We start from the raw sequence: 131,975 nt of genomic DNA, 5'->3' as shown, positions 1-131,975 counted from the left end.
TGTGACGTCATCAAAGGTCACCAAAGGTTTTTTGCCAATAACTCCGTACAGGAACAAGATACAGCCGCGCGGATGGTCTCATTGTGTTCAGCTCGTCAAGACGCATCGAATGCTATGCATGATGATCTCGAGGTCACGTGACCTGAGGTCAACATTTGACCTTGACCTTTCGAGGTCAACATATATCATTCGATGCGGATTGACGAGAGGATCACGATGATGCCCTTAGTTTGTTCCTATCTTGACTAATTCGAAAGTTATTCGAGGAAAAACTCTCTCCATATCTAGCGCCGCCATTTTGACTTTTTTGACCCCTGTGACGTCATCTTTGACCTGACCTGAAAATGGCCCTTGTAAAAATTGTAGACCTTGTCCGTGCGCATAGGCGTCGCCAGAGATTTTCGGTTGGGGGGGGGGGGCAAAATCAACTTTTGTGTTAAAACTTGCCTTTCCCCAGCCTTTACTCACTCGTTTTGCATATCATTCGACGCGTAATGGTGCGAGGAATCCGATGGTGACAAAGGTTTCCTTTTAGCTATGACATGTATTTTTTTTTTTACAGAAAAATTCGAAATTTTGAAATTTCATGACAAAAACGACTGGCAGAATTATAGTACCTATATAGTGGCTGCGATTGCCGACGCACTGCAGAGGGCCCCTGTGCAGACGCTCGACGCTCATGATCATTACCCAGAAAAGGGTGAAAAACGCTCCATTTAATCGGATCATCCTGCTAAAACCTCCATTCACGCATGCATGCAGAGGTTTTACGTGAAATGCATTGCACTTATCCCAGCCGCCGATCGTAGCTAAATTGGGCATTCGGCGGAGAGTGAGTGTCGAAAGTGTGAATCGGAAGTAATTCATCTTTGCCCAGTGAGAGGAAGTGTTTTGTTCACTCGAGTGTGAACAAAAGTTTCTCGTTTTTCGTGTGAAGGGAAGCGCTGCAAACACGAACAAAAACTGTTAAACGGAACCAAAAGTTACGCACGGCATAGCGGCAAGGGATCCCTTAGGTTTGGGACTTCCAGGCCATTTCAGGCCACTCAGGGTCAGTGCTGACTCTTAGAAGCATGCTTAGGATCCCGGAGATCGGCGTGGGTCACCTCAAATATTTACGTGTACGTGGTGCTTTAGGGCTTTCCGAGCCCAAGGTGGGCCCTCAGAAGCCAGTGTGGGCGGCGGGCGCTAAGAGACTAGGCCCAGGGTGAGCCTGGAGCCCTCGGATAACAGTGTCTCGGGGTCTGTGGCGAATTCCTAAGGACCCTACGTAGGGACATAATAACCCGCGCCCCAGTGGCGGTCTCAGCCAACTTCGCCCTAGTGGGGGGGGGGGGGGCATATGTTACTACCCACCTCTAACTCAAAAACTAAGAGGGCTAGACAGACGCGGTAAAAAGCAGTCGATAGCTCTCAATGCGTACGTTTGAAAGTATTTCGCTCATTTTTCACCTTAGAGCAATATTGGGGTCACCAGAGGTCATCAAAGGTCAAAATTTGCCAATTGTCATTATATTTTTCAGAAAACATGCCGCTATCTCAGGAACTATGGTAGCTAGAAAAACGCATGGAAAAGCAAACGATAGCTTTTGAACTCTTCTTTTGAAAAGGAAGGTCATTATCAATATTGACCTAAGGTCAACGGTTTAGCCTCCAGAGGGCAAAAACTCCAAAAATAGCTGTTTTTACGAAAAGTGTTATTCGACAATAACTTTCGACTACAAAAAGCCACGACATTTATATTGCCAGAATCGTGTTCCCCTCGCCGAGACGCGTCGAATGAACTATAATTTGACCTTGAAAGGTCAACTTGAAAATTTGACCTCAGGTCAAGGTCATGACCTTACCGGAAAAGGTCATGTTGCATATCAGTCGATGCGTCTCAACAAGACAAACACAATTAGACCATCCCCAGCGTTCTATCTCTTTCCAATCGCGAGTTATTGGCAAAAAACTGTTTGTAGCCTCAAGTGACCTCGGATGACCTGTCTAGAGGCTTTCAGCAAAAATGACACCTTGGTCATCACGAGTGGACTTAATCATTGTGATTCTGAAATATTTGGACTGTTCCGATGCGTACACATGGATCTAGAGGCATTTTCATTTTTCTCCATTGACTTGTAATGGAAAGGTCACGCCACTGACCTGACCTTAGGTCACGGATATAAAAAATCCGAGATATACAAATTGTAGGCGCCCATAACAGCATGCAATCCACCAAGTTTCAAACCTTTCTGACAAACACTGCAGGCTGGACATGATTGCAAACTTTTTTAGGCTTGGTCAGTTAACTTGACCTGGTGACCTGACCTGACATGACCTGGGGCCAAAAATTTCACACATTGTCCAAAATTGATGTACCAAAAGCTACCCCAAGCGGCGCGGCGCTACGCGCCACGGTTTTTTATTCACACGCAAAAAACGCGACAGGGTGGTAACATATGCCCCCCCCCCCCCCACTGGGGCGAAGGATAAACATGTGTTGCGGACCTCAGAGGGACACGTGAGTTGTGACCCCTCAGATGCCGGCTTGGGGTTAGCAAAGTCTGTCGCCTCAAAAGTTTGGCTGAACTATCAGAGGCCAGTTAAGGTTCTCAGAAATGTTCGAAGGCTCAAAGATCCCTGTTTGGGCCCTCGGATAACATGGACACCAGTGGGACTTTCAGAGGCCGGTTTGGGCCCTCTGAAAGCTTCTTTAGGGCTCAGTGGAGCTCCTTAACCCGGCAGTTGCTGGGGTATTTCGCCACCCACCGTTTGCTGGGGGGGGGGGGCGTTAAACGCCCCCAGCCGATAACTCGAGAACCAATAGGCGCAGCGAAACGCACGAGGCGGCAAACGAAAGAGCGCGACGAGACGCTTCAGATGAGTACTCCAAAGTTGAATTTTGAGGTCACAGGTCGGGTCAAGGTCAGGTCAAACACCTGAAATCGGGCTTTCAGTAGCATGGACTTCAGGACTTCGCAATGGGCGCCTCTCGTCATAAACTCTGTCCAAACGGTGCACAATCCATCATATAAGGTCTACAAGAGTGTCAGCTCCATGTAGGGGTCAGTCAAGCATAGGTCAGGGTCAAGGTCAGGTCAACCGGGTAGGCACATATCCCCGAAAATCAAAACTGATATTCGCAGCCTGTGACACATGTTTTATAGGTAATTTGGGGCGTAGAACACGATGGTGACATTCATTTTATCATATGTGTACGTGTTTGGCTCAAAAAGTTCAATTTAAGAAATGCATGTATCATGGTCGTGAAGAAGTCACGAAAAATTGCCAAGATTCAGTTCAAGATTATGGAAAATGCGGAACGATAATCAATAATCGAAGATAGCCATTTGATTGATCATGGTATTGGCAGTCTAATGGCGTTTACGGCATGTCTGTCTGTCTATTCTGTGATTTTATATGATTTTTTGAACATATGCCGTTTTTGGTCGAAAACTAAGAAATCATGACGTCACTAAAACCTCGATATCTCAAAAATTTTCCAACCGATTTTTTTGAAACTTTGTCACAAAATACTTCAATCAATTCCCTACAGGTACTCAAAATTTGGCGCGCCTGCGGCGCGCCGTTTTTATGCTATGGCCCGGCGAAAAAAGGGGGGCGTTTAACGCCCCCCCCCAGCAACTCGCGGGCTAAGAGCCTTTGTTTAAAGCAGGCTCATGAGCCCTGCGACACTTGTGCGGTATTTGAGCCTGTCGCAGACATTTGACGAGAGTTGAGAAAGGCCCCGAAGGTTTCGTTTCACGCTTTGAACGAAAATTGTGTCAGCACTCCAAAACTTAGGAAAATCAGCTGTAAAATGTAATAAGAACGAACTAGGAACATGGAATGAATCACAGCATTGACATTTCCGAGTCTGGACTCGGAGTCTTGAAGATTTTGGCGACTGCGAGACAGACTCTGGTTTAAACTGCACGCTCCAACGGAGTCTGACCTCACAGGCATTCTCAGAAAGGTACCCCCATTTTTCCCGACTCCAAAATCTCATCGGATCTGTATCGATCTCAGGGGGTGCCAGGTCCGAGGTTGGGGGGGGGCAAGCTGCCCCGCTTGCCCCCCCCCCGTGGCGACGCTGCGTATCCGATGCCGCTTACTGCTTGTCGCTACCTTGCTTCGTTATCGATATCTCGGGGGGGGGGGGCGGTCATCCGCCCCCCCCGTCGGTACTATGTTGGCGCAGTCGGTGCGCGTGTTATAACAAAAATTTCACGAATACCTACCTACCTATAATTTTTCAAATCATTTTTTTTTCAGTACGTATTTGACATCGTACACCAATATAAATGGCACCATCGTGTTCCTGAGCTCAAACTGCATCCGATAGACACCTTTTTGTTGAGAAATTTTAACTTCAAAATTTGACCTTTTTTACCTGAAAGTGACCTGATCTAAGCTAAATTCAACTCAAAATGACCTCAAATGGCACAAATGACATCAAATTTGAAATATATGGCCTAAATGGACCATAAAATATGTGTCACGTGACCGACGCATGATATAATATTTCCGTGACCTGTAATGACCTGACCCTGACCTGAAAATCAAAGTACAAGCTTTATACCCTCAGGGTATCTAAAGCATCTGTTCAAGAGTGTGTAAACCAAAAATGAGCCCGATCTCAGTTCAACTCGAAAGACGGCGGCCAGAGCCCAAAATGTGAACAAGTCAATTATCGATAATTTTTATTTAGACCTGACCTGTGACGTCATTGGTGACCTCGAGATCAATGAAATTAGGTTCTGTTATACAGTTTTTTTCGTTGCTATCAGACGCCGTTTGAATTTTGATAATCAGCCCAGTAGTTTCGGAGTTAGGAGGGGGGCTATGAAGAGCCCCCCCCCCCCCAGTAGGGCGTGTTATACGCAGACCCCAACGGGGCGCGAATTAAGTCTTAACTGGTTAGTCGAAATATATGAAGCCGTTTCAGCCAGTCGTTTACGGCACACGTGGAATTGTTGGATGACGATATAAAAATTAGCAGTTTCCAAAGGACGGGGGGGATAAGAGCTGGACCGCTGTGACTGGTGGACGGTGGTTGTAATAGGGGTCAGATCAATATAGGCCGACACTGAGTATTAAAACCTCCTGGTCCCTCTCGTCAGGGCTGCGGAGTCGGAGTCGGAATCGGAGTCGGAGTCGGTCGGAGTCGACAGTTGTGACCGGAGTCGGAGTCGGAGTCGATTTTAGAAACCCGAGCCGGAGTTGGAGTCGGAGTCACCGAAAATCTGTCGACTCTGCAGCCCTGCCAGGTCTGCGGAGTCGGAGTCGGGAGTTGGAGTCGGTCGGAGTCGACAATTCTGCCCGGAGTCGGAGTCGGAGTCGGAGCTGGTTTTTGAAAGCCGGAGTCGGAGTCGGAGTCGGAGTCGCCGAAAATCCATCGACTCCGCAGCCCTGCCTCTCGTACCACACACCGTTCCGTCATTTCTATCCTCAAGACAGTCAAAAACCTCTCCTCCACGCCTCAACCCCTTGTTCCGGGCTGCATGGGCAACTTTCGCCCGACAAGAGCACACTCGTAACCGGGTGCGGTGAGTGCTTGGGGGGCTGGTCGGCCTGCCCTCTGGACGGGCTCAGCCCCGGCGACTCACCAGGGTGCTCGCCCAGACCAATCCCCCCTCCCCCCAAATTCAAATTCTCCCAGACCAATCCCCCCATCCTTCCGGCTCTGAAATGATCTCGTCAGACCGAAAAGGCCTAACCCAATAAAACAAATCCCAGGCCGTGGCGAGGTCCTCTCACACCTGCATCAGGTCCTCTAAGGCCATGGTGAATTGGTGAGCCCTTTCGGCTGTCGTTTTGCCTAGCACGGAAGGATGACCGTTTAAAAGTGGGGGTCTTGCTTGAGTACTGTGAATACTCTAAAATGTGTGGCTTATGCAGCTGTCACCCCACATCATCACCCAGAGGACCGAACTTCAGCCCTTGGTGGGTGTACCCAAGGGTGAGCTTACCTGAGCCGCTGAAGTGCCTGAGTTCTCAATTGTACGGTCGAACTGACCAGCATCAGTTGGTTTTCTTTTAAAAACGGTTTATTTCTGTTTACATGGCTCCATTGTGAATGACCGTTGCAAATAGTCACTTTTTAACCCGCGCCCCACTGGGGTCTGCGTATAACATGCCCTACGGGGGGGGGGCTATTCATAGCCCCCTCCTAACTCCGAAACTGCTGGGCCGATCGTCAAAATTAAAACGGTGTCTGATAGCCCCGGAAAAACTGTCGAGCGAAACCTAATTTCATTGACCTCGAGGTCACCGATGACGTCACAGGTCAGGTCAAATTAAAAATTATCAGCATTTTGGCTTGATCACGTTTTGGGCTCTGGCCGCCGTCTTACAAGTCAGATCAGGCTCATTTTTGGATCACACACTCGGGAACAGATGCTCTAGTTACCCTGAGGGTACCAAACTTGTACTTTGATTTTCAGGTCAAGGTCAGGTCATCATAGGTCACCAAAATATTATATCATGCGTCGGTCACGTGACACATGTTTTATGGTCCATTTAGGTCAGAGATTTCGAATTCAATGTCGTCTGTGTCATTCGAGGTCATTTTGAGTCGAATTTAGCTTATATGTTAGGTCACTTTCAGGTCAAAAAAGGTCAAATTTTGAAGTTAAAATTTTTCAACAAAAAAGGTGTCTATTGGATGCCGTTTGAGCTCAGGAACACGATGGTGCTATTTATATTGGCGTACGATGTCAAATACGTGCTGAAAAATTGATTTGAAAAATTAATAATTGTGAATTTTTTGCAATAATGCGTAAAACTTGGCCATTTTTGAAGATATTTAGCTAAAACTTGCTAGAGTTAGTCATAATAATGCGTTCTATCACATTTATTCCGGTTTTTTCGAAAAGTCAAACTCTTTTTGAAAAAAATGTAGAATTATAAATTTTGGATATTATTATATAAAATTTTCAAAATTTTCAAAATTTCGAAAATCCGAGATAGCAGTTTGATAGCGCAGTCTATTCTGAGTCCTCTCATGCAAAGAAATTGGATCTAGCTTAAAAACTGAGCTCTTGGGAGCGATTGCTGTGGTTCAATGTTTTGCGTCGAAATCGGTTGAACATTACGTCACTCTGACGTCATTTCCGGCCGACCTATAGTAGGTACGAAGTTCAAATTTTGACACAAGGTGTCAAACTGATGCAGCCTAAGGTACTGAAAGTTTGGCGTTGATATGTCAAGCGGTTTGGATGTTATTGCAGAAAACGGGAGGGGGGCTATAAATAGCCACCCCCCAGTGGGGCGCGGGTTAAATCATTTTTGGGTGATTTTTTTAGGGGACGTCCCCCCCGGATTCCTCGACTGGGGGGACGCGTCCCCCCGCTTTCGACGCCTATGAACGTAATTATCCATACCTATATGGTGTAAGCAACGTCTGATTTTATTTCAAACGATTGTCACTGTGCTAGTTTTCTTGTTACACGTTTTGAAAAGCGCTGAAAAAGTCATATGGACGACACCGTTCCGCTTATAATTATATGTAATTACTTTCTTAATTTTTTTCGTAGACTGCTTGCTCTGTGCTATATAATTGTCCAATATATCTACATTTTACGGGCTAGAATGCTATAAAAACGGAGTTAGGTTTCGCTATTTTAGTTTTGCATAATTAGGATTAATTATAAGCGAATGTTGGTGGCGTGATTAGGTGGAAACGCTTCGAAACATGCCCAAAATAACAAGATTTAATAAAAATCGACTCTTAGTGATCATGACTAGCCTGTAATTAATTTTGCGTTATAAGTAAAATCCGTTAAGTGCTTGTTGAATGTAAGGCATTTATTTTAATCGTTTAATTGTTTTTTGAATGACCTCCTTACAAAATTATACTTTTCATTCATGTATTTTTGTTTTAGATGAATTTTCGGCCACGGGCCATGATCACATCAATGCCAAATATAAGAATATTGGAAGACAAAATACAAATTAGGCAGCAAATTAGGTACAAGTCGAATCATCGTCAGTTTCTATCTTTCTACTTTTCGCGTGATAAGAATGACAGGCACTTTCACACTTGGTAATGGGTACACTCAAGTAATCGTTACATTCGCACATATCTGCATGGAAACATGAAAAAAACACACTTAACCTCATCCTATCACTATAAAGGGGGCATTCCACGTCAAGTGGGACAAAAAATGATCATTTTGAACCTCACCTCCTCCGATTTTTGCGAAACTTTGTGAAACTGCTCATCTATATGTGAAAAGAAAGGAGACATATTTTTGTCAAGATATGACGTCACGTTTCCGAGATACACGTCATCAAACATTGACTTAGGCAAGGCACATTATCATCTTTAAAGCGTCATAACCATAGAAGTTTTAGACATATCACCACGAGACAAAGTGTGAAATGGAGGGAATAGGTCAGGCTTTAATTTGAGGATAATAATATTGACGTAATTAACTAATTAGTGAACTTAATTAAAATTCAAAAAATAAATTTTGATTTTCTGAAAAATGGGTACCCTTCGATGTTGCTAATTTTTACATATTTTATTCTCCTATACATTAGCTACATCATATAAAAAATCCAGAATGGGCCGACGACTACGTAACTGTCTTTTGGACTTCGTAATGTCTGGCACTCGCGTGTTTCGTTTTAGCAACCAAGGAGAGGCGCTACCCGGAGATGCTTCTTTCTACCCCAAACCAAAGCAAACCTAACCTGACCTGACGTGACCTGACCTAACCTAACACGCGTAAATATGTACAGCCCTCACGGCAGTTGCCGACTGGCCAAATGCCACCTAGATACGAACATTAGCCCTTACGACAGTTGCCGGCTGGCCAGATGCTACTTGAAAAAACAAATGCGTATTGAACACTTCAGGCTGACCCGCTGCGAGCCAGCGACCTTTAGATTTCGAGGTGGGTACACTCGGCGCACTTACTACTAAGCCACGAAGATAGCTGGTCATCGTAAGCCAGTTTTTAATGATGAATTTGGGCATTCTCCGGGCAGCGCCTCTCTTTGGTTGCAAAAAGAAAATACGCCTGACTCTCCCAGCGCTAGGGGAGAAAAGCCCGGTTTAGCCAAAAAGGTATAAAAAACGGAATTTGAAATGTAGGTGGGGCGGTGGGGAACTTTATCGTGTGCCGATTTCATGGCCCTAGATCAATATATTCAAGATCAAATGAGGTTAAACGTGATCAAATTTGCTATAGTGACTATTTTGCGTTTATACGCCCATAGCTCTAAGAGATACTGGCCGATTTTCCTATTTCTTCCTTTTTACGACATTTGTAGTGTTATGAGAATCTCTAGTTAATCTTACCATAAGCTTGGCAGTTAGTGGCTTGCTAAGAGTAAGATGTCGCCGGCAGTGGCGGGGATCGGCCGACGCGGGAAACGTCATAGTCACATATTGTGTTTGCACCCTAAAGATTTAATTTTGCCAGTTGATTTTCGTATTTATTTGAACATTAGATTGCCTGTCCATTTTTAAGCCTTCACACACAGTTTGACACGAATCGATCATAATCAGCGGTAAGAAGCGCGGTGCAAAGATTGAACCGTCCCGCGCCGGCACAGTCTACCATTCAGGCGGCAACGGCCGGCGCCGGCCGCCGAGCCGCTCCGGCAGGAATGCTTGACTTTACACCGCTATTACTAGAAAAATTGTGGACCGATTTACCTATTTCTTGCACGGGAGGATTTGCAATTCGATTCTGGACAGATACTTAGAGTTTGACGTTAATATGATAATTATGGCGTGAGTTATTGGCGATAAACAGGTGGAGTTAGCGAAATCGGCCCCTTCCACCGCCCGTGCTACGTTGCACTACTTGTTGCTATATCATCCAAAGTTATCGTTGGCCCACTCTAATTTTCTCAGCACGTGTGCCTTACGTCTAGTGGAAGACAATATCTAAATTTGAGCAAAATCGAAGGGTAGGTACCCATTTTTCACAAATTGCATTTTAAGAAATTAATTCAAAATAAAATAAATTCAAAATCACCAAAAAATGTAAAAATTGTCAAATTTTTCTTGCATAACTCCTTATGTACACGTTTCAGTTTGTTTGACATTAATAGCTTCAAAAATGTTGAAGCTATAGATCTTTCAAGATTGCAATACACGTCCAATTCTGCTCAAAAAGCAGAAGTTTAGCGACTTGTATCTCTGTAGCCCGAGGGCATATGACAAAATCCTTTCACCCTCAGAGGTTTCACCCGATAGCCAATAAGTATACCAAGTTTGAACAAAATCGTAGAGGTGGCCGATTTTGGCTGTCCCGGTTGACATGGAATGCCCCAAAGGTAACACTTTGCTTTCCATGATACACATTTGGCACAAAATACTTAGGTAGGAATTACTGACTTATGAATGTGCGTAGGCATGATGTCGGCGGCGAGTGATAACAGCTACAAAATGTGCCAAGAAGATATGTTTCGGTTGAGAACCGGTCTGTGTTTGCGAATTTGGATAGATTCACATATTTTTCTGTGTGGATGGTCACTTGTCTTTTGCAGGATTTCTACCGATAAAGGTGTGTTCCCTGAAGTGTCAAGATACTCCTGATGAGTGACGGTAAAATGATCTCCGATGGGCGTATCCGGTGTTTTGTTTTTAGCGTTTCTAAGGTGTTCGTTAAATCGCAGCCTGATGGGTCTTTTTGTCTCTCCTACGTATGTGACATCCTCCCCCCTTACTTTGCACAGCGCACAGGTGATTTTGTAGACTACCCCAGAAGTTAAGCATTTACCTTTAAGACCAGACTCACAAGCATGACATGTCCGTGTGCCAGACGGGCATTGTGGCTGAGAGAAAGCCTAACGAGTTAGAGCGCTTTTGAGAGTTTTAGTGTTACGCCATGCTACGCGTACGTTTAGGCCTGACTTTTTAACGATGACGATGATTCGACTTGTACCTAATTTGTATTTTGTCTTCCAATATTCTTATATTTGGCATTGATGTGATCATGGCCCGTGGCCGAAAATTCATCTAAAACAAAAATACATGAATGAAAAGTATAATTTTGTAAGGAGGTCATTCAAAAAACAATTAAACGATTATAAGTAAAATCGTCTCAACAGAAAAAATGCGGTGACCTGCGTATCGTTTTTGCGCTATTGGATTTGGGATTCAACGCTCAACTACCATGCCGAGCACGACGTGCAAGTGTACGAGTATACCCCCAGCCACTACCAGTCCCGTGTGACCGGTTTCACACGTGCCACATTGTCCACAATCTCCGCTCAGTGAACCCGTTTTGCTCACAAAATTTCACGCTCTGATTTCCGCTCGATCCGTATCGCAGGTGTTCTCGCTCCGTGCGTGGAAATGTTCCTGTCGCCGCCGGTTGACACAGTTGGTGTCACCGGTCGGGCGCTGCGCGTGTTCGCCCAGCTATCACCAGTGATTATCGGCCACTTGCCAGCCGACCAGCTGTGAGGTCACAGAGGCGCACAAACGGGCGCCAGCTGGGGGACCAGCATTGGCAGAGGCCCGAGCGTTCTGCAGTCCCATCGACGGCTCTTGCCAATGTCAGACGCCAATGCCGTCTGTCTCACTTATAAATACTAGTTACGCAGAAGCTTAATCCTTTGATAAATGTGATTTTCTTCATCTTGAAAAGGCTCCATCCGTTAATCGACTTGTTTCTATGCTTGCTTTTATCTAACCGATGGGTAGTCACGACTGCAAATCAACGAGCAACAAACGTCACTTGCTTACATATATCAGCACTTGATCGATTCGCCTAACTACGAAAGTAATATCACATATCAGTGCCTACCCTATAAGTAAATACAGTTGGAATTAAGACGAGATAAACTTACAAGAGAAGTAGAGATCACCTGTGTGTACCAAACTATTTTCGCTGGTGACGTTCCTGCGTCTTATACGGTAACGCACATGTTGGCAAGTTTAAAACAATGCATTTTTTGTCGCCTAAGCAAGGGCTTTTACGCTGCAAGCCGATGACACGATAGCAACCGACACATTACTGTTAGCTTTCACACCACTAGCACCTGCCACGTGTCTAAAAGATTTTCGCTGAATCACCAAGTCATTGATAAGGTCTTACAGGGTCAAACCGGAAGAATGTCAACAAAAGTCGCTAAATGCTTAGATATACGACTTACGAGTGTGTATATTCTCCGTCGAATAAGCTGCAACGCTAATGGCCTGCTTCGCGCTTCTAAATTCCTTCTGTTCTACATGACCTGTAATGTTTAAATGGACTGGTCTCTATGTTGTGGACAGGTTTTTAACTTTCACTTCATTTTGCATAAAACGACTTCTGAGTAATAAGTTCTAATGGCACATAAGTCGATTTATTTGGGTAGAGATTTACGGTCGTTCAAGTTAAGTAAATATTGCCCAACGCCTTTTTGAATAATACCTAACATAGGTGATGCTGAAGCCGGGCCTGAAGGGCTTATGAAAGGAAGACCATAAGGGCTACTGAATATTGGTACCAGACCGAACTTGGCAGAGGGGAAGAAGGAGTGCGCCGCATCCGTTTTACCCCGCGTTCGATGTCTCTTGGACGGCGAAGATTCTACACTGTCCGGCCAATCACGTTTCATAAACGCAGCCGAGCCCCCGCTGACCTTGGACGGGATTGGCCGGACGGCAAAGAATCTTTGCCGTCCAGGAGACTTCGAACGCCGCCAGTATAACAAGTTGTGGCACTTTGGGTTGTGACTGACAACTCAAGGGACAAAATAAAGTGTAACTAAGCAGCAAACATTATCTTGACAAAAGGAGCTTCCTGAAGAGAAAGCCACGCCACGACCTTTTCTAGAATGACAAAAATCAAATCAAAGTGAAAGAAGTAGAACGCGGAACGGGCATGGTGTTCACATCGTTCACATGTCCTAATGCGGAATATCCACTAACATCCAACTTGCATCGCAATTGTTTTTCTTTACGTTTTGGACTAGATAAAGTGTTGAAACCTGTAAAGCAAGGCCTCAAGACGAGAAGAGAGAGATAAGACGAGGATACAGAGATTGCACACACATTACACAGACATCAATAAGGAATAGCGACTATAAGGCTCTGTCTAACCGATCAATCAAACAAAACAATATTGGAAATAATGTGTACGTGTTAATTTGACCTTCTAAAATAACGCGTTTTCCCGACGTTGGAGCCATAACGTACTATAAAACGTTAACTTTCCGACCGCATCTTTATTTGATGTTTATTATAAAGCACCATGGGTATCAAATCAAAGGCAAAAGCAAGAGTGAAGGAGCTCAAAAAAGTAAAATCCAAGTTGAAAGAGGGCGCAGCAGCAATTGCTGGGATTGAAACAAAAGACGACGAAGAATCAATAGCAGAAAGAAAAGAAGATAAGGCAGAAGGCGAACTAGGGAAGTTGGTGAAAAAGGGAAACGGCGTTCCGAAGGTAAACAATCGGGAGCTATGCATAAGACAGAGCCCTTTTATTTTAGTTATATACCCAAATGCCTTAGTCAGCTTGGTCATTCATGATGCAAATACGGTTCATTGAAACGTCATGTCTATTGCTGATGCACGTTTAAAGGGACCCTCCCACCTTCAAAAAAGTTAGTGAATTGGTATGAAAGTGATGTCGCTCGGTTCAGAAAGAGCAAAAACGAATATCTACCAAATTTCATCGAAAAATATTCACCGGTTTTCAAGATATTAGACTTTTACTTTTGTTTACTTTTTGGGATCTCCGCTGTTTCTAGCGACTTTATTTGAAAGTGCGGCATTTGTTGCGCGCAAAGCAGCATATACCACCGTGTGCTACAAATCGTTTTAGTCAAACATTTAACGGACGCTCGAAAGCCTGATGACGTCATCAGATTCCCGTAATGGTTAAGAGATAGGGACCACGCTGGTCCCACCCTGCAAGTAAAGGAAAGAAATTTCTTGAACACCATAAAGCTGCGGGGGTTGCGACCAGGATAAATGGTGGTTTCTGAGCCTGGCCGCAAACTTGGCTATCTCAACTCAAAACTAATGTTAAGGTGGGAGGGTCCCTTTAAATTAAATGCCAGCTTGAAATGGGATATAACAGAACATTATAACCAGCGGCATGCTCTCAGCGAACCCCAGTATGTAGCCATCTGCTGACTCAGAGTCAGATCATATTCATCTACCTCTAACTAGCCCAGACACTCATGCCGTCCGTCGCCGACTGGCCCGCTGCCGACAGCTGATGATGAGTGAGCCAGGCCGTCAGGCGTTCTGGTTCCTGATCATGCTGATCTCGCTGGTGTCGTGCCAGGCCGGCCTGGCCTTCAGCTTCCTCGGTGCCACACTGCGGCCGGCGCTGGACAACCACCACGTCCTGCTGGATCACTACGGACAGAACCAGGCCATCCTCAATGTCGGCAAAGCCGGTGAATACTCGCCGTATGTAGCGCACTTCGGGCGCTAGTGGGCTACGGTGGTTGCACTTTGATTAAAAGCTGTGTAAAATTTCTCACGGCTCCCAGGTTTCCAGCGGAGGTCTGGGAAGCCATGGCTACTATTTGATGCCATTTAGCTGGCTCAACTCAACTGCCACCACAGTGCACACAGAAAAATATTAACACCGTTAGCGGTGTAATTGCACAGTACATATCTGAGCACTTGAGGAAAGTTAATTTAGTCCCTTCCCCGCTTAAATTACTCGCGCTTCCAAATGAACACCAGGAAGAAGGTAATAGAACACTGTTAGGAGGGTTGGGTGTTTTACTACATGTAGCAAAACACCCAACCCTCCTAACAGTGTTCTATTACCTTCTTCCTGGTGTTCATTTGGAAGCGCGAGTAATTTAAGCGGGGAAGGGACTAAATTAACTTTCCTCAAGTGCTCAGATATGTACTGTGCAATTACACCGCTAACGGTGTCAATATTTTTATGTGTGTGTTATAAGGCTAGGTCATGTGAACCATAGGCTACAAACGTTGAGATATTAAATGAAATTATTTTGAGTGCTGCTCCTACTGGACGACAAGATACACATACAATGCACTTATTTTTTAGAGCATTACACACTAAGCAACCAAACAAGCCCGTGCGCATTTCATTCGACAAATGCTTACAGGTTATAAGGTCATAAGGACCCTCACATTGTTGTTGTTGAAATTGCTTTACCACACCAAAGTAAAGGCGTGTAGAAGGTGTATGTATTTGTGACCTGTGCAGGCAGCCTGATCGTGGTCGTGGGTCTGATGATGGTGAAAGGATCAGCGTTCCAACTGGTCGCTGCACTCCTTGCTCGACAGAAGCGCAAGTCACGCCGCCGGTGCGCCGTCAAATTTGCTTTTGGATGTGTCCTCTTTGAGGTTAGTCGCGAGTCGCATAACCGTAACCAAGGCAGTATATACCGCAACTATATACAGCGACTTATCGCAAGTGAAGTAATTGAACGAAACATGTACGCACATTTCAGCAATTTTTGCGGTAAAGACTAACGTATTTTACATAATGCAATAAACGAGATAACGCAACTAATAATGCTCAGCTGTGGGCCTACGAAGTGCCTACGCAAATTGTCTCTTGAGTTTTGACAGACGTCTACATTTCACCCGCAGCTGTTGGTAATCGTTTTTGTCTGCATAGTCGCCGCTCTGTTTTTCTTCTGGCTGCGTCAATTTCACGAGACGTACCGTGACACGCTGCCGCGCGCCCTAGTCAAGGGCTACCTTCAGAACACCACCATCACCGCCTATGTCAACTGGCTGCAGTACCGCTTCCAGTGCTGCGGAGTCACCGACTTCAAGGCAAGGAAAAAGACCGTTAGATGATATGTTGTTGAGTGCTCTCGCGAGGAACATCTTGTTATGAATAAAGTACAATATTTGTTATGACCTTTTCCTCGAATTAAGAAATGTAAAAAGTCGAAAGTGATGTAGGTATTCTAATGGGTGAATTTTCGTCCACAGGGCATCATCAGACAAGCAAAAATGTCGACGCCCTTTTTGCAAATGACGACGTCTATTTTGCTTGTTTGACGATGCCCTGTGGGCGAAAATTCACCCATTAGAATACATCACTTTCGACTACTTTACATTTCTTAATTCGAGGAAAAGGTCATAACAAATACTATACTTTATCATAAAGAGACCGTTAATTAAATAATAGAAATTGATTACTGGTGCCTAATGAAAACAGATAAAATAGAGCATTCACTAGGGTGACCCGCGTGCTCCGCAACGCGAAAAGGGGGTATTTACGATCGGCGGGTGTTTGGTTGTTCTTGTGTCGGTTGGGTTATCTATCCATTTCGGTCGATTGCTTTTTGATGGCTAAACGTTTTGGTTTGGAAAAAAAATATCCATCGGATCGAGGTGCCCGTGTCTGATAAGCATGCTTTCTACTTCAGAACCTGTCAATAGTTCAGTGAACCTGTCAAACACCTTAACATTTATATATTCATCGTACACTGTACATCGTACACACACAAAAACACCTGTCAAATGTGTTTTATAATTCAGGTGCGTAGTTTTTTGACAAATGAAAGGCGTAGATAATTTTCGCTAAAAATGGATTTGCAGAGGTTTGAAACATTTATATTTTTAAGAATACTGTTGCTTGTCATGCAAACGTGATGATTGGATCTTGGAGAGAACTGAATGCTCTTTCTAATGATAGCATTTTCAATTGTCAAGCCTATCAGGTTAAGCAGCAAACCCAGTGTAATTATTTAGTGGCACATTATGGGCAATTGTCATTTTCTCCAGTAATTTGTTCCACCTTGTTTTTGATCATTTAGCTTTTCACAATTTTTCCATGAAAGGTGATGCATTTCCCTTGCCAAAAGGCATTGTTTTAACTCTCTCAGTCTGCCGGTCACGTAAAAATAAAATAAAATCCAAAATCCGTCTGAAACGTCAATTTTTCAAACAAAAGTGCCCTCACGGGTGCACGTGGCGCGTGCCATCCCCTGCACCGCACACCATTCGATAGCCCGTTCGATTCTCTACACAATGCTGTTTTCCCCGTGACGATCGGGTGCACGGTTACCGAGATATTTCACGGAAACCGGACCCGTGTCACGCAAATTTAGCCATTTTCGCCCGATTTTGCAAGCCGATTTATACATGTAAAGTCTATGACGCGAATTTGCACTTTTCGGGCACGCGCCACGCGCTCGCTATCGACCCGATCGAGCTGAGACCCCCCAAAGGCACGTTGTCCATCCTTGTTCTATGAGTTGCGCAAACTTCAGCGCGGTAGGTGCAACGGTGTGACCTGTAACCCGCGCTACGTAGCACCATGTCGCGACCTTCGTAATAGACAGAAACTACGTCACCACAAATAGTAATATAGACAAGCGGCTGCGCCACTTGCTTCGCGGCGTAGCCAGAAAATGCCGCACCAGCCAATTTGCTTTCGAATGGTGTTTGATTTAAATCGGTCTGTCGTCTGTAAGCAGAGATATGGACGGAAACGTGCAGAGGAAAATTTTGAACATAATAACTATTCTGAGGGCTTAGTTGGATGAAATTTGGGTCATACGGGGTCAAGTCAGGTCAAGATGGTCATCCCTGGTCACACTGGGTCAGGCCAGGTCACCTTCTGTGAGGCCAGGTCGTATAGGTCACCACGTCACATTGGATCGGCCTGTACCACACTTCTACTACTTCTACCCATACCACTACTCCTACCACTACCCCTACCACTACCCCTACCACTACCCCTACCCCTACCACTACCCCTACCACTACTCCTACCACTACCCCTACCCCTACCACTACCTCTACCACTACCCCTACCACTACCCCTACCACTACCCCTACCACTACCCCTAACCCTTCCCCTACCACTACCCCTACTACTACCCCTACCACTACCCCTACTGCTACCACTACCCCTACCGCTACTCCTACCACTACTACTACCACTACCACTACCACTACACCTACCACTACCACTGGGTCATGTGAGGTCACAGACTATCAGATAAACTGATAAACTAAAAAGAGTTCTTAAAACTGCTCCTACACGTGTCACTCCATTATTTTTTATCGTATTTGGTGAAAATGGCGCCTTGTGACAAATGTGGCGCATTGCGGCAAACGCGGTGCATTTGTACCTGTCGTTAAATCATGCATCCTTCCACCGAATTGCACCTTTATCGGACCATATTTGACAACGTTGTGCAATTTGCGGCAAAATGACGCCCTGAGGCAAATGTGACGCATTGTGGCAAACGTGGTGCATTCGGTTAAGCGCATTGAAAACTGTATTTAACGAAAATCAACATCTTCATTCGCCTCTGTTTATCAAAATAAATGAGCTGCCAATCCGTAAATGAGAGGCACCCGCCGCCGCTTGCCATGCATTTTAATGTCAAAGTCCATTGAACCCGGCTGCCGATGCCTTAAAGACCGAGCAAAATTTGGAGAAAATGCACCTTTTACAGGGCGTGCCACGTGCGAACCATCCACCCCCCCCCCCCGAGACCCGAAACACGCCACTGCACGTGCCCATGACGTCATCAACACGCTGTGAAAATTTCAGCCCAATCGACCGCACCGTTTGACCTGTGCACGGCGTCAAAGCACCCCTCTGCACGGTGCAAACAGACAGACAGAAACACAGAGTTTCATTTCACAAATAGTATAGTAGATAAGATTTTGTTTAAAGACTGTAAAGCTCCTTACATTACTCACCTCCGATTTATGTAAGCGTTTGCTCAATGTCATGTTCTGGAACATAATGAAGACTTCAAATTGTCAGCTGTGAGCAAATTAATTGCGCTTTTTATGTAAACCACACGCTCAGCCCACGACGTTTTTTAAACGGCTGTTCAGGTTACGAACTTAGCCTTCTGAATATTGTATGCAGTTGTAATTCGGGCGTTCCAAGCTATGTACCATACGGTACATTCTAACTTCAGGCGTTACCAGCCCCAGTAATGCGGCACAGTCTATCGTCAGGCGTCTCCCACAGTATGTAGTCATGCGGTACAGTCTAACTTCAGGCGTTTTTAACATAAGTATTGCGGCACAGTCTAACTTCAAGCGCTCCCAACCTCAGTCATGCGGCACAGTCTAACTTAAGGCGTTCCCAATATCAGTTATGCGGTGCAGTCTAAGTTCAGGCGTTCCAAGCATTAGTAGTGCGGCACAGTCTAACTTCTGACGTTTTAAACATCAGTATTGCGGCGCAGTTTAACTTCAGACGTCCCCGATATCAGTCATGCGGTACAGTCTAACTTCAGGCGTTCCCAGCTTCAGTCATGCAGCACAGTCTAACTACAGGCGTTCCCAATATCAGTCTTGTGGTGCAGTCTAACTTCAGGCGCTTCCCACATCAGTCATGCGGCACAGTCTAATTTCAGGCGTTCCCAATATCAGTCTTGCGGTGCAGTCTAACCTCAGGCGTTCCAAACATCAGTAATGCGATACAGTCTAGCTTCAGGTCGGGGGCGCGGGAACTACTTTCAGACTGGGGGGGGGGGGCACACCATGATAGAGAGGAACCTAGGGTACCCCCAAATCTAGATTTCTCACCGGTTTTAGGCAGCTTATTTTTCATCCCTTGTCCCTTGGCTTTTTCAACAAAAAAGAAAACATTTGCAAAAAGTGCGGCATTCCGTCTCAAAGTTGTGGGGGCACCGCCCCCACGGTCCCAGAGCTGGGGGGCGGGGAGGGGCAAGCTGCCCCCACTGCCACCCCCCCCCCAGTTCCCGCGCCTATGCTTCAGGTGTTTTTAACATCAGTATTGCGGCACAGTCTAACTTCAGACGCTTCCACGACTATTCGAGGTTTGCGGGAAATAGACATTTCACTGAGGGCTTGGGGCTTATCATTGCAATCCTGGCTCTTAGCTCACAATAAAATTGATTATAAGTGCATGGCAGCAGAGCTGTTGCGTAAAAAAATATAATTTAATTTCTGTAGACGGCTCGTCTGTCCCGGCTGGACGGACTTCAGAGCGGACTACTGACCAGGACCCGGCCCTGCCACATGGCGGGACCCGCTTTTATTTACACGTTGGGCCCACGTGCGTTTGCCGTTTTGCACTGGTCAGCCGGGTACAGTCACGCGAGTAGCCTGCCACCGCCGTCCACGTGGTTCACAGCGCCGAATCACGTGCTCGCCGCCTGATTTAAGTGCTTTAATTTTAATTAGCATTCAGTTACGGTCAGAGAACAACTAAATCCGCATCATTTTTGCATCATCGTCAATACATCGTCAAAAACTCAATACTGTATAGTATATATCAGAATCTATACGAGAGTCGAGAGGTGACGCACGAACTGCCGTAGGTAAATGAGTCTCTACATAGGTATATTTTGCATAACACATATTATAAAGAAGGATGCCAGGATGAGTGTTCAATGTTCATACTCCAGAATTTATGCTCTCAAATTTAGGGTGTGAATTATACGTGCTATAGCTACCTTCATAGTACATATTGAGTTGTTGCACCCCCGCAGGACTGGTTTATCGCCGACTGGCAGCCCCGGAAGTGGCTGGCCAACCGCTATCCCACCGTGCTCTACTATCGTGACACCTACTACGCCACCGGCAAGAAGGTATACACGCACAGCAAAAAAGGTATAGGTCCGGACTACTGCACAACAGCACTGTGGAGAATGTGGCATATTTTTGTGATGGGTCGAACATAACCCGCGCCCCACTGGGGTCTGTGTAATGTATAACACGCCCTACTGGGGGGGGGGGGGGGCTATTCATAGCCCCCCCCCCTGCTAACTCCGAAACTACTGGGCCGATCGTCAAAATTCAAACGGCGTCTGATAGCCCCGGAAAAACTGTCGAGCGAAACCTAATTTCATTGACCTCGAGGTCACCGATGACGTCACAGGTCAGGCCAAAGTAAAAATTATTAGCATTTTGGCTTCTTCACATTTTGGGCTCTGGCCGCCGTCTTACAAGTCAGATCAGGCTTATTTTTGGTTTCCACACTCGTGAACAGATGCTCTAGATACCTTGAGGGTACCAAACTTGTACTTTGATTTTCAGGTCAGGGTCAGGTCATCACAGGTCACGGAAAAAAATATTATATCATGCGTCGGTCACGTGTAGTGGTGTCAATCGGAACTTGAAACTTCGGAATTCCGATTTTGTCCAATGTCCAATTCGGAATTTGGTTGGACAATGACAGCAGGCTTTGGACATCTTTGGACAATCGCTTGCTACACCTCAACATTTCTATAAACATTTCATGTTTAACATTGATTGGCTATTAGAAAGCTCTGCTTTCGATATGATTAACACTTTTGAGCTGGTAACGGTACATTAAAAGCAAATTAAATAACAGTGTTGAGTGTAAACTATTACTTAGGTGTCGGACATCTTTGGACAAATGGCTGGCTTGGACATGTTTGGACGGACAGTCGACGTAAGTATTGGGCATTGGACAGACATTAGACACACGTTTTCTGAAATTGACACCACTAGTCACGTGACACATGTTTTATGGTCCATTTAGGCCATAGATTTCGAATTTGATGTCGTCTGTGTCATTCGAGGTCATTTTGAGTCGAATTTACCTTAGGTCAGGTCACTTTCAGGTCAAAAAAGGTCAAATTTTGAAGTTAAAATTTTTCAACAAAAAAGGTGTCTATTGGATGCAGTTTGAGCTCAGGAACACGATGGTGTCATTTATATTGGTGTACCATGTCAAATACGTACTGAAAAATTGATTTGAAAAATTAATAATTGTGAATTTTTTGCAATAATGCGTATAACTTGGCCATTTTTGAAGATATTTAGCTAAAACTTGCTAGAGTTAGTCATAATCATGCGTTCTGTCACATATGTTTTGGGTTTTTTTCGAAAAGTCAAAATCTTTTTGAAAAATATATAAAAATATAAATTTTGAATATTATTATAAACAATTTTCAAAATTTTCAAAATTTTGAAAATCCGAGATAGCAGTTTGATAGCGCGGTCAATTCTGAGTCCTTTCATGCAAAGAAATTGGATCTAGCTTAAAAAACTGAGCTCTTGGGAGCGATTGCCGTGGTTCAATGTTTTGCGTCGAAATCGGACGAACATGACGTCACTCTGACGTCATTTCCGGCCGACCTATGGTAGTTACGAAGTTTAAATTTTGACGCAAGGTGTCAAATTGATGCATCCGAAGGTACTGAAAGTTTGGCGTCGATCCGTCAAGCGGTTTGGAAGTTATTGCAGAAAAACGGGAGGGGGGGCTATAAATAGCCCCCCCCCAGCCGTGGGGCGCGGGATAAGGTAGTCGTTTAAAGGAAATAGTTAACTTTTTAACATGGGTTTTGAACTGGAATAGCAGTTCCGTAGCCTGGGCTGAGACGAGCATAAATCAGGAGCTTTTACAGCCCAACGATCACCCTAGGCAAAGATATTCTATTTCTCGTCCCGAAAAAGGTGTCTTGCGTTGAGGATGTGTGCCTTGCATATATTCGCATCCAGTATGAAAAGAGCATGGGTACCGAAAATTCTTCAGAAACTAGACAAATTATCTACGAGAACTCTAGAGAAATTCTCGTACTGATCAATAAGGACATTCAGCAGCAGCAGATCGCCCAAATGCCGGTGGCCGCGATAATTTCTCTAGTTTCTGAAGAATTTTCGGGACCCATGCTCTTTTCATACTGGATCGCCTGTGCCTTACAGAAACTGAAAAGTTCTTCCTATATCAAAATATAGAAAATAATCTTTTGTTATAAATAGGTTTTATTTTCTTTGCTGATCATTTTGAACATAAAAAATCATAAATCCATTGCAAAAAAAATAATTTCGTGAAAGTGAACTATTTCCTTTAGTTAAAGGTAGTGTGCCAGCTTTCCTGGGCCGTATGGAGTTAATAGCCCAGATAAGGAGAACCAGATTTTTAGAACTTATCCATACCTTCAAAACTCATGGAAACGTCTTAAAGGTAGTGTGCCAGCTTTCCTGGACCGTATGGAGTTAATGGCCCAGATAAGGAGAACCGGATTTTTAGAACTTATCAATACCTTCAAAACTCATGGAAACGTCTTAAATTCTTCAAATTTTGAGTACCCCAGTGCGAAATTCGCCCCGACGGGTTGTCGGTCGTACCCCAACCACATTTCACACCACTATGAACAATAAATGCACACACTGAATTCGCTATTACCGATAGGCTCATACAATCAAGTTTCGATAAACCCGTTCATCATCATCTCCTGCGGTTTCGAACACGCCTGAAAGGTGGTGCGGTAGACCGCGCCCAAAGCCAGGGCCCCGGTAACGTGAGGTAGCCGAGTCGGGGCAGCGCGTCCTCCCGGTATCATGTGATAGCCCGGGGCTGCCCGCGGGGATGCGGTAGACCGCGCCCAAAGCCGCGGCCCCGGCTTGGGTCAGCGCACGCTGCCCCGACTCGGCTACCTCACGTTACCGGGGCCCTGGCTTTGGGCGCGGCTTCTGCTCATACTTTGTGGTGCGGTGGTGGTGCGTCGGGCCGCGCGCTCTGACTTCGGCCAATAAAAATGCTTCAGCTGATCATTGTCATTTCTGCCACTTTCATGTGGTGAGATGGAGTCATAACCTTAGAGACGGCTGTTTCATATCAGTTATTTTACATAAAATAATATTTCAAACCATAAATTAATGTTCGACAGCCAAATTAAAGAAACAATACCAATACAGGCTTACAGTTTAAATTCGACATTGTGTTGTCTACGATTAGACAGCTGATAACTCATTCCCGTACGTCGTAACTCTATAATGACCTTTGCTTATTGTCACATGTGCGCCGCATTCGCGATTGTTGCCGACGCCTGTTTGCAGGTCAGCCCACTATAGTTGTTATACATATCGAAAAACCGATAAACTTTTAGGCGAAAAAGCACTATTTTGGGCCCATTTTTGATTTTTTTTGCGATATTAGGTAAAAACAGAAGCTTCTTATCCTAGGAAAAATAAAATGGGAAATCATTGGAATGTGGCACACTACCTTTAAAGTATTTTGATTATCTATGAACCAGTGTGCTTAGCTACTACTATGCATTTCAGACCCCATGAGACCCTGCTTTTCGGCGATAATTTCTTCAATTTTTGTCCAATTAGCTTGAAATTTTGGCAGACGATATTTCAGCTCAAGCGCCAATTTTTGTCAATATGGTCTCTTAACAAAATATCAAAATTTAGAGCACTTGTCGTTGGCCCGTAATGTTAATCAGTTTTTGCACCCGGATAGAGGCTCGCTCGCTACCGCACCGGATTGGATAGGAGCGCTGGCCAATCACGTTGCGCCGGGCCCAACTAAACTCCGCCCACTGGCCGTGACCGCGATGGGTCTATGCCGCTTCAGTCGGTGTCAGCACCGCGGAGAGGTCGGAGCGGGACCACATACTGGAGACAAGTGAAGCTGGCAAAGTTGTTTCGGGACGAAAGCCAAAGAATTCTCCGTTTGAGGGCATTTGGTATCTTCTTCACCTTATTTTGGTATTTAAACGTCGAACCAGCTCAGAATATTCAGAATGATCAGAATCAAGGTGGGGTCTATTGGAACGGAACCGGCCGTAGAAGGAAAGATGGATAGACTCTTGGACTCTGAACATTTATTTAAGCCGGAGTTGCACCTATCTCATCGTCAGGTTGGGTCAGGTCACTACCCGATTACCTATAAGATCATGTGTAAGCCTGTGCTTAACCCAAAAATATTGATATATTTGGCAGTGCCAATAAATGTGTCTGAGGAAGACGCAGAAAGCAACAAAGTAGGATGAAGAGTCTCGGGCACGGCAGATTGCCTGGGGCATCGCTACAGCGAGACGACCGTATTCGTGATTCGTGAAGCGGTGCGGGGCGCCGGGTGGGGCAGAAGCGTATATCGTATGGTAGAAATGGCCTTTATGGCGGTGTCATGTGTGTGTTATTATATTGTTAAGACGTGCACAAAAAAATAGCAATGTGGCAGGCGGACGTTGGGCACTATCACGAGAACGATCATCAATAAACTCGTATCTTTTTTGTAAAACTTAGTAGGTATGTCCTCAATATTGAGGAAACTATCTCTAGGCTTTTACTTTTCGTGTTTGCATTTCAACACACAAGCTCTGGGGGCAGGGGCGGATCCAGAAAATCTCCAAGGGAGGGGCCATTAGAAACCAGGAGGCCCCCCCCATAATCCCACCTGTTGGAGGCCCCATCTTCCCACTTGTTGGGCCCCCCCCCCCCAAAAAAAAACTGCGTCTATTGAGCTTATCTAGCTGTTCAGGCAACATCTCAACATCTGTGCAGGCTTGGAGGCCCTCTGTGCAGGTTAGGAGGCCCTGTAAAAGTGGTCATCTCTGTGAGTATAAGAGACCTCCAAGTTATGAAAAGCTTTACCAATCTTCTAACAAAGAAATCTTCTCAGCTAGTCTTCTAAGAAATAACTAAGTGGGTAGGTTAAAAAAAAAACTCATCGGATTTCGGCCACTTTATTTTCAGGAGGCCCCCTTTTCAGCTTTTTAACTTTTTAACTTTTTATTTTATTTTTGAAAAAAATCGGCCAAGGGGGGGGGGGCATGGCCCCCATGCCCCCCCCCTTGTATCCGCGCCTGTCTGGGGGCAAAGTTAGTCTGGCGACCTCCTCAACCTAAGTCGATGATCAAATGGATTAGTCCTGAAGGTGTTCAATGCTTAGTTGCACCGGGATGATATAAATCGATCACGCCGGCATACATTCCTAATCAAATTTCATGTATCAAACACATAAATTGCATCATGTTAATGGTAATTCTGTTTTGCAAATTTGACGCAGTCTGACGCGATACATAATATTACGCAATCATTTGAAATCAACAGAGTTTTTTATGCGCGTTTTTTTTCACAAGCCCCGAATCTTGTGTGGAAATATATTTTTTGTGACGGAACAAGGTGTACGTACGTACATTTGTGATAGATACAATTAGTCGAGGGCTTCAGCTGGTGCGTTACTTATGCGCGCTATTTAGCTCCTTCGATGAAATTACGGCTGCAACGACAACTGCACGGCAGCTACGGTCCATGCGAGCCGCCCCGGTGCGACAGCTACTGCCCCGCCCGCTCCACGCAGCCGACTGACCGGCCAAGGTCACTACCCCGTCCGCCGGGAGGGCGGAGCTTAATGGTCACGTGTTTGTGACGTCACACCTACGCACGGATAGCCTCTACTCCACTGACGGATTTACGGAGCCGATTTTAACATTACGAGGCAACGACAAGTACCTTAAAATTTAATATTTTGTTAAGAGACCATATTGGCGAAAATTGGCGCTTGAGCTGAAATGTGCATTGTGAAAATTTGAAGCAAATTGGACAAATAGTAAATAAATTATCGCCGAAAATTAGGGTCTCATGGGGTCTGAAAAGCATAGTAGTAGTAAAACCTCGCCTTGAATATACATATAATTCGCAAACGTAATAGCCAATACTTCGTAACGGGAGGCTGAAGTGTTTCGCTCAACGTGACAATCACTCAAATAGCAGTCGGCGAAATAAGTGTCGCTGAAACAAAGTTTTCGCTCACAATGATAGGTACCGCCACTTTTGATAATCGCTTAACCCTCGCCCTGGCAGGGGGGGGGGGGTCGATGCGACCCCCCCTAAGGTTTTTCGAAGATAGCGTAAAAACGGCGGCGCGCAGCGCCGCCAAATTTGGCACAGCCTATGGGGCAACCTTTTTACATATGACCTGAAAATTTCAGGTCCGGGTGACCTTGGGTCAGGTCACCAGGTCAGAAAAACCGGTACAAGGTCATGGTCAAATTTCAATTTTCTTTTTGCACCTGTCCAACTCACAGTTTTGCACTGATTTCCTTCAAACTTTCAGGATGTGCTAAGTTCACCGAGTTGTATAACATATAGTTCGGGTTTTTTGAGGTCACTGACCTGAGGTCGGTTAGAGGTCATTCCGTCGTAATGTTAAGCGTATGGGAAAATACTAAATTCGGAAAATACTGGAGATATCCGCTTCGTTCTATCACTTTTGTGCTTTGAAACCACAGTACTTAACAGCAGGTCACTTGGTGCTTCTTTGTTTGGTGTAATTATCCATGGGTCAGGTCAAATGAGGTCAACTGAGGTCAAATGACGTTTTTGCAAATAACTTGGCACATAATGACGCTAGAGCTTCAAAAAGGGTATCACTGTGTTCCTGGTGATCAGCCGAATCGAATGATATGCGATATGATGCAATTTGGTTAACTTTAACTTAATTTATTAATTTAAGTTTACTTAAAATTTAAGAAAAACTGTAAGTACACTTAAGCGAGCTAAAAAGTATATCATTCGACGCGCCTTGACGTGCTGAGTTCACTGGTGCTTTTCTTTTTGCTCTATCTTAATTAGATCAAAAGTTAGAAGCGAAAAACTTTTGACCTGTTTTTAGCGAAATTTTTACATTTATACCCCCCAAAACCCCCCTAAATATTGACCTAGAGCAACCAAATTTGCACAGGGGCGAGAACTCTAGGGGGCCCACCTACATACCAAATTTGGTGTTTCTAGGTGCCATAGGAGCCAATCGCGAGGGGGGGGGGTCGCATCGACCCCCCCTGCCAGGCCGTGTTATGAAAAATGCCCTGCCAGGGCGAGGGATAAATTGAAATGGCTGAATTGCCAATTGCTGAAAACAGTTCGCTCCAATGACGTTCGCTCAAATGACACTCGCTAAAGTCGTTCGCACCGGTTCAAATTCGTAGTAAGGAGCAAGTAGTCTACAAATATATTAAAGAAGCAATTAGAAATCAAGCGGACCGGTTACGTCTGTAGTGTCGTATGAACTGACGCTGGGCCGACGCGGCCGGCGTCGAGCCGGCCGCATGGGGAGGCCGGCGGCCGACCTGCCCCGCGGCGGTCACGTGGGCAAGGTGACGCCGACTGGCCGTGGCCCGGCCGGGGGAGAGCTGGTGGAGCGCCGGTCAGCGACGGACGCTCTCGCGTGCTGGTCGAAATGTGCAACTACATTATCATTAGTTAAGTCTCTACCCTGTGTTTATGTGAAAAATATATAGGTAGCACGTCCATAAAATGCCTCGTCGTTTAAAAAAGCAAACTTCAGCGTTTTTGAAAAAGTGCTTAAAAAGTCTTTTGTAGACGACAAAACCGGTCCGGTTGATTTGTAATTGCTTCTTTAATATATTTCTAGACCACTTGCTCTTTACTACATACTTGTCCAATTTAATACGCCTAAGCACAGCTCAACTCAGAAACATGACCCTGATTGTGAATGTCAGTCTATTATGACGCATTCACTTCGTATGTGGGCCTGCTGGTCCCCGTCCGTATTTTTTTAGGCAAACAGATGCCTTTTGAACTTTGAAGACGTTCGTTATAGATTGAGGTAGACCGGTATCAAAAATTAAGAAACTGAATTGCTCGTGACTGCCAGGTCGAGCGGTATCCGGATTGGAGGGACATGTCGCTTATGTCCAACTACGAGAAGTCATGGGAAACCAGACTGACTTATCTTCAGGATCGTGTCAAGAAACTGGTAGGTCGCATTGATATTTTATATCATAGCGATGCCAATTGTCAAATTGTTATTATCATCCATGCCGGTACGGGGTAGGTATCTACCTACGGTACTGAATCATCATAACTTCATGCATCCTCAAACACATAAAATGCATTTGTATTTTAATTATTTACAGTTAAAACTTAGGGGAAGCCGGGGGAAGCCCGGCATAGTAAGCTCTTTTTCATTTTTATTACATACCATACGTGCTGTATAAAATTTTGACATCCTGCTAGCTAGCTAAGTTCATTGGCCGTGTTTTCCCGAAAATTCGGTTTCGTGGAATAAGTATAAGGTTGAGAAAATCGAGTTTTAAGAAAGTGTTGATTTTTCTGGGGTAAGCCCGGCATAGGGGTAACGCCGGCCACCTCCCCAGCGCTTTACAACGAGTTGATGAAACCATTATCTGTTTTCCAAATATTAACGGGACGTGAAATATTAAGGTACTGATTAGCTCTGGACATCTTAGAGTTTATGTCACTACTGGTATTTTAGCTAGCGTCTACTACATATACAGTACAGGTCGATGAAAATCGTGATGCAAAATTGATAAAAAATGTGTATTTCAAAATTCCTTAAAATTTATTTTTCTTTTTACCTTAATGCATCATATTGCATATCATTCGACTCGGCTGATGAAGAAGAACACAACGACACCATTTTTGAAGCTCTAGCTTCATTGTCTGTCGCGTTATCTGCAAAAACGTAGTTTGACCCTAGGTGACCTTAAGTGACATGACTGGCTTTGTCTATGATAAGATGTTTATTTTCGAAATTTATCTTTGATCTATATGTAAACCAAACCTGCTCAGTACCTATTATCTCATGGAAAACAGTGGTTTAGTGGCATTGCTCTCGGTTGGGGGTAAGCTTGGCCACTCGCCCGGGGTTACCCCAATGTGCTAATTTTTATTTTAGAACAGCGATATTCGAAAAAATGTCATACTTAAGCCAGCCTGCCTCGTCACCCTTCACTACAAACACTTAAACGGTCCTTACATAACATTCGTATAAATATTAGTACTGTATGGTATAACATTAACAGTGCAAGATATCTCACTTTTTAGCTAAAAACCCTTAAAATATCATTTTTGCGCTATAACTTTAACAATAGGCAATTTTTGTCAACCTTAACTTTTTTGCTGGCGTTACCTTAGCTGCCACGCTGAAAGGACAAACAGTTGAGCATTTTATTGTGAATAATTTAGCCGGAAACGGGGTGGCCGGGCTTCCCCCGCGCCCGGGCTTCCCCCGGCTTCCCCTATTTTAGACATCCAAGACCAGGAAAACATGCATTTTAAAATGCAGGTTATGGAGCAGGCACCGGCTACCCTTTAGTCACCACTCAGCGTCAGCACGCACACAAAATGTCTTGATGGACAGCATATTCGCTATCACGGAATGCGATGTGTGTTGTTGCTTGTTTTAGAAACAAGGGCCCGCTGCATGCCGCGCACAACATCCGAGCGCTGCTTGACGGGTAGATGACGGTCCCATCGCTCTACGATAGGTCGGTGACGGCCTCATCGACGAGTACGTGGCGACGACGTCGTTCGCGGAGGTACCGTTCAGTTGCTGTCGCCCGGACGCCGTGTCCACCTGGTGTGTGCGGCAGTATCTTGTCTTCAAGCTGTACGCCTACGACTTCAAGACAAACTCCACAATATTCAAACGGGGCTGTCCCAAACAGGTAAGCTAATGCCTTACAGTTTTCGATGTTTTTATCAATTGTAGAATCAGTGTCAGTTCTTGCACATAATCTGAGTAGATAGCAAGTAGGTAGGTATAGCGACTAATCAAAACAAAGCACTGCTTACTGCTTAGTTTAGTTACTGTTAACGCCAGACCCCTTGAGACCCTAATTTTTCGCGATTATTTTTAAATGCGTGGAAGAATTTCAACCAAGCTCAGGACATGGCCGTTTCAAGACCTGCCGAAACTTCTACAATAAAGATATTTTATCGCCATTTCAATATTTCAGGCACTTCTCATTGACTCGTAATGTTAAATTTCGAGCAAGATTTTCACCCAGTGTGTAGAGGCTATCACCAGTCAGCCTGTGATACGTTATGACGTCACAGCTAAGCCCCGCCTCTGTGGTCTTGGCCTGCGGCGGTTTCGGGCCGGCGCGCGGTCACTCTCGCTGTGGCGGGGAGCAGGGACGGTCGAGCGGCGCCGAAAGCCGGTGGAGTTGTGCGTAACGTCTTGGCTGACAGTGCCCAAAGAGCGACATGATGACTGAGGAGCCATAAATGCTCAATGCGCATTGCTTGTACAATGCTGATATGTTCGCTGATATTTACTTCATTTTTTTTTTTTATAAGCTGCAAATGACGGGCAGATGACATATAACTGACATTAGGTTAGGAAATATTCACCTGTATTTAAAGCCTATGGCATTGCAGATAATGCGATAATGGGATGTCGGATGTTACCAAGTAGCTGCCGATTTGTACATCGCTATGCAACCATCGAACAACGCAATAATAAGTTATTGCCTTCGCTTCACATCATAAGGCTCGCTCGTATTTCAAACAGATATCCTACATCGAAAATCGTATTTGTTAGGAATCGTTAACGTTTGTTCGAAGCACGTGTGAGTAGTAGGTTGAGGACTAGGAGTGATGGTCCTCTTGGTCCTATACACAAGAGTCAACAAGAACCTAACATATACTTGACCGTCTGCTGCAATTGATTCATAGCACGTGAAGCGTCAGCGAAATACATAGTCCTTTACAGATGGCAGGGGTGTCGTTTGTACAGAGATCGCTGATGGGCACGGGTCAATGCCGCAGTCGTGGGCGGAGCCTAATGTCATATGACGTATGAAAGCCTCTATCCAGGATGGAAAAACAGTTAACATTACGAGTCAATGACAAGTGCCACAAATATTTAAGTGACAACAAAATGTATTCGAAGAAAAAGTTTCGGCTGGTCTTGAAACAGTTACTTCCTAAATAAGGTTGAAATTATTCCACGCATTTAAAAATAATCGCGAAAAATTAGGGTCTCAAGGGGTCTGGCGTTAACAGTAGTATACCTAAACACGCGCATTTACATGTTTATAGTTTTGGGAGATGATGAACACCGCTGCTTTTGCAATGCTTCAATGTCTATTTCGTACTATTACTCCATTTGAGCTATCCTAGCAGTATTTTGTCAGCGAGTGTAAACAGTTGTAAGACACGAGTCACCGTGAGTCCGCGCCGTCCGCTGCCATTTCACTGCCGGCCAGGTGGAGGCGTTCCTGAACGGCCGCCTCTCTGGCGTGGGCGTGGCGCTGCTGGTGTTGATGGGGGTGCGAGTGCTGAACCTGCTGATGCTCCGGCTGGTGCAGACGTCCACCTCGAACGCGCTGCTGGCCCGGCGCCACCTCTCCGAAGCTCACGGATGGCTCTTCACCACGCGCCGCGCTAGGGTCAGTCAGAGTATAGCGTGATACTTACAGTCAATGCACCGCTAACTGGCCGGAAGTAATGCAAAAACTCTTAAGTACATCACTACCTCTCTGGTTCTTCACCTAACTCAATTTTTGTCGTCACCTTCCTCAGGCCACCGGCTCTTCGGACGAGGAGCGTCACCTTCTGGCGGACAAGATCGTCTCCGACCTGACCCCGTCTGACGAGGAGAACTCACAGGAGGACGAGGGCACGGAGGACGGGGTCACGTCGGAGACCAGCGACGGAGACGGGGAGAGCGGGTCCGCCGCCTCCGGCACCACTGAGCCCTCAGACGGAGACGGGACGACCGAGACGACTGGAGAGGGGACCAGCGAGACGACCGCAGACGGCCAGACGGAGACGACCGGAGACGGCCCGACGGAGACGACAGCAGATGGAGAGACGACAGACGATCTCACAGAGATCACCACACTGCTGGCGCCGTCTGATGTGTCGTAATGAAGTAGTGATGATCTTATGTGTCGTAATGATCTAATGAGATCTATATGAAAAATCCAAAGCTTATGAGTGTCAGCGCTAGCGGTTACTGTCGTAGACACTATATTCAGTAGAAATCGTGGCGCTCATGGTCCCGAGCTTGCCCTTCGTCCTGACACATGGAAGTGCCTACGCACGCCGTCCTGTAAAATGCATTTACTCGGGTGTTGGCACCGCTGTGCGGGTCGATTCTGGGACGGCGTGTGGCGATCGATACCAGCTCGCCGTACAGTGTTATACTTTTATAACATGTCTTTCATTGTTGTCATTGCCGTTTTATTGTTGTTCTTTTGTCTTGTTTATTGTTGCCGTTATTATTGCCGTTGTGACTGTTGAATATCTTAGGTGGTTTGTAGCAGTGCTTATTAAAATATATTTATTATAAATTCATATATTGGCTATTGCATATATATTTGGCTTATAATTACCAGGCATTACCGATTCAACGCAGCTATTCATTATCATTTCCAGAGCCCAACGCTCGAAAGCAAAAGACAGTTCTACAACCACAGTCCACACATGAACCTATGCTTAGTAGACTAGGTCTATGTGTGTTCCACGGTCGTCAAGTTAGATGTAAGTGAATCCTAATCTATAATCTAAGATTCGGAATCAGGTGAGCCCCTACGATTTGGACCAAACTTGGTCAGTGGATAGTACGTAACGTCCTGATTACGATGCACCCAAAATCTAAGCTCGGCCCGCCATATTTACGAAGTAACGGATGTTTGAATTTCAAGGTCATTCGGGAGAGCCCCTACGATTTCCGTCAAAATTTGTGCACGGACACTCTAGATGCTCCTCATTACGAATATCACAAAATTTAAGCTCGGCCCGCCATATTTACGAAGTTACGGAGGTTTGAATTTCAAGGTCATTTGGGTGAGCCCCTACGATTTCCGTCAAAATTTGTGTACGGACACTCCAGACGCTCCTCATTACGAATATCGCAAAATTTAAGCTCGGCCCGCCATATTTACGAAGTTACGGAGTCACAAAGTTACGGAATTTCAAGGTCATTCGGAGAGCCCCTCCGATTTTCGTCAAAATTTGTATGCGGACACATTACATGCTCCTCATTACGAATATCATAAAAGCTAAGCTCGGCCCGCACTATTTCAAAAGTTAGAGATGTTTGAATTTCAGTGAGTTTCAAACGTCAGTAACTTTTGAAATAGTGCGGGCCGAGCTTAGCTTTTATGATATTCGTAATGAGGAGCATGTAATGTGTCCGCATACAAATTTTGACGAAAATCGGAGGGGCTCTCCGAATGACCTTGAAATTCCGTAACTTTGTGACTCCGTAACTTCGTAAATATGGCGGGCCGAGCTTAAATTTTGCGATATTCGTAATGAGGAGCGTCTGGAGTGTCCGTACACCAATTTTGACGGAAATCGTAGGGGCTCACCCAAATGACCTTGAAATTCAAACATCCGTAACTTCGTAAATATGGCGGGCCGAGCTTAAATTTTGTGATATTCGTAATGAGGAGCATCTAGAGTGTCCGTACACAAATTTTGACGGAAATCGTAGGGGCTCTCCCGAATGACCTTGAAATTCAAACATCCGTAACTTCGTAAATATGGCGGGCCGAGCTTAGATTTTGGGTGCATCGTAATCAGGACGTTACGTACTATCCACTGACCAAGTTTGGTCCAAATCGTAGGGGCTCACCTGATTCCGAATCTTAGATTATAGATTAGGATTCACTTACATCTAACTTGACGACCGTGAGAAAACCAAGATTCCGAGAAGACCACGCCCCGTCCGCGAGCAGCCGACCCCCCTCCCCCCCCCCCCTGCACGGAGACGGCCGACCGTCCGACCAATCAGCGCGCAGGAAAGAGATACGTCACCGGCGGGCAGGCGGTTGCGACCCGTCTCGACCGGCACGTGCCTCAACTTGCATCCTCGGGTCAGAAAGCTCTAGTTTCGCAGTAAATCAAACCCAGAGAGTCATGCAGTGTGAAGAGTAAAGACTAAGTAAAACTTAAAAGCCAACTCAGTGAAATAAGTTGGTTTGGTGTCATAGGTGAAGCATATCATAGGCGGCGGAACGGGGAGGGCACCGGGGCACCGTGCTCCCTTTGAGTTTGGCATTTTAACATTAGCCCTATGGGCGTTGCATGGAAAGAATGGGACCAAAAGTCGGCAGTGCCCCCCTTAATGGAAGGTGTTCCGCCGCTACCGGCAGTGCCACACGACGAACTCGATCTGCGAGGAGGGGCTATCCTTTTCCCCTTGGCCGGCCGCGTGACTCTCACAACCATGAGGCAGCGCATCGCCCTGAAAAAGTACGGGTCGGTAACAATAGCCGTTTTCACGACGGCCATCTGGTACACATTTGGTGCACATCTGGTACAGATTAGGTGCAGATTTGGTCAAATCAGGTTCAGTGTGTCTCTTAGCAGCTATATCAGCTATAGGGCTGCACTAATTCCTTACCTACCTATATGCCTGCTTTGTCATATTATCAGAGAGCATCATCGATTAAAACACTGAAATAAATTAATAAAATGAAGATATTTGCTGTAAAAGAAATTAGGTGCAGATTTGGTCAAATCAGGTGCATTCGCCGGATAGCCCGTCGTGAAAACGGCTATTACTGTATGCCTGGCCTATTCAAATACATTAGCCAGAGGGGTGTGGTAATAACTGGTGTAAGCAAATTGACCACGGTCAAAAATGTATTACCAGAATGCACTTAAGCCAACATTTTGGGATGGTCTCGTTCCTAAGTCGGCTAAGAGCTTCGGTCCAGAAAATAAATTTATCGTTGGCATACAGTAATATATAATACCTACCTACCTAGTCCTAATTTTGGGTTTTTAGTCGGCCGATCCGTCTCCCCTATCCGTGGCGACGCCCCGGCACCATGACCGATTTGGATTAATCCTTTACCATAATGCTTGCCTTGGTCCCAAAAGTTTTTTTTTTCAATCCTGGTTTTACTTTTAACGGTTCAAATGTTGACCAAATCGGTTAAAATCCCCTCAAAGCTGTTCATGCAGATGAGCTCATGTTGCGGAATTTTATTGATACCCCTGTCCTGCCGGGAGTCGGGCAGCGACCTTCGCCGGGTACGGATCGCTAATACGGAACCACCGTTTCAGTGCTTTACGCGATAACTAATTTTCGATAACGATACGATTTGCGGTAACGATAAAACGATAAGAAAGGTTCGCGATAAAGATAAACGATAAAAATATTCAAAAATTTAACAGCGATAGCGAAAAAACGATAAAACGATAACGATAATTGTTTTTTTTTTTAACAGCGATAACAAAAGCGATAAGAAATACAGCTTAAATAAGTGTACTTAAAGTGTACAAAGACGGAAAGCTGAGCCAAGTCGGCGTAGTTTTTTATGCTGAGTTTGACTTTCTGGAGCAAGTTCATTTATATAGTATACTTGTTCACTCCCCCAGATATGCGGGAGTGGACCCCCCCCTTCCTGTGACTGACCTCTGCCCGGTCCGCCGCGCAAATTTATACCACCCGTCGGCCGTCTGACAGATCTGTACACTTAGCCGATGGCAACAGGTTGCGCACACATAGGTACTGTCGCGCGGCATACACTGTCGCACTGTCGATCGTCTTCCATTTTTCCATCATCCCGTTTAACATCTTATCGTTTATCGTCCATAATTTTTGTAACTTGCGATAAGTGGATGAGCGATAATTTTGATAATTTAGCGATAAACGATAACGATAACAGATTTACTTAACAGCGATTATTATCGTTTATCGTTTATCGCTCATCCTATCGCATGCGGAAACCACTGCCGTTATTACACATTACCTGACATTACCTACCTACACACTGGTGTGGGATCGCGGAACAGGAAGCGGGGAATTAGAACCTGGCCGCGGGCGCAACGGCGCAACGGAGTGTTCATCAAAGCCGGACACCGGCACGACCTACTGTTCAAATGACTTCCCACTCAATTGACTTCATCTGGCTGTGGCTACGGGCTGCTCCCACCAACCACAGAGCATCCCCGTCAGGAGCTTCAATTTCATGCATCGGGCGTCGGAGCCCGGAGCAACCGAAAGGTGGGCTCTCACTACTGGGAGTCCAATTCGCTCTACCATGACTGAGCTAAGGCCAGGCAAGTGGCAACACGACCGGACCGATTTCGATGGGCTGCTTTTGCAAGGGTTGGTTTGAAACGATTTTTATAAGGTTTTTAACCCATTTGGCTCACTTTTTTATTCCAGGGCCTCGGCTAACATGTTAACAACTGGGGAATGCCCCAGTAGAGTCAAGGAATGCCCCAGTAGTGGTCAGGTTTTGCCCAACCTCCACAAAATTATGTAGTATATCTCAATATTAACGTAGGTACAGGTCCCGCGGGTTTTAAGCGTAGGTTTTGCCTTTCCGGCTATATCTTTTTCGTCTTCCGCTTTGTAGGCTTGAAGATGTGACCGATTTATTCGAATGGCTCCCTCCCATGAGCATGGAAAAGGGTTTGATCGTATGCCGGCTAGTTTCGGAGAAATTAAAAGAAAACCTCAAAATCCGCCGTTTGGAGCATTCTGACCGCGGCTTCCCTGCATGGTCGCCTATGACTACAGTGGTGCCACCCAACGGGTAGGACGCTGAAACACAGAGGCATGAATGAATCCAGCGCGTGGTGAACGGTGGATAGAGGCAGGACTCGGCAGAGGCTATCACTGCGGCCCGCGCAGGGCGTCCTTGGACAGCGGGCGAGCCTTCGGGCGGTGAGGCCAGAGGTCACGACAGCCAGGCGCTGTTTGGCATGAAGGGAGGGGAGGCGCTCGCCTTAGCCAGCCTCGCCTCAGCCAACTCAGCCGGTTTGGTGGTAGTGGTGGTGGTGTGGGGGGGGGGGGGGGGGCAGGCGAGAGGGGCTAGAACGAACGGGATAAAATAGAATGGAAATTTCGTGCCAATGTCAACTTACAACTATTGTTTACCTAATATGCATTTATTAACCTTACGAAAGAACTCACCATATTGAATTGAGAAACATACAGATGTTATTTATCGATGTTACCGTTTACTTTGAAAACCCTACTTTTTATTAGGGGTGATAAAATGAATCCCTCTCCTTGGTTTTTCCTGAATAACTCGTGTAAATAGTGGCGGATAGCAGCGAAGCTTTCTGTGCCGTAGGGGAGAGAGGTCATATTGCGCCACCTTAAGGATATCGGCCTATTGCGGCTAAAGTTGACCAGCTGTCATGCTTGATGCTATCTCAAATTGTACCTCAGTTATTTTGACATCATATAACAACTCCCAATTTGTATCACACCCAGAAAAATTAACAAGAGAAAAGTTTTCCGACACACCTGCAAAAGGCGCATTAACGGACTCCCCCATCAAAAAGCGCCCATGCCTCCCATGTAAAAGCGCCCTATTAAAAACAACGGCTTGCCACCTAACTAAGTAGCTTATTTGAACGTGTCAGCCCATTAGCCATTTATGCTGTGAAGGCTAAGGTAATGGTAAGGTGAGCGCTCTAATGATCAAAGTGTTCAATAAAATGTCTCCTAACCACCAGATGCTGTTTCTCTGGGTTGAAGAATAGGGCGCAAATAGGGTGGGCGCAGTTACGAATGGAACACATTTTTCATGAGCTTCAAATATGGCGACGACAGCGAAGCCACGGTGGTGATAAACTTTCAAAACTACCATTAAACGAGCAATTAACAATGATTATTAGTTGAATCACTATCTCTAAGATAAACCATGACACTAGCAAAGGTCGAAATAGACTGTTTCGCGTAAGAAAAAAGAGTAAATCACAAAAAATGGTCTGCGAGAAAGCTGAGACACCTCACCTGCCCCCGTGGACCGGAATAAGAGCGAGTTATTGGTGGTGAAGTAAATGCACACATTCGAGTATTCGTTCGAATCGAATTTTGGGCAGGAGGAAGGTGTGGCGCATTTAAGAACATGGCGCAATATGACCTCTCTCCCCTAAGTTATTTTTCTCCCCATAAGTAAATAAATGCCCATGCGGTCAGGAGTCAGGATAAGTTTGGACTTCAGGCCATCTGCAATTGAAAGCTCACACCTACCCTGAAAATTTCATGAACCTGACCAAAATGACCTCTGGTCTGTGACCAGTTTCTAGAGCCCATCATAGGCCAGAATTCGGCGTGTCATGTCTCATTAACCGTGCGTTTCTAGACTTAAGATTAGAAACGTTCCAACATGTGAAATTGTGTTTGGTCCCTTGTGTCTTATTTGGCCGGGACCAGCGGTGGAACTTGGCCGGTGCCTTCAGGGCTGCTTAACTACAAATTTGCCCATCTGCGGAGCGTATGGAGCCAACCTAGCCAGGTTTAAAAGCATCAAAACCACTAGGAATAGCATTGTAGCACAGCCAATCTTCAAGCTTTCCGCGCCCCTATAATATCTGCTGTTTAGCTGCCGGTTTCCGGTCACATGGCCTAAAGGCGAGGTCACTAGCGATGGAAATGGAAACACGTTGGGCAGGCTAGCTGTGAGAAGGATTAACGTTCGTTTTAAATCCGTGCATCGTCGCTTAATAACTATACCGACCGTTTTCTAAAAAGGCTAATTTCTCTCTCTCTCTCTCTCTCTCTCTCTCTCTCGCTCTCGCTCTCGCTCTTTCTCGCTCTCTGCGTCTCTCTGTCTCTGAGGCCAGCTCTGGTCATCCTATGGAGCACTTCGCACATAGGCGGGGTAACGTAAACGGCACCGGGGCACCGTGCCCCCCTTTGATTTTGGCATTTTAACATTAGCCCCTGGGCGTTGCATGGAAAGAATGGGACAAAAAGTCGGTAGTGCCCCCCCCCCTCCCCAATTGAAGGTGTTCCGCCGCTACTGACTTCGCATAATCCTCTCTCTCTCTCTCTCTCTCTCTCTCTCTCTCTCTCTCTCTCTCTCTCTCTCTCTCTCTCTCTCTCTCTCTCTCTCTCTCTCTCTCTCTCTCTCTCTCTCTCTCTCTCTCACTTTCTCTCTCTCTATCTCTCTCTCTCTCTCTCTCTCTCTCTCTCTCTCTCCCTCTCTCTCTCTCTCTCTCTCACACTTTCTCTCTCTCTCTCTCTCTCTCTCTCTCTCTCTCTTTCTCTCTCTCTCTCTCTCTCTCTCTCTCTCTCTCTCTCTCTCTCTCTCTCTCTCTCTCTCTCTCTCTCGCTCACGACAAACGACAAAAACTTCTAGGCAGGTCTAGACCCTTCCGACTATTGGGTCATTAAACTGACTTGGAAGGTCAACGTATGACCTTTGATCAACGATTGGCCTATATAATCTATAAATTGGGTATCATCGGCTTCCTCTCGTCACGTGCAACATGCTCCTTCTTTTAAAGAAGCTCTGGTTTGATCAAAAGCCGATCAACTGTGGGGTCTGATCCATCCCCGCCCAAACGTTAGCGCCTGCGGAAAACGACGATATGGGTGCGAGTTATGGCATATTCCTATATAAACAATGTTATGTTTTGCTTTTTTAGTGGCTTACATCCATTTTTTTCTAAAAATAACGCAAAAAAATCAGCATACAGTGATGCTACTTAAACTTTTACTTAAACTTTTACTTGTAGTTTCTTTTTTAATAATGCTGCGATTGCATTCATGCAACATAATTCTTGGTCAGTTTTGTGTCATTTTTTTTAAATATAGTGCGGCAGAAAGCAAGACTTTGTTGTGAAACGACGTCCAGCCTCAGCAGGTCACGGTTAACCCTCGCCCCGTTGGGGGGGGGGGGGCAATTTAGCGCAATATAGCGTGTATTTTCCTGAATAGCAAGAAAACGGCGGCGCACAGCCCCGCCAAATTTTCAATAGCTACCCAGGCATCAATTTGACACCTTCACACAAAACTTCAAGTCTTAGGTTACCCAGGGTCAGGGGTTATTGAGGTCAAACTGAGGTCATGTTCGAGCAAAAATGAGCAAAAAACATTAAATCTTGAAATGCTCACATGACAAAAGCTACAGTTAACAAGCAATTTCGAAGCTCTATATCTGGTCGTGTAGAGAAAGAACGGCGTTACAAAACCGCTCTCTGGGATTTTAAAACTTTTGAGCTTTTGACCCCCAAATTGAAAAATTAGTCTGTTTTAAAATTTAAAAAAAAAATCGAGTTTAAAAAACGGAATATATATAAGAGTCCCTCTTCTCGGTGATTTACATAACAAATTGTAGATCGATGCCTCCTTTTTTGGCCAAGTTATAGCGAAAAACTGTTCAAAATTGATGACGTCAATTTTTAACTCAATTTTTAACAATTCTAGACTACGTAGCGCAAAACAAAGACCAGCATTAGACTCCCCGTGACGAGCTGCATCGAAACGATACCCTTTTAAGCAAAAATGTCAAATTACAAATTTGACCTGATTTGACCTGACCTTTACCTGACCTTCACCAGAACATAACCCAAACTGGCCCCCAAGGGTTGCCTGACCCACATAATCGCATTTGTCATGTAAAATGGACCAGACAACATGCATCACATAATAGTTATCTTCATATTGTGACTCTCAGTGACCTGGCCTCTGTCCCAGCCAGCAATTTTGCTCCGGGCCCAAGCAGGCTCAAGTGCGTATTGCCCGAGATTTTTAGTCGGGCTAAAGTCGGCTAGGGCTTGGGCTAAAGTCGGCGTATGACACAAAAACGCCGACTAAAGCCCATGCTCTGCCGGAGGTATGCCCGCTCTGCGAGCTCCGGACAGCCGTAGTTTAGCCCTAGTTGAGCGACGATTGGCGTTAGCCCGATTTAAGCCCGAGCAGTGAATCCATTTATATAATGGAGATTACTCTGGACCCGAGCGGGCTGAACTCCGGCAAGCCCACTCTGTGTGCCCTGTCTATCCCGACTTAAGCCATAGAAGTGAATGGGGTTTATACATTGCAAACTGCTGTGGCTTTGCTCGGGTTCGGCTCGAGTGACGGCTCCTGTTTTCTCAAGTCTCGACTTGACTTCATCTTGCTTTTGCTTCACACTGGATCAAGTAGCAAGGAGCAGCCAATGCACTTTCAGCAGGTTGTGCGGTTTCAATGCATATTTAAAATTGTTACGGTCACTCATATTCTCTGTTAACCGGTCATCGAGCATTGCGAAAGAGAAGTAGTGGTTGACTTTGATTGAATGTATATTTCAAACGACTACAGACACGTCAAATGAAACACAAATACATGAAACAGTGGACTCCAAACTGCAGCAATAATATGGCATGAGCCATGAAAAAGCGCCATCAAAACTATAAAACAATCACAAGGCCCGCTAGCCTCCCTCCCCGTTCATAATAATTGGTTGAACACTCAACCGAAAGCATAAAGTAAGGACAGCAAGTAATCGCTCATAAGACATAAAGCAATTAGCAAACAATCGTTTATAAGGAACTTCACTCTGGTGAATGAATCTGGAGCTTTGAAGGCGTCTGGCTCCTCCACACACACACATCTGCAGTAGGTGGTCGGCCAGCTTTCGGCGCAGTTTCCGTATATGTAGGTATACCTACTTAATTATAAGCAGGCAGTTTCCGCTAAACCACTTGGCGAGGGCGACTGCGGCGTCCACCCGGTCCTGGTTTGTATAACTATTCCATTTTTTGGAACCATTTGCTCTAATGGTACGTACCTGAAAAAGAGATTAATTGGTTTAATTTACATTGCATGTTTGCTTGAAAAATAACTTATTGTTGCATTAATACTGTAAAAGCACTTCTCATTGATCCGTATAAAATGTTCATTCGATTTTCAACGCGGACAGAGAATGAGGGTGCTCGGTGATAAGTAGATAAATATTTGTGTTTTGTATTTCAGTTTCCTGGTTCAGAAGTGCTGGTATTTCACAAAGATATAAAGGCACGGAATGCGGCTTTTCTGAGCGAGGGCATAAGTCGCCAAGCTGAACAGCTAACTATTCAGCTTCATGTTTGATGGCGCACCTAAAACTCAGTCAAAATCATGACGTTTACATACGATCAAGCGCACCATTCAATACACTTACCTACTGTAAAACTCCATGCCAGTCCACTTGATAAGAGCAGTGAGCACTATCCCTTCTTCGAGCTGTCACACGCACCCAAACATCATCCACCAAATGCCCCAACACCGGTGTGTCGTTTCGTCGCACAGCGCGCAGACTGTCACAAACGCTGCACATGATTGGCGCAGAAATGCGCATGCGCGAACAGCCGAACAAGTATGGCTAAGCTCCGGCTTTACTCCAGTTAGCCGAAGGACACAGTCAGCTTGATCAGCCCGCGCTCCGCCCAGGTTAAGCCTGTTTTGGATGCGCGGGCAGATGTCGGGCTGAGCTACTGCTATCCGCACGTGGGCATAGCTGCGGCATGCCCCAGCTCAGCCCTAGTAAAAAATACATTGGTTTTGATCAAAGTGGGCAAACCCAAGCTAAGCCCAAGCTGCCCGACGTTTGCCACAGTTCAGCCCAAGCGAATTGCTGGCTGGGGTGACCTGACCTGGTATCAGTGACCCCAAACAGCAAAATATGTGTTTGACGAACAATTCCCCATCGAAAATAATTGTTATTCATCGATTCCTTATCGATGAATGACATGCATTTTACTCGATTTTACAACACATTTCTTGAAATGCCTGTAAACGGTGAAAATTCGACATTTGACCTGAACTGTGACGTCATCGGTTTGACCTAGGTCAATGAAATTGAGCCAAAAGGTATTTTCTCTTTGGGGCTATCCAACACCGTTTGCTGCTTGTCGTTATTTTGCGTGGTTCTCGAGATCTTAGGGGGGGGGGGCAAAATGCTCCCCCCATGGGACCGATGCTCGGGAGACCATAACGGCCGGCGCGGGTTAAATGACAGAACTGTTCCCAAGAAATAACATTACAGTCGTCTCCCGGCTTCCGCTAAAACTTTGGACGACTACCTATGAATCGGCACGCTGCCGGCTCACCCCGCCCGCTGGCTACGGGTGGCCTTGACCGTTCAATGCCGATTGGCCAACGGCCGAGGTCGTGCGCTGGTTAGCAGGCAGAGAGGACGGGACGCGGTACTGCACATTGTGAGTGACCTCTGACCTTTCCCCGTCCCCTGACGGCATGCCGTGTCGCCGGCCCAGGCGATAGAAACCGGTTTTAGCCTCTACGCAGGCTGCCACTCTAACCCTTCCCTCCCCACTTTACTATGTGCCGTAGTACGCGCTCGCGAGTAACTGGGCGGAGCAAATGGTCACCGATACAGATGCGGAACTGGTTGCCCTCCCGCTCGCCGAGCGACCTACCGCTAAAACCCGCGAGACCTGTACATTCTTTCACTTGGGAGCAGTTGAAGAGTTTGTGGCAAGAAATCAGGGGTGGAGGAAAAGGGGGTGCATGGTGTGCAGCTGCACCCTCAATTTTCATAAGAAAACATAGGCGTGCATTGGCAAACATATCTTTTTGCATCCCCATCATAATCCATAAGCTGCCCTTCGTTCGAAAGAGCGTCAAAAATAATGAGGAAATTACTTTGGCGACTTTTTTGGTCAGGTCAAAGTTCATGTCAGGGGGGTCATTGAAGACCAAATTTCGCCGATTTTCAGGTCGAAAATCGACAATTTGCAAGATGCCGGATCATAACTCGGGAACCAACAGAGCTACAGCGCCGCGGAAAAGCGCATTTGATAGCCATATTAGTGTTCTTTCTTAGTATTTCTCTCAGATTTGACTAACGTCAACGGTTTTGCCTGCAGGAGGCAAAAATTTCGAAAACAGACGACTTTTCGAGAACAGTTTTGCCTGCATTAACTCTTGACTCAAGCCTTGCACGAGCTTTCTTTTACCGACATCGTGTTCCTCTCGTCAAGACGCATCGAATGAACTCTTATTTTACATGAAAATTCAACTTGAAATTTGACCTCAGGTGAAGGTCATGATCTAACCAGAAATTGCCATGCTGCATATCAGTGGATCCGTGTCGTCGAGCTGAACACATAAGGCGTTTTCAACGCTCTAGCATGCCACTTTCAAAAGTTAGTCGCGAAAAACTGTTAGATACCATTCGTGACCTGAGATGACCTCAGGGGTATAAACAGGGGTCACGGGTGCCATTTTCATGTTCAGTGTGTCAAACCTACTTGTAATTCAGTGTTTGAGTGTTTAGAATGACTTTCGTCCAAAAGAGGCGGTTTAAAATCGTCTCCCATTGACTTAAATACCTAGGGAGGTCGCAAAATTGACTCTGTCCTTAGGTCACCGATATGAAAATTCCGAGATAAGCATTTTGTACATGCTCTTGTCCTTATCAATCGCTGAAAGTGTCAAAGCGATCGGTCACTCGGTGTAGCTATGGCATACACCGAAACATTTTATGAGGTGAGTTCACTTGTAGTGACCTGGCCTTGAATGACCTTGGTCTGAAATTTTTACAACATATGTAGAATTGGTTTATGATAGACTTGTAGTGACCTGGCCTTGAATGACCTTGGTCTGACATTTTTACAACATGTGTAGAATTGTTTGATGATAAGGTGTGCCGAAAACGGCGGCGCTCCACGCCGCCGTTTTTGAGATATCCGCGAAAAACAGCAATGAGAGGGGATGTTTAAACACCCCCCTCCCCCAGCAGGGCGCGGGCTAACGCACTTTTGCCCCAGTGGCCAGTAGTCAAAATTCCTTAGCCGAGGCCCTGTTTTATTCGGACCTCCCTCCAACTTACAGGCATCCGAGCAACTTACAACTTGTTATAAGGTTTGTCCCACTTACAGGAAAGCTCCTGCTCCACGTCCTAATCCCCCTCTCCCCAGGCTACGGTGAAGTGGGAGTCGGGGGTAATTTAGCAGATAATTAGGAATGAATTAGTAGCAGTTAGCACTTGGAGTAAATCAGCGATGAGATATCAAATACGGCACTGTTGCAGACCACGGCATGGATTGAATGTCCAAGAGCAGTCGAAATCGGCCGTTAACCCGCGCGCCGCTGGGCTATTCACCCATACGCGCCCTGCTGGGGGGGGGAGATTCTGCCCCCCCCCCACTCGTCTAAGTTCCGAACCGATGGTCGTACGGAAAGACGGGGAAAACGGCAATCGAAAGCTCTCAACAAGGCGGATCTTAAGAGCCCAAATTTTAAGTCACAGTTAAGGCTATGTAAATCGTCACAGTGTGGGCTTTAGTGTCAAACATTGTGCTTTAGCTCACAGTGCAGTTGTGAGCTTTAAAGGGACCCTCCCACCTTCAAAAAAGTTAATGAATTGGCATGAAAGTGATGTCCCTTGGTTCAGAAAGAGCGAAAACGAATATCTACCAAATTTCACCGAAAAATATTCACTGGTTTTCAAGATATTAGGTTTTTACTTTTGTTTACTTTTTGGGATCTCCCTGTTACTAGCGACTTTATTTGGAAGCAATAATTTGGCAGCCTTAAAGAGCGGCAGACGTTGCGCGCAAAGCAGCGTATACCACCACGTGCTAACGATGGTTTTAGTCTAAGATTTAAAAATCGTTAGATCTCCGCTGACGTCACAAATTCTAAGGGGGCATACCAATGCACTAGCCCCTTAGAATCCGAAAACTGCAAGTTTGAAATTCCATATCTCCGAATTAAAGCATTTGTCGATGTTGTGAGTGCCCAAACCGGTATTTGCAGGCCATGGCCACCAATTTGGCTATCTCAACTCAAAACTTATATTAAGGTGGGAGTGTCCCTTTAAACGGACTCTTATTTTTAGCAGTAAAATAAAGCCAGTCTATACCAAAGCTCATGTTTTTGTAGCATCCTTGACGTCCAATTTTGCTTTGCAATTTGGACACTCTAGATGCTCCTCATTACGAATATCACAAAATTTAAGCTCGGCCCGCCATATTTACGAAGTTACGGAGGTTTGAATTTCAAGGTCATTTGGGTGAGCCCCTACGATTTCCGTCAAAATTTGTGTACGGACACTCCAGACGCTCCTCATTACGAATATCGCAAAATTTAAGCTCGGCCCGCCATATTTACGAAGTTACGGAGTCACAAAGTTACGGAATTTCAAGGTCATTCGGAGAGCCCCTCCGATTTTCGTCAAAATTTGTATGCGGACACATTACATGCTCCTCATTACGAATATCATAAAAGCTAAGCTCGGCCCGCACTATTTCAAAAGTTAGAGATGTTTGAATTTCAGTGAGTTTCAAACGTCAGTAACTTTTGAAATAGTGCGGGCCGAGCTTAGCTTTTATGATATTCGTAATGAGGAGCATGTAATGTGTCCGCATACAAATTTTGACGAAAATCGGAGGGGCTCTCCGAATGACCTTGAAATTCCGTAACTTTGTGACTCCGTAACTTCGTAAATATGGCGGGCCGATCTTAAATTTTGCGATATTCGTAATGAGGAGCGTCTGGAGTGTCCGTACACAAATTTTGACGGAAATCGTAGGGGCTCACCCAAATGACCTTGAAATTCAAACCTCCGTAACTTCGTAAATATGGCGGGCCGAGCTTAAATTTTGTGATATTCGTAATGAGGAGCATCTAGAGTGTCCGTACACAAATTTTGACGGAAATCGTAGGGGCTCTCCCGAATGACCTTGAAATTCAAACATCCGTAACTTCGTAAATATGGCGGGCCGAGCTTAGATTTTGGGTGCATCGTAATCAGGACGTTACGTACTATCCACTGACCAAGTTTGGTCCAAATCGTAGGGGCTCACCTGATTCCGAATCTTAGATTATAGATTAGGATTCACTTACATCTAACTTGACGACCGTGTGTGTTCCGATGTGTCACGGATTAGTTACTTTTACATGTGCACACATTCAGGATTTGCTGTCATCTCGAAAACGGCTGGTCGCTACTCGCTGAACCGATAATCATTTGGATTTATCACGATCAAAACAAGCCGGCTAGATGACAACCTCTACAAGTCAATTATTCAACCTTTAAAATGTGCATACACAACTGAAAAAAGTAAAATCTTGTACTGTAAAGTATTCTTTATTAAAAACACAAGTGAAAATGCAGACTCTTGCAATTACTCTGAGAACGGGAAGAGCAATAAATCATTGCCGGTAGCCGCTATAGTTTAGTTGCGGTGTCTTATTTCAAGCACATAATGAAACAGCCTCGTCATAATTGTAAACCCTATAAGAATTTACTCTTGTGCTCATTCAGTGAGTAAAGGAGCGAATATGGAGTTATGCTCACCAATCAGCGATTTTAACTTACATAATTTGAGCACAGTGAGCGGCTGGTCTTCTTTTTGAACAGCTTTTTTTCCTTTCATAGTTGTCATTGGGTTGTCAATGTCATGCAATACCTATATGCGAGAGTCGTACACTAATCAGAAAAGTCAATTAGGTCTTTGACAAATAGAATATTTATATAAATCATATCATATGTGATCTAGATCGATTGTTAACAGCAAGAAGGTCCCACTGTAAACCTATTTTTATATTGTTTGCATTGTGAGTAAACCTCAGATTTTGCTTCTATTTTTATTTCATCCGTTTAATTGCATTGGCATTGACTTTTATTCCATTTATTTGATTTTAGGTTTGATTGTATTTGTAACTTTGGTCAATTTAGGTAAGGTCAACTCACCTAGTAGGTTTCCCGCCTCAGCCATATGAATTCGACAGGTGGATGGAAGTGAAAGGGAAACCCATTTCGGATAGAGACGCGCCGGCTCAATACATTAGGTCAATATATTATACAGGTCAATATATAATAATAGGTCGTTTTATATTATCTGAGTCTGGTTGCTTTTTGCAGGATTTGGATGGTTGTGTTGAGCTTCAGTGCCTGCCCAGTGCCCTGGGGCCTGGGCCCAATCTTTTAATCGCTATGGAAATGATTTTGGAGTATTGGCATAAGTGCAGCTGCAGAAAGATGAAAAGGCTATTTTATTTAAAATGATTGAAAATGTTTTTTACCCACTGCAGTCCATTGTAATGCATATATTGACATTCCAATAATCTTAACAGCCATTGTGCAAGCATAATGTGTATTATAATAACTTATTATGAGTGAGTACATAGGCATAGGAATGGGGGGGGGTCATACTCATGACCCCCACTTTTCAGCCATTTTTTTAAGTAAAATATTTATTTTTTATTTAAATTTAAAACTAAGAGCAGGAAGTTGTTCAGCAAGGTGAGATGGGCACAAAACTGCAAAGAAATTTTCTTCATAGGGGTATTGGGGCTCCCACAAAGTGACATTGAAGTTTTGCTCCCCCCCACACTTTTTGTGAGGCTCCTATGCCCATTCAGATATGTAGATAATGTATGAAGACTCTCCATGACATGGATTTAGGATTATGTGGTTTCTACGTCATTGCAAAAGTGATGTATGAGTGAGTATAAAGTCAGGCTTCTCATTAAAATGGAAAAATCTCAGTATGAGCAGTAGGTACCTAGTCCCATCCCAGCGGCTAGCCTGTACCTAATGCTTCAGTTGTAAGAGGCTTAACCCTCGCCCGTATTGGTGTTTTTCCAGCCGCGAACGTATAAGGGGGGGGGGGGGTCCGTTGGACCCCCCTTGCCGTTTCGCTCCTGATCGAGCTAGAGCTTCGCGGAAAAAAACAAGCGTGTTGCCCGTGACGAGAGGAAGCCGATGATACCTAATTTTAAGGTCCTAGGTCATTGGTTGACCTTGCAGGTCAGGTCAATGACCCAAAAGTCAGAAAATCGGGACCTGTTAGAACGTCGTAAAGTGTGGCTGCTATGGGGTTTTCGGGGCGCTGATCACGAATATCATGTTAGTTTTGATCACAGATGGTGTCTTTATGCATTTAGTCTAGGTCGGGTCAGGTCAGGTCAGGTCAACCAGTAGGGGTCCTGCCGGGTATTCCTAGTAGGTGTCAACCGCCTCTGACAGCTTCGTAACATGTTACGAAGGCACCAAAACTACTTCGTAAATGTTCATATGGTTGCTAAATTCGAATTCAGCTCCAAAAACTGGCCTAGAAACATGTAAAACTCGAAAAAGTGAACCGAGGTCACCAAAGGTCAATGACCTGACCTGACCTTCAGGTGACCTTGACACCCACCCTAATGCATGGGGGCAACATCATATCACATGTTTGAACGCTTGAAACCACGAAAAGACTGCAAACGCGCGGCTAATGCGAGCCGACATACGCCGAATCGCGATTCCGGCCAAACATGGTCTCGAAAAGTAAGTCACAGGTCAAAGATCATTGGGGTCAGGGTCATGAAATTTTCAGGGTATGTGTAAAATTGATTAACGCGAGGGTACTGAAAGTTTCGTCGCGATCGGCCGCTTTTTACGTGAGTTATTCGCGAAAAACCATGGGGGGTCCGTTCGACCCCCCTATACGGGCGAGGGTTAAAACCTGCTGATGATCTTTTATAACCTAACATGACCTTTTTAGTGCCTGCTGGGCATCAGCTTCACCCTCTCCATTGCCTATGAGTGGAATGGCTATGTTTCTATAAATATTTTGTGGTTTGATGTGTTTGTTCAAATTAGCAGGCATTTGTACTTTTCCCCTTTCCTTACTATGGTGAAGTCACAAAATACTGACTTCAAGTCACAGATATTGATATGAAAAAATCTGAGAGATAGAAGTTGTTCGTATTGATAATTGATATCATCATGCAGTTCACTGAGTTTCAAAGTTTTACAAGATAAGCTGTAGGAGTAAGAAAATCCCAAAGTTTTTAGAGACATTGCTTCTTAATTTGACTTGGTGACCTGACACTAGGTGACCTTTTTTTTAGACAGTATTTCTTAACTTGACCTGGTGACCTGGGGTCAACAATTTTACACCATATAAAGTTAATGTATGCATTGCTTAGCTATGCCTTGTTTTGCTGCGCCATGGTTTTATTTACCATGCCTAAAAAAGCAAAAACCAGGAGTACCCAACCCCCAACCCCCAAACCGCCAACCGGCATAAAGTTAAGTGGTAATAGGTGAGACAATATTTGTTTTACTACAGGTGATGTTGTGTTTTCCATCTCTCACTGTCTCAGCATGTTTGACTGTGATGCCTGTCTCCACAGCCACGGCGGCCAGTGATGTCACTGCGCACATCTGTCGAGCTCGGTGACCCGGCGGACATGTGTCTGAAGCGCGAGCCGCCGCTGTCGCCGCCGGCCCAGCCACCGTTCTCTCGCTGCTCGTCGACCGGCTCTCTGACGGCCGCCGGCTCGTGCCACTCGGCGCCCGCTTCTGACGACGAGGACAGCGACAGTCGCACGCACACCCAGACATACAAGGAGAGGCGCCGAGAGGCACACACCTTCGCCGAGCAGAAGCGGCGCGACGCCATCAAGAAGGGTTACGACATGCTGCAGGAGCTGGTCCCCACATGTCACGCGCAGGAGGGCGCCGCCGGCACGCCCTACAAGATGAGCAAGGCTGCCGTGCTGCAGAAGTCGATCGAGTACACGCAGTACCTGCTCCAGCAGAAGCGCCGGCAGGAGGAGGAGCTGGCCAGTCTGCGCAAGGAGGTGGTGGCGCTGCAGATCCTCAAAGCTAACTACGACCAGGTGGTGAAGGCGCACCAGGCGCGGCCGGGCCCGCAGGACGCCCAGGTCTCGGACGAGGTCAAGTTCCAGGTGTTCCGCGCAGTCATCGACAGCCTCTTCCAGTCGTTCGAGGCCAGCGTGTCCACCAACAGCTTCGCCGAGCTCTCCGGCTCGATGATCGCCTGGATGGAGGAGGATGTCAAACCGCAGGTGCTGCGCGACACCTGCGTCCGCGTGCTCAGACAGATCAAGCCGAACCTCTAGCGGCCAGTGTGCCTTGGCGGTAAGCAGCATAACGCGTGAGTACTGCTGGTGCGTCTGCTGTTGTATTCTCAGTTTTAGTGGGAGGCTGTTCGAATCATGGATAAGCCATGCGAGTGGGTAGTTAGCTGTGGTATATCGTGTGCACCATGATACGGGTGCGAGCGGAGGTGCTGCCCTCGGCCCGGGAGGCCGGGCACCGCAGCGCCCTCTGCCCTTCCTTCACAAACCCGGTACGTGCCAGGAAATGTTATCGCACTCGTGTGTGCGGCACCTGTTTCAGCCGTCGATGATTTAAATGTGGTCTGAGGCACCGCTCAATGTAGCACCTGTGTGAGCTCCATACACTAAGCAGTAAGGTTTGTGCGGTAGGCTATAAAAGCAGCTCAGGTTTGTGCAATAGATCACTGCCTCCCTCTCTGTAAAAGTGCATATACGAAGCTCGCTCATCCTGCAGTCCACAAGGTTAGCAATGACCAAAGTGGATGAAGTCAGTGTAAACAGGACTTTACTGTCCCAAATGTTTTAAATTTCCAAAGCACCGAATTTCTAACGTGCGTAATAAGTTTTTACGTTCACCCGGAATTAAACGAAACTCGTTATACATAGGACATCAGACGAGCTTTGGCTCAGCTTTTCAAGACGCTACAGTTCGTATGGTTAGATAATCAAGTTAGCATTATGACCTGTCTGAGGAATAGAGGCTATTTTTGATCTTATGCAGGGTCCCAGAGATCGCACATAACTAATTAGAAGTGTACGCTTTAGTCAGTGACGAAAAGTAGCTGCAAAGTATGACTGTTGAGTAACAATCACAGCTTTTCGATTGTGGATTTGTGTACCTGAACAATGGGTGGACACTTGTTATCAACAAAATTAAGTTTTTCCTTTGCTTGGCATAGGTCAGCGATTTATTATATTGGCTGTTTTCAGCAGTGCCTACAAATATGGCCATTATGAGGTTAACATTTCCTAATTATTTTCTAAATATAGGACTTATGCCTTATTTGGTAATGATTCGGAATCTATATCGACCTTATGTATTACGAGCGTCCTTTTTGGCTGTTATAACCATGGTGGCTATGCTGTTTATTCTCGGTCCAATGGCCAACCAGTAGCTCATAAAGTGCAGGAGTTGTTACCAGCTGAGGAGTGTGAGTGTATTTGTAATTCTGTTTGTCGAGTTTGTGCAATGGTACAGTGTTTTGTGAGTGGTGTGTATCGGGAAACTTCTTATTTTCTCCTCTTTTCTCGACAATTTCTCTGAATGAGTTTTTTATTACAACACTAACGCTGCCTTATCTCGGCTAGGCGCTGCAGAGGTGTGTTGTACGGATTATTGTCCATTAGATGTACTGTGGTGGGTAAAAATATATGGCTATCCTCAGTTAGTTTCTTATAAATCGAATGGAACACATAACACTAATGTGGATGGATGAAGGGTGACTGAAACAAGTCGCGTACGGTTCCGATGCACTGTGTACGTGAACTCCATTATGGGGTCGGATCTATATACTGTATTGTATGTATTGGAGCTGCCTTGGTTCCACGAGTATAGTAGTTACTGGTATCAAGGCTGCGCAGTGCGCGTGTATAGTTGAAAGCAAAAATCCATTACCCGTTCCATCTAGCCGAGGATTTTCAAAATCTGGTCACGCGCTTCAGATCTCAGCTGCACTGGTTGCATTTAGCTTTTGTATTCCTTTTACATAGTCGGTCTACTCAGAAAACTAATCAAAGGTTCTGCTTTACCTACGCATTACAATTCTTTGAGCGTTTGCATTCCGATATATCATCTCCGATGCCTCCACACCGCCATGGTGAGGGTAATCTCCGCACTGGGAGACCCGTGCCGCCGAGTCGGCGCCCTCTCAAAGTCGGAGTAACGCGGACAGCAGCGGCCGTACGTCAGAGGCGTCTCATAATTCGGCTGACGCGCGGCTCCGAGGCGTAGGGCACGTTCTGGGAGCGATGACATATCTGTGTCGTTAAGTCTGAGCGACTGTGGCGCTCAGCGGCCGACCGTGCCGACTCAGAGACACCGCGCCGGCGGGACGATTGAGACGCCTCTGTGACCACCGCGCGCCGTGACTTCTAATAGCGGCCTGTTGCAACGCTGAGAGCTGGACTCACGTCAGGACTTATTTAAAGCTGAAAAAGCTTTTCAACCTGAGTCTGGACTTGAATATCTGATTTTACGATCTGTTGCTTGTCATTGGGCTCCCATTATGTATATGCTCTCATCTGCCCCCACATTTCTTAGCTCACTCTGCCAATGCCGAGATGTTCCCCCATCTGTACTACCTGCCGTCCAGCCTCGATCTGCGTCCGTCCATGTTCGGTGGTCAGAGTACGCCGGGACGTTCGATGTCACGTCGCTGATATCATCGGTCGGGGTTTACGGCGCTGTGCCTCGTCGATGTCATTGTGTCGCCACCGTCCCAGCGACAGTGGATCACGTGCCCCGGGCGGCGGGCATCCCAACGCCGCGGGGAGGCGCTCGGCAAGGGGGGAGGGGGGAGGGCTATCTGGGGAACAGGGGCAAGTCGACAACGAATTGAGGAGAGTACGGGGTCATGTGATGGAGGGCAGCTGAGCCGGGTTGAGGGAGTCGGATCTGAATCATGTTGAGAGGGTTTGAATTAAACTGAGGGGTCAGATCTTGTTTGGGAATCGGATTATGCTGGTGAAAGGGAATCAGGATCTTTGGTAATATAAGGGCTCAGGGACGGATAATATCTGACTGATAACCAGTTATTATTGATAAGAAAAAGTGCAGTGATGATTTCTCGAATGTATTATGTAGCCAAAGGATTTCCTTGTCAGTCTGAAAATGGCTTTCTCACTCCATAACTGGCTGGTCTCGTGAGCTGTGATCGATGCGGGGCTAATTTGAAACAGGAGTCACCTAGACGCACGATCGTGCGTGACCTAAAAGGTATAATGGCGTTCAGTTTGAATATGTCGGATCAGGATGGGAACGATACGTCAAGAGCTCTTTGTGGGTGCAAGAGACCTGAGAAGGCATTGTGCTAGAACAAAAAGGAGCGCACATAAAGAGCTGGTGACGCTGTCGTGTTGGCCAGATCAGCGTCTGATATCGCCGACGTACACGGCGCCTGCGATGATGAGCGGCGCTCAGGGCGATCACAATATTCCATCGGGCTGGGCGGGGCGCCCTGATGGAAGATGAGCAGCCCTGTTCTGGGCGCTGGTGCCCCGCCGCGCCGGACACTGGAGCGGGGCGGCGGCCGGCGCGGCGCAACGCTCTGTCGCGCTCTGTCGCGCGGTGTTTTATGGCGCCTCTCGGCCGGCTGATGCGCCACGTGCCGGCCACTGGTCCGCGGCACGGTCTCGCCCTCCGTCGGGCCGGCGGTCTGCAGGACACAGTGGCGGCACGCGCCGTTTTTACACGGCGCGCCGCCGTCGTGAGCGTCGCGCGTGTTTTTGGCAGGGCGCGCGCCGCTCTGATGGATCGCACTACCGCTGGTGCCGGTGCCGCCGCTCTCCGGGCCGGCCGCGATACTGCCGCTTCATCGGGATTAGGGGCGTGTGCCGGCTACTGGGATGGAGCGGCGTGCCGATCTAGGGTACCGCCACACGCACGGCGCCCAGGGCTACCGCAGGAGACCGGCGCCGGTCAGCGCGGGTCGCCGCACAGGTGCGGTCCAAACGTCTCGCTGCATCAGTAAACCTGGGCCAAAGGTCGGCTGAACCGGTGCGACAGCTCAGCGACCAACCAGCGGGGGACGGCCTAAATCAGGGCATTATCAGCGCCGCGACGGGCCCGGATGTGACTGAACTGACGGTGCATTCGGCCAATGGCTCTGCACTGCAGATGTGGTCCACCATTTGACTCAGAAGTTATCTGGTGTTTGGAGGGCTTCAGCTCAAAATACGAGTCGGTGCAGCCGCACAACTAGTTGAAACAATCTGAAAAAGTGTGTAGTTATTCCACTCCAATTTTGTATCAAGTGGGCCGGCCATTGCCACCTCCTCCATACAGCTTTCTCAGTTCCGCTCTGGTTCTACTTGCACGTGTTTTCTGCACTTCAGCGGCTGCTGAAGAACCGTGGACATTGAGAAGACCCGTGGACACCGGAAACACCCGACGCCCTCTCGGTCTATCTATCCGTCCGTCCGTCTGTCCGTTCTTCTATTTCTATCCGTCCGGTCGTCTCGTTTCGTCTCGTCTCGTCTGTCCGTCCGTATCGGCCGTGGCGATCGGCCGGGGCGGGATGGTGATACGGTCTGATTGGGTGCTCAGATGGCCCGATAGTGAACGCTCGCGCCGGCCGATCACGCTGCAACAAAGACCGGACAACGTGATGGTACAAAATCCGCCCCCCAGACGTCATTATACGCTGCAATAAATATAGTTATAAATCATGATGTTATGGGGTTGAAAAATTGCCTCCGTGTGCGGCGCGGGTAAGGTGATTGATAATGTTTGCGTTATTGATTTGGTGCCGTTACGTGCTCGTTGGGCAGACGGTTTGTACTTGCCGCCGAGCCGCGCGGCCACCGCGGGGGACAGTGCAACTGCAGAACACCGCTCTGCCGGCCGTTACTGTCCGCCGCGAGTTACGGGAGCAGTTTTTGTCCGCCGCCAATTGTAGACCACCGACAGATTGAAATCGATGGCGCTTTTAGCGCGGCTTCTGTTCGCTGCATTTAGTCGCCATTTTATGCGGCCGGTTTTCGCCGAACGCTGTTAAAAGGCGTTTCCAGGCGTCCGCTGCAGCTCAATCGTATCTGGGCCGCCAATCGCGCCTGTTCGGTGACCGCAGGTGGACAATCCGTCAAGGGGGGCATTTTTCTTGCAGCAGCGCGCCCCACGTCACGGAATCCTTGTAATGAGCCATTTTACAGCACTAATTTCGATTCTATCGAGTATCAGGCGCCTGCACGTGTAATGCATCTTTGAGACAATGTCTGCGCGATGGCGAACGGCGATATTTCTGGTTTTATCCGGCAGCTAGTGAGCGTCTTCTACGCCTTATCGATCTCCGCCTCTATCGATCTTTGTAAATGGCGGCTAAGATCGATCATCTGTCCATGCTGAAAGAGGTATTCCGCAACAATAAATCTTCGACAAGCAAGCTTATTAATTACTCAGCAACAGATATCTTTTCTGTTTAGTCCAGATTAGGAAACGCTGTAGTTGGCCGGCTTGTAACCAGTCAAGGAGCGACCAATCAACCTATCCGGAACCTGAGCTCGTCAAGGCCAGGACGACGTCGTGGTCCAGCAATCAGCCGGCGACGGGAGCGGTGGGCGTGCATCCTTCGATCGGCGACACCCACAGACCGACTGTGGGGCCCTGTCGGTGGCCATGGGTGCCCGGCCACGCCCTGCCGGCTGTCATCGGGTGCTGTCGGCACGTGCCGCCGCCGCCGCCGACTCCCCGTCGTCGCAGCGATGTACACCCATGCTGCGCCGCGAGGTGCCCGCAGTACCCTGCCGCGATCGGCCGCGCCGTGCTCCCCAGCTGGGCCATGACACGGCGACTCGTGCTTTGCCTGCCGGAGGAACCCCCATGACGTTCCGTGCTGCGCTTGTGCTATGCCACCACGGTTTCCCTTACCGGCGCGGTGGCCAGCGCTGTCCTGGGACGCCAAGCTCATGTGCTGCACTGCTATAACACCACGTGTTTCTGTTACCAGTGCCGTGGCCAGAGCCGCCCTGGTGCCGGGCTGCACTCCACCGTGGCCTAATGCGCTGTTATCTCTCGCGCCATTCAATGGTGTTGCAAGCGCGGCGGAAGCGCCATCATGGGTCCTCCTGCACTCCTTTCACCGTGACGTCACGTGTGCCGAAATCGTTTCCGTTTAAGCAACACAGACGGACCGTGCACTCATCCCGCGTCCTCGCTGGGCTCCTCTCGCCTCGGTTCGGGCGCCGGTCCTCGTGATGGAAGTGTTCGTGCGGCGGATGTCAGCTGTTTGTGCCTCTAACGGACGGCGCTCCATTCGGACTCGCCGGCAGGCGGCGCGCGGCAGGGGCGGCGGCGCACGCGCCCTATCGTCCGCCGTCGGTCACGACTCGATCGGCGGCGTTAATTGATTCGTCGGAGGAGCGTGCGCGCTGTCGACGCTTCCTCGACAGGGGAGCCGCGGACAGGTGGGCGCCGCCTCCCGGCGCACCGACCAGAGGTCGCCGGTGTCAGACTGACCCCGGGCTGGACCCGGCGCCCCGGTAATTGTATGACGCAATCAGGGGCCGGAGAAAAACGGCGCCGCTGGCTCGTGTGCCGGCTGTCATGGCGCCGCCGATGGCCGCAGCTGATGAATCGCGCTAGGGTCGTTACAGAGCTCGATAAATTTCATATTGGCTCGTGTTTAATTTTAGTGGGTGGAACTCATCAACTCCAGCTGGGTTAATCAAGCGACCAGAAATTATAATTGAGATGTTAAATGGGTGGGCGAACGCTACTCCTGCCACTTTAGGCATCGACGGTACTGCACAAGGCATAGGGCGAAGGCGGCACCACGCAATATTACCGTGTCATTGATGGTGCAAATCACGATACAGACTCTGGCTGATTAATAACGCGCTTAAAGTAGCCTCATCCTAACGGTAAATGCCACCCACTTTTTGCAATAACACTTAAACCGAGCCGTCACAGCGGGACTGACTGATCCTGACTACACTTCAGGAAAATGGGATTATGCAATGACTCGTAAACCGCTAAGTCCAATCTGTCATTGTATCAGTTTACCGCCTGACGGAGCCGTCAACTTAACCGCAGTGGTAAGCGCTGAATAGCACCAATAAACAATGTTTTAAATTTAAGAGCCGACTTCTGTTGGCGCCACATCCACTTGGGCAGGAGGATTTCGGACGAACAGATGACGTCACTCCGGTGCCAATCCGGTCAGATGGTGGGAGCCCGCCATCGCACCTGGTCGTCTGCTCTTAGCTGGCCCCGTCGGCGGACGGACAGATGGTGCAGGGCTCGTCACGAACGGTGACGTGCAATGCAACCGTGTCAGTCAGCAGTGTCATCCGCGACAGATCTGTGTCACATGACACCTGACACCGTCCGGACAAACTCTGTGACATATCGGACACGACCTCACTTGACATACCGGAGAGCACTCGAGTCCAGCCGCGCGGATTACCGGCCGGCCAATCGACTTTTAATCCGTGGGAGCGTTGCCGACCTGCCGCGTCACCTGACCTGCACTGAGAGCTCTCTGACAGCGGGCCTTGGACGGCAATGGCCCGTCATACGGCGGCCACTGCGCTCGGTAAGTGGCCCGCCGGCCGTCATGGGACCCGATCGCCGGTCGCGATACCTCCAGTGGTCGGTACAGAGCAGAGGCCCGCTTGGCGCTCCACAGCGCGGCTCCAGCGTCCTCGGCGACCAGTGCAGCGGCAGAGCTCACGACCTGCTGAGCACGTCAGACCAGATCAGATCAGAGCGCTGATGAGTGCACCGGAAACGCCTCAGCGCCGCCGGGAGCGCCCGACGGCCGTCTGTGCTGGAGCACACTGTCTGTGACGGAGCACACGGTCTGTGTGCCAGAGCGCACGGCCTGTGTGCTCCAGTACGGAGCACCGCCGTTTGTGCTAGAGCACGCCGTCTGCTCCGCTGCAGGTGGCGTCTGCTCGGCCCGTCACTGCCATGTGGAACATGTGGCGTCCCGAGGGCCACGCTTACCTCACCGCCGCGCTGCACCGGCCTGCCGCCCTATCTCCGGGCACATATTGATTTGCAAGGTCCGCCGGAGGTCAGGAGCGGGAGGAAGGGGGGGGGGGGGGCGAAGGCCACGCGGCCATTCATTGGCCACGCTATCAATGGCGCGGGCCGTGGCGCCGGATTACCCGAGATCAGCGCGCGCCACGGGCGGTCTACCGGTAACAAATGGACGCGCCCGCCGGCCGCCGACGCCCGGCCGCAAAACAGGCAGTGCCGGTGACCCGCGCCGACCCGGCGCCGCCGCCGGCACCGGCCCAGGGATTAGCCGGCCCGGTGTGACACGACCCAGCGGGATGTGGAGCGGGGGCGGGCGGTCCCCGTCCGTCCGTCCCTGGCACACCGCCATACGGTCCGCCCCGTCACCGATGTCCTCACAAAACTGGCCACAAACGCCCGGTTTAGGGTCGCCACTGGGACTATCCATTGACCACTTCTCTTCGGCCCACCGTTACGGCTGGGTCACTTATTCACAGCCCCAGTTCACTGCTACTTTCCACGGTTTAAGAGCCTTCTGTCTATGGCTCTGGTCCTCTCCGCAGCTGGTTAGGGCAGAATGGAGCGTCCCCATCCGCCCTGTGGCCTGCGGTCGGAAGAGTTTCCTTTGGCCGCTCAGCTCTGTGACAGACATTGAGGTCCGTTGCGGAGTGAAGTTTGCACTCAATTCAAATCCGGCCGTAAATTTGGCTTATTTGTCAGTAATGATGATCACGGACAGCAAACGGCTCCGGTGGGGTCCCCGAGCCGTCAGTCTCAGTCAGGCTTTCAGCTGCGAATATGGCTCTTCAGCTGATATATCTATATGGGTTTTTATATCACATCGCTGCACTTTCGGTCTGAGATAAGTCTCGGGAAACCTCAACTACTCACAAATAAGTATTCTAACTGCTAAACGCAATGCATCGCTCGCTATCCTATTCATTTACGTTCGCTTTGGTGTGAAGTAAAATCAACGTAAATAAGATTATATTAGCGATAAACAACATAACCTAACCAGTACCGATTATGGGTTGTATGAACCACAGTGTAATTATGTCGTAAATGTGGTGAAATTCCCTATAGCTTTGGCAGGTTGTAAGTACCGTCCAAGCAGTTGCGTCTTGCACCTGTGTGTTTCTCCATGAGTAAAAACTACTGAGCCGAAAACTTGTTTGAAGGTGGGTCTTAGGCAAAGTTATCAAATTATCTAAAGCATTGCGAAGCTCCTCGACTACCTACCGAAGCTAAAAGCTTCTTTTCGTTCTGTTTACGACCACCGAAACCCTTCAGCCGCGCTCATAATTATCGCTGATCCTGTACAATATCAAAATATTGCATTTGCATGCTACAATTAGTTACTTAACCCTCGCGGGCCCGGGGGGCGTTTTTCGCCCCCCTGGCGAATATTTGCGATAACTCCCGAACGCTTAGGGATAGGAAGGCAAAACTTTCAGTACCTTTTCTCCCATCAATTTGACATCTTCTGAAGTAAAAAATTTGGACCTAGCCCCCTTGATGACGTCACAAGGTCCATTTTTCCAGACCCCTGCACGGCAAACTTCGGCGTCACAGACGCAAACTTCAAATAGCTGCTAAAAATAGAGTTTTAGAGATAAAGACAAATTACGAGCACGGCTGTGTAGCGTTTGACCTAGAGAAAAATAGAAAAATAGTTTTGGTGACCTGAGGTCAGAGGTCAGGTCAACGACCCCGAAATGTGGTTTTAGTTTTTCGCAAATAACTTCGACAAAAATGTTCCTAGAGCTACGGCAGTGGTACCATCGCATTCGCCTTGTCAAGCCGCGTCGAATGATATATATTTTGTTCGGAAAAGGTCAAGTTTCATGTTGACCTCATGTGACCTCGAATGACCTCTGGTTGACCTTGACACATGAAAGGTCGTTAATGATGGATTTGTACCCGCTGATCACGAATCTGGCATCTATTTTCCTCTAAGCCTTCATTTAGAGCTTCCGGATGGCAAAATTGTCTTATTTATTATTACTAACTTGAATCAGTGAAATAGCCTCTAGCAGGGATACTCTTCTGTGACCTTGACCTTTGAGCAGCCTTGTATCGTAAGATGAACCACAAATAGGGAACTGATAAGCCTCAAAACATTTCAAAACATCTTGGAAGTTAGCACGCAAGATGTGCGAAAAGTGCCAAGTTTGAGGTCAATTTTGAGCGTGACCTTGACCTTGACTTTTGATTTGGAGCACATTTTCAGAATCCTCAGATTCTCTTCTTTCGTTTGACACCCAATTTTGCCGGTTTGATGCAGCTTGCCGTCCTCTAGAAGGCTTACTTTGAGATCACTACACATGTGCCGGTTTTGGCCTTTGACCTTGACCTCTGACCTTGAAAATTGACCTGAGGTCAAAAATTTTAGGTGCATTAGAATCGTCTCGTAAGGACCTTTCGTTTGGTATCGCTTTTGTTTCCGTAGCTCCCTTATTTACGGAGTTAGACAGGGGGGGGGGCGAAAAACGCCCCCCCCGGGCTGCGGTGGTTGGGATTACCCCCCGGGCCCGGCCAGGTTAAAATATACTATTTATGTAAGGGACCCTCACAGCTTCAGCTTCATCACAGCGTAGCAGCCGTTCTTGACGCAACGCACTATACTCTCAGTATCGCTGGTTACCCCAACCCAGCTGCTGTGTTCACATAGAAACGGTCCCTGTACCCGTAAGAAGGTTCGGCATATCGACGACCATCATATTTACTGAAACGCATCGCTCCAGCTGAACACATCGCGAAGTAATGTGTGACGTTTCATGTACTGTTGATAGAAATGACAGCTATGACCCGGTGTGAAATATTGCGTTGGTCTGCTATAAGAAAACTTAGCATACTGCTCGGCATATCTGGACATGATGTCACGCATAAATGTTTGCCAAATTAACAGAAAACTGCCTGGGAAGAGGTATTGCTAAAGCTACGGACAACAGATGGTGCTAGAATTTGTTCCTGAGCCAGTGCAGGTCACAGGCTATACTGGCTGCTAGGGCGCAAGAGAGCAATTAACATTCTTTTGAAGAAATGTTTGTAAGTTACGCGCTACGAAGACGGACCTGAGCGTTATGCAAAAATGCTTTATCTTCACTTGAATTGTTTACGTATCCACACGATTCGTGTGCTTATGATGGTGTAAGGTAGCTTTGCTTATGGCTAGTGAGCTTATAAAGCCAGATTAGTGATAATTGCGAACGTGTTTATGGAAAACAAGATAAAAGCCACCCACTTAAGAAACTCGAACTGCACCCAGTATTCCCCGGCAAAGCCCTCCAACAAACATTTTAGGTAGCTGGTGCGCATTGAACGACGCCACCGGATACGACAACGACGCCAGACGTGATGACATCACCGGATGTGACGTCATTGCATCGAAATGACGTTACAATGGGCAGATGTCTGTCGTCTGCAGTGTGCAGTCCGTGCGCTGACAGTAACAGGTGCGAGGCTGCCCTCTGTGGCGGGCGTTACCGCGACGGGTCACTAGGTCACGTCAGTACGTCAGGCTCACGTCAGACGGGGGACGTCTGTGGGTCTGACGGACCGGCGGCTGGTGGCGCCGCCGTCTGAGTGAGACGACCGGCCGGCGCCGGGTCCGGCCGCTCCCCACTCCGGTGATTTACCGTCCAATCATCATCTGCCGCCCGGTCCTCCGGGTTGTGGCCTCCGATGACGTCAGAGGTGTCGGAATGCCATCGAATGGCGACAGGCTGCTGGAAGCTGCGAGGTTCCAAGTCCGAGAAAATATGGAGACGTTCTGCTATGCGAAATGGGTAAAATTACAAAATACAAGGCTCGAAGAAAGGCTAAGCTTCGTCCTTAGCTTACCGTTTCATGAGGATGAGCAGCGCATTTTAGCTCCGTCAGGCCAGGCGTCATGTGAGAAGCCTCAACGGTTATTTCAATTTATTACCCAATTCATAGTCAAAAGACACGTTCTATTTTCATATTAGCGGATCAAACTTGAGGTAGTTCTATTTCCAAGCTGGCGAGATATGGAAAGCAAACGATATTATCCATCAGGCTGTTGCGAAGCCAACGTTACATACCTATACACAGTATACAGTAACACTTCTTCAGCAGTGCGTTGACTTTCTACGATAACGATTCCGTAGCATATTTAAGAGCTGCATAAATAATTACAATAAATGTTACAATAAACAAACAGTCATGCTATTTTCGTCACAATTTCCGTGAGACTGGTGCCTTATATTAATGAAACGGGCTCCGACTAACGACCATGTCAATGTCAAGAAGTTTTTTGTTTGTTATTTCGTCATCATTGTAATTTGTCAAGAATCTTAACTACTAAGATCACTTTTTGGTCTTAATCCTACCATACCTTCCTCAATAGCTTGACCACCGATTTGCTTTTACATGACCACAGCCAGCGCAGAAACCATCAGCACTTATATTTGATGAGGATTTCACTTATCGACTGAATAATGAATGCGGCAACCGTTGGGATTTCCAAACGATACTGGACCACCCAGCGAGACTGGGGCCGGAGAAGCCTTTTACCCTGCCTCGGATCCACCACTCGCGATGCATTCCAGTTCGGCGGATATTTCGCCGCCGGTCTAATGCAGTCAATATCGGGGGACGGATCCGACACGTGCCTTGCATTGCGGGACATCGCCCGGTGCAGAGTGGGCCGAGATGTCGCGTGCCCTGGACGTTGAAGACACGGGTACCGCGCCGGCACTGTGACCTATCCGTGAGCAGCCGACAGAGGAAACGTTCCTGGTAGTCCAGTCGCCAATCCCTTCGCACGGTGTGGGCTAATACCGCTGAAGCTACTTACCATCGACTGTTTCTCTTCCACGTCGGATGTAATTTTTCTCAATGCTTACATTTCAAAGATCTTCTTGGCGTCCATATGGCTGTCAATGGCCATCCCTCAGAGGCTCCGCAACTGCCCGGTAGTTGCCAGGAGAGGTTTGAACGCTTTTCATGTGATACACTGAACTTGTCGATTGTTCAGTCAATCTGAAAAATGAAAATTTCTGTTGAGCAGCATTTGCGTCCACGATGGTCTGAAGTCCTATTCCAATGAGACGACTTCAGCGCAGCACTCAAGCAGAACACAATTGACCGGTCAATGTCCCATTTCATGTCGATGCCGATCTATCAGCGCAGCCGGCATTACATGTCATGTTGAGATGGGTCTACAAATGCGGACGGTATGCTCGTCTAATGCATAACTATCAGCGCCGGAGAGCACGACTCCCTGCCAGCGATCTGGCGATGATTGACGTGACTTGGACAGTGGTGAGCGGGTACAGAGCACTCGACCTTGTACGCCCGCGGCGAGGCCACAGCTAACACCCTCGGTCTGTTCTGTCCCGCGACACAGGACGATATGACCGATGACGACCGATCTATCAGACACTGCAGTCGCGGTCCCGGGTCACTGCGGAGGTCATGAGTGGTGATAGAAGGGGTGGCCTGGCATCCACGGCTGACTGATGATTTGCGGACTTTTTACTGAAGTTTTCCCATGGTCATGAGGTGCTGCTTGAGAGCTGCATCGAGCTGTTTCAGCGCAATATGATTTTTGGTCACAATGGAAGCAATTCGATTGTTGAAACCTTTTCGTATAGATTATGTATTGTTTGGTGTGCTCAGGCACTTTAACAGCTCAAGTGAATAAATGGCAATTGAACATGTTTGGAAAATGCCTGGAACTCGTGCATAAAGCCAAAATCCTTGCGAGACTGAATGTCTGATTCAGAGAGTACCCTAGACTGCAGCGCCGATTTGGGCGATAGCTGGAGACTGCAAAAATGGCTAGGAAGATAACAGGGTGGAGACTGCAACCATGTCCAGGAAGCTAACAGGACGGAGAATGCAGTCATGACCAGAAAGCTAACAAGTTGGAGACTGCAATCATGGCTAGGAAGCTAGCAGGATGGAGACTACAACCATGGCTAAGAAAGAAGAATCTAACAACATGGAGACCGAACATGAAGCTAACTGCATGGAGACTGCAAAACATGACCAGGAAGCTAACGACATGAAGTCGGCGCTCACAAAGGCAATACTGGCAACACATTTATCACCTCCGTAAAACAAATTGATTTTACAGCATCGACATTTGTCATTTGTAATAACATCGGATCCGAATCGCTGAATATTTGAAATAAAGCTGGTTTGGAATATGCCCAAAAAACTGTGCTCAGTGCCGTACCTGAAAGGTGAAGGCTGCCTTTGAAATATATCGGCGTTATTTATCTGGGAGATAGCCCCATGACGTTTCTGAGTGACGGCTATCACGCAATGCAATTGAGTCGTCCCTGGCGGCTGTGTGGAAGTGCATTCTGGACACGACACAGGGCCGGCTGATTTATATAAATGCAGTTGACGTAAGCTAATGGAGAGACAGCTCTCGGTCCTCTCTGGCTTCGTCTGCACTGGTATGTTGACCTGCATACTACATCGAGAGAGTGGGCGAGAATAAAATACCGGCCATCAACCTGTCGAAACTCTAATGGTTCTCTTATAGACAATAACTCAATAGTGTTTGACTCTGCAGTGCCCGCCTGCTTCTCCAGGAAATAGTGAATAAGTATTCCGAGCCGAGGTGCGTCTCGCGGCATTATGCATTCAGCTAGAGTGCGATCATTTAACATTATCTTATCGTGCCGGAGACACTCTTGTCGCGTGTTGGCCTGTCGCTGGCCGTGATAAATAATGGACTCCATTCCATGTGTCGGATGTCGTTAGTAAAGGAACGACTTCAAACATTCCTCCAGCAGAACAACGATGTAGGATATTCATCTCAGGCTATCTCTTCACTGTAAGGTGCAAATTGTGCAGACACTGATGAAAGCACATTCAGAAGCTTAGTTTTTTATTCAGCTTCGTCAATGATCACAGACGATTTGTCTGGAACGGTGCCAAAAGCATAAAACAAGCCAGAAATAACAAAGTCGCCAAAATAGTGGTCTAAAAGGAATAAAAAAAAGTCAATGTTAATAAAAGTGATGAGTAAAATGAGCAAACCAACGCATTAATGCCAAACCAACCGACGGGTGAGATCAAACGATGAGATCGGAGAAAGACATTTGAAAGAGTGTCGAGATCAGATGCGCATCGCTGCCCCGCTCCTGAGCGGCGCGCGACGCGCACAGTAGCTGCCTCTTGTCGGTGTTAGTCGGTCCAGCGCCGGTGTTAGTTGTTAAATTTTGACGACAGTGGTGACGATCTGCTGGTCGGGCTGCCAGTTTTCTGGGAAGCACTGCATGGTGGCCGATCTCAGCTCGGTGATGCGGGCGGCCATCAGAGGCGGCATGGTCAGTCCGAGTCTGTAGAGTAGCAGCAGCGCCAGCCACAGGTCGGGACAGAGCCAGCGCAGCGGGCGCGCCGGCAGCAGCGCCGCCGCCAGCGAGTAGCCGCGCTCCAGCGGCACGCCCAGCACCGGCAGCGGCAGGTGTTTGCGCAGCGGCCAGGCCGACCAGCAGAGCGCCAGCTGCAGCGGCCAGCTGAACTGCCAGCCGTCCTCGGCGCCCTCGCAGAACCAGCGCGCCCAGTTGAAGCCCAGGCTGATGCTGACCAACATCACCAGACTGGAGTCGATCAGGCTCCACTCGGGATCCGGCGGGCCCTTGGCAGCCGCGGGGGCCGACTGGCTGACCCGGGGACGGCGCATCGCCGGCGAGTCTGCACGGACGCGCATGCAAACAGGTCAGAGGCGTCCCACAAAACGACTTCAGGTCAAAGGACCCCCCGAGACAACAATATTTCCGCAGAGGAATTATCAGACCTATACTTTGCGGCAATGTAGATCGTAGGTGGAACAATATAAGTGCACAGCAAGCTCGGGCGACATAATTTAAACCCATGTAAGCACCATAAGTCGATTACTAAAATAACTCAATTAAATCGCACCTCTTTGTGCTACCGCAGAGGGCGTGCAACACATCATCTGAATACCTGCGCAGTGCACATTTACATTCTCCTCTTATGAAAAGCCGCATATGTGTACGCCCACGAGGTTAATCAGTACCCGGAGCGTAATCCCGACTCCCGGCTGCCCGCTGACGTACTGGACTGTGACGATCGTAATGGCGCCGTAAGTCGGCACCGTGCGTGGGTACCCGGTCGCTCATGCAGCTGTCTGGCGCGTGGGCCGTCAGCAGAATGCTTCACTGGCTCCACGTCAATTTAGCGATTTTATCGGGTATTTTCGAGCATCACGACTCTTGTTACGTAGGTGGCATGCGATTGCAGCGTGCCAAGCCAAACAGCAATCCATAATATGACGTAATGCCGCAAAATTTATGCATATTGCATATTGTCATTCAAGGAAGCTCATAATTGTGCTCAAACTATCACTTTACGATCGATTATTACTAGTTTGGATGTGCTATTCACGTCTAAAGCAGATAGTAATGAAAGTTAATTACCAAAAAAACAAAATGTGTTGCAGAAATCGGTCAACTGAGCGACCAATAGGTAGGAAGCTAAACATTAAGAGAATGGCAATTGTCTGAACAGTTTAATCCCCCGTAAAATACATATAGATAGAATTCAGCGTAGATACTTACAAAACGATTCTTCCCGTCAAAGATCGGAGAGCGAAGAACGCCGTTGGCTGCCGCCCCTCCCTCGACCCCTCCGATGTCACCGTCTGACTGACCCGCCGTGACCCGACCGGCCCCGCGTCTGTTCCGGTGACCTCCGCACCGAGGGCTGCTTCATAAACTGAATGACTGTATTCTACGAAAACAAAAATAGCTGCTGAATCTATAAAAAAGAAGAAACAGTTTTATAGAAAGGAAGCTCAGCCTCTGCTCAAATGTGTACACTTCGATAGGTGCATGACTCCAATGAAGTAAAACTTCATCAGATACTTTCAGATTTTCGCTATTTTGTTGCACCTAATTCTTTAATCCTTTATGACAAAGGCCTCGTAGGTCATACGCCGCATAATTTACGGCCCGTTTGAAAACCCGGTCGGTTTTGCTGCTGGAGGGTGTTTAACAACCCCTTGCATAGGTGGAGCTTTGTGCCGAGCTGGGGTGCCCGAGCTCTCCCAATTCCACGCCGGCTTGGCTTTGGAGCCGTAACAGACGGCAGAGGTCAATGTCCCCGCTAGGGCGGCGGCGGATTAGCTTTACCCGGGCACCCCCAGGTCGGCACAAAGTCCCACATATGCCCGTTTGCGGTTTTTGGCGAATATCTTACCCCGCCGTTTTTGGCATATCTTATCATACTCTCTTTTCTGCACTTGTGAACATTTCTAAATCAGGTCTCTAAAGGTCAGGTCACCGCGTCAAGTGACCACACCTCAGAGAAGTTCTGATGCTTCCCATAGCTGCACCGAGGAACGGATCGACGAATCACTTTGAAACTTTCAGAAATCGATAAGGGTATGCATAAAATGCATCTCTTAGAATTTTGATATCCGTGACGTAAGGTTACATCAAATATGTGAACTCTCCATTATAATTCAATGGGAGAACATTAAAATGCGCCTGTTTTGGACGAACGCCATGCCAAACACTCAAACATCTGGTTACAGGTAAGGTGAGGATAGAGTATCGAATCGATTGATTGCACTCGTGACCCCGTCTTTCTATCCGAGGTCATCCCGGGTCACGAAAAGCATCAAGTAGTTTTCGCTAACGACTTTTGATAAAGGCATGATAGAACGATGAAAACATCTTAGATGTGTTTCACACCTAAGAGCTGGACGATGCGGATCGACTGATATGCACATCACCTATTTTCGCACAGGTCATGACTTGACCTGATGTCAGATCATAGTTCATTCGACGCGTATCGAAGAGCGGTAATAATGCCGTAATAATAATAATGCCGGTAATAGTAAGCTCGTGCAAGTTTTGCTTCAAAAGTAAATGCAAAAAAAAAAACGTTTCCGTAAAAACGTCTCTTTCGGCAGTTTTTGTCATCTGCAGGCTAAACCGTAAACCTTGGTTCAAATCTGAGAGAATTGCTCAGGAAGAGTGTTAAAAGGGGCTCCAAATGCGGTTTTCTGCGGCGCTCTATCTCTATTTATTTCTGAGAATTGTGCGCCAGCTTGTCGAAAATTATTGTAGAAGACGAAATTTTACCATTGATGACTTCTGCTAACCTCTTAAACCAGACGTACAAATAACCTGCGTAAAGTACTTATTTCTGACGCTCTTCTGAACGCCGCTTACTGCGTGTCACTACGTGGCCCAGGAGCCGATTTGGGGGGGGGTGGTCAAACACCCCTCCCTTTAGTAAGTAGGGCGTGAAAATCCATGAGCCCCAAGCTCGTAGGCCAAGCTGGGGCCTGAGCCCAAAGTGAAAATTCCTAAATGTTCAAACACTGAATTATGAATTTATGACAAGTAGCTTAGGAGATGGTAGGGAGCCTGTGGACCCCCCCCCCGTCAGTGGTGGTATGGAATATGCCTCAGTTTTGCGTGGGCTAGGTACAGCCCACCGCTAAAGTAATGTAGGGTTTTACCAATCTCAACGGTTGGCTTTGACTGGCGATTGTTTAATGCGGAGTGATCGAAAAGAAGATGTCAATAGCTAAAGTTGCAGCTGCAAGGGTGACGATACATATAAGCTACATTCAAAGTTTCATTGTAGTCTGGCTAATCGTTCCTAAGCTTCAGAAGCAGAGCATACCCATGACTGAAACCACACATTACTTCTTCTGTGGACTGTATATACATAATGACGTTTAGTGCTGCTTTGCAGAGTTTCAATTGTTCTTGTTCATCACCTTTCAACAACATACAAGCAAACACGAGGTCACCAGCGCATAGATCAATGCATGTATTGTCTGAATGATCCGGACTAAAGACTGACTAAATTGAAGCGTGCCATTCGATTTTACACATATCGAGTGCGGAACAGATGTCAGCCAAGTTCGTTTATACCTACGCCAGGACAAATGGTGTTTCCAGTAAGCGCAATAAAAGACACGGCTAGTTCTAGTCAACATGCATGGATTATCAAAATGACACGCGTTATCACAAAGACTAAGAACATTTTAGTAAAAGACGGAGTGTAAAAGTCTTGTAAAAGACGTGCTGAGCTGAATTTGCTGAAACGCTGTCTTTTCTCGTTTTGCGGTAAAAGTCGGTCAGAAAAACATTATCACAATCATAGCACAAAGCTCATTCACCCGCGCTTATATCTCTTTTGAAAAGACGTGGAACAGTTATTTGTTCTGCGAAATTCTGCGCCCGATGCATCAACTCCGCACGAATCAGCTCTCCGGTCGGTGTCTTATTCCACTATCACATCAGCGGCTTCGGCCAGTTTTGTATCATTGCACGATTGGCAAGACACCAGGGGACCGACGCTGTCGGGCAGCTGGCAGCTGACAGTCTGACAGTCCTCGAACAATCACAATAATTCCACAGTTCAAGCTACTATATATGCGACACTGAGTGTATCCGGTGGACAGCAGAGATGGTCTGCTTTCTGCGTTAGGTGGCTGGATTCAGTATTCACATCCGAAGCTGGACAGTGAGCAGCTCTCATGCATATTTGTAGTGCAGCCACAGAGTTGGCCTCGGCTTCAGCTACATAGACTGCGATTGCCGATCATCTGAACCTTTGACGTTGTGCGGATGCTGCCGCCGATGATGTCTGGATGCTGATGCATCGGCCCTGTAAGCGCAATGAATGAGGGTCAGTTATTTACGAAAATATGTAATTGTGTTTTTCAGCAACCAGCGAGTTCGAAAAAAATCATTTATTATTTGTAATTTTATGTTCATCTTTGTTTATCTTTATTTATCATTTATCTTCATTCTATACTTATATGTTATAAATATTATACTTCTTTCAACATTAACACTTATTTATAGGGTATTTTTATCAATACATAAAGCAATAATACAACAGGTTTCTTCCATAAATTAGAGAATGGCCATGATGGAAACATGGTAATATTTATGCAGTCTGTGCCTTAGTTTTGCCGTACGTAAAAATAGACTTTTGCCCTCCAACTAATTATATTTACGAACTTTAAACTTCTTTCCACTTACCATGTCCACGCCGATCTGTCAAATAGAGTATGAAGCATGCGTAAAAGGCGGTAGCGGTGGCCTGAAAAACAAGAAAACGTGCTCAAAATAGTCTGCTCCACAGTCTCGATCACTCTTCATACGTCTATGTCATTGCGATTCTTATAGAGTCTTTAAAATGCTCTGACTGCGACACTTAGTTGTAAAAGGTGAAAAACATTAATATAAGTAGCGTTAATCGGCCAAATCTGACCATAATGAACCTACCCCGAAATCCTTGCATCCCGTTCAGGCCGACTCACCTGACACCTCTGATGCCCGGCATCTGTCGCATCCGACGGATCTTGATGGCATCGGCCAGCGTTTTGATCTCGACGCTCGAGTGACGGCGCACCCAGGGCCGCGCCGGGTCACCGTGTGCCAGCTGGTCATCCTCGGGCTGCAGGTACGCTGACGTGATGAGCTGGTTCGGGTTCAGGCCCGCCAGCTGAGACAGTCGTCCCTCGCTCGGGCGCAAGAACCCAATCGACGAAGAAGAGTTGGGGTCGGAGTGCTCGTGTAGACACTCGGCGGGAGGATTCTCGGAAGCTCCAGGGAGCAGATCGGGTTGTGCCTCGGGAGAATCTTTACCTCCGGGGGCCTTGCTGAAAATGACATACAGGCGACTGCGTGGGGAGAGAGGCGGCGGGCGCATCCACATGGGGTCCCACTCCAGGGCCTCCAGAGAGCGATTCGTCACTAGCGGTGGCAACCGGCACTCATTTTCCTTGCCAGACGGAGAATTGCGAACATCATACGTTGAGGCAGTATTTTGATCCTGCTCCACACAAACTTGAGCGAATTCAGGCGTTTGCAAATGAACATTTTCTGAGGCTTCCTGTTCAAGCTCCTCTAACTCCTCGCCCAGATTGATGAGCTCGCCGAGAGCAGATTTCTCGAACTCGCGGGGAAAATCGTCCTCTTCCAATATACTTTGAATGGATAGGCTATCTGAAATACCCGAGTTTTCACATGCGACACGTTTTGCCGTGTCGTGCTGCTCACCAGTGGCTTCAACGAGATCGTAGGGCTCAAGGTCCACGCTCGAATCACTCAGCTCTGAAGTGTCTCCTTGACAACGCCCATTCCAAAGACCATCAGACTTGCTATGAGGACTCAGCGGAACGTTTCTGAAGCCTTCTTCGTGGCTATCGACATGCTGAGCTGCTCTGATTTCAGGAGATGGTCCTTCTCGTTCAACAGTCTTCTGTCCGCAAGAAGTCTCAGTTTCACACACATCGTGGGAAACTGTTGCGGGAGATGGTTTTGGATGCAGCTCTATTTCTACCTCTCGGACGAGGGTGTCCTCAGCGATCTGCGCCATGGTGTTGTACACCTCTATGATGTTCCCGTTGTTGACGGACACCTTAGCGTGGTGCTTCTCCATATCGCACGCAGAGCTCGTGGGGTGTTCTGGTGAGGCCGACGCCAGTGTGGAGCCAAACGTGGAGCTGCTCGACAGCTGAGAGGAACAGCGCGCTCTAGACGTAGAAACGGTGTCCTTTGGCACATCCTGATGCCCTGTGCTGGTAGAAAACGCTCTACGTATGCCATTTACCCGCAGGACCCTGCTTGTGCTGGATGGCCGCAGCACTCTTCTCGCCCTCATTGCTTTAGCTTTGTGCAGGTAGTTGCATCTCACCTGACGCAAAAGCTGAGCAGTCCTTTTTGCCCGCCGCACTTCCCTCAAACGACGCCGGGTTTCCATTATTCTGGCTTTGTGAATGAGCTGGTCTTCTGGAGACAGAACATCAAGGACTGGAGCCTGATGTTCGACATGTCCTGTTTCGTCGTCATTTGCGAGTGTCTGCATGTTATCTAGGTTGCATGCTTTTCGCTGATTTTTGTCACTTTCTGTGGCTGCCTGCTGTTCGTTTGTGGCCAAACAACGACTCTCTGCCTCGGTCAAGTGAAGTTCTCGCTCCTGGTCTTCATCGGAGCTGAACGATCCCGACTCCAGGGTAGAGAAGGGTGACGAAGGGTCACTTGATAGTTCCTTCTTCCGGATCTTTTTTGCCACCCTAAGTCTTTTCTTTGACTTGTTTCTGAGTCTACCCCTTTCTTCAGCTGAGTCAGTCGAATTGGGTTCAATGTCCGTTGTTTCTTCTTGCGATTCCTTTCTTGAATAGTGATTTTCGGCCTTAGAATCTTCGGAAAGGTTTCGTTTTCCAGTTTTGGTGAGACCGTTGCCAAGCTCTTCCATCCCTCCTCTCAGACTCTCACAATCCACACTGTCAGATCTCTCATAATGTCCTCCACTGATTACCGCTTGTGACGCGTTTAGTGACTGCCCTTTTCCTTCTACAGTGACCTCAGTTCTGTTCGACTTCGTTATTTGGTCATCTACGGCCACACGAATCGTTTCCGGGTTTGCTGCCGCAACAATGCCCGAACTGTTCTGATGACTCTGATTATGGACAAGGTCAACACAAGGCTTCGTAGGTGATCCCGGCCACACGAACAGATTTTTAGTGCGTTTTCCAGCTTTTACAGGGATGACGAAGTCGTCAAAAGTCAGTCCACTAGCGACCAGGCGATCAATGCAGCCATCACTAAGGATGAAGTCCATGCCCATAATGTTCACCCTCTCCTGCGGCTCGTACGAAAGTCGATTCGATAGAGGTGTCTCCACTTGCATCTGTCTGGATACCCTGGTGGGCTGACAAGCACCGAAAGAAATGTCGATGTAGTCTCTTGTAGGACCAGAGTAGGAAGCATTTTGAGTCTCTTCCCCTTCAGCTTCTGCTGCAACACCTTGCGGGTTACTGAAGCGCGGCAGCTCTTCTCCAGGATCTACTGTTGCGTCACACGTCTTGTTATCATATGGAGAGGGCTGGGGTACGGAAACTGAAGGATGTTGTTCGACAGTGGCAGCGACTTCGCCTGGCACTGCTTGCTGGGAAGCGCCAACAGGTCCTCGTTGCTCGTCTTTTGAACAGCCTTTACAAGAAATGCACTTGCACCCACAGTTCCGACCTGGTCCAGAATCCAATTTAACAAGAGCATCCTGTCTCGCCTGATTGAGTCTCCGGGCCTTCCGGTTTTTGCGTTTCCGTGATGAACCTTTCTGACTCTGAGATTTCTTTGCCTGTTGAGCATCCTGGTGACTTGCCAGACTTGAGATGCCAGCACTTGAGTCAGCATTTCCAGCGCTGGGATTCGCACATAGCGCTGGTTGCAAGTCACCTTGGCACAACTTTGACTTGCTTCCGGCTTCGTTGCTCCGCTCTACCTGTCCATCTTTGATGTCCACTGCAAAGTCATCGAAATGCTGCTCTGAACAGACATTCTCTTCTTGGCCAGCATAGTGCGCCATCACGCTATCCGTGTTGGTGTGTGATGACTCATCGGCTAGCGCCTGGTGACCAAATCCGATGAAAGATTCTACATCGCCGGCATTTTTGAGCAATTCCAGTAGCCTGTGCTCAAGGCAGTCGGCATCCACAGAACGCTCCTCAAACTCCTCACCGATCTCTGAAGGCCCACATGGTCTCATTTTCGCCACGCGCAAGGACTCGGACTTAACACGAATGTCGTCGGCCCCCACAGTCTCCAAATCACAGGTTTCTCGGGCTTCATTCACCTGCTGGACCGCTGCGTTTTGACACTCGATAACCCCACTCTCGTCAGGATCCGTTTGCATGGCCTTATCCGCGAGGTATCCTACCACCCGAGCGTGGGTGGCCGATATACCACCACACACGGGTCCGCTGACTACATCTTGGTCACCGTGGAGATCAGTTTGGCTATGATCGACTTCTCCGGTCCTGAAAATCGGTGTCACCCCATGATCACTGGTGTTTGGGTAGTACAGGAACTCATAGCCCGACATAGCTGGCCGTTCCTTGTGCTTTGTTTTCAGGAGGATCGGCAACGAATCATCCTGCCCCGACAGTTCAGAGGGGTGACCTTCCTCGGCGATACCCTGCTTTTCCGGTAGAGAAGAGACTGGTGACTCAACGAGCTGAGCGTTCCAGCTTTGTTGGCCAGCATCCCTACTCTGAGGAGAAAGAGCAGCCGAGCTCTCTGAAGCAGTCGCGCTCTGGTTGTCATTCTCTTGAAGGAAAGTTTGTCCTGGACCAGGCTGCAGTTTCGAGCTCAGACGTTCCCACCGCTTCGGCAGTGCTTCCCAGACATGTCTGTCGCAGGCAGGGCAGTACACCGCAGTATGGACCGGATACTTGGTGACGTTTCCGGGGAAGAACACGAACCTGGCCTCAGTAGCACGGTACGCCGTCGGAGTCCACCAGAAGAACTCGTAGTTCTCGTCATGGAAGGCCTCCTTGCCTTGGTCCTCGTCTGCGACGTCAGGATCGGGGTTCCAGCGGACGTATTTCATGTCGCCTGGCCTCCAGGCCTTCCGGTAAGCCTCGAGGTCAGCATCCATGATCTCCTCCTGCTCCTCCTCTGTCAGGTCACAGAAGCGCAGCGGCTGGTCCGGTGGGTGAACGGAGCAAGGCCAGAACGGACCGTACTCGATGGGTGTCTCCTCCTCACTCGAAGCATCGTCGTTGCAATCAGAGTTGTCCTTTTCAGTTTCTGAGCCGTCCGGGGTGTGTGGTGGACTGCAAGCGGCATCTCTTCGATCCTGATTCTGACGCTCATCTGGGACACTGGAGGCTTTTTCATCCGTGATTCCAGCGCTACATCCAGCTACGGAGCACTGATGTGAGGAATCTGACTCGTTCTTGTGGTGTAGACTGATATATGTGGTGTCTGATGTGGCTGCAGAGAAGTTCTCGTCTCTTGCTCCCAGTTCTGGTTGACGCTCCACAGCTTGGAGATCAGCAGATTCTGCTGGAGAGCTCTGCGCTGACCTGCTTGGACTGCTCTCTGACCTCTGACTGGCAGCTCTGGAGGCTGCTGTTCGCCGCTGTTCCTGTCCAGCAGAGGGCGACTCGGTCGGTCGCGGGCGCACCGCGATCCCCAGCAGCAGCAGCATGGCCGCCAGCAGCTCCAGCGGCACGGCGCAGACGCGGCGCAGGTTCTCCGCAGGGACGAACACCACCAGTGCCTGCCGCTCGGGCCGCGCGCCCCGGGACGACGGGGACGGCGCCGGCGTGAGACCCATCCCGCTGCCGTCGGCCGTAGGTCGTGACTGGGAGGGCTCCGCACGTCGAGACTGGGAGGGCTCCGCACGTCAAGACTGGGAGGGCTCCGCGCTGCCCACAGTCAATCTGTGAAAGAGGAAGGCGTCTGAGCGAAACGATGGGGAGAGGCTCGATTCGACGGGGACAATGGTGGATGAACGTCGATGAAACCAAATACACATTTAAAAAATACTAACCCGTGATATTGCGGCGAAATCTGATTAAAGGAAAAGGGCCACCTTCGTGAAATATGAAGAAATCGTTGTTTTTCATTTTGACATTATTATTTTTCATTTTCTTTTTAAAACTGGTGCCAGAAGTGCACAATTCGCTAAAAAGTATTTAAAACTATTTAACATATTGGTACTATGTTGATACTCTCTACGGCACCTACTGTATGATGGCATAGCGATGACGTCACACTCAAGCCAATCAGCGTTCAGAAGACAGACTCGTCGGATTGTGTCAGATAAGCTGATTGGTTAAAGCTGAGCTGGTTGGAGCTGATTGGTAAAAAACCAAAGCCTCGCCGCGGGTGGCTGTATTGTCGGATAAGAACGCATTCCAGGGATAAGAACGCATTCCTGGCGTATTTTCTTTTAAAATTGCCGATAACTACGAATGGAGGCCGAAATCGGCCGTAAGGAGGTAGACAGTTTGGTTTTCGAACACGGGCTACAAGATGGCTATCTCAGTTTCAATCCCCATGTTAAAGGTGGCCCTTTTCCTTTAACCCAAAGCGCGGTAAATTGACCAAACACGCTTGTGGTTAGTGATATAGTAATTTATTTTACACGCACTGGGTTAGTGAGTTTTGCCGGGATAACACGGAACTCAGCAATTACTTATTGTCTACATTGTAGATGCATGTTACACGCACAACTTAACCCTCACCCGACGAGGGGGGTTGATGCAACCCCCCTAAGGTTTTTTGCAAATAACGTAAAAACGCGCCGCCAAATTTGGTATTCCCTCTGGGGCAAAATTTTCGCACCTTTCCTGAAAATTTGAAGTCCCAGTCTTTTCAGATCAGGTCACCAGGTCACAAAAACCGGTACAAGCTCAGGGGAAAATTGGACTAGCTTAGCGGCAACTGAATTCCTGAGTTCACTGGTGCTTTTATTTTTGCTCTATCTTTACAAATATCTTTATAAAAAGTTATAAGCGAAAAACTTTTAACATGTTTTAGCAAAATTTTTGCACTCATACCCCAAAAACCTCCCTAAATATTGACGTAGAGTCACCAAACTTTCACAGGGGCGAGATCTCCTATGGACCCACCTACCCTGTGAATTTGGCGTTTCTAAGTGCCATATGAGCCAATTGCGAGGGGGGGTCCTACCAACCCCCCTCGCCGTCCGTGTTATGGAAAAGGCCCTCGCTTGGCGAGGGTTAACAATCTCTACTTGTTATTGACATCATACCAAAACGCTTAATAACATAGCCCACTCATTCACGACAATAAGTGATATGCTGAATTATGTTGAACGTTCATTGTGACAAGTATGACTAGATAAGTGAAACTTTTTTAAAACATAAAGTTCTTGTATTATAGAAAGCCTTCGCAAACGCGTTTCGAACTTCGTCTTCGTCAGTGCTAGCTTTCCATAGTGCGCGTGTTAAAGTACGCAACTTCCAGGTCGTAATAGGATGTTGTACTTTAACGCATTTATTTCATAGACGTGTTAAAAGGAACAATCATAGCCCTGCCTTTGCTGGGGTACTTTGCCACCCGGATCTATGCTGCGCTGCTAAACGCCCTAGCCGTTAACTCTTGGACCAATAATTAATCCGCGCCGTGCTGGTGGCCTGTTTTTTCCGTTTCGTGCTGGGGGAGGGGTGGAGGGCGCTTTCACGCCCCCCCCCATCTTACTTGGCTCCTGGGCCACGTAGCGACACTTAGTAAACGGCAAGCGAAAGAGCGTCAGAAATAATGACGGAAACAGTTCGGTCATTTATTAGGTCAGGTCAAAGATCAGGTCGCCAGAGGTCATCAAAGGTCAAATGTAGTCCATTTCAACAATTTTGGAAACTGCCAGCGTCTAACTCGGAAACCGATAGACCTACAACGCCACGAAAAAGCGGTTTCGATAGCCCTTTTACTGACCTTTCTGGGTATTGTTCTTAGATTTGACATCAGGTCAACGGTTAGGCTCCAGAGGGCAAAAACTAAAACTACCGTAAAGTGGGGCTATTTGAAACGGATTTTACAGTTTTTGGCCTCTCTCTTTAAGACGGTTCATATTTCTTATAGCATGTAAATTGCAAAAATGTAGTTCTCTGTGAGCTCTTTCATATAGATGTATTTTGGTTCAGCTAGTAATAATGATTAAGGTTATTTTTTATGTTAAAGCCTGTCTCAAATAGCCCCATAGGGTGGGGCTATTTGAGACAGTTTTAGTTGCAAAGAAATTAAAGAAAATCGGTCACGCTAGAGATAATTTTTTTAATGCCATGCATCTGGAAATTGAATTTTGATCATTTTGGCAAAAATTGTTTTTTTTTAGACTGTTATATGACCTTTCTATTCAATCTTTTCCTTTTTCGTAGGACCCTTCATTTCGGTAGGGTATAAAATTGCATCACTATATGCTAAGGCTATCATAATATGATGTGACCCATAGCTTTCAAACTGACAGGATGATCATCAAGGACTATTTTAAAGTCATCGACAGTAAAATTTTGAAAGTAAGTTTTTGTACATAGCCCCGGTGACGTGAAAACAGATATACCGAAAGTCGGTGGGGCTATTTGAGACAGTCTCGCTACCTTATGAAGCACACTGTAATGAAACAAACAAGGCAAAAGGTTCCCAAAACATTTGAGTGGATGGTCTGCATGATTGTTTGTTCCATTGTACATCTCCATGCGAAGAAATAACAGAAAAATGTTAAACGGTTTTGATTTTATGCCGATTTTCCTCGATCGCTGAATGCTGTATCAATTGGCCGGTTACCCAACCACATCAAGTACTTGGATAGGCTCAGCTAACAGTACGTTCATGTGTTAAGTAACATTCCATGGTGTTTTTTGGTCAACCAAGGTAGACATATGTTGATTGTCGAATGAGTCAGTGACTGATGAAGCACATCTTAAGCACATATTCATCAGAATAACTAGTTTGGTCACCAGCTAAAGGGTTATTATGTTACACTACGAACATGTAAATATTCCTTGCTGCTAAAAGTACCTACCATGAACCCACTGCACGTTTATGACCACGACCGATTCACCGGTGTTGCTTATGTCGAACGTTCGATGCACTTCAGGTAGATGGCGGTAAGTCTTCTCGGGTGCATCGCATCACCGTTATCATCAGCTATTTGGCATATCCGTTGAGGTTTGACCAGGTGGTTATCATCGGGATTCTGAGACAATGGGTTACGCAATCGGCAGCACCGTTAACAATATATAATATTTTCATGAAAAATGTGCTTAGCCTATAAGCAAAAAGGTAGTAACGATAGATACAGTGGCGAAGCTGTTAAAACTTCAACTTTTTTAAGCTGCAGGTAGGGGTCCTTTTCGAGCAACTTAAATTGTGCGTTTTTCTGTATTTCGTATTTTATTGCAAATTTCTTTCAGAACTTTTCGAAATTTTCAAAAAGGTTATTCAGAGCATTCACTGTTCAATTCCACATTAGCCTAAGCAAAAATGACGAAAAAACATCAATCGGTTTTCATTTTACAGCGATTTTACTATACCATTACCTTACTGTCTCAAATAGCCCCACTGTCTCAAATAGCCCCACTTTACGGTAGCCGTTTTCACGAAAAATGTTTTCGGTAATAACTTGACTCAAGAGAGCCACGACATTACTTTTGCCAGCATCGTGTTCCTCTTTTCGAGACGCATCGAATGAACTACATATACGTTGACCTTGAAAGGTCATTTTAAAAGTTTGACCTCAGGTCAAGGTCATGACCTGACCGGAAAGGGTCATGTTGCGTATCAGTCGATCCGTATCGTCAAGCTGAACACATCTGACAGGGTTTCACCGCTCTAGCGCGTCTCTATCAAAAGTTATAGCAAAAAAAAAACTGCTGGTGACTTTTCATGACGCTAGATGACTTCAGTGGCACACAGAGGGGTCACAGGTGCATTTTACGATTCATTGTGTCATTTTTACCCAAGAACCGTCGTTTGAGAGGGTTTTGAACGACATTCGTCCAAAAGAGGTGCATTTCAATTTTATCCCATTGACTTATAATGGAGATATCGCAAATTGACCAGACCTTAGGTCACAGATACCAAAAATCCAAGATATATATTTTATACATAGTTATTCTTATCAATCGCTGAATGTTTTAAAGTGATCGTTCAGTCGGTGTAGCTATAGCGGGCCTTTGAACTTTTTCTGAGGTAAGGTCACTTGCCGTGACCTGGTGACCTGATGAACGACCCAGGTCTGAAATTTTCATAATTTGTGTGGACAAGATGTATGAACAGGCGTATCAAAACGGGTGGCGCATATTCGTCAAAAAGCTGAGGGGGAGGCATAAAAACGCACCCTCCCCCTAGTACGGCGCGGATTAAAGCGGGACGCATGATACAAAAAAACAAAAAAACAACGAAACCTCAAGGCAATAATGAAAATGCAGAAATGACATCAATAAATCTTGAATATCTAGATCACGTAATCCGATTAAACATCGCCAGACTTATCGGTCTTCTACATGCGCCGGTGCCGAGAGGGGAATGAGGAAGGTAGCCCCTCACAGTTTCGCCCCTAGATAATTAACAGTTTCGCCTCATGTATTATAAAAATATAAGAACATAAGATAAACGAGTGTGTGCATCGCTATGAAACGCAACTACTGATACATGATTTTAAGATTTCAGGTCAACCGTTGACCTCAGAGGTCAGGTCAAATGCCCCGAGGTAGTAGATAGTTTTTTTTTTGTGTGAATAGCTTCGCTTCAAATGGCCACAGAGCCGCGATTAACACCACCTTGTGAGTTGAATCATGCTCAGACGCGTCAAATAATATACTTTTTGTTTTGGTGAAATTAACTTAGTATTTTGACCTCAGGTAAAGGTCATGTCAGTCCCCTCAGGTCACGAATTTGGTCGGAGGAGGTCACATTGCATATCATGTGAATCAGTAGGTCTCCCGAATCCAACGGTGACTTTTTCAAATCGCTAGCTCAATTTAATCGGGAGTTATTGACGAAAAAATCCTACGACCTTAGGAACGTCACAAATGACCTCAAGCAAGGTCATCTATGCATAACTTAAACACTGAACCTTGCAAGGAGTGTATGGACTTACGATAATTGTGCTTCAAATAGCCTTAAATCGTTTCTTGGGCCAAAATAACAGTTTTCATATTTTCCCTATTGACCTATTATGATAAGGTAACGTGAGTGACCTGACCTCAGGTGACTAGTAAACATTCGAGATTTTCAAGTGTTCAGGACCGGCTGGGAGGCTGCTACGTCCTGTAAATTTCATCTTTTTGCGAAAGCCCTTTTGGCACTGAGGAGGTTGCGAAGCTGCTACATTTTAGTACCGTGAGAAGCTTTACTTATGCCTTTATAAACTGCTGTTGGTATCGCAAGATTTTCCTTGAATTAAAGTTCAGGCGTGCCAGCTTCCAGCTCTCTATCACTAGCGTGTTCTGAGTAAGTGCGAAAAAAAAAACAGTCAGGGGTGGCATCCGCCCCTCTCGGCCGGCGAGGGCTGAAATCATTGATTACTTTTCACAGATACATTTAATTAATTGCACCGTTGCCGAGATAAATTGGCGATAAATTAAGAGCGTTTAATTCCCTTCCTTGAGCAAGTCGTTGGCTAAAAAGTTATCATTATTCACGATAGGTATTTAGTCAGGTGGTATTATTTTGATTTTTTTCAAGCGTAGGTAAATAAAGGATGCATCAACGCTTTACAATGCCATACGATTTACATAAATATGTAGTGGTGAATTCCGAGAAAGGCTTCGTTAATCGACGATGCATGCTCCAATGCTACTTGCTACTCATGCTCCACTCATGCTCCAATGCTACTTTGATTGGGAAAGACCGCCGTATGTTATCAATACATTAGCGTAAATTCATATGACAGACCGTGCCCCGCGATTTCGTTAGGAGCTGGAGTCGGAGTCGAAATCACCGAAAATTAACTCCGCAGCTCTGCCAGGTCTGCGTAGTCGAAGTCGGAATTGGATTTGTTCGGAGTCGATAATTCTACCCGGAGTCTGAGTCGGTTTTTGAAATCCGGAGTCGGAGTTGGAGTCGCCGAAAATCCATCAACTCCGCCGCCCTGCATTTAATGATAGAAAATCGAGAGCTAATGGCACTAAACGATAACGCCGTCGGACAGAGAGGGTTAGCACGCAGCTGAGTTAGCCTCAGTGCGGCAGCGCAACCTGTGTAGGGGATAGATGCAGTCTACTGAGACTTTGCATGTATTTCGTCTTATTTGGTGGACTGTGCGATGTGAGAGCATTGCAAGTAGCACTGTCGTTGTACGGACATTTTAGTTATAGTGATTTCATTGTTTGTACACTGCTAAGCCTTAGGGTCCGTGGGCCATTCATACAAAACAAAGACCGGGAGACCATTGTGGCTACACTAGAGGTATTGTTGCATGTGACTGTTTCACATTTAATGCAGTTTAATATCATAGATTTTCCGACAATAAGTCGCTTATATATGCAAATCCCATTGCATGTTCCTTGTTGAATAACATAATCCATAACACTAGTGGATCAGTCGAGAAAAAACGGACCGGACGTGGTTGATAAAACAGAGCAATTGTCCTCGCAGCTACCCCAACACGATATAAATGTTTTCTTGCAGAATAGCGTGCTCACTGCTGAGCAAGCCTGTCTGCACCGCACTCCTTTACAAGTTGTATTCACTTTAACATGAATGAAATACAATAAATGAAATTTCTGTACATGAACAGTCCTCGCCATGCTACCATGCTGTGTGGTAGATCGAGCGCAACTCGAGGGCTATTTACCGCTCAGTCGGGGAAATCATGTCAGGCGCACGACGCTACAACTTAAAATTGAGCCCATCATTGAATAAGTATGTTTAACGGTTTATCAGCAATGGGGAAAAGTTTATATTTGCAAAAATACAGTTTTGTCTTTTGTTGCAGTGATGGGTGGGGATTTAAGCAATGAGGGCTGGAGTTCCATTGTGGTGAGATTTATGAGCTCTATACTTTCAGTGACCGATCAAGCAGTCTCCGGGCTGATTTGTTGAAATGCTGTCCTGAATATTGTACTTGAAATAAGATGATTAATATTACCAGTAAAACGCCTTTTGGGCGAAGAACGAGCGAGCGAGATAGTGAGCCCTGCTCGTGCGGAAGGGCGAAAGGTACTTCCAACGGGCTTCTTCAAAGCACTCGACTAACCGGTTGCTAGCGGTGTGCCAAATTTGAACGCAATTGGCCCAGCCGTTCCTGAGATCTGGAAGCGGCATTCTGCACGTGCGCACGTGCAAGCGGGGTCCAAACTGACTTTTGCACGGCACCCTACTAACTGGTCCCCAACCGTGTACCAAATTTGAGCGCAATCGGCCCAGCCGTTTTCGAGATCTGGAAACGCCCCTGCACGTGCGCACGTGCAGTAGCACCCAAGCCGCAACACATGGGAATGCATTGCCTGGTGGGTGCCTACCTGTATGCCAAGTTTCAGCGAAATCGCCCCAGTAATTACCGAGTTATTAAAATGGGAACAAATTTGGCACCTCTTATTGTTGTATTTTGCACGTGCAGTGGGGGTCACTCACATAGATGAAGAGTATCCGACCTTTGGTAGAAGGGATGCAGCTACCCTATAAAAATGACCGCAAGACAATCGCTCAAGCCGCTGCTGAGATATGGGCCTCTCAAAATCACTACTTTTGCAAAACCACTTGAACACCCTTGACTTTTCACGTGGCACGTGCCACGACGGTCACTGAGATGTATCAAAAGTAGTCAAGTACGGGGTAGAAGGGATGGGGCTACCCAACAAAAAAGATCGCAGGCCAATCGGTCCAGCGGGTGCTGAGATATAAGCCTCTCAAAAGCGTTACAGGCCGGGCCGGGCCGGGCCGGTCCGGGCCGCTCATACTGAGATTTTTCCGTTATATTGAAAAGACTTCGCTTCGCTCGCTGCGCTCGCTCGCTCGTAATAAGCCTTTGCTCATGACGTATGGTTTGAATACCTTAAAAACGATGTCATATTCTGTTTGATTTAATCATTTTTTTTTTAAGTGGGACTTATCAATTTTCCATGTGCCGCCTCAGACAGTGTCGCACAATCCAGCCCACCCCAGATGCTCCGCGCGCTGCCCTCCGCTCCTGCTCAGTCACTCGCTATGAACACCGCTTTACGAGCGATCCGCTCGAATCTGACACCGCAGCTCGGACGGTACGGGCCACGGCGGCGTCGGTGTCGATTTATGATCTGAAATCATCGGTTAGGATGGCAGAGGCGTCCGCTCAGGGGTGGCCGACAGACACTTGGCGGCGCCGACAAAGCCTCGACAGGGGCGCCGGGGCGGGGCCCACGCTTTATTCGTCCCACGCGGCGGTAGGTCATCCGGAGCTCGTGTTGAATACGCCACCCCGGAGCATCAACCGGCCATTTGGCGGCCTTTATTAGGCCTCTAAATGGACGCAACAACGATCAGTCTCTTTGAAAGTATTTTTGCGCCCATGTTGCGCGAGCCAGATACATAGGCGCTTTCTTTGTGAAATACTGAAGGCATGAGGCATATGAGTTATACGTGCGGCGCATCGAGTATTATAGACTGCCTGTGATTATGATTCCTAGGGTACTTCGTTGTTTCGGAATTAGGAGTTCAATACACTGTAATTCTGCACTTCTCAGACGAATGCTATGGCGCCAATGATAATTATATGCCGGTATAGTGTACACTAAATATCTACCTTCTAGACATCATCGGCACAGAGGTTGAGGGGCAATTGATGCAACATTTAACGTTTCCCACAAGCGCTTCAATAAAAAGTTGCACATTAAGACACAAATTTGATTTCCTTTGCACCCATCCTTCAAACAGCCAACCATAAAATAGTTTCTTATCAGTTGATGTCACGTCGCACGTCTGGCCATAGAAATAGGCGTTTTTCTTGCGATCTAGGGGCAGTGGCGTATCCAGGATCTTGAAAAGGGGGAGGCCAAACCTGCTCAAGGGGCCCCACCCTTACCTTAGGGGCCCCAGTAGTGGCGTACTTATGCCACGCCCAGGTGCGGTTCTTTGCCACTTTCATCATGTGAGGAAGTCTTTTTAGGCACACTCGGCAATATAAAAAAGAAAAGAAAAACGTGAAAAAGCCATCGACATCGATAGCTCTGTATGTAGTGTACAATCTATTTCAGCAGTAGGCATACAGTTTTTTTTTTGCTTTGGTCGTCGCCGGGGTCACTAAAGATTATCAAAAGCAAAATGTTTTGTCTTTTTTTTACGGTTGTAACATTTTTCAAGGGGCAGATGTCAATCTCTTATCTCAGTGTCTTGCGCTGGTTGAGGGTTGCGCTGATACCCTGAACTTTAGAAGGGCCCGACTCGGGTTGAGCTCTGATCTAGACTCTGATGGCTCTATGTCGCCCACATTGGCCTCACTCCGACCTCTGAAGGCTCATTCTGGCCTCTGAAGGTCCCACACCGGCAACAGAGTGAACCACGCTGGCCTCCGGGCCCCATAATGGCCTCAGGAGGAGACCCATGCTATGGCTGACCTCATAGCCCCCCCCCCGCTGGCTCTGGGAAGTCTTTGAGTCAGTCTGACGACCCTACTCGTATGCCGCTCTCGAACCCACGCCGGTCTCTAGAAGCCCATGATGCCCCCTGAGGGTCCCACGCCGGCCTTTAAGGGCCACTCCTACCTCAGGGGCTCAAACATGCATAAGAACTGAAAAGTGGCTGCCGAGGCCCTCGAGGTGGCCTCTAATGGCCCGACGCCAGCCTATGAAGGCCCGCGCTGGTTTGTAAGGGCCCAGCACCAGCTTCTGAAGTCTGAAGTCAGATGACAGATGGCCCCATGCTGGCCTCAGAGGGTTCACGCTGGTCACAGGGTGCCCCACACTGGCCTAAAAGGGCTCTACATTATCTTCGGAGGGCCCTAAGCTAGTTTCGGTGGCCATTGGGCCTCAATCTGACCTAAGAAGGCCCCATGTCGCTGGGCTTAAAAGACCCCACGCTGGACATAAACGGCCCCATGCTGAACATAGAGGGTCCCACACTGGCCTTACAACTGGCCCCACACTGGCCTTACAAGGCCCCACACTGGCCTTACAAGGCCCCACACTGGCCTTAGAAGACCCCACAATGGCCTTAGAGGGCCCCACGCTGGCCTTAGAGGGCTTAGCGCTGGCTCCTTAGGGCTCTAGTCTACACCAGCGTCAAAGGATCCCACGCTCGAGTCTAAGCTTCTTTATGGCCGCCAAAGCGACCTCTAAGGGCCCACGCTAGCCTCTGGGGGCTCGGCCTTGGCCTCTGAGGGCCTATGAGGGCCATCAAATGGCATTTTAAGATAGTTTGACGCCGTTTTACTTTATTTATGCTTGGGCCAGTACTTTGGATGAGGCCCTGAAGGTCGTTTCTCTTGGGACACTCAAGCAGGCACGTACCCAGGATTTCGCCCAGGAGTGGGCCGCCTGCTCTCAAAGGGGCCCACGGGTCACCCGGATGCCGCTGTCAACCCAGGCAGGGGTGTATCCAGAACCCTTCGATGAGGGGATTGGGCACATGGTGCGTCCGGTTCCCCTTGCAGACGGGCCCCTCTGTCTGTCTGTCTGTCTGCCTGTCTGTCTGTCTGTCTGTCTGTCTGTCTAAGCCCCGAGAAAATGTGCAAAATTGGCAGGTAAAAATATCATTTTTTTTTTGCTTGAGAAGTGTGCATAAAATGCACGGTATTTTATGAGGAAGTGAAGCGAGCGAGCGCCTCAGAGTCACATGTATACATAAGTCCCTCAGAAGTGTCGGTGAAAGGCCGTCGGATGCGCTGGTGTGGGGTCATCACAGGCGCCGTTGTGAGGGCCTTATGTGCTTAGAGACACTGGTGGGGGCCATCACTTAGGCGTGTGTGGGGCCCTGAAAGTTACTGGTGGTCCTTCATAGGCCGGCAAGGGACCCTAAGAGGTCGGTAAGAGGCCCCCAGAGTCGCTGGTAAGTGACCATCAGATGCATAGGGCGCTGCATAGGGCCCTCAGATGCGCCGGTGTGGGGCTCTTAGAGCCGCCGAAGTAGGCACTGGTGCTAAGAGGCACTGGTGTGGGGCCCTTAGAGGTGGCAGTGGAGGCCCTCGCAGGCGCCGTTGTGAGGGCCCTCAGAAACACCGGTGTGGGCCGTGGGGCCATAGCATTTATCAAACGGGTATGGGGCCCTTACAGCTGATCCCTTATTGGCCGGCAAGAGCCCTCAGGGCCGGCAAGGTCCCTCAGAACCTGGCGTGAGGCCCTTCTGGAGATAAGTGTGGCTACACAAGAGCCCATGGGGTGTTCTCACAAGCCCTGTGGTCTCCTTTCCAGTTGAAGCGTTGCCAGCGCGGGCCCTCTGCCGCCAATTGGCACCGCAGGGCCTTTCGGGCCCGAGGGGACCCTGAACCCTATAACGGAGACGTGCCCCCTCGCCCCTGGCCATACCATTGAATCCGAGTGATCACGGGCCGTTCAGGTAATCAGGCGCCTCTCAGGTGACCAGGGGCCTTACAATTGACCAGGGCCTTTCAATTGACCAGGGGTCTTTCAATTGACCAGGGCCTTCCAGGTGACCAGGGGACCCTCTGATAACCAGGGGACGGTTATACCAGGGGCTCCACGGGTAACTAAGGGCCTTTATGTGACTGCAAGGGCCCTTCATATAACCAGGTACCTACTCCCGGGTAAACATGGGCCCTTCAGGTGACCAGGGTTTCTTCAGATCACTGGCCAGGGGATCAGGGGCCCTTCAGGTAGCTAGGGGCCCCTTAGATAACTAGGGCCCCTCAGGTAACCAGGGGCCCTCATATACCAAGAGGCCCCACTGGTAACCAGGGGCCTCCCAGATAATCAGGGGCTCTCAGACAATCACGGGCCCCTTAGGAAAGCAGGGGCCCCTCAGGTAAGCAGGGCCCTCAGGAAACCAGGGGCCCCTCAGGTAACCATGGCCCCTCAGATAACCAGGGCCCCCGTAGCCAGGGGCCCCTCAGATAACCATGGGCCCCTCAGATAACCAGGGACCCTCAGATAACCAGGGGCCCTCAGATAACCAGGGGCCCTCAGATAACCAGGGGCCCCTCAGATAACCAGGGACCCTCAGACGACTAGGGGGACCCTCAGGTAAGCAGGGCGCCCCTCAGGGCCCCCATTGCCCCCCTTGGGTACGTCACCGCACTCAAGTAACCCAAAGGGCCCACTTGCATGTTTATTGCCAAAGGGGGAGGCCATGGCCTCTTGGCCTCCCCCCTGGATACGCCACTGTCTAGGGGAGGTTTCTTGCCTCTTAGCATATGCTTTTGAAAAGATATTATCAAGATCATCTAAGACCACCAGAGGCCACTCAAGTTCAACCCTCACCGTTCCTCATTCAAACAATAAGTGCATCTGTCGACACATTTTATAATACAAACGCATGCTTTCATTTTCTTTTTGTTCTACTGATATTTTTCGGAAATAATTAGACGAAAATCGAAAGTCAAACGTTGTTTGCCATTGACCTGACATAAGATGTTACCAGTTGACTAGACTAAGAATAGTCGTCCTATCCGGGCACCTCTGTCTCAATAGCCGCGTTTACATAGGGCTAGTTGCCAGATAGTGGAATTCCGATACCGAGACATTTATTCCACTAACGAGACATTTCAGGCACATTCCGCTGGTTCTGACGACTTATGCGGCCTTCTGGCCGGATAGGTCGTCAGAACCAGCGGAATGTGCCTGAAATGTCTCGTTAGTGGAATAAATGTCTCGGTATCGGAATTCCACTATCTGGCAACTAGCCCTATGTAAAAGCGGCTAATTATGGGACAAACGCGGAGACGCACGGACCCCTTGCGCCGTCACGGAACATGGGCGTTCTGGACACTGGGCACTGGGCACAAAGCAGTCATGGGCAGTGGACATGCTGTAAAATCAACGAATATGTTGAAAGCAAATAGGTATTCAAACAACGCTGCAACTCGGGTCGGGGACATTACCAAACGTATCGAAAGACGACACCCGTCGTGTGACCTACGTAGTTTATAGGCAGGTCACACCTCTTCTGGCATGGAGTTATAATTTTCGGTACATGTGCAAATGAGTGTCCATGGCATAAAATATGGCTGGACTGCTCGTCAGTCTTTTAAGTTTTTTTTTTTAAATGAATAATCAGAGTGAAAATTCAAAAGAGGAGTTATCTGCCCTCTTCCGTGCCTGGTTGATATTTTTATATACGCATACATTTAAATTGTAGATACCTTCTTAACTCGCGCCGTGCTGGGAGGGGAGGGGCGGGGGGGCTTTTCACGCCCCCTCACGTTTTTTCGCAAATGTCTCAAAAACTTTTGGTACACCTGTTCATAAATCTTTTTCGCAAATGTGAAAATTTCGGACCCATGTCGTTCAAAGTCAGGTCACCAGGTCTCATCAAGTGACCTTACCTCAGAAAAAGTTCAAAGGCTCGTTATAGCTACACCGGCCGAACGATCACTTTGAAACATTCAGCGATTGATAAGAGTAACAGTATGTTTAAAATGTATATCTCGTATTATTTTTTATATCTGCGACCTAATGTCACGTCAATTTCTGAGACCTATCCATTATAAATCAGTGGGTGAAAATTGAAATGCGCCTTTTTTGGACGAATGTCGTTCTAAACCACAATGACACAATGAATTGGAAAAATGCACCTGTGACCCTGCTGTGTGCTCCTGAGGTCATCTCAGGTCATGAAAGGTCATCAGCAGTTTTTTTTGGCTATAACTTTTATTATTTTATTATTTTATTTTATATTTATTTTATAGCTATAAAGGTTATGACCTAGACCTGAAGTCAAATTTTCAAAATGACCTTTCAAAATCAACGCATTGTTCATTTAACGCGTCGCGACGAGAGGAACACGACGCTGGCAAAATTAATATCGTGGCTTTCTTGAATAAATAGTTTTTACCGAAAAACACGTTTCAAGAAAATTGTTATTTTTTTTTGTGTTTTTGCCCTCTGGAGGCTAAACCGTTGACCTGAGGTCAAATCTGAGAACAATATTCAGAAGACCTGTAAAAGGGCTTAATGCGCTTTTCCGCGGCGCAGTAGCTCTATTGGTTCTTGAGTTAACCGTTGGCAGTTTCCAAAATTATTGAAATGGACTAAATTTGACCTTTGATGACCTCTGGCGACCTGACCTTTGACCTGACCTAAAAATGACCCAAGTGTTCCAGTCATTATTTTTGACGCTCTTTCGATTGCCGCTTACCGCGTGTTGCTACATGGTCAAGGAGCCGAGTTAGATGGGGGGAGGGGGCGTGACCCCTCCAGCACATAGAAAACCCAGGCCACTTATAGCACGGCACGGGTTAAAGCCAAATGTGAATGAAACAGATATAATGAAACAAAATCTGTGCTTTTTTACCGATATACTAGTAGGGGAAGTTGGGGCAATGCCGGAGTTGGGGCAAAGCCGAAATTCGAGATATTTCGAAAACCGTAAGACATGGATGCCACCTGTCAGTGATGCTCTGAAGCTTAAGTGACTACAATTATCGCATGTTGGTTACGAGTCGTCATTCGGAATACTTCGACTGTGAGGGCGCCAAGAGCGTTTTCAAGGTACGTTTCCCTTGTACTACATGCGCCTTTCAAGCTGCATTTCTTACTCATTATGCTACCGTTTGTCTGGCCAATTCGGTCAAGTAATCTTTAGCATGTCTTTGCATAAGTGTGCTGCCTATTTTAAATTTATACAGCACGTTGAAAAGTTATGGGCCTGCAAATGAAAGTATGGCAGGCTGGGGTAATGCCGAAAACGTGCGATTACGCACGTGTTAAAAGCACGCTACGTGGACTTTACTGCTGTAGAATAGCAACGCGTATTTTTAGTCACACAAATTACACTTTCAACCGACACAACGGCCTGTTACCTATAAGGAATGATTTACCTGGCATGTTCTTATTATATCACACAATTATAACTTCCAGTGTGCAACGCGTCCTCAAGCTCTTAAAACGCGTGTCAGCTTTGATCAATTCTGGATAAAGTTTGAGATAAAATGGCAAAACATCAATGTCGGCATTCCCCGTAGATCATTTCTCCCATTTTCGGCTTTCCCCGCAGTCCGGGGCAACGCCGAAAAAGTCACTTCTTTGATATTTTTAGTTTGTGCGCTTAACGGTATGCAAATTCATCAAATGCACCTGGTATGTTTGAAAGGCAAAAGACTGGCCTCTCGAATGACGCCAACAAGAATAGCTTATGTTGTCTACCTTGCGTGCTACGGGCGTCAGAAAAAAGTCTTCGGCGTTCCCCCAACTTCCCCTAGTATGCTCAACACACCCTAATGCATAAAAAATCACATGATCAAAACAATTACTGAACCGTATACCTATCCTTCTCAAGTTACCGCATTCCCATAAAAATGAGTACTTTTTATAGATGTTTAACCAAAAGTATTGAAATTATCTAGCTCAGACCTTCGGTTACAAAGCTAACATTGTCATTTTGCACTTAGTTACGTTTAACAAGCATGCTATGTTTAAAAACGACATATAATCGATACAAATCTACTCACCAGCTAAAATGAATCTTCCTCAACCTCTAAAACACCGCAGCGCCGCCGCCCTTCACTCGCGCCTGAGCTCAGACTGGGCGGGGCGGGTCAGCTGGCGCCTGACCCCGGCCGCTGGAACCGCCTCGGGGCCCGGCCCAGCTGAGGTCGGCCGCTCAGCCAATCAGAGCGCTCGGACGCCACTGCCGCAGCGGCAGCCCTTGGACCGACCGGCAGAGGACTGCGATTTTTCAGCATCAGCTTTGGTATCATGTTTCATAAATTGATTTTATCTGGTATAGGTACAGTCTGTCTTCCGCGTCAAGTAACAGTGGATCCATCAAGCCTGACCGAGGAAGGGCCTGCTAAATTTGAGTCACCGAAGCAATTGATATCCTCGTTTATTCCCCAGGTCAATTGGCTCGGTGACTTTTAAATTATAGCTCGGTTAGGCTTGACGGATCCACCGTTACTTTGCGCGGTTTTGACAGACTTTACATAAGCACAGCTGGTTAGCGTTATCCTATGATTACTTAGCAATTCCTCCGAATTGCTTTACCTCCGTAGCGCTCCCTGTTTTCGTTCATTGTGCGCAATGAGTCTCATGAATTGAGTTCCATGGGACTCATGTCACACGGTAAGCCTTTGATATCAGCCCGAACGCCGGAACACATGTCGCATCTTCTAATGCCATATACCGAGTAAGCCATTAGTGATTACCCATGGTAAAGCCGGGTCCTTTCATATGTATGACAGCCATTACATTCGTCCACATATAGTCGGTGGACACGGCCAATACTCTCCGTCTGTGTGATATTAGCATGTGACGGTGCGCTCCGCCCTGATAGCAGGTGGTGTTGGGGCCACCTGACGGCGCCGCTGCTTGGGGTCGGGTGATTGGCATCCGCACACTGTCACTCAGCCGAGCATCTGCTGAGCGGGCTCCCGCACCCCGCTGCCCCCATACCCCGCTGCCCCGCACCCAGCCGAGCATCATCTGCTGAGCGGGCCCCCGCACCCCGCTGCCCCCGCACCCCGCTGCCCCGCACCCCGCTGCCGCGCATCCCACGGTCCGCATTCTGCACCACAGCCGGCCACAGTGATATTGGGTCGATCAACTACACTGGTCACCTCTATCTGCTGACCACATGTCGACTCCTACTCTGTTTGCCCACCTTTTGCTCACCCAAAGTTTCCCGCCTGGCGCCTGTTCACCTTTTACTTGCTCATGCTGTCTGTCTACTCGTTGGCTACGCCCGCTACGCTTAACGCTTTTGCGCGCCTGCCTTTGGCCTGTTCATCAGTTGTAATAGCAAGGGTCTACAGAATGGTGCGAACTATCAGACATAATTTTTCAGATGTGTGCGCGTCGCAGAAGTGTGACACTCGGCTCTTTACACAAAACTGACAGCAGAGACCACCGGAGTCTGTCGATTCGTAACATGGACGGCATGTCAATGCGTCTATCTTTTGCCAGCGTCCGGGAGCGGGCCAGTTGGGAGACAGCTCTGTTAATCGCCACTGACAGACGGTAAGATATTGTTTCCTGTGCACGGCAGGAGTGGCGCTCGCAAGTGTGCACGTGCACAGAATTGCACCATCCGTGCAGCACACGTTTTGAAAATAGAGGTGTCGGAATCCACGGCCTCAAAGTTCGTGTGAGGAGAAGTAAAAAAGATAATAAATCCAGGCAACATTTTGATAAATGTAAAATCAGGTCTCGACGGTGTACCTGAGGCGCATTACTTAATCAGATGTTCTCTATGTCGCACGTGGGCCTGTTGTTACATTCAAAATAGACCGGTGGAATGCTCGGCGGTAAAAAGCTCCTTTGAATCGCGGCGAGTGGTTTGGTTACGGGACTCCAGCTCGTTGTAACATCAAACATGAGCTGCGGGTGTCTTTTGTGTGCCAGGCGGCTCAAAAATGTTCTGTTCCTGGCGGCGAGGATATGCATTTAGGCGAATCGAATGATCTTGCAAGATGACTTACGTCATGAAGTCATGCAACATTTGCCACCTTCACTTATCGCCACAATTATTGTGCTTTTAGAAGCTGAATGTGATTACGAGCATTACCGTCACAAATAACTTCAAAAAAGATAAACTTATACATAAAAGATTGCACTATTATCGCAGCGGCTGACCGACGGCAGACTGGGTAGGGTGACGGCGTCGGATTGGCGTCGAACCGGCGAGCTAAATGGAGTCCAGCGGACGAGGAAACCAACGCCGGACCAGGTAGCTAGCAAACGTTGGGACAGAGCGACAATTTAAGTAAAGTCCAGCTAACTAGCGTCGAGCCGGGTAGCTAGCCAACGTCGACCTGTAGAGGTGACGGCAGGTGACGGGGCCGTCGCGACGTTCCCTGTCACCACTCGGCGACGCTTATTGAGAAACTGGTGATTGATGATGTCTGTGTTGACGCGGGCGATAACGCTGCTGGCTAAACAAGCGCCCCGTATCGCCTGATCGCTGGCTGCGTGACGCGTGTCAGCGCGCACTCTGACGAGGTGACGCTATCGACAGCAGTGGCCAGCGGCGTCACGACGACCGGCGTTTTTACCCCCCCCCCCCCTCCCGCGCCGCGCCGCTCAGGAAACTGACGGGGCTGGAAGACACAAGACGCAGTGATCAGACCCGTGCGCAGAGAGTAGTGGTTGGTCAGTGCTGGTGAGAAAGCTGTGGCGGTGGTGGTAGATTGCAGATAATTGACGGTAGCCTGCCGAACCCGACCTAAAAGCCTTGTCACATAACGTGCTAAGCGTGATTAGTGTTTTTGATGGAGTTGGTGTAGGAGTGTTTAGCTTTGTTTCTGTGTTTTAATGCCAAAACTCCCGCATGAGGCCTGGAGGGAAGGCTCGTATCCTGTTCGCACCTACCTTAAATGAATCTTATAAACAGTAACACGTCCGGGATGAGCATTTTACCTTGTTATCCGAGTGATACGAATCATTATGACGTTACGTCATCATTTCGATGCTAAAAGGCGTCAGTCTGTCAGATAATTTTGTTTGATGGTTCGCTCGAAGCGGGTAGAAGCGCTATCGACTCATTCAGCATAATCTGTCATTTATTACCAATGAGATATAACTGGAGATCAGACACTAAAAAGGAGCAGAAGTATAAGATCGCCTTCAGTAAGCTGAAACAACATGCGTAAGCCGATACAATCCGCAGAGAAAACATACATTAAGGTGGTGACTTCATCCCATTATCGTTATCCATTTTTTCTCGCTCAGCTTCCACTTGCTGATGAAATCTGAACTTGTTCAGTTGTGCTAATAAATGTTTAACTTCTAAATATATAAATAACCTTTTATTAAGCAAATTTGGCTCTAGATGTGCTGTACGCTCTGATTCGATTGTAAATGTTGTGCACTATGTACTCTGCAGTGTATGACTTTCTAAAGTCACCATTTCAGGGCCGAGTGCCTACTTTTAACGGCCTTGCTTTTAACTATTTGCCTTTGTTATGGCCCATTCGTTCAGTGCTTAGTGAAGCGACTCGGACGTATTACAGTGCAGAGTTCGGCCATGGCTGCGGAGACGCTGCAGAACGATCCATTACACGGGCGGAGTCGGCGCTGTTTCGTCGCGATAACTCATTTGCGGTGCCTATTATCGTAAATTTATGCTGATACGTTCAATACTAATTTCACTTGCGTAGGATGGCGGCAAAACGAACGGCTATTTGGCAATGCTGTCACTTCATTATTCGTGTTTGAGTGCTGCATAAATCGGCGACCGGCCGTCGGATGTGCATGTATTGTGATAAGGCTAGTTAGGATGGGAAATTAACTTAAACGATCACCCAGCCGGATATAATTTAGCTAAATCGCGGGCTGTTCAGGACCTGGTGAGAGCCCAAAGAGGCGGCAGGGCACACTGCAGAGCCGTGGCACGTGACACTGAATGTCTCCCTCCCTCCCCCCGTGCCGGCCGGCGTCGGTCGGGACAAGGGACGTTGATTGGCTGATGTACATTGCTAAGCAGATGAGCCGGTATCGGATCCGAGACGATGTTTCAATAAATAACGACCGCGCCAGTCGCCGCCAGAGATCTGGTCAACCACCCCCAGAACACGAAACTCTTTTAGTGCTCACGTGGCAATGGGTGAGTTATGTGATCTCTCGTCGGTAATAGGCCCGGAACCTGTTTAACAGCGCCTGGCCGCTCGGCTAATGGGATGCCCTGTCGCCGAGCGTTTCCAGCGCGTTTGTCGCCTTTGCTGCACGGTGCAGGCGCCGCTCGGGCCGGCCGGCCGCCTGGCCCCATGTTGGCGTCGGCTGCACGTGCCGGCGTCACTTCCGGCGGTGGACAGCGCCATGGCAGCTCAAATATTGGCCCTTTTCATTCAGGTGGCGAGAAGTGGCCGGTTCCGCCGGCGCCGGCCGAGCCCGCCACATGATATCATAGGCCTTGAGCGGCGGACGTGCGGCGTGCGGCGCTGAGCTGAGCCGCGGCTGCCTCCTCCGCGGCCCGCTCTGCCCCCTGCCCCTCTGCCCGGCCCCGCCGCCGCTGCATATTCATGTCGTCTGACCTCCGACAGTGGCGCGGCCCGACGCCACCGACATCTGATTCGATTGTTGTCAACGCGTCACTAATTACCTGATTACCGGCAGCTGTCCCCTCCGTAATAATCAGACGATAATTATGGGACAGTCGGAGCGCAGTTTGGTGAGCGATGCTCGTTATGAGCACCCTGTCGGCGCCGGGTCCGCTCTGCACGCGGTGCCTCTGCACGGTGAGCTGCGCTGGTCCGTCTGCAGTTAAATCAACCGGCGTGTCTCCGCAACTCCAGCGCTCTGCGTACAAAGAATGCCTCCGCGAGAGCTGCTGAGAGTAAAAAGCCGACAGGCAGAGACTGCTCTAGAATGCCGAGCTGTTGATAGCATTAGCGAACCTCCAACGGCCGTCACTCGTGCCGACTGGGGCCGACTCCGCTCCAACGGACGGTGATATACACAGCAGAGAGATCTCCGCGAGATGCTCTGACCTGATACATCTCATTGCGCGCCGTAACCAATCATATCCTGCTCCGGGCACAGCGACAAATGTGCGGTGTTCAACAAAAGCCGGCACCGTTCGCGACGCCGCCAACGTTTATGAATGAACGTCGTCTCCATTCAGTGGTTTCGGCCGGCGGCCGAGGGCGCGGCACTGCGTCGTGCGCGCCGCGTGGCCACTGTTTGGTATTCCGAGGGGTCGTCAGAGCTACGGCCGAGCCGGCCGCAGTCAGCCGCAGTCCGTCTCAAACACAGCTCCATGCCGCCGGAATGAAATTAGCGCATCAATGGCCGGCGGCCGGGCATGACTATGTATGACTCGGCGAGCGTACTCCGACTCCGACTCGGCCGGGATTGAATGGGCTGCTGACCGGTGACTGACTCTGCAGTAACGACGGCCGCTGCTCTGGCCAAACACACCCTGCACTGGCGCTGCAGCCAAAGCAGGCGGCGCGGAAGACCGCACCGCTGCAAGTTGACTCATGCATGGAGCGGACTTGCTGGTATTGGTCGTAACAATAAATATATAGGCACTGGATTGAAGATGTGTTATTTGAGAGCATTATCCTGATGAATGAAATGATTAAGTTTTATATGCTAAATATTTTTTTAGTTCGTTCAAAACACTTGCACGCTGCTTTGCCTAAAAACATGTCGAGAAGTGGTCATAGGTACACCGTTTTCCTTGATTTCGTGTCCTACTTTCAGGTCTTAGCGCAGTGATTCATCTTTCTGTGTTTTTTTTCATCAGTAAAAGATGGGAGGGAATGTTCTGAATATGACGCCCCTCGCCAGTCGCCGTTCTGCCTCTTGTTGAGCTAGAGCTTCGCAGAAAAGAAACTTGCTAGCCGTCGCAAAATGCAGCGAATACTAACTCAGTGTCAGACCCCAAGGTCAACCGTTGATGTATGAGGTCAGGTCAATCACCCGAAAACCAGGGTTCCGGTTTCGGGTACGCAGCCATAGACAAAAGTGGTTGCAGAGCAGGACCCTTTTAACGTCACTTTTGTTATGATCAGCTTCGTAGAATGAAAATTTTGTCTGTATAAAAATTAAAAGGTCATCTTCTTTTTGTTGAGTTCAAGTCAAGGCCAAGTCAATGGCAATCAATTTAAGAAGCTGGTCAAAGGATGAGGTTACGTCACATATTCGTTGCGTGCATACTGTTGTTTTTATTTTCCACTAAATTATTGTTTTTTCAGCCTGTTTTTTTCAGCAGCACGTTGTCCTTGCCATGTTTGTCGAAAGAAATGAAATACATTGGATTGGGTGTTTTTATGCCAGGTTTGCAATACAGTATATAACTCGATGATTAGGTGTTCAACATATGCTCAGGTAGTTATAAATGGACAAGTATTGTGTCGAGAGTATATGAACCTCCAGGCTCCACGAATCAAACTATTAAAACAGTTACATTAAAGGCGTACCGGTTTCGTCTATTGACTTCTTCAGCGCCAGCAAGGTTCCTTACTGGCGCTGAAGAAGTCAATAGACGAAACCGGTACGCCTTTAATGTAACTGCTTTAATAGTTTGATTCGTGGAGCCTGGAGGTTCATACACTCTCGACACAATATGCTCAGGTCATACTCATGCACTAAGCATTAGCAAGAGCTATTTGATTAACTAATAATAAGCCCAATAACACACGCTCAATTCCTGGAAGCTGCGTTCTGCGCACTTGGTTTCAGCTTACCAACTTTATCTTCCGGTGACGTAACAAACCACGTGTGTCGTGGGTGCGACATGAATCAAATGGAACCAGGCCAATGCTAGTACGGAAGACACATAAAAGTCAGACATCTTCATATAATCTTGATTTGTTGTTCTGCATTAATAATAAGTCAATTTGCTCTGCCTTGTCTTGCACTACTGGAGAGGACACAAGGAGTTCTATATCGTATATAACTTTGACATACAGCTTCTGAAGATGATCGTATTTGAATAAGACATCACTGTCCAGCGGTATTACGGCTCTACGGCATTATCAAACGCGATTGTTTTCGACCATTATGCCATTTCTCTTCTTTTACGACACATCTGATTTTCATCTTCATGCTCTCTGTCAGGTAGCTGATGTCCGTATGGAAATATGTTCGAATAAGAATATACGTAGATCAAATTTGTCTGCTCAGATATATTATCGCTCCACCGCAGCTAAGGACTGATAGAATTATTTAACGCAGGTCGCGTTTGAAATAAATGTCACACTTGGAAAGGATTTCACGCGTTTAAATGACACTATTCCTATTCGTAAATGTCAGACGCTGTATTTAATCGTCAAATTTAGAGCAGTGATCACAGTGGCTTTGCTAGCTATCGTGCTGATCATCATTTATCAGGTGCTAGCATCGATCGGCATATCAATAATTCACGCAGAGATGCACTGAAGTGAACTTCAAAATGTTATTACTGGGCAGTGAGGAATAACTTCAACTACACTTCGTTTCCTCTGCGGCGAATACAGTTTGTCAGTTATGTCTCATTATTAGTTGAGTCGTTTTGAAGAAAACGGTACCTATGCAATTTAAGATCATTGATGAAAAAGTCCCAAATGGTTTGGCCTTACGTGGTCTTTATTTCAACCGAGAGGTAGTTAACTAACAGGTAATAGACGTAAAATGGTGCTTGTCTCTTGACTAGATATGAAGGAAGTGAGGGCTGATTTTTTTCAGAGATAGTTTCATGAAGCTACATGGCCCATATAGCTGATTACTATCAATAGCCTAGAAGGTATCACATGCTTATTCAAATATATATCTTGTCGAATTTAGATTAAGTGGCAATTGAAAAAAAAGTCTAAGCCAGTTTTCTTCTGGTATTTTGAATTCTGATTTAGTGTTGCAGTAAGTTATCTAGCACAACTTTCATGAACTTAAAATGTTACTTAATCAAATAAACCTTAACAAATTAATTTAATTGAAATATGTATCAACATAAGGAAAAACTAGCAGCGAATATTGGCTCCAGACCATCAGTGACACACCTAACCCGTGGATGAGTCCATAGTTCATGAATTCAATTTTGTTTGTTTGCAGGTTTTTATTGCTACATCTCTACACAGTACACTTTTAGGACATGTTTATAGTTGACTATTGCGGCATGAATTAGGGGTGTACCACAAACACCGTCGTTAGAGCACCATTCTCAGCGGGCGGGACAGCACCGCTCACACTTTCGGTCGCGGGCGGCCCTGCGGCGGCGGTCTCCTGCCCGGCCCGGCTGGAGCGCCAGGCTAGGGCCATCGGGCACGGGCCCAACGACCACTAACCACAGTGATATATACAAACGGGTCTGCTTTACAGCATGTGGGGACCGGCGGCGGCCGAGGCTTTATGAAGACGGTAATTTACGGCGGGGGCGCCGGGCCGGCAGACAGACGGACGGACGCCGCTGCTGACGGCTGCTCGGAGCTCTCAATCCGGGCGCGGGCGGACCGGCCACCGACACCATGTCCCCTCGCGTTTACGGCCCTCGACGACTGCGGCTCGTTGCGCCTTTATAGAGGTGCTACACGGCCCGGGTGGGGGATTAGCGGCCGAGCCGCCGGCACAGACTCTGGTGACGATGGCAGCACTTCGTCTCTGCTCGTGTAGCGTTGCTGAGCGACACGGAGCGCCGCATCACCGGCTGACACCACCACTCTGTCCGGTAATCAACAGCGGCAAATAACCCGGCGGGCCATCGACGTTTATGGCGACCGGCAGCTATTATCGGCGCAGCGTCGGCGCCACTCACACCGCGCTCGGACCACAATAACTTACAAGCATTCGCAGTGGCGGATCTAGGATTTGAGTTTAGGGGGGGCAAACATTGCGCCGCCAGGCAAGTCGGCGAGAATTTCAAACGTCCAGTCTAAGGAGCAAAAAAAAAAACGAGCTACCCCTATTTTTCTCCTCGGATTTTGGGAATTTTTTTTTTTGATTTTTTACATTTTTGTCAGTCCGGCCAAGCCAGGGCAGCGCAAAAAAATTGCAGCCACCCTGACTCCGGGAGATAGTTAGAGAATAGCTCACCGGCGCTATGGACGGTCCGTCCTCTACCTCCCGCATCACCTCGGCAAGACCTCGTCCGAAAGGTCCGCCCGCGCCGGTTCTCAAGGGCTTCTGTATCCGGAGACCGATAAGGGTCGCAGCAGCAGGTTCATGTGTAAATGCCCACGACCAAAGGCCACATCAGCGTACCTGCGAATTCAGGGGCGTCGCCACGGATTTTTGACTGGGGGGGGGGACGGATTGGCTGACTAAAAACCCAAAAGTTAGTTAGTTTACCGTACAATTTCAGGCCTATGCACTAGGTACTTGTAATGCATACACAATACACATGTTCTCATGTTCTCGCGTGGAGGCGTTATTAGTCACACTCTTTTCTACCTGTGCATGAATTGGCGGCGCGAAGCGCCGCGAAAATTCACAAAAACTCTTGGCAAAACAGTCCCAAAACGCATAAATTTTGCATCCCGCGTAATAAGTTTGATACCAGGACAGTTAGGGTCTGGTCACCAAGTCCAGCAGCCCTGCCTCTAAAAAATCGTGTGGTCCTCTGTAAACTGCTGTCAACCATTACAGCTTTTTCCAACTTCTGTGCAGTGTAGCTGCAAGACTGCGGGGTCGAAGTCGACTTCGGTCGTAGTCGACGGTTTTGGTCGGATACGGAGTTGGAGTCACCAAAATCGTAACAGACGTCAACTCTGAAGTCAGAGTCAACGTCATCCCCGAGGATGGGTCGAATAAGAGCTGGAGATTCTGTTGGCTGTGGTGATTGTAGGGGTCATGGTAAGACCAAGGTAGGGGCATACTGAGCATTACGTCCTCCTGGGCTCTCTCAGACCAGGACGAGGTCCTCTCACCCTCAAGCATCAAGCGTTCAAAGGCCATGGTGAGACCTTCTGCTATCGGATGGCCTCGAACGGGAAGAGGGCCGTTTGAGAGTGAGCTGAAGGTCTTGACTATTACGAATATCCTATGTAAAATGCATGGTCTCTGCAAGCTGTTGTCCTACTGCACTCTGAGACTTTGGGACAGATCTTCAGCCCTTGTTGGATATGGTCGCCCCTACAACTGGAGCTTTGGCTCCCTATCGAGGACCTGGGACGGACAGTCCAGAGCTGCACCTCGTAGGCAATGTTATCTTTTAATGTGCCAAGAAACGTTCAAAGAGACAAAAACATCACATCACATGTTTTTTCACTCCGATGCGGGCCGAGGGATGCCGTGGTCGGAGATGGAGTGGGGACTCCGAGCGTTTTTTTTAAAGCCGGAGTCGGAGTTACCAAAATCATCTACTCCGCAGCCCTGTAAGCAAGGGTACAGTGTCAGCAATTCGCAGATTCAATTTGTATACGAGTAGGTATCCGCAATTTCATCCCAAAACGACAATACACCAATGTCGTAGGTCACTTTTTAAATCATTCATGGGGATATTTTTGTGGGGGACGTCCCCCCTGGTCCCCTGGATTCCTCGACTGGGGGGACGCGTCCCCCCGTCCCCCCCCCGGTTTCGACGCCCATGCCTGCGATACTATACGCATTACGCAGTCAGGGTTGCCACGTAGTTAAACGTATTAACAGTTGTTTCCGGTAATAGAAAATGAGATCAGTCGATTAAGAATCCCAACAAGAAATAGACGAAGAACAGCGCATTTGTTTTCGGTCCTGCATTTATTGATGCAATTACAATGAACATTCCTTAACTTTGGGACTAAAGTTCGCGAGCTAGCAAAATTATACAATAAGTGTTACTTTCGACTTTCGAGAGGAGATAAACGATGCTTCTACAGACTACATAGGACCAGACCACAGCGCAACAGCCAACGGAATCACACTGAACAGCGTTAAGTTCCCACAACATACTGAGCTTCTCCAACACCTCGCAAACCAAAAGCTCTGACTGAGCCTTCCTGTATTTGTCCCCGTTAGATAACGGTATGGCTCATGAAAAAGCCGCGATTGGTAATCTTCTTTACGTTATTCCTCTCAGAAACCTATCTCGCACTTGTTCTCAAAGGCACGCAGTACACCGTTCTTTCTGGCCATCACTGAGTGACACAGCGGCAGTAGCTCAACCATATCGTTCACTCAACCAGTTCTATCTCGCCTGCCATGTTACAGCTACCACCAGCTACACTAATGTAGCCACAGTGGAAATGCTAGGTACTAATGGATATTTAGACCCACCAATATTTTTTCAGCTCCTACACCCATGCTATCTAGCAATAAAATATTATGCAAACACTTCTTATATACCCATGCAAACCCACCACTGTCCAACCGCTCACCAGTGTGGTGACCCCTGACCCCACTGGCGTCTGGCGGTCTGCTGAGTTCTATAGCCTTGGGTCTGCTGTTGACGGTTTGTTTACTTGGTTCAAGGTTTCAATAAATCGCGTTATTTTTTTTTTTTTTGGTAGCAGTAGCACTAGTAGCACTGCTGATGGATGATGGACTGACAAGTGACATTCATGGGGCGGAGGACTTTTTATCAGCTCACAACTTAATATCACGAATATGACAACCTTCTAGACCTCCATTTATTTCACATTTTCTTTTTAAACACCATATTTTTAGTATTCAAGTTGTAGTTTTTTTTTAGGGGGGGCAAAAAGATATGTTTGCCCAGAGGTTTTCCGTTTAGGGGGGGCAATTGCCCATTTTGCCCCAACGTAGATCCGCCACTGAGCATTCGGAGCGGGTTTGTTGTCGGCGTGTGAGCTATGTGGACGGGGTGCGCCCGATCGTCCGTCCTGCTTAGCCGGGCTCCCGGGGTCATCTCGAGTGGTGCGGACCGGCAGAACATGGCCAGACGAGCGCCGTGTCATCGGAAATGGCGCGGCACGCAGCTGGAGCATTAGGGATTACTGTTGTGGGATCGGGGCGTCATTGCTGGGCGATCTCAGATGCCTGAGGCAACTGAGCAGGCTGTATATTGAATGTATATCCCTCGAATGGATGCATGCAGCTATACACTCGGATAAGCATATTTAGATTAAGATATGTTTATGGATAAGGAGGTTAATGTGGTAGAGTTATCTAGCTCGTTGTGAACTAATTATGTGTAGAACGAACCATAAAACGAATATTTACCCACCAAACCATGGGTCTCTTACATGATTTTTGAGAAACAAAGTGTACAAAAATCAAAAATCAAAATTTTGGTCTAATTTAAAAACGCTGCCGCTAGGTACTTGTCGAGTAAGTCTGGGCAAGCCCTGGAAGTGAGCCATATTTTTTGAAGTGGACCATTTGTCTGATGCCACGGTTGCGCACGAAACGTCGTCCCCTGACATCGTCTCGCAGAGCGTGCGCGGCGGAGAGGCCGGTGTGTGGGCCGCTGCCATGTCGCGGCGCGTCTCCCCACCGCCGCCGCCGACCGGTGACCGAATGCCGGCTGTCGGCTGCTCTGACGGCCACTCGTCAGCAGCCGTCAAAAACCGGCTGCAAACGGGTAAATCGGCCCGCAATCGACTGTCGCCTGTCAATTGTCCGGTCATTTTTGCCGAATACGCGGAATATATTTGACACTGTAGACAGGGTGACATCATTGCTGGGGCTACTGGTCCGCGGCCGGCCACCGGTGGCGTGGCCATTTTTCGGCCCGCCTCTGCCCATCGCCCCACGCCCGCGTGCATTCCATCTGATACGCGGCGCGGCGGCGCGGCGCTCAAAAATCGCGGCTCTCGGACCACGCGAGGAGCGGCTCCGGGCCGCGCCGGCGCCGGCAGGGCGATGCGCGCGCGTCTCGCGTCGTCCACCGCCACCAAACCAGTCAGGCTTCGGAGCAGGCAAAAATGCATGTAGCTGGGCATAGAACATGATCCCTAACACCTGTACACGCGTAATCAGTGTTGTCCGCACACGGCTTCGGACAGACGGATAGTAATTACGATCATAATTAGAGCTGCGAACCATGCAAAACCGATCTGTTATGATCCACTCGTTATAAAAAGCACCATGTTCCTCACACCTAGCATGCATCGACAGGGAACTGAGCATAATTAGCAATGATCTTAAATTGTATCGTAAGGATGGACAAAAACCAGTCGCGGCAACCACCCCCGATGACGTTAACTGTCGTGTTCCGTTCCTCGCGAGTCTCACAGACGGTTGAAACCAGCTCGGCCGAGCGGCACCAGACCTTGGCTGGAAATCGCCGGGAGGGGATAACCTCACCTGACCTCGCCTCCGCTGCCGCCAGTCCGTCGTCAAAGGAGTGTTACTTACGGCCAAATATTGTCGCTGGGCCCGAATAGCGATTGACGTCAGGTGTCGTGCCAGCGAAAACCGCAGCCGCCAGTGGGTGCGACCGGAGCGCTGCGAATAGCACGCTCAGCCTCGGAGGTCCGTCGCCATCCGGGCGCCGCAGTCGGTGGAAGAACCGCAGCGCAGCGTCCCAGCTGCTGTCCGTGACCGTTACAGACTGGCATTTGCACTGACACACTGGTGATCTTCTGGCAGATACTGACCTGACAGCCTCGAGTCACCGTTCGGAGGTCAAGCTGTTGGGATATGCAGCAGTGGAAGACAGGGGCCGGTCGTGACGGAGGTAGGGGGTCCGACAGCCGCCGGCAGGCCCGCGAGACCCCGCAGCTCTACAGCGACGTGCCTACCCGACCAGCAGCCAGCCTCTCTCATCCTCCCATCCTCCCCAGCCCTCTCACAGCCTTCTCCGAGCCCGCTCGCAGCTCGGCCTCTCGGCAGCACGCAGCACCCCGCCAGTGTTTGTCATCTCTTGCCACGTTTAATTTCGCTATCGACTCTCGCATCGACGTGTGCCGGCGCTGCGCGCCGCCGTGCCATTGAGAGGAGGGCGTTTTTGGCCGGTGGCACCCCGGCTCGACCTGGGGCGCTCCCCCGCCGCTGGGCCCGCTAAAAACCGGGCCCGTACGCGCCGCTATGCACCGATATTGGGTCTCAGCAGCACCGCCGGGCCGGCATCGTCTTGGGCCAAATCGTTGCGGGCTTTACGGCGTTTTCAGAAGAGGATAACACGTGAGGGAGTGTTCATTATCCCGGCTCCGATGCATCCACTTTAGGTCATTACTCGTGGTCTGGTGGCCATCGGTGCGCGCCGCAGTGCGCCGTGAATGCCTCCTCAGGCGAGAACCGCGCGTCGTGACCGGCAGGTGCCGCTCGGACGGCGTCGGCACGCCCGCCGCACGCGCCGACTTTCATGCCGCTCGGTCATGGGGCCAAAGGTTAGTGCGATCTCCGCGGCTCCAAATTAATGTCCGATCGTTGAGCACACGGCACGCGGCCGAGTGCAGTCGGCATGTGAGCGGAGAGCCGCGGCGAGCGGCGGCTAGGAGCGGTGGCCACAGAGGTGCTGCTCGATTGGATATACCTCACCACCCCCGCACCTCCCCTGACCCAGATTTGCGCTGCTCGCTCTGCTCAGTCTGCTCCCGGTCACCCAGCAGAGACATACGGGGTGACCGGCCGTGGGGCCGCTCCTGTGACTCAAGTGCAGGGCGGCAGAGTGGGCCGGTCGGTGGCGCCGCCTGGTGGACGGACGACCGCCGGGTGACAGGGTACGGAGCGGCTCCGTGGACGGGCCATCATCTGCAGGTCTGACTTTCCTTTTTAGCATCTCTTATCTGCATCCACTTACGTATATATTTTCTCTTATCTCTACCTCCCCCTTCCCATCGTCCCTGTCTTCAGTTGCTCTTGCTCCTTCTTGTTTTCCTCTTCCTCCTCTTCCTCTCACCTCCTCCTCCTCCTCCTCCCCTCCTCCTCCTCCTCCTCCCCTCCTGCTCCTCCTCCTCTCCTCCTGCTCCTCCTCCTCCCCTCCTGCTCCTCCTCCTCCCCTCCTGCTCCTCCTCCTCCTCCTCCTGCTCCTCCTCCTGCTCCTCCTCCTGCTCCTCCTCCTGCTTCTCCTCCACCCTCCTCCTCCTCTTCCTCCTCCTCCTCCTCCTCCTCCTCCTCCTCCTCCTCCTCCTCCTCCTCCGCTGCTACCATATCCGCCATCTCCCACCCTCCGTCTCCGACAATCCCTCTCTGTCGTCTCGCCCGTAGCCATTGTCTCCATGTAATAGACCATTTAATGAAAGGCTGATAGGCGCTGATAAATTCTGGGTGTAACACTACTGACTGGCCACGCTGGGTAACAATCAATGGAGAGATGCTATCGGCGCCCCCCTGCGCCGCCGGTGATGCGTCGTCTCTCCGGGGCCCGGTCGGGTCAGCTGGCGGGCGCCAGGTGTCGATATTGCTGGGCGCCCGATGCGACACGGCACTGCTGACACCATGGGGATGCCTCTGAGGCTAAAGCCCCCCATCGGGGTGCCCCGAAATCGGTCGACGAAGGATGATGCGAGTTGGTGATCTGGATTCTAAGGAACGTTTGTAGGAATATCGGCGAGCCCCTCGGGCGGCTGGGATGGTTCCACCCAGAGACTCTCTCAGTCTCGTTCTCACTATCGTCTCTCTCAGTCTCTCAGTCTCGCTCAGTCTCCACCCAGTGACGCTCTCAGTCTCGCTCTCACCACCAGCTCTCTGACGCGTGCAGTGCTGCAGCCGCGGCAGCGATGCTGCCCATCTCCAGACAGCTGCCGATAAGGCCCCGCTCACACCGTGCAGAGCGCCGCCGGCAGAGCTTAACTTCCAACCTCTCAACCCGGCGACCCGCGCGCCGAGACGGCCGGCTGGCGTGAGACCGTATAATTGACCCGCGGCCCGCGTGCCGCCGGCAGCGCGGCTGACTGTTTGGAGAGCCTTCACGGCGCTCGTCGGAGTCGGGCGCGGCCGTTTTACCGAGTCGGAGTCGAACTGCACACCCGACACCGCAGTCGGCGAGCGGAGCGGCCGTCGCGACCGGTGGGCCCAGCCCACATCGACACTGTGTACACTGCAGAGAGCAAACTCGCCTCACTGCAGCTTCTGGTTGGCACGGCAGGGAGAGGCGGAAGACAGGCGGTCAGACTGGCCGTGCTGCCCTCTACCTACACGGAGACACAGCCTGACCGGCTGACAGGGCACGCCGGCCGTGGCCGGAATCGCCGGCGACACCTGAGCTCAGTCCGGGACTGTCGGTCAGACCGGTCCGCCCCTGCGCTCCCTGTCCCCATGTCTGACTGGAATAGCTGTCCGGTTAGACAGTCCGCGTATTCACTAGCGTGTCTGTTCTGATTTGCGTGCGTGTTAACTACGGTGTTCTGATATCAGAACCCATCATCTATTTCCTCTTATTCCTGATAATTAACTTTTCAGATTTATAAAAGTTTTTCCTATTTATCGTATCCTTTTCGTTTTTATTTCATTCCTGTGTTCTACTTCCACATCCTATGCCTATGACTCTTGACCCAATGTCTTTGTCACATACCCCATGTCCCATACCCCACACCCAATACCCCATACTCCTGACCCTATGCTCGGCCGTCCGGTCCCACGCCCGGTGTCCCTCCGGTGGGTTCTGGCGGCGTGGGCCGATCTGATGCCGTGTTCGATAGAGGCCGTCGGAGCGGCTAGCGGCGGCCGCAGCAGGACGTCGGCAGTGCGTAGGCGTCGCTGACGCTGGCGGCCGGTCACGGACGTCAGGGCTGATAGTGGCACGTCACCCGATAGTCAGTCAGCTGGGGTCAGCTGGAGTCAGATGGAGACAGCTGGAGTCAGATGGAGTCAGCTGGGGTCAGATGGAGACAGCTGGAGTCAGCTGGAGTCAGTTGGGGTCAGTTGGAGTCAGCTGGAGTCAGCTAGGGTCAGGTGGAGTCAGCTGGAGTCAGATGGAGTCAGCTGGAGTCTGGAATCAGCTGGAATCAGTTGGAGGAAGATGAAGACAGCCAAAGTAGTCAGTTGGTGTCGGAAATTTAGTTTTAGTCAGTCAGGGTCATGGTTTTCAGTTAGTCAGAGTCAGAGTCAGTTGGTCAGAGTCAGAGTCAGTTGGTCAGAGTCAGAGTCAGCTGGTCAGAGTCAGTTAAAGTCGGTCATAGTCAGTTGAAGCCAAACAGATCATCCGGGTTAAACCAGACTAACCACGGTCAGGACCGGTTAACCGCATTCGGTCGAAACTGACGGAGGTTATACAATGCGTTAGGCGGTCGCGAATCTTGTACCTGAAAGTACCTGAAAGTTTGCTAAAGTCCGCGGACGTTGAACGAAGTCAGCCAGCCAGCCAGCCAGCTGGAGCCAAGTGGAGCCAGCTGGAGCTAGTTAGAGTCAGCTGGAGTCCTGTGAAGGTAAGAGTTGCCTGATGCTAGACCGAGTCAAACGGGGTCAGACGGGTTTCACCATATTATACGATTTCTTCGGTAAAAGGCCCTCGCCAGAGTCTCGTGCAGAGAATATGGTTGCATTGCATGAGTGTCAAAATACAGGTTAAAAACAACAAATTTTGTAAAGTTATTAGTAAAAGGCAAATTTTGGTTGCGTGCATTGAATTACGTTGAACTACAAATTGCCAGCCGTTTTAGCGTATCAGTCATAAGAACTCGGAACAGGTTTTGATTGACAGCAATCTAGAATTGATTTATCGCAATGTCAGATCATTTTTATCGTTCACTCCGCAAAAGAGAAAAACGCAATTTATAGCCTTTCAGAAAACCCCGGCTATTTATTATTTCTGCGATGGATTTTAATAGCGCCGGGCGGTAAGCGGCTCGGCGGATTGCAGTTTCACCACTCGGCGGATAGCCGAGCAGTCGGGTCCTTATGGCCGTGTGCAGACCAGTCTGATCACCGACCGGCGCGATTAGTTCGACAGGATAATTGCACGGCGCTTATGAGTGGAGACCGCTGGCGGCTACCGGCTGGGCGCGCCGCGGCCGCGCGGGTCAGCAGTGCACATGACGCGCGCCACTCTGACGGAGGCTCGCCGCGCCGCTTAGTCCTGCTGATGCAGCAAGATGAGGCCGGTTACCACTGGCATTAGACCGCCGACCACTGATGTCTGATCGATGATGTGCATGGGTGACAGACGCCGAAGATCATAAAGCGACGTGTCTCGAGCCGGACAAGTGATGTTTATCTAAATGATGATGCCTGCCTGAGCCTCTGTTCATCTGGTAGAGCTTTATTCCGATTTCGATTATAAATTATGCTTATTTTTTATTATTGCTTCGGGAATCACGAGAAAATCATCGGTAATTTGCAATTTGAGGGGCAGCGATCGTCTTTATTTCATAACACTTTGTTTCGAGAGGCGAGTTTCGTATAAGTTATAAGCTATTCGCCTATGATACCTGATGTATAAATATGTGCGTCAGGTCATGCATATAAATTGCGCTGCTGACGCCTCAACCAATGTTCGTCACCCTTTTCTTATATGGAAACTCGGCGACGACCCTTCGAAACCAAAGCTCGCCTGGAGACTGGCGCACAGCTGCACATAGAATGAGCGTGGTTGCACATTTGCAAGTCGAACGGCTCGTTGGCAGGCCCGACTCCCGGCAGAGCCAATTTGGCCATTCTTGTCATATGTCACGTCAGATGTTCGGAAGCTTTTAGTCTCGTCCTCTGACGCCTGGTCGTCAGCGCGGTGGTCAGCTCTGCAAGGTGCCAAGTGCATTAGTCTTTTGCAAGTATGGGCTGGACGCGTGCTAAAACCTTTGTCGCAAATCGACAGACATTCTGCGGTGGCTCGGGGCCATTTTACGAAGGCTAAGCCACCCTGATACCAGACAAGTTAACGGCTTGTCACGAGGGCCTGCTTATGACAGCCAAAGCCCGACGTAAAGCGATTAGCTGAGACTGTCCGCCGTAAGCTTGGCCACCAGCACCTGGCGTTAACACATTTCTTTTACGTATTCTCCATTTTTGTACCCTTGAGCACCTGAGCGGTCAGATTACCCGCAGTTAACAAATTACAGCCGCAGTGTCATGGGCCATGTGCTGGTTACCCACAACACGGCTCGTACAGATGTTATGGCCGAATATTACCAACCACCAGTAGCGTTTTCAGTCCTATTACATGTGTCACTTAACCCTAACGCTGGTGGTTGGCGGGAGACGTCTTCATGACTTCACGTAAGGAACTTCCCCAGGCTAGTCTGTATTGAACACATTCAGCGCGCCAGGTAAGCACTTCTGTCAGCAGCAGCGAGGCTGAGGGCAGAATTTCGGCAGCTATGGCACGCAGGTGGACAGCGCTCGGAGGGCAGTCTGCTCTCCACTCTGCCGCGGACGCCGGACACACACACTCCAATTAACGCACCCGAACAAAACAATAACGAGCCGGCGCGGTGTTCTTACCTAATTGGCCGGCGGCTACAAAGGATTGCGCTCAATGACGGCGGCACGGCGCCTGCCGCCGAGCGCGGGCCGTGCCTGGGTCATTAGAGCAGACCGGGCCGCGCCGCTACCGGCACCTTTTCCACGGCCACAACTCAACCGAGCTCCGATAAAGAGCTTCTCGGTTGGCCCCAGATTGAAAATGATGCATTCTTTCCCACGGTGAGGGCGGCCGGCGGTCGGGTAGCCACGTCTGGCGCGGACCCAGTGGTCGGTGGTAGCCCCAGTCGAGCTAGTATGGCTTCGGGCAGCGATGGTGGGCAATGCCGCACATATCGACATGCGAATCAGTGCCGATGCCGGTCCGATCATGCAATCTCTGCTTAGCTGACGGCAGCCGGCGATTCTGAAAGAACTGCGGAGGATGGTAGGCGTCGTGAGATGAGCACTAGCTCACTGTGATTCTAAGTTGGATGGTTTCCAGTATTGATCGACATCGGGTGATGCTGAGCTGCCGTGAGCTCTGCCGCTAAAGCCGCGATGATTGGTGTTCGACACCTGGTCGAGACGGCTACTGGGGCCTCAATCGGTGCACAGATTGCGTCACGAACCTATCCGATTCTGGAAAACGGCCGCTTAAACACACACTGCGGTCAGCTATCGGAGAACGCGGCCCATATACGGCTCACCAGATTACCACACGCCAAATTCAGCGACTGCGGCGCCCTGAAGGCGATTATGACGCAGCCCGCCGCTCCACTGCAATGGCCGCCCGCGATTGGCAGAAATACAAGCAGACATGCTGCTTACAAAAGGTGCTTGAACAATTGATATTAAGCTTGGCTTTGCGCGGTTTTGGATCCTTGTTCGTTACTGAATGTTTGAGTTCAGCTGAGAGCAACGTTGCAGTGGCGGATCCAGGGGGGGGGGGCAAAATTGGCATTTGCCCCCCCCCCCCCCCCAACGGCATAATTTTAACATTACGCCTATGGATGAGGCATGGAAAGAATCGATAAATTGTTATGGTTTGCCCCCCTCCGAAAACTCTGAGCTGGATCCGCCTCTGTAACGTTGTAAAAGCTAGAAGCCATGCAGGGTCACTGCTACTGTACAATTAATTCGTGTCTTCTTTTGTATGCGTCAACGTGCCTACTTAGAAGCTGAAGAACACAAAATAGATGGAAGTCGAAGGGACGCTGAGCACAGACAGGACACTGATCATAAGCGGCGAGAACATACACGAGCCTCATGCATACAGACACATGGGTGTAATATAGATGACATGCAACTTGATCAGTAAAACACGAGGGTGGAGTTCGGTGCCAGCGGTCATCTAGACTGCGAGTCAAACACAGGACAGCCAACTCAGCGTTGCTGAGTCCATACGTGGAGAATTGTTAGGAACTTTGGGTGTTCGGGCAACGCAAATCCGCCGGCCCAGCGCGGGTGACCTTGACCTTCGCTGTCTGCTGCGGCCCCAAAGCCAAGCCGGCACACTGGGGCGGTGGATTTGCATTGCCTGAGTACCCACAACTCCCTACAATTCTCCACCTATGGCTGAGTCCTGCTCAAGATGATCGCCGGCAGACTGCGCACTCAATCCTCCGTGAACTGGGAAGTCTGTGGCAGTCCATGTCGCCCCCATCAGATCTTCCTCTGCAGACATCTGAAGACGCTCTGGGGGGGCTGTGTCGTCTTGGGCTGGCCGGGTCAGCCCCAGAGGCCGGCGCGCCTCTGAACGTACCGGTACCGCTGTACATACTACAGAGCTGAGGGACCCATGGCTGTCCCGAGTACTCATGAGAGATACACATTCATGTGTTCCGCGCAGATCCGCCTGGACCACACGCTAACCGGGCTCGGACAGATTGCTGGTCACGTCCGTAGGTGTGTGTGTGTGTGGGGGGGGGGGGGGGCTCGATGACAGATTGCGGTGTCACTGTACTGCCCCATGTGATAGAGCGCCGGATTCACTCAAGCACTCCCATGTCGTGATGGTGCAAATGTTTCACTGATCGATAACGGATGACTTCATGCAGCTTGAGCTTTCAGAGACATGGGGCAAAAGCTTAAGCTGTTACGAATGTGTGTTTAGCTCATTTTTGACATTGGTGTCTTTTATTTCCTTTCCCCGCTTCTATAACTGGCTGATTATTAAGAGAAAATTATCAATTGCCTTATCGATGAATAATGAATATAACGTTTAAATCCCAATACTCTTGTGTCTTTTATCCTGATATACGTGAAGGCACTTGACTTAAATGGGTGGTATTCGGTGGCAAAAAGGGGCGTTTCCTGGGCAACTGAACGGCGAACAAATGCTGACAAGAAGTTCCGACAAACAGAACAACCATTTCGCTTTCCCCTTTTAAAAGCAATCTTATAGCGATCACATAAGTCGATACATTTGCTAGCCTAAAAGGTCTGGGCAGCACACAGTTGACTTCTACTTAGGTAACCTTGCTTCACCATTTTCTGCGTGCAGATTGTTGCCAAGTTGACGCAGATAGTTAAAAGCTTTTAGTCCTCGGACTGTCTGACCCAGACAAGAGCGGCGGACGGCCGATCGGTTCCTAATTCCACGCGCAAATGTTTCCTTTGTAGCCGCGATCGTTTTGCGCGGCCGCGCTCCTAATGCCCGTCGCGCTAATGTCGCCGCTATGCCGTACAGCTGTCACCATTATGCAAACGCCGCTCTTTTGCACATCGGTAGCACGCGTGCGCTTCTGGCACGAGCCGGGCCTATCGGCTAATGCTCTCAGAGACCTGCATAGCAATCGGCGTCGCTCTTTTCTGGCACCGCTGGCTCGGTCGTGGGTCACGCCCGGTGCACCTCTCTATTGTAGCCGGCATGTCGTCGGATCGCCGTACCATGTCCGACCATGGAGCGGCGCAGTTCGCTGGCGTGTAATGTGGCCGCCGAATCGCGGGCGGAGTCGCAGTTCGCGACCGGACACTCCAATACGGTCTGCCGATGGCCGCGGTGGTGTGTCGTCGGGTTTCTGAGAGACGGCGCTGGCTTGGGCAGCGTTTGGATGCTGCTGGGGCGGTCTCAGATCAGGCTATCTTGGTACAGCTGAGACTGTGTTGAAGCAGGTCGCCCTGGCGCAACTGGAACGATTGTAGAAGTTGATACATATAGCTCGGCGCCACTGTGATTGCACTGTGGCGCACTTATTTGGGCTCATCTGATGATAATGGCGAGAATGAAAAACTGAGTGTTATTATCTTCAAGATGATTATTGAATTGAAACATTAAAACAAGTAGTTTTTTTTTCTTTCGTGCTCCAGAAAAGGGTAAGAACATGCGCTTCTACTGTGCTGGTAAAAAATTTCTTTTGTATCTTTTGTTATGTTGCCATTCCAAATTGTTTTTATTGATGAAGACTATGAAGTTCTAGAAACACTTGCATAGGTACTTACTTTTGGTGAATGAATTAATAACTGATGTATAAGAAACGTCTAAAGGGATTATCTGTTTTAAAACTCTGAATCATATTTCACACTCAGCACACCCTCAAAACCCACTAAACACGTAGGAGTTATAGTGCCGCATCACATTCCATTGTTGCGGTTAAAAAGAGACGCTGATGCTGAGGAATGTGCCACGTAAGCCGTACTACAGAGGCAGAGAGACGGGGTGCGACTCTCGGTCCGGTGGAACGTCCCGCGTGTGTCGCTCGTCCAGTCCGGCCGTCTGGAGGTCGGGTCATTTTTCTGCGGCGGACCGCGGCGGTCGCCGCGGCAGCGGGCGACGCTGTCAAAATTATCAGCCGCCGCGTCCGGCGCGCCTGTAAAACGCTTCATTTTCCCTGTCAATTGGACAATGCTCGCAATCATTAATACGGCCGTCGGACGGCGGCTGAGTTATGGTCTGGCCGCGGTCGCCGGCTCTGGGGCGGCCGGCGGCGTCACACTCCCGGTCGCCGAGGGGGGACGCATGATGGGCTGACATTTCAATCAGAACCAGTGGCAGGCGCCGCGGTCACCGGGAAAAATGCCCACTGCACGACTGGCCGAGCTACTGTGTGCCACCGTCACCACCCGACGTGTCCAGGGCTCCCCGCAGCACTGGTGTCGGTACGGACAGCGCTCACGGCACGGACGAGCCCCGACGGACGGGCGGGGACGCGGTGGCGGCCACCGACCAGTCACAGCGCGGACGCAGCCGGCCGACACGAAAAGGAATGCGTTTTTATCACGCCATTTACGTTGCGTTACCAAACAGGCTGACGTTTTACATTTTTGTAGTCACTATCGTGCTGATTTTACTCCTCCGCGCAGTGCATAAGGAGCATTATGCTCATTCTCGGCATGCAAACTTCTTCCAAGGTCTTGAGTGTTCGTGCAGAAAAACGAAAAGAATTAATTCAAATATTTCCGCTCTAGCGTGCAGTTCAGATTATCCCGATTGCCCATCTATTTTGTATATTCGTGACAATTGAGCACTGGGATAGTGTTAACCAGTTGCCATTGTTAAGACCTTTACATGTGCTTAGCTAATGATTTGATTCAATTTACAAAGCTGCAACCAACAAAGTGCGGTGTTTTCCTTCTAGCTGACCGGATTAACTGACCCCAGCTCTGACTCATGCTATGCTAACCAGTGGCTATAGCAGCCATGCGAAAACTGGAAACACAAGTCTGGGCATATATGGAAAATCGTCAACTGATAGAAAGTGAGAGCACAAGTAGACTAAACATACAGAGAAGGGGCAAAACGGCCATTGCTCGTCCATTAGTTGATACATGTAATCTCTGCTCGAGTGATCGCTCCATTCATGGATGCTCGTGTGAGTGAAAACCATTTTCGCCTTTCATTTATGTTGCCGTCTTTTACTTCGGTTGGACTTGTGAACTCAGGTGAATCGATAGAGAAAGACGAGAGAAACATTGCCAAAAAGAGACTGCTTTGACTGTCGTACATCCATAAAACAAACACACTGGGTCCAGTAGAGGTGGCTCTTCCAGATATACAGAACGAGACAATGGAGGACGGGAGAGTGTTGGACTGAGAGCGTATTACAGGGGAAGGGTCACGGGGCACTACCGGCCACAGGACGGGATGCTGCCGATCGTTGGAGCCTATAATACCAGACGAGAGACGTGACACTATGAGGATTTACTGTTTGGTCCGTGATAAATGATTGTCACTCGAGCCACAGCAGAATATACGACCCCGTCGTAAGTCATTGCCGAGCAAGAGAGTGACACGTCACTTGCTGCTTTGTGGTCTTTAGACGTATCGTTGCTGGGGAGATGTGTTAGAGGGGCCGAAGGAGTAGGCGCTTAAAGATACCATCCTTTATCAATGTCACGTATAATACGACTGATATACCATGACAAACTATGCATATGGTGTGCTATCAATCTGTTTTGGTCGATTGTTTCTGAGAATATCTAGGATTATAAAATAAAGCTATGAAACCTTCGATGAAATATTACATCCTATAAAACACTTTTATCTACGTAACTAAGAAAAGTAAAACATATGCAACTAGCGCTGTCCCGTAGATTTATGAGAACTGCGGCATTGAGAACATCCTAAGGTATGCTGGTGGCGTCCAGCAGCTACTAAAAACGCACCGCTGCCCGGTGTTCCTGGCGCTAACAGCCCCAGGCGATCCTCATCACAATGTCGCTGATTGAGACTGCAGCGCGATACGGCGCTCTCGTGTGAACACGCCAAACCATTTTGTTACCCAAAGTGAGCATGTATTATAGATAGAGTGCCCTGTTGCATGTGAGCGCGGCTGGCCGGCCGGCGCGGCCGGGTGGTCGGTCTCCTTGCCCCAGTTGCCGGCGGCCGTGGCGAGTTATGTGGCCAGGAGAGTCACGCGCCCCGCACTAACTACCCAGCACCACTGCACCTGACCCGGGCCACTGCAGATCAGTTCGTTACAGCACCCAGAACACCGCGGCCACTCCACGGCTTATAACAATGCCAAACTGACGGGGACGCACTATTATTTCTGTGTCATAAATCAACACGGTGCCAGGAAGGCCAATTTAACCAGCGCTTCTCTGGGCGGAGGCCACACGGACGAGCTGTTCAAACCGGCGATGGCAGCCTAATCTGTTTGCTTGTGGCGCTGTCCACTCACAGCCAGCCCGGATGAAATCACACCCTTCCTGTGGCAGCAAGCCTCCCCTCGAGCGAGCCGCACCCCTGGCAACACCTCCTGACGCTGGGGATGTGTAAGTACCGTAGCCGGCCCTCAGACTCCTCTCGAGCCCACCCACCCATTGCCTCCCTATCCTTCATGAGCTTGGCAACCACAGACACGCATTAAGGTGAGACGTTCGGACGCCTCTGTACTCACGCAGTCGTTGTCTGGCCATAAACAGTGACCTACTAGTGACTAGTGACTAGTGACCTAGTAGATTGCTCTCTTGTCGTGCACTTACCAAAGATTAAGTTCAAACGGCACCCACACAGACCTTGAGGCCGAGCTGACGTTATAGGTGCACAGATACCGTGATTTTTGGATGCCGGACAGATACTCTCAGCCATGAAGCTGCCGGAACGAGATCAGCAAACCGCTCCAGATTCCTGGATACCATGATAAAAACAGTGCTGACTGCCGATGGAAAAACAGCGGCTACCCATGTGTGTGCTGGCTCTCAGAACCTGAAGATGACTTTAGAAGTCCGAAGCCTTTGATAGTCACCTTCATCTGCCACTCACTGTCGATCGGCCTGAAAAATTGAACTGCATCGGGACCTCTTGCAGCCGTGCTCTTTAACCATTGCTTGTTTTTTAAGCCATTATCAACTGGCCCAGCACTCAACAAATAATATGCATGGCGTATATACAGCTACTTGTCCTTCGGGACTATTCCAATAAGCTCCATTTGATGGCGAACTCGAAGCAAAACTTCCCACCACTCCTTGGTTGACCATATCACTGTAAATGCCTGCACATTGCCCAGCCATACTGCACTTCGTCGTGAATGACTGTGCTTACCACTCGACATTGTCTACAAGGTCTGGATCAATTGAGCGGAACGGTAATGCATGCAAGGCATATAGATAGCTGTCCATCGCTCCACCGATCTGCGGTAAAAATAAACATTTTGTCAGAGCAACACGGAGCATAAATCCCGCAGTACGGTTACGTGATTTATAATCACATTCAAACCACTACACGTATACCTTGCGGCTGGATTCGTGATTATACTGCGCCCATTTGAGATGTTTGCATTCCATAAAAGCAAACTAAAGTGCACGAGCTCGGTCGGATCTTCCGCCAGAAGGCTTCATTTTGTGCCGAAACTGTCTGTTGCATGCGGTGTATGGCGCATTAAATAGCCCAAATTCCTCTCGGCTCGGCTCAGCGGCGTGCAGTATTGTTACCCGGCACACGGCGGCGTCCCATCGGCGCCAGACCGAGTTTTCCGCACTTTAATCACATTCTACACATAGTTGGTAGAGCGTCGTCCAGTCCAGTTTAGCTGAGCTCTGATTTATGGGTGCGCTGGCCGGCCGGACTGGCTCGGGGACAGATTACTCACCGTCCGCACGGTGTAATTATCTCGGCCGGCGTTGCATGACCCGGGTGCTTCCACTGAGAAGAATTGATTTAATGTGTCGGCGCCATTTGAAGTTGCCCAGCTAACGAGCCGCACTCTCCGCGGCCCCCCTACTTAAATCGCCATTTTTAACACCTTTCGGGGGGGGGGGGGCGGCGGGGTCGAATGTCAGCGGCCCACAGCGGAGCAGGGACCACTAGCGGTGCGGCGGACGTCTGCTAACAAAGATACAGGGCCTCTGACCGGGTCACAACGGCGCCGGCACGTGCGGCGGCCACAGAACACCCCACTGACAACCGGCGCTGGCAGACCCGTCATTAGCGCACATTTACATGGGGCTGTTACGGAGGCGGTGCGCCGTGTGCGTTCCTCCGCCCTCCGTGCGCCGCCGTGTACCCACCGGGTCAGGGAGAGGTTACGGGCGTCACAGGCACGGCGCAACAGTGGGCGGCTCCCGCTGCAAAGGGAGGGGGAGGAGGGGTGACGGGTCGGTTCTGTGAACACCAATGACCACTTTAGGGTGTAGAAAATCCAGACTGAGGGAATGGTCATTGAGTAACTGTGTAAACGCTAGACAAATTGCAGAAAACATAATGTTGCGTTGTTCTCCCGAAGAAATGCTGCAGGTACTTGCGCAATTCAAATAGAAATACAGATTTAGTTGGAGATGACTTGGTATCATTGTTTTTTTTTCAGGCATCATTTTTGCAAATAATTATATTTGTAATAAATTTGGATATAAAAATATGAAGCTTACTCATGTTCGGACGCTCAAGCTGACAGTAAGTAGTGACACTTATCTTGCCAAACAAATATGGATCTGTGTTAACTGCGCAATGCGGTATATGTGCCGAGACACAAGCATGATGTCATACTACACACACAAAAATCCAAGTTCACATTTTAGCGCATTTTATAGCGCCGATAAAAGAGTTAACTCTCCCTACACTCATGCAACCGATCCATAGTCGGCGGTCGATTGGTTGCGTTTAAGGGCTTAATGCCGTAAAAATCAGCGTTAACGGGTTTCAGTCGTATCCACCTCGGGCTGAGATTGTGCCGTGCAGCTGGATCGCGCACGACACGCGACTTGAGGGGGCTGGAGACGGGTGGCGGCGGTACGGGTACGGCACCGTGGGTTCGCAACTCGTTACGGCACCGTCACAGAGATACGGCACCGTAGGTTCACAGTGATATGGCACCGTGTGCTTGGACGGTACAGCACCATGCATTTAGATCGTACGGCACTGTGGAGTTAGGCGGTACGACATCATGGATTCGCAGCTCGGTACGACACCGAGGGCTTAGACGGCACGACATCGTAGGTTCACAGCAGTAGGTACGACACTTTGGGTTTAGGCGGTGCGACACTAAGAGCCGAGGCGACGCAGCACAGTGGGCTAAGATGGTAAGGCACCATGATGGGTACGGCGGAGTGACTTATCCGGTCCTAAGTCAACAAGTTAATGCAACTGATTGATCACATCTAGACATCTGACCTGCAAATAACAAATGAATGAATCGTATGCCGATATGTCACAAATCGGCTCGTTGCCATTGAAGAGCCTCCCCATTTACCCATTTGACCCGTTGGTTCCAGAGTAAGTACGGTACAATACTCTGCAATAATGCCGCTCTGTGCCCACACCGGCGCCGCGCCGATAAGGCACGCTCTCTAGGCTGTCGGCGCCGGGCAGTAACGTGTTGGCTGCGCGGCCACTTCACTGAGAGACGCCGCACACTGGTCGGAAACGCTCCAGCGAGAGGCCAGCGGCCTTTCCGCAAAAGTTTTTTGCTTGTTATTCCACAACCAGTGAAGCAAACTTCATAAAACTTTGCATACCTTCTCTGTCATATGTAAACTATCAGTTGGATGTCAAACACTAAATATATGACGTGAATCTGTTAAGTTGTGACGTCATAATTGAGTATAATACAGGATCTAGCACCACTTTAAGTCAACAAGGGAAATTGGGAGCTGCTATTCGGGCACCGGGAATGGTTTCATGCACTCCTTGCAAGGTCCAGTGCTTGACTTTAGCATTGTTGACTTTGCGTGACGTCATTTATGACGTCACTAAGGCCATGTAAGTTTTTCGTCAATAACTCCTGATCAGATGGAGCTAGAGAGTCGGGAAAGGAAGACCTGCCGAATCGAATGATATGCGATATGACCTCCTTCAACCATTTTCGTGACCTGAGGGGCTCCGACCTGACCTTGACCCGAGGTTAACACCTTAACCCTCGCCGGCACAGGGGGAGATGATGCAACCCCCCCCCCCTAAGGTTTTTCGCGAATAACTCGCGTAAAAAGCGGCCGATCGCAACGAAACTTTCAGTACCCTCGCATTGATCAATTTTACACCTACCCTGAAAATTTCATGACCCTGACCCTAATGACCTTTGACCTGTGACCTCTTTTCCGTGACCATGTTTGTCCGAAATCGCGATTCGGCGTATGTCGGCTCGCATTAGCCGCGCGTTTGCAAGCTTTTCGTGGTTTCAAACGTTCAAACATGTGATTTGATGTTGCTCCCATACATTAGGATGGGTGTCAAGGTCACCTGAAGGTCAGGTCAGGTCATTGACCTTTGGTGACCTCGGGTGACCTCGGTTCACTTTTTCGAGTTTTACATGTTTCTAGGCTAGTTTTTGGTGCTGAATTCTAATTTAGCAACCATTTGAACATTTACGAAGTAGTTTTGGCGCCTTCGTAACATGTTACGAAGCTGTCAGAGGCGGTTGACACGTATTACGAATACCCGTCACAACCCCTACCGGTTGACCTGACCTGACCTGACCCGACCTGGTCTAAATGCTTAAAGACATCATCTCTGATCAAAACTAATACGATATTCGTGATCAGCACCCCGGAAAACCACATAGCAGCCACAATTTACGACTTTCTAACGGGTCCCGATTTTCCCGGTTTTCGGGTCATTGACCTGACCTGGAAGGTCACCCGATGACCTAGGACCTTAAAATTGGGTATCATCGGCTTCCTCTCGTGACGGGCAACACGCTCGTTTTTTCCGCGAGGCTCTAGCTCGATCAGGGGCCAAACGCGAGGGGGGTCGTACCAACCCCCCCCCCCTTGTGCCGTCGAAGGACGCAAAATGGCCTGTGCCGGCGAGGGTTAAGTTGACTTCACCCGAACACCAAGTATAGCATTCAACGCGCCTGAGCTAGACAAACACGATTATGCCAAAATCGCGGCAGTGCGACCATTTTTGGCAAAGTAATTAGCCTAAAACCGAGCCCGTGGCTTGTGGCACTTACCTGACCTAAGAGGTCACTGGCTGACCTAAGACCTTAAAATCGGGTAGTCCCTAATTTTTGCGTCTTATAACGGCACACAAGCTTTTTTTCCGCGAGGCTCTAGCTCAATTAGAGGCGAAACGGCAAGGAAGTTGTACCAACCCGCCCCGGTCAATGTAGAAAACCAATCGGTCCGGCCAGGGTTAAATACCGGAATTGTGATCTAATGTAAAAAGACGGCCCAAGGTAACCCGACGTCAGTGACAGGTGTCCTATATTTGCAGCGTCTTATATTCACGAAGGTTTCAATTTCCACTTTCTTCAGCCGAGTGATGGTTGTCAATAGCAAGGCTCTCTAAATGCAAGCCGTAATCGCCACGCAATATGTGGAAGGCTTTTGATGTCAATACATACATAAATGCATACATAAAACGCGCTTTTCACAAAATTCATAAACTCAAGCGCATCTGTTTTTAATGACCAGTCAACTACGCATGGATGCGTGCAGGCCACACAGGTCAGCGTAAGCCGGGCGCGGCGGCCGAGCCGAAACTGGGGCGGGGCGGGCGGTAGTTGGGTAGGAAGAGCGGCTCCTGCAAATTTTGCGCAAATATGCGCAGTTAGCTTTTATGTTGCCCTGGTGTAAATTTAAATCCTACTTCATCTCACACAAAATCAGAGTGGAACTAGATGGGACTACCTGTTGTTTCCTTACCTAAACTTTGCAGTTATATTCCAGAATCACTGTAGGAAAGCCTTCATAAAAAAGCTATAGTACATCTTAGTTAGGGAAAAAGTATACAAAAAAATTTGCACTGACCAGTCGGCAACTTCATAACGAACATTTTGATGCATAATATGTGGGATTTCAATTTGGTGTCTATCAGCAATAAGACTCTGAATATCCGGCTCAGGAACCTCTTGCTCCGCGTCAGTTTCCGAGTTCTGGGATACCCAATCTTCGTGGGCTGATTACAGCTATTTTTGGTCACCCGGATTAGTTTTTTTGGCCTAAGTATAATAATTTGATCAATTTCAAATCGATCTATATAAAAAATAATCCGAAACTCCGGAATCGCCCGTGGCCTCTCGTGAGGGCGTTTCCGACCAGTGTGCGCCGGCGCCTTCAAACATGACGATTGTGACCGGCGGCGAGAGATTATCATCCAGTTCAAGGATACGGCGCCGTTGCGTGGTGCATATGGCACCCGCGCGGAATCCCGAATAGACACTCGACCGGCCAGTGTCCGATCGCTAATTTAAATAGAAACATTACTGCCAATAGCTGGCCGCTATTTGTGTTCTAATGGATCTGGGCTTGTCAGAGAGGAATTCTATAAACTTGACCAAGCCTTCAGAGACGAAGCGATCACGCCACTCCGCAGAACCGTGGCGCCAGTGTCATAGCAGCCACGGAGCGGGCATGCACTAATGCTCGCCATGCCACACTAATACCCGCCGCTCATGTAATTTCTGCTGAGCACTTATAAACTAGCTATCAATTACTGGAGCTAGTAAAAGTAATTGTTGCCTGCAGGAGTGGTCTGGCGGTGTGCCGGTCGGCTCTGGCCGGCGCGTGCCTCTGGGTGATTAGCAGCGCTCGCCGGCCGCGTCAGTCTCGACTCTGGCCCCGTCTCGGACGCATTAGCTCCATTAATTGACCGCCCACGCCCCCCGCCCCCCCGCCCGACCCAGGTGCCAATCACAAAGGCGCCGCCGCGCGCCCGACGGGCCGCCGGAGCCGGCTCCGACGGCCGACTGCCGCCATACGCCGGATAGCGTTACACTGCCCATTGGGCCGATGGTAATTGTTCCGTGGCACGCAACGCGTCGCGAGGCCGGAATGCTGCAACAAAAACCGGAGCGCGCCGAAAGAAGGCTGGAATTCGCAGTCAGGCGTATGTACGCTGGCGCCATTCCCTGCATATCAATCGGGCGAGGTGTGAACCAGGAGATGAAAATACAAGCAGCACTAATTATGGTTTGAAGAACTATATCTCGATGCAGGTACACGATCGAACATGCAAGTGCTTTCTATTTGTATGCAACGCCTAGTTATTGTGTTAACCCTCGCCCTGGCAGGGGGGGTCGATGCGACCCCCCTAAGGTTTTTCAAAGATAGCGTAAAAACGGCGGCGGACAGCGCCGCCAAATTTGGCATAGCCTATAGGGCAACCTTTTTTAAATATGACCTGAAAATTTCAGGTCCGGGTGACCTTGGGTCAGGTCACCAGGTCAGAAAAACCGGTACAAGGTCATGGTCAAATTTCAATTTTCTTTTTGCACCTGTCCAGCTCACAGTTTTGGACTGATTTCCTTCAAACTTTCAGGGTGTGCTAAGTTCTCCGAGTTGTATAACATATAAATCGGGTTTTTTGAGGTCACTGACCTGAGGTCAGTTAGAGGTCATTACGTCGTAATGTTAAGCCTATGGGAAAATACTAAATTCGGAAAATACTGGAGATATCTACTTCGTTCTATCACTTTTGTGCTTTGAAACCACAGTACTTAACAGCAGGTCACTTGGTGCTCCTTTGTTTGGTGTACTTATCCATGGGTCAGGTCAAATGAGGTCAACTGAGGTCAAATGACGTTTTTGCCAATAACTTGGCACATAATGACGCTACAGCTTAAGAAAATGGTGTCATTGTGTTCCTGGTGATCAGCCGAATCGAATGATATGCGGTATGATGCAATTTGGGTAACGTGAACTTAATTGATTAATTAAAGTTTACTTAAAAATTAAGAAAAACTTCAAGTACACTTAAGCAAGCTAAAAAGTATATCATTCGACGCACCTTGACGTCCTGAGTTCACTGGTGCTTTTCTTTTTGCTCTATCTTAACCCGCTCACCGACGGGGGTCTGCGCCAACTTCGCACCGACGGGGGGGCGGATGACCGCCCCCTCCCGTCAAATGACCGCCCCCCTGAGATCTCGAGAACGAAGCAAGATAGCGACAAGCGGTAAAAGGCAAGGGATACGCACGGACAAGGTCTACAATTTTTACAAAGGTCATTTTCAGGTCAGGTCAAAGATGACGTCACAGGGGTCAAAAAAGTCAAAATGGCGGCGCTAGGTATGGAGTGAATTTTCTCGAATAACTTTCGAACTAGTCAATATAGGAACAAACTAAGGGTAGCATCGTGATCCTCTCGTCAATCCGCATCGAATGATATATATGTTGACCTCGAAAGGTCAAGGTCAAAGGTTGGCCTCAGGTCACGTGACCTCGAGGTCATCATGTATACCATTCGATGCGCCTTGACGAGCTGAACACAATGAGACCATCTGCGCGGCTTTATCTTGTTCCTGTACGGAGTTATTGTCAAAAACCGCTGGTGACCTTTGATGACGTCACATGACCTTACAGCTGCCCAACAGCAAAACAGACCTCAAGGTAGTGAAGGTTGATCGTATATGAGGTCATGTATGGTTTATGGGGCCATTCCGACCCGTTTTAGTGGTAAAAACAGGGAGTTGATTTTTCCCCCATTGACTTATAATGGGGAGGTCGAGAAATTGACCTGACCTTAAGTCACCGATATCAAAATTCCGAGATATACACATTGTAGCTACTAATGACCTAATAACATCCTGCGACTTTCAAAGGCCTCCGACATCTACTGCAGCTCTGGCACGGTGACAAAGTTGCAAAAAAGTGACTTGAGGTTGGGTCATTTAAAGTGACCTGGTGACCTGACCTTAAAAGTTAGGAGGTTCAAACTTGCACACCATGTGTAAAATTGATGAGAGAATAGTCGTACCAAATTTCGCGGCGCTACGCGCCGCAGTTTTCCCGCTATTTGCGAAAAACCTCAGGGGAGGCGGATATCCGCCCCCCGTCGGTGCGCGGGTTAATTAGATCAAAAGTTATAAGCGAAAACTTTTGACCTGTTTTTAGCGAAATTTTTACATTTATACCCCCCAAAACCCCCCTAAATATTGACCTAGAGCAACCAAATTTGCACAGGGGCGAGAACTCCGGGGGCCCACCTACCTACCAAATTTGGTGTTTCTAGGTGCCATAGGAGCCAATCGCGGGGGGGGGGTCGCATCGACCCCCCCCCCCTGCCAGGCCGTGTTATGAAAAATGCCCTGCCAGGGCGAGGGTTAATATTCATACATGAAACTTTAATCCAAATCTGAATTTGGTTAACAAATTGTTCTCTGATTGCTTTCTGCTATCTCCCATACAACTTTTCGTCTCCAATCTTGCTTTATCATAATGTGACACAGAAATGAGTCCTAAATCATTGCATGCACTCTGGAACTGCGGATACTCAAAATTCAGCGGAAAATGGCGATGACTGGTTTGGCTTTGTGCAGCAGCTACCGCGCACAGCCCGCACCGGAGCCTGTCGGGGGATCAGCGGCTTTCACGGGGATCGGGGTCCGGTGGCGAGTGGTCCGATAGCTCGTGGCCGGCTGACAGGCGGCAGCCGGGTGCGTGCGGATCACCGGATCAGGCGCACTTCACTCGCATGCCGCCGCACCGCGCGGCCTGCAGTTCCGCGAACTGGGCTCTGAGCGGCGCGGCGGACCGACCGGGGGGCGCTGGGGTCGAGGTCAGGCCAGAAGGAGTGCTCTGCCGGTCCCCGGATCGGCTGTCGATGGGCCAGTCCTGTCTGCAGGGACGGTTCCGGGGTCAATGAGAACGCTGACCGGTCGGCAAGAACTGGGCCTGCAGAGAACTCACTTAGAAACTGTGCTAGATATAACGAGATCAGCCTCTGCACTCGAAGTGTTGAAAGCGTTGGCAAGGATTCGCTTTTTCGAGGAGAGTTATTGCGGTCCCGCAAGCCATTCAGTATTGCAAGATGAATACGCCTTCTTAATTATTCTTATTATCTCTTACCCATATAATAAAACTATCGCATTTATGTTAACATATACCTACTTCATTTTCGACCGAGAAAAGGCAAAGCTTGAGTGAGTACCCTGTGTTTTTAAACGTTTTTTTTCTAAACAATCGATGTTATGTTGTATTGACCAAAAATATACATATATTGATGCAGCCTTCAATAGCCTGCAAGGAAGCATGTTGCCTCAGCAAATTTATTACTCACCTGGTGTTTCTGATGTTTCTGTGCAGTCTCTGCCAATTTGTTTACTAAAGAACGATTCACCTTGTTGCCAGGAGTTCCACATTCCTGCACCTCCGGTCGGGCGGTACGACCACGATACAGAGGCGACGGCAGACCGGTACTGATATCACCGCCATCGAAGGGCGCCGCCGACTGCACAGCTTGGTTAATGGGAAACACCGAGAAACCCACACAGTCTGACACAACAGCATTCAGCAGTCACGACAGCCGAGCAAACCACCGCCAGATACTTGGTAACATGACGGGTTCTTTACTAAAACTCGACAGAGGTGAGATGACGTTCATCGCCCGCGGGTGTCATCCGGCACATTTCAGAGATTCCGTGCTCTGTTTTACAGCAGTGCTGTAGCGTAAATGGTGATTAAATGTGCAATAACAGTGAACATTTACATTATATGCTAATTTCAAACAAAACTTTGAGGTAATTCATGAACATGATTACGTCTAGAAACGCGATGGTTATGCGGTGATTTGACACATAAGCTACAGAATAAACGGCCAGAAAATCCGTGCTCATCACAAACGAACAAAGTAACATTAAATTATAGCTTTACTGCACCGTAGGCGTGCTCATCTAATTATGAAATTGCAGACCTGTAAAGCATGTCAAACTATGCAGAGCGCTGGGCCCGCGTCCCTACAATCGTGCACCGTCTGAGGGCTCAATTTGGCCGCGTTTTCTCCTAATCATGGCATTTAACCATACGTGTGACAGGCGGGCCGAGTGTGGAGGCGGCACCGCTGATGGCCTGATACGTCCAGCGCGAGCCCCATTTGCCACACTATTTGGCACTAATTAAAAACACATTTGCCCAGCACCCATTACACTGGTCGGCGCTGCTTTTGTACACAACGGATTGAGCCGATAGACCGATAGTATCGGGACGGCCCGGCCGGTAATGGCAGTGCCGAAACAAGGCCCTGATGAGCACTCACGCTCACGTAATTACCGAGCCACCGGCGTGCCTGTGCGCACATGTGCGCGCACCGACGCCGCCCCGCTAACAGGGCGCCAATAAAATTGCTAATGCGATTTTTCGACGGCCTCTTGCAGCCCGAGTCTGCGGGAGGGACAGTGACACATGGCCGACAAAACCGATAAACCGCTGTTTGGTGATTATGTCGACGACGGTGGCACAGTGAGGCAAGAGCAAGCGATAGCTGTAGCGAGTGAGCAACAGCGGGCGAGCGGCTTATCAAATGTAGCCAGCAGTCCCTGATGGCTGCCAGTCAGTCGTCAGTCACGGGTCCGCAGTCACAGACATATAGCTGCTTGCCGCTGGACACAGACAGACAGTCGCCACCCACAGGCCGCTGGTCATTAGACCCTCTCTAGCCGCTATACTTATAGCCACTAGCCACAGGCCGCTATCCACAGGCCGCCAGTTGATAACACCCCCAAGCCGCTAGCCGCTAGCAAGAGACCGCCAGAAACTTGTGCCCTGCCTAGCAGCTTCGTCCTCGATCACCCTGTATTGATCCCTGTGTTACTCTCTTGTTCCTGAATGCAGTCTCCAGTGTGACGTGCGAAAAGAAAAGAAATGCCTACGCTGGCGAGTACAAGCCTGGGCGTTTTCTAATGCCACGTTTGGTGCGCGGCTGCCAAGTTAACTTATATCGTGTATTCTCGCATCTGAAAAGTATCGGAAAAGGGTAAGAACAGTACTAACTATTAATTGCGTTACACCTATCAGACGAATTAGTCCTCGGTACCTTATACATACATACCGTCATTGAAATGTAACTTAAACTCGTTAAAATCACCAAATAATTCGGGTAGCATGTTAATACACATTGTTCCTAAATAATGCGGTCACTAGCGTTCACAATGCCACTCTCTCTAGTGCTCTGGCAGTGGCACTCGTCACATAGTCGTCCATGCGGAGCCTAATAAGAGCTGGTGACGCCGACTGAAATTAATGACGAACCAGCGAGGCCTACGGTAATCGGTGTTCACTGCCAGTGACTCTGTGACCACCTATCAACGCTTTAATTACCGGTCGGGAGAGTGTGGCTGACCCTCGGTTCGACTTGTGTCCTAATAATCTAACCACTTGTCAAACGAATTTAATGGCATTGAAGTGTCAAATACGACTAACTGATACAATGTGTCATTAATCAAGAGACGACTAGTTTTTGGGGCCCTAAAACTATCATTACGAATTTCATGCTGGTTGAGAAGACAGGATGTGAAGACAGAAAAATACGTGTGTGAGCTTCCAATGAAGATGTATTTTTAAAATATCTAAAACACAACAAACGCTACACTCAATATCAAAATAATGTTTCTATTTACAACAAACTCACATGCGCGCGCATCGGCAAATATCACTATCAATTCAGCTAGGTAGCTTGAAACCCGCAGTGGCTTCGACAGAGTATTTCTAAGACTACCATCTTCTGTCTTAAATACAATTACACGGAAACCAATCTCCTGCACAACAGGCTCTCATCATAGCGTATTGCCTTTCTCTCGTCTCGCGAATTGGCACGTCTGTATCCCGCGTGATATTGCTCGGCGCGCCGCACGGCGAGGACCGTGCCATGGCCACAACTGGCTCGTACCGACCGATGGAGATCATTTGAAGGCTCTCCCGTCATCAGGTGCTCGGCTGGATCACAGATTGAGAGGGGTGGGGGCGGGGGCGGCCGCTGGGGCCGCCTCACACCACGAGGTGACGCTTCATGTGCAGCGCCAGGTGGTCCGACCGCGAGAACGCCCGCTCGCACAGCCGGCACTGGAACGGCCGGTCGCCCGTGTGCTTGCGGTAGTGACGCGTCAGCTCGTCCGAGCGGGCGAACTTCCAGCCGCAGCCCTTCCACGTGCACTGGTACGGCTTCTCCCCCGTGTGCGTCCGCAGGTGCGCCTTCAGGTGGGACGATTTGATGTAGGTCTTGGTGCAGCCGGGGTGGGTGCACGTGTGGATGACCACCTTCCGTTTTGCGCGCGGCCGGCGCCGGCGCGGTTTGGCCGGGACAGTGGTGCCGGGCAGCGGCACGGGGCCGCCGCCGCCTGCGCCGGCCATGAAGTGCGGGTAGCCGCCGTTGACCAGGCCGCCGGGCAGCGCGTAGCCGCTCGGGTCGACCGGCGCGTGACACCCCAGGTTGTTGTTGACGCTGTACCGGTACCACTCGCGGTACTGGAACGTGGCCGTGGCCTCGATGGTCAGCTGCGACTGGGCCATGGTCTGGTCGTAGCCGGCCTCGGCGTAGTACTGGCGGCTGTTCATCGGGTACATGGCGGCTGTCTCGGCCTCTGAGTAGCCCGCCGCCGCCGAGCAGTAGTAGCCGGCCGCGGCCGCCGCCGCCGCAGCAGCAGCCTCGTGCTTCAGGTCGCCGTAGGTGGGACAAAGCGGACCCTCGGACTTGACGACCGAGTACTCGTCCTTTACCGGTGCTGGGGAGTAGGGCACTACGCCTTTATGCGCAGCTGAGTAGAAGGACTCTGCCGGCCGGCCGGCAGGGTCGTAAGAGCTCTCAGAACTGGTGACGGCCATGTGAGCCATGTAGTGCTGCTGCTGCTGCTGCTGCTGCTGTTGTTGTTGCTGCTGCTGCTGCTGCTGCTGCTGCTGCTGCTGCTGCTGCTGCTGCTGTTGCTGCTGCTGCTGCTGTTGCTGTTGTTGGTGCTGGTGTTGGTGCTGGTGCTGGTGCTGCTGACTCAGCGGTGAAGGGTAGCCGGGAAACTCTGAGGCAGTGTGTGCGGCCGGGTGAGTCGCCGAGTGTGGCGGCGGGGGCCCGCAGCCGGGCGGATACGCTCCGGGCGGCACGTGAGCCGCTAGTCGCGACTCGGCCAGCTCCGGCGTGGCCGCCCCCGCCCCCGTCCCTGCCCCGGCCGCCGCTGCTGCCGCCGCCGCCGCCGCCGGGAACTCGTACTCTGCCGTTGGGGGCATGTAGAGCGAGTGCCCGCTCTTCTGTAGTACGTTATCGATGTCGTGCCAGACCTGCCGACAGACAGAGACAGCCGTCAGAAGCGTCACAACATGCCACAGTGGCCGGCCGGACATGGGCCGACCGGCAGCGACGACATCAAAGGCAGTGTCCGAAAACCGGCGCACGACTCGGCACCACGCGAGCCATTTACCGGAATGGCCCGTGTGCTGGAACATGGGGCAAGCTTCACAATGGCGGGTGATATAGTCTATAACAGTGTTTGCCAACTGATGACTGAACATTCAAAAGAGCGCAATAATGTGTTAATGCAATCCTTCTGGCAGGAGCATTTGTTGTTCTCATGCATTAACCATGCATTTGACAGGGCCCATTCAGCAATGTCCAAACCAGTTTTCTGTTTTAGATTATTTCGCAATGGATAATTATAGCATATTAGGTCACAAGCATGAGCAGCAACTGTGGTCTGCCCGATAGCGGCCACTCAACACAGGCTGGTGGGCTCTAAGATGGTGCCGAACGCGGCGCATTTACATGAGGCGATCGCCTCCGTGCCTTCCTCGAAAGTGCCGGCATCTGTCGTCCCGACCGAACCTGGCCTCCCAGGGGACATTCTCTATCGGCGCGCCGAGCGAGGGGCTCTTTCTGCCGCTCAGGAGAGTCCATGCGACCCTGGATCGTGCTACAAAGTTGCGCAATACGTGACGGCGCAAAAACCGGCAGAATGAAATCCGAGGAAATGAAATTCAAGATTTACATCGATGCCATTCTTCCTTGAGTGGTTTCCGAAGTGCGAGAGTTTTGATAAAGAAGCCGAGGAACGTGCATTTGCTCGGATGTGCATAATCGATGGACATGAGTTTGTGGCTGGTGACACCGCTTTGAGAAAGTCGGCACCAGTGACTGATCAGCACGCCGAATTTGAGCGAATCCGGCATAGTTGGATATTCTGTGTGCAGCCAGGGTGATTGTTGAAGGCGTCAGACTCTGTGACAGGACTGCACCGTGACACAGACAAATGTGAGGCCAACGGCGGTACCCAGTGAGCCGATAGAAGCTTCAGCATTGCCAGTGTCGGTTTCAGACAATCTCTTTGAAATCAACATCCGTTTCACATTTCGATCGAGTAGTAATTCTGAACTTTGGATTGGTGTAATATGCCAGAATCATTACCTACATTTTTAGAACGACTATTATGTTTGTGAATGGAAATAATTCATTCAGAAAATAGTTGTAGGCATCTAACATTCATGCAGCCTTCCACTCCCGCCCATTCAGCCCTCTCGCATTGCATATTCAAGACTCTGGGTATTCTTTCCAATGCATCTCAGTGTTTAAATCTCTGAGCTAATGGAGCTTTCCAAGATGCAAATTATGCCAGGGCTGCTCCTCCCTAGCACATATAATCGTACCTCGAGCCATGCAGTAAACACTTTGCTTTAACAAACAAATTTTCAGCTGTCCAAATTCCGTGCATAGGTAAATAAGTGAAAACAACATGGGCAGCAGCTGTTTTAGGAAATTGACCGTAAAGGTGCCCATTGGCCTTTCAATA

The 131,975-nt window shown here is 48.7% G+C and overlaps 4 protein-coding genes across 8 annotated transcripts in view; 1 reads left to right on the top strand and 3 right to left on the bottom strand.

Annotated features, from left to right (window-relative positions):
- The first annotated feature begins 12,788 nt into the window (after window positions 1–12,788).
- On the top strand, window positions 12,789–52,359 carry LOC122387866 (max-like protein X). 5 transcript variants are annotated; one of them, XM_043378447.1, is made up of 9 exons: window positions 12,789–13,379; window positions 14,157–14,343; window positions 15,135–15,274; window positions 15,524–15,712; window positions 20,380–20,478; window positions 28,269–28,370; window positions 29,905–30,084; window positions 31,630–31,812; window positions 31,946–32,722. In XM_043378447.1, the coding sequence occupies exons 1-9, from the start codon at window positions 13,188–13,190 to the stop codon at window positions 32,291–32,293; spliced, it is 1,620 nt and encodes a 539-aa protein (XP_043234382.1). In that variant the 5' UTR covers window positions 12,789–13,187; the 3' UTR covers window positions 32,294–32,722. The 5 variants fall into 5 exon arrangements, with proteins under 5 accessions (XP_043234382.1, XP_043234383.1, XP_043234386.1 ...); XM_043378451.1 differs by having other exon boundaries at window positions 12,815–13,379; window positions 15,139–15,274; XM_043378448.1 differs by lacking the exon at window positions 28,269–28,370 and having other exon boundaries at window positions 12,798–13,379.
- A 13,149-nt stretch (window positions 52,360–65,508) lies between these two features.
- Window positions 65,509–67,325, bottom strand: LOC122387890. Its single transcript, XM_043378542.1, has 2 exons — window positions 67,218–67,325; window positions 65,509–66,330 (listed from the first exon to the last, which is right to left on the bottom strand). The coding sequence occupies exon 2, from the start codon at window positions 66,317–66,319 to the stop codon at window positions 65,849–65,851; it is 471 nt and encodes a 156-aa protein (XP_043234477.1). The 5' UTR covers window positions 66,320–66,330; window positions 67,218–67,325; the 3' UTR covers window positions 65,509–65,848.
- A 2,098-nt stretch (window positions 67,326–69,423) lies between these two features.
- On the bottom strand, window positions 69,424–91,570 carry LOC122387881. Its single transcript, XM_043378500.1, has 4 exons — window positions 91,492–91,570; window positions 70,952–75,865; window positions 70,671–70,731; window positions 69,424–70,290 (listed from the first exon to the last, which is right to left on the bottom strand). The coding sequence occupies exons 2-3, from the start codon at window positions 75,757–75,759 to the stop codon at window positions 70,689–70,691; spliced, it is 4,851 nt and encodes a 1,616-aa protein (XP_043234435.1). The 5' UTR covers window positions 75,760–75,865; window positions 91,492–91,570; the 3' UTR covers window positions 69,424–70,290; window positions 70,671–70,688.
- Window positions 91,571–128,744: 37,174 nt separating this feature from the next.
- Window positions 128,745–131,975, bottom strand: part of LOC122387864 (Krueppel-like factor luna) — a 13,986-nt gene continuing 10,755 nt past the window's right edge. The window contains exon 2 of the mRNA XM_043378445.1: window positions 128,745–130,473. Coding sequence (XP_043234380.1) covers window positions 129,196–130,473 — 1,278 coding nt within the window. The 3' untranslated portion in view covers window positions 128,745–129,195. The remainder of the gene's footprint in view (window positions 130,474–131,975) is intronic.

Source organism: Amphibalanus amphitrite, unplaced genomic scaffold (assembly GCF_019059575.1).
Source record: "Amphibalanus amphitrite isolate SeventyFive unplaced genomic scaffold, NRLGWU_Aamphi_draft 000301F_arrow, whole genome shotgun sequence".
Classification (NCBI taxonomy): Eukaryota; Metazoa; Arthropoda; class Thecostraca; order Balanomorpha; family Balanidae; genus Amphibalanus; species Amphibalanus amphitrite.
The sequence above is the reverse complement of the archived record's forward strand: the minus strand, read 5'-3'. Positions and strand labels throughout refer to the sequence as shown.

Bases quoted from the DNA above. Each gene is read 5' to 3' on its own strand.
- LOC122387866 (XM_043378447.1), top strand. From the start codon at position 13,188: ATGGGTATCAAATCAAAGGCAAAAGCAAGAGTGAAGGAGCTCAAAAAA. The intron at 13,380-14,156 runs GTAAACAATCGG...CGCTGCCGACAG, and splicing joins AGGGAAACGGCGTTCCGAAG to CTGATGATGAGTGAGCCAGG. The intron at 14,344-15,134 runs GTGAATACTCGC...TGACCTGTGCAG, and splicing joins CCTCAATGTCGGCAAAGCCG to GCAGCCTGATCGTGGTCGTG.
- LOC122387890 (XM_043378542.1), bottom strand. From the start codon at position 66,319: ATGCGCCGTCCCCGGGTCAGCCAGTCGGCCCCCGCGGCTGCCAAGGGC.
- LOC122387881 (XM_043378500.1), bottom strand. From the start codon at position 75,759: ATGGGTCTCACGCCGGCGCCGTCCCCGTCGTCCCGGGGCGCGCGGCCC. The intron at 70,732-70,951 runs GTGAGTCGGCCT...CTTGTTTTTCAG, and splicing joins CCGGGCATCAGAGGTGTCAG to GCCACCGCTACCGCCTTTTA.